The sequence below is a fragment of the Bos mutus genome, chromosome 5, assembly GCF_027580195.1.
Source record: "Bos mutus isolate GX-2022 chromosome 5, NWIPB_WYAK_1.1, whole genome shotgun sequence".
Taxonomy (NCBI): Eukaryota; Metazoa; Chordata; class Mammalia; order Artiodactyla; family Bovidae; genus Bos; species Bos mutus.
Genome location: NC_091621.1, coordinates 79,561,349 through 79,676,057, shown reverse-complemented (window position 1 = coordinate 79,676,057; position 114,709 = coordinate 79,561,349). Strand labels below are relative to the sequence as shown.

The 114,709-nt window shown below is 42.2% G+C and overlaps 3 protein-coding genes across 4 annotated transcripts; 2 read left to right on the top strand and 1 right to left on the bottom strand.

Annotated features, from left to right (window-relative positions):
- Positions 1–13,351: 13,351 nt before the first annotated feature.
- H2AJ (H2A.J histone) lies at positions 13,352–14,048 on the bottom strand. The gene has a single exon (XM_005903616.3). The coding sequence runs from the start codon at positions 13,916–13,918 to the stop codon at positions 13,529–13,531; it is 390 nt and encodes a 129-aa protein (XP_005903678.1). The 5' UTR covers positions 13,919–14,048; the 3' UTR covers positions 13,352–13,528.
- Positions 14,049–15,789: 1,741 nt separating this feature from the next.
- Positions 15,790–16,233, top strand: H4C16 (H4 histone 16). The gene has a single exon (XM_005903615.2). The coding sequence runs from the start codon at positions 15,920–15,922 to the stop codon at positions 16,229–16,231; it is 312 nt and encodes a 103-aa protein (XP_005903677.1). The 5' UTR covers positions 15,790–15,919; the 3' UTR covers positions 16,232–16,233.
- Positions 16,234–16,853: 620 nt separating this feature from the next.
- Positions 16,854–114,411, top strand: GUCY2C (guanylate cyclase 2C). 2 transcript variants are annotated; one of them, XM_070371131.1, is made up of 27 exons: positions 16,854–16,951; positions 51,863–51,975; positions 53,682–53,746; positions 56,840–57,052; positions 58,511–58,632; positions 61,479–61,575; positions 64,626–64,743; positions 66,756–66,891; positions 71,240–71,325; positions 72,659–72,770; positions 78,846–78,927; positions 79,956–80,061; positions 83,681–83,743; positions 84,351–84,422; positions 84,885–84,989; positions 87,626–87,712; positions 88,844–88,976; positions 91,887–92,024; positions 93,307–93,395; positions 98,769–98,860; positions 103,313–103,471; positions 105,164–105,356; positions 107,259–107,433; positions 109,718–109,816; positions 110,565–110,659; positions 112,182–112,258; positions 113,780–114,411. In XM_070371131.1, exons 3-27 carry the CDS (start codon positions 53,694–53,696, stop codon positions 113,952–113,954), a joined length of 2,877 nt encoding a protein of 958 aa, XP_070227232.1. In that variant the 5' UTR covers positions 16,854–16,951; positions 51,863–51,975; positions 53,682–53,693; the 3' UTR covers positions 113,955–114,411. The 2 variants fall into 2 exon arrangements, with proteins under 2 accessions (XP_070227232.1, XP_005903676.1); XM_005903614.3 differs by lacking the exon at positions 16,854–16,951 and adding an exon at positions 46,349–47,764.
- Positions 114,412–114,709: the final 298 nt, after the last annotated feature.

The window sequence follows — 114,709 nt, the reverse complement described above, 5'->3', positions numbered from 1 at the left end:
TATACATATATCCATTCTTTTTTAGATTCTTTTCTCATATAGGTCATTACCGAGTATTGAGTAGAGTTCCCTGTGCTATACAGCAGGTCCTTATTACTTATCTGTTATATGTATATAGTAGTGTGTATACATCAATTCCAGTCTCCAAATTTATCCCTCCCCCTCTTTACCCCTTGGCAATCATATTAGCTTACAGGTATTAGCTAATGATAGAATCTGTGTGTGTGTGTGTGATTTTTGTTCTCAAAAAATCTCAAGAGAACTGCAGTTGACTGGCCGACTCTGTTAGGGGGTTGTTAAACAGAACAAAGCTAAAAACTGAGAAATAAGCAAAAAATATAAATACTCAGAAACTCTGACAGAGACAGTGGTACGCACTAAAAAAATTCCTGTGCTCTTCTGCATTTTCCAGGTTTCTTTGCGGTGAGATTAAGCATGAACTAGTTCTTTGCTGAAGCAAAGTAGGGTGGGTGTGAGTTCCCTGTACTCCAACCCGGTGCTGGTGGAAGAGACAGGAAGGACTGCTGCAGGGCTGGCAACTGGCATATCTATGAAAACAGAAGAACAGGCTGCCATCTATAAATGTTATCGACTTCATTTAAGGGCTACTTATGCTGGAAACTTCAGGAACACGGGAATTCAATCTATCCTGTTTGCTCTTACTAGAACACTGTGTATCAAGGGTTTTGTTTAAACTTTCGGGTAACCTTTGTCTCCTGAAAGCTCGGGTGACATTGCCCATGGCAGAGGGTGCCGGCTCACGTTATACTTGAACAAATAAGGGTCTGCCACTCCAGATTCCCTGTCTACATAATTCCACCGTGTTCTATGTCCCCAGGAGGCTGAACTGTAGAGACTGCCTCAACGGGTTTTCTTAGCTTTTGGCATCCTTTTAGGCTGGGGGATAAACAGGGTATGGGAGGGAGGGAGGAATATGAGGTCATGGAATTGATAATCCCCTGGCCCCTCCCCGCATGGCTGCCATGGGTTAACTTTTCCTGAGTCTCCCTGTCACTCAGGCCCCTCACACTACCTACTCCTACCTACTCCTGCCAGGTCTGTCGGCCATTCCCTTCACTCCATCAGCCACGGGGTGAGAGCGGAGCCCAGCTGTCACCATTCCTTCCATGTGCTTTCCTTGCATGCTGCTTATATCACTGTATGCAGTCCTTTTATTACATTGTCCTCAAATCACCACATTTGGGCATGCCATCTGTTTCCTGGCAGGATCCTGGCTGACTTAGCATCTGAATAAATATAGGATGTATTGAATAATAATATACAAGAGAGAGAAGTCATTGAATACAGATAACAAATGTGCTAATGTTATAAAACTCTCAGAATAGTGTTTGCTGTGCTTAGTTGCTCAATCGTATCCAATGCGTTGTGACCCCATGGGCTGTAGCCTGCCGGACTCCTCTGTCCATGAGATTTTCCAGGCAAGAATACTGGAGTGAGTTGCATGCCTTCCTCCAGGGCATTTTCCTGGCCCAGAAATAAAACCTGGCTCTCTTGTCTCCTGCGTTGGCAGGTGGGCTCTTTACCACTAGTGCCACCTGGGAAGCTCGGAACTGCTTTACTTGTATTCATTTATTTAATCCTTACAACAGCCCCGTGAGGCAGCTACTGTCATTTTACAGATGTGCCCACTGAGGTAAAGAATGATTTGATAACTTGTTCGGGGTTACACAACTAAGGGAGCAGAAGCTCAGACCTCAGCAGTGGGCTGGGGAGGGCGGTGTGGAATGACGGGAATTGGTCTAGGGTGGAAGAGCTGGGGACGAAACCCCAGGGAGATAACCTGTGGTGATCTTAAGTAGGCAGGTGAAGTGCGATGCTCAGGAGGCAGGTGGGGGTTATACACCATAAATACAAAAGGGAAGGGAAAAATTGAAGGAGAAAAATCTAAGCTAACACAACAATAGCAATAACTTATTGAGCTCTTACCATACTAGACACTAAAAGCCTTATGATAAGGAAGACAGAGTTTTACTCCACTTTTATACATGAGAAAACCAAGACTTAGCAAGCTTATAAATAAATGCCTATATTTCTACTGGTGTGAATGCTTTTTTTTTTTTTTTTTTGCTGGCATGAGTTCAAATGAAAATAACTTACTGGTTTCTATTTGGGCTGGAAAATGGGAAGAAGGATATTGGAAGAGGGGAGAAAAGTGAGCGGTTATGGTATTTACTTTATATGTTTATTTAAACGTTGGGTTGGCCAAAGAAAGTTTGTTCAGGTTTTTCGTACCATCTGATGGAAAAATCCGAACGAATTTTTTGGCCAACCCAATACAGAAAAATTATGCACAATTTTATGTATATAAAGTATATATAAATGTAATTTAAATTGAAAACAATTTATTGTTAGAAGTACATGGATCACCATGTGAAAAACAGCAGGACCTTGTGTCCCCTATATGAACACACAAAAAGATAAATTCAAGAAAAAAGTTCCTTGACAAACAGGGGGATGGTGTCAGAGGATCTGAAGTACATAAAGCGGGACTTTTAAAGTTTAAAGTACTTAAACATGGGACTGAAACACACGCAGTCAGTAGTTCCCTCTTTTGAGTGGTGCTTGGACACTGCCAACATCTACCCTGGATGTCTCTGTCTACTTCCACTGGTCGGCAAGCCCTCTTCTCTGGGTCACAGTTTTTTTTCCTCTTCAGCTTTGAGAGAGGGGCAAGCAGCCCATCACAGCTCGAAACTGGCCTGGACCATCGGCTAGATCTTGGTGTTGCTAGGAGTTGGCCTGACATAGCTGCGCCATGGTATTCTGTGGAACAGAACCATTTTACACCACACCAACACCACACATGGCCATTCTGCCATGAAAAACTCAAATGACAACAAGAGTTCTCTGATTCACACTGTTGCTTTGTCGCTCAGTTGTGTCTGACTCTGCGACTCCATGGACTGTGGCCCGCCAGGCTCCTCTGTCCATGAGATTCTCCAGGCAAGAATACTGGAGTGGGCTGCCAGCTCCTCCTCCAGGGGATCCTCCTGACTCAGGGATAGAACCCAAGTTTCCTACGTCTCCTGCAGGCAGACTCTTCACTGCTAAGCCCATCAGGGAAGCCCTCTCTCTGTATCATGTTTGTGTTAGTTATTCAGTCGTGTCTGACTCTGCGACCCCACAAACTGTAGCCCTCCAGGCTCCTGTGTTCATGGGATTCTCCAGGCAAGAATACTGGAGTGGGTTGCCATTCCCTTCTCCAGGGGATCTTTCTCACCCAGGGATCAAACCCGGGTCACTTGCATTGCAGGTGGATTCTTTACCATCTGAGCCATCAGGGAAGTCCCTCTGTATCATAGCTGAATACATACACACACACACACACACACACACACAAACATGAGCATTGTCCAAATCACAAAAACATGAGCATTGTCCAAACCCCCAAAATGACCAGAGACTCCTGGCAGGCCCATATGCGTTAGCATCTTCACCTATTACACCTTTAGCCTCATTTCCTTCCTTGTACCTGATTAGCTGTTTTAAGACACCAAATCTAAGACTTATCTCCTCTGTTCCTGACCGTATGGAATCCTGGGCAAAGTCCCAGCCCTATAACCTATACACAAACTCCAGCCCTATAACTCTTTCCAATATTTTAACGAAACACCTCACACCTTCCCAGTATGTGTTCTCCCTGCTACAAAGAGCAATAAACCCAACTTGTTAAAATACAGGTTTGTTCTTGGTGGGCTTTGGCTGGAGGGTAGACAAAAATACAGACTCAGCTAAAGGGCTCATACTTGGACCAGGACCCTCAATTCAGCAATATTGTGAACATCTGGGACACCTTGTGATTCCCTCTGTAGGAGATGCCAGGGCTGATAAGTTCATGTGCAAGTGAGTTCCTATAGTTTGCTGAAACACTGCAGTGTTGAGTCTGTTTTATTTACCGGGGAATAAGAGCTCTTAGAATTTGACTGATTAGTGTTCTTTAGTAAAATTGTTTTTAGTCTTCTATTTCCTGTTTTCATTATTGTTAGCTTGCTTAATAATCAGTGTTGTGTGTAAGAGGCACAGTCCATAGGGTTAGAGGCTTAATAAGTCTGTTTTGGAGCTGAACCTCTGAGGGCTGGCTGAGTTCAGAAGTTCTCCTCAGATCATGACCTTCGGACCAATTTTGCTTCGGGTCAGCATTTCTAAATCGGATGAAGACTTCTTCATTCTTGTTTTTGTGTGTCTGAGAACTGTTCCATTTAGTTTTGTCTGCCTGGACCCACAACTGGTAATGACTGGCCATTGGTCAGGTTCTGGGGATCAGAAGTTACACATATTTACAAACCATTCTATTCCTTCTTGTCCGTTGTCACAATCCAAAACCGCACCTCCTCCAGGCCATACACCTGCTTCTTTTGTGTCTTCTCATTAGTAAGAATAATTTGTACACTGACCTCTCTAATAGACTCAATTTCATCAGGAATATTTTAGAGCAGCAGTGACCACTTGGACTTTTGACATGAAGATAGCTCATTTGAGATGCATTAATACTTTAAGACAGAAAGCAAATAAACCTTCATAAGCAGATTGCTTGTCTGGTTTGCCTAAAAGAAAGATAATTTTGTTTAATGTAGGGCTTATCCCTCCTTTGTTTCCATAATTTGGAGCTAAGTAGTGCTGACTTTTTAATTGCATGGCTTGATAAAATTATCAAAGACCCCAGTTACTACTATTGCTTCTTATCCTGCATACAGGTTTTTCAGAAGATAGGTAAGGTGGTCTGGTATTCCCATCTCTTTAAGAATTTTCCTGTATATATATATATATGTATATATATATATATATACACACATAAAATATATATACATGTATATACATACACACACACACACACACACACACACACATGTTAAAATGGGGCTTCCCTGGTGGTTCAGATGGTAAAGAATCTGCCTGCAATGCAGGAGACCAGGATTTGATCCCTGGGTTACGAAGATCCCCTAACTTCCTAACCTACTCCAGCATTCTTGCTGGAAAATCTCCATGGACAGAGGAGACTGGCAGGCTACAGTCCATGGGGTTGCAAAGAATTGGACACTACTGAGCGACCAACATGCACACATATATTAAAATGTGTTTTTCAACACCTATAAACTCTTTTTTCTCTCCTTGTAGAGAAAGCAAAATACAGCCTTACAGTGATAATTTCATATCTTCCTGAAGCCAGCTGGTTTCCTTTTTTAAGTTTTGTTTTTTTTCTCTTACTCTCCATTTCCCTCTCATGGCAAACTAAACATTTAAACATCAACGAATTAAGTTTGTCAGGGTCAAATTTCTCACGCTTTAATCATTCTAAAATACCTACACTGGCTTTATGAATTAATAAGTTGCTCTAACATAATACTGTAAATCAACTACATCAATAAAAAAATAAGTTGCCACTGTTACTATAACTTCTTTAAGATGAAAACAATTAAAACACTGATTAAAAATATGTAAAAAGCTATTTAAATAAATGGGATGATAACAAAAGATGTATTTTGTAATGCTTCTTTGCCAATATTCTTCTGGGCTTTTTTTTAAAAAATGGTTTTTTGTCACCACAGATATATACCTTTAATTTCTGTATGTGCAGTGTGAAAATGCAAAGGGGAAAAGTACATTGCCATTCCAGGGCCACTGGTAAAGTAAGCCAACTGGCCAGCATTCACTGGGTAATTCTTGTTTAGTCTCTAAGTCATGTCCGACTCTTTTGTGACCTCATGGACTGTAGCCCTTGGCCAAGGCTCCTCTGTTCATGGAATTTCCCAGACAAGAAGAGGGGAGCAGGTTGCCATTTCCTCCTCCAGGGGATCTCCCTGACCCAGGAATCAAACCCACATCTCTTGCATTGGCAGGTGGATTCTTTATTGCTGAGTCACCAGGGAAGCTCCTGGGTAGGAAAATGTAGTAACTTTTATAGAACATATCCCAGTTATATGTAAAAGTAAAGGCAACTTAGGTAGAGTCGGGGAGCACAGTGATAGATCCAAATTGTGAAAAATCTCTGTCCCTTGATGCTTTCTCCAGGCCACGTCCTCTCATCTCTGAATGGCTCCTCTTCCTTGACAATGGATTAGACCTCATCCATCCTCACTTGCCCTGTCTGCTGTTTCCTAGAGATTCACTGATACATCTCGCTACATATACTCTCTAGATCTATATTCCCTCTGGATGATTTTACCCACGCAGATCACTGTTAATTATGATTCCCATATTCTTATCTCCAGGCCAGAACTTTTCCTCTGGTTACGCTTACATCTGGCCACAGGTACTCTCTGTTGACTCCTGTACTTCCATGCATGCTGTCTTCCTAGCACACCCTGTCACGTCAGACACACTCTTGCACTGGACCCATCTCAGGGGCCACCCTCCCTACCAGGCTGAGGGACACAGGTGCCTCTTCCCTGTACCTGTAACACCCTGAGCATCTCCTTTTCTTAACATGTGGTCTGCTAGATCATCTTTCTGATTACATTGTCATCATTTTTCTTGACAGTGGATTATCAATCATGGGTATAACATGTAATCTACACTCAATAAACTGTTGAACAAATGGGTTCCGTTTTTAATCTGAGTGGGTAGACTTAACCTATTAACTCCAAACTAGGTTGTCTTTGGAGCAGGAGATACAAATTCAGGTTCACAAAGTTAATTTTGCTATTTATGACTCTTTTCTGTTCTAGACTGAGTTGTAGATGTTCTATAATTAGTAAACAGCCACTAAGCTAGTTGAAAAAGTTGGCTTAAAGCTCAATATTCAGAAAACTAAGATCATGGCATCTGGTCCCATCACTTCATGGGAAATAGATGGGGAAACAATAGAAACTGTGTCAGACTTTATTCTGGGGGGCTCCAAAATCACTGCAGATGGTGATTGCAGCCATGAAATTAAAAGATGCTTACTCCTTGGAAGGAAAGTTATGATCAACCTAGATAGCATATTCAAAAGCAGAGACATTACTTTGCCAACAAAGGTCCATCTAGTCAAGGCTATGGTTTTTCCAGTGGTCGTGTATGGATGTGAGAGTTGGACTGTAAAGAAAGCTGAGCGCCAAAGAATTGATGCTTTTGAACTGTGGTGTTGGAGAAGACTCTTGAGAGTCCCTTGGACTGCAAGGAGATCCAACCAGTTCATTCTAAAAGAGATCAGCCCTGGATGTTCTTTGGAAGGACTGATACTAAAGCTGAAACTCCAATACTTTGGCTACCTCATGCAAAGAGTTGACTCATTGGAAAACACTCTGATGCTGGGAGGGATTGGGGGCAGGAGGAGAAGCGGATGACAGAGGATGAGATGGCTGGATGGCATCACCGACTCGATGGACATGAGTTTGGGTGAACTCCGGGAGTTGGTGATGGATAAGGAGGCCTGGTGTGCTGCAATTCATGGGGTTGCAAAGAGTTGGACACGACTGAGCGACTGAACTGAACTAAGTTAGTTTTTATGGTGAGATGACTATGCCAAAGCCTTTGACTCTGTGGATCCCAATAAACTGTGGAAAATTCTTCAAGAGATGGGAATACCAGACCACCTGATCTGCCTCTTGAGAAATTTGTATGCAGGTCAGGAAGCAACAGTTAGAACTGGACATGGAACAACAGACTGGTTCCAAATAGGAAAAGGAGTTCGTCCAGGCTGTATATTGTCACCCTGCTTATTTAACTTCTATGCAGAGTACATCATGAGAAACGCTGGACTGGAAGAAACACAAGCGGGAATCGAGATTGCTGGGAGAAATATCAATAACCTCAGATATGCAGATGACACCACCCTTACGGCAGAAAGTGAAGAGGAACTAAAAAACCTCTTGATGAAAGTGAAAGTGGAGAGTGAAAAAGTGGGCTTAAAGCTCAATATTCAGAAAACAAAGATCATGGCATCTGGTCCCATCACTTCATGGGAAATAGATGGGGAAACAGTGGAAACAGTGGCAGACTTTATTTTGGGGGGCTCCAAAATCACTGCAGATGGTGACTGCAGCCATGAAACTAAAAGACGCTTACTCCTTGGAAGGAAAGTTATGACCAACCTAGATAGCATATTCAAAAGCAGATATTACTTTGCCAACAAAGGTCCGTCTAGTCAAGGCTATGGTTTTTCCTGTGGTCATGTATGGATGTGAGAGTTGGACTGTGAAGAAGGTTGAGCGCCGAAGAATTGATGCTTTTGAACTGTGGTGTTGGAGAAGACTCTTGAGAGTCCCTTGGACTGCAAGGAGATCCAACCAGTCCATTCTGAAGGAGATCAGCCCTGGGATTTCTTTGGAAGGAATGATGCTCAAGCTGAAACTCCAGTACTTTGGCCACCTCATGCGAAGAGTTGACTCATTGGAAAAGACTCTGATGTTGGGAGGGATTGGGGGCAGGAGGAGAAGGGGACGACAGAGGATGAGATGGCTGGATGGCATCACTGACTCGATGGACGTGAGTCTGAGTGAACTCCAGGAGTTGGTGATGGACAGGGAGACCTGGCGTGCTGCGATTCATAGGGTCACAAAGTCGGACACGGCTGAGCGACTGATCTGATCTGATCTGAAAAATCACAGAATTACTAGAATTCCAGATGTTTACTAACTTCAGTAGGTCCCATCACGACTGCCACTTGCTCTAAATCCAGTTTCACATAGTGTTAGTTACTATTCGTTGAGTGCATTTCTATATGGGAAACTCAGTGCCTTCGTTCACATTATCTCTAATCTTCCTCCAAACTTACTGATGTAACTCTACTATTATGCCCAGTTAACAGATGAAACTGACCTTTAAAGAAATTGAATAGCATTTCCAAAATCATTCAGCTACTGAGGAGATGAGTGGATTTGAACCCAAGTCTCATTCCAAGAGAGTAAGTTCTTAAATGTTGTGGTATATGACCTTTCAACCATTGGAAATAAATTTGTGAAGTTTGCATATAGTCATCACCAATTATGGGGCCAGACTAAACCTTTTGATTCCAGGCAGATAAAACTAAGCAGACCAGTTCTCAGAGACACAAAGACAAGACTGGCCCTGCAGGAAAAGCAAAGAAGGAACAAATCCTGGCCAAGTCACAACATGCCACACTGTATGGCTTATCTCCATGGGAAAGCACGTGTGTGTCTACACACACAGCTATGGATTAGAAATCTACTGAAGACCAGAATTCAGGTCTCACCAGTTTCTATCCTGAATCTTTTTCTATTGGGTCTCATGCTTGAAAAAAACATGGACCTTTTAAGTTAATAATCATATATTGGCAAGAACTGTTTGTGCATAGAAGATTCACAAGCCGAATTGATTTGGCAAGGGGTATCCTCCTCAGAGGATGAGATGGGTGGATGGCATCACTAATGAAATGGACATGAACCTGGGCAAGCTCCAGGAGATGGTGAGGGACAGGGAGGCCTGGCACACTTCAGTCCATGGGTCCTAAAGAGCCAGACATGACTGGGCAACTGAACAAAAACAACAAATGCATTTTTAACTGCTAATAAAGTATTCAGGTTTAAAAAGCTCTCAAAAACGGAAATGGTGAGGTTAAAATGGACTGACTGAATCTTGTAGCAGGGCAAGTATTTGAGGGGAGCCTATGAATCTCTGGGACAGTGGTGGTTGAGATAGGGTGAGATTGGGGTCATCAGTGTACTGACATCTGTGAATCTTGCCTGTTTTTATCTTCAGGTAACAGGGTTAGACTCCTGTGAAACTTTAGAGAGAAAAGGTTTTTTTTTTTTTTTTTTATAAATGTCATACCCTTATTTCCTTACCGTTTGGTTTTAATCTTTGAGATGCCTCAAATTATTTTGGAAATTAAGACGTAAATGTCAAAACCAGCAACTGATACACTTTTTTCTTCTCCACTGCTCACCATGCCACAAGGCAGTAATAACGAGAACTATTCCTAACAACTGGGCATTAAAAACAACAAAATATTCATTAGTTACCTCTACTTTAACCTATAAAAGTAAGCCCATATCCCCGTAGAAACTGGTAATTCTATTTACTGAGCATACAATAGCTGGCATCGAAAAAGCAAGAGAGTTCCAGAAAAACATCTATTTCTGTTTTATTGACTATTCCTAAGCCTTTGACTGTGTGGATCACAATAAACTGGAAAATTCTGAAAAAGATGGGAATACCAGATCACTTGAACTGCCTCTTGAGAAACTTGTATACAGTTCAGGAAGTAACAGTTAGAATTGGACATTGAACAACAGACTGGTTCCAAATAGGTAAAGGAGTTCGTCAAGGCTGTATACTGTCACCCTGCTTATTTAACTTATATGCAGAGTACATCATGAGAAACGCTGGGCTGGAAGAAGCACAAGCTGGAATCAAGATTGCTGGGAGAAATATCAATAACCTCAGATATGCAGATGACACCATCCTTATGGCAGAAAGTGAAGAAGCACTAAAGAGCCTCTTGATGAAAGTGAAAGAGGAGAGTGAAAACGTTGGCTTAAAGCTCAACATTCAGGAAACTAACATCATGGCATCTGGTCCTATCACTTCATGGAAAATAGAAACAGTGGAAACAGTGGCTGACTTTATTCTTCTGGGCTCCAAAATCACTACAGATGGTGATTGCAGCCATGAAATTAAAAGACGCTTACTTCTTGGAAGGAAACTTCTATGACCAACCTAGACAGCATATTAAAAAACAGAGACATTACTTTGCCAACAAAGGTCCGTCTAGTCAAGGCTATGGTTTTTCCAGTGGTTGTGTATGGATGTGAGAGTTGGATTATAAAGAAAGCTGAGCGTAGAATTGATGCTTTTGAACTCTGGTGTTGAAGACTCTTGAGAGTCCCTTGGACTGCAAGAAGATCCAACTAGTCCATCCTAAAGGAGATCAGTCCTGGGTGTTCATTGGACGGACTGATGTTGAAGCTGAAACTCCAATACTTTGGCCACCTGATGCGAAGAGCTGATTCATTGGAAAAGACCCTGATGCTGGGAAATATTAAGGGCAGGAGGAGAACGGGACAACAGAGGATGAGATGGTTGGATGGCATCATCGACTCAATGGACATGGGTTTGGGTAGACTCCGGGAGTGGGTGATGGACAGGGAGGCCTGGCATGCTGCGGTTCATGGAGGTCGCAAAGAGTCGGACACAACTGAGTGACTGAACTGAACAATAGCTGGCATGGAATAAAGGAACAATCTCGGTTATCAAAATAACTATTGTGACTATTTTACACAAGGAAGACTTCTGAATAGGCGGGAAGTGGAATTAACAGTCGGACGTCTTGGAAACTGCCCAAGGTACGTACCCTTGGGGTCTATTCTCTTTAGGACATAGGGGGCAATAATCTGCCTCCTAAAAGGGGTACTTGAGGCCTGACCTTTGTATATACTTCAAACTTGATCACATGGGAGAAGTAATCCTGACATCCATTCCACAAGCAATAGAGAGACACTAGTAGTAGCAGAAGCTGAAAGGGAATCCTTTCTTTGATGGTCACTTATTTGTTTATTTTCCGGTCTTCAGTTACCCAGAAAAAAAAAGTGAGTTTCAGGAGTGGAAATCTAGTTGGTCTCATAGGCCAGGGTATCCTCATCACCTGCTGCAGGGGTTAATAGCCACCTATTGCTCTGGCTAAGCCATGAGAAAATCACCATGGGAAAAGAATAAAAGCAAAGTATAGCAATGTAGCACAACCTAAATAAAAGTACATTGGGTTGATCAGTTGGGGTTGTCATGCCCTGCTAAGCTAAGGAAAAACATAGTGTGGACCTTGGAACACTGGGCCAGCGCAAGTTCAGAACGCTGCTTGTGCACACACTAAGATGTTTTCCCAAGGCATATACGGGTCTATGACCTCCAGCTAGGTGACAGCCTTTGTAGAAGAAAATAACAAAGATAGTTTAAAGTAATCAATAAAATGGGAGACATGACTGGGGACACAGGAGGCTGACTTCATCGTAGCACAACAGATACTTTCTGCTTGCCAAGACACTAAATAAAAGTGATGTGGCTCTGAGGAACAGGGCTGTTGACCCAAGAGGTCTTGAGTCCCCCAGTCCATCTTTAAAACTTTAATTCTGTCTCTAGTTTCTTTTTCCCAAACTGTGCGGTTGACCACTTTCGATCCCTACTTGCTGTTCTGGCCACAGCAGCCCATTACACAGTACTGTGCATAGCATACAAGAGGTTCTCAGTAAATACTGGGGAAAAAATAAAAGTCCATGCCGAGAAAACAGGCCAACTACTGCCATTGATGGTGGAAGGCATATCCTTTTCTTTTCCCTAGAATGACATCAACTCTGACTTAAGGAAAAGGTGAATGCAAATATGTGAAATCTAAATAAACGAGGATCTTTTTTGTAGGACAGGAGGAAGCTTGTAGAAAAGGGGGAAATGGAAGGGTCAATCTAGGACAGACCAAGGTTGTTACTGTGTAACTTTTAAATGTAAACTCCTGAGCAGAAATGTTTCTCTCCATACCATCTGTCCTTGCCTTTTCTCACATCTCACATATTTATGAAAGCCTTACTGTGCCATTAAGCAACACAAACACAATAGGTGTTGTTGGAATGCAGTCATTACCTCAGGCCCAGTGGTAGAACGTAAGGGACCTTAAGAGGGGGATTTGTTGTTATAACGCAAAATCAAATCAATTACCTTTCCAAAGGGCTATGATATTGTGGAGATAAGACCACTATGAAGCTAGAAACTTGAGAAAGTCATTTTAAAAGCTACTCAGGTATAGGTAACTCATGATTAAAGGCCCTGCACTATTACACAACATGAGTGTCAGCGCAACAAATTTCCAACTTCATGACTCAGGCTTCTGTGCTACACATATTACTGGATGGTTCCTTCATTTTAAAGAAATGTGAACATAAGCGTGCACACAAAAATATCTGACACCCCAAACAAGAAAACACAACAGCTGTCAGGCCAAGAAAAATCTGTTAAATTGACACTGTGTCGTCAAAGCTACCCTTTCAAGATGTAAAGTTATTCTCCCTTCTGAAAAGTGTGGCCGGACAGACAACCTCCTGCCCAAGACCACAACGTCATCACTATCTCTTTCCTAGAACTGGTTCCGGAACTGCCCTAACAGGGCAGGGGAGCACAGGCCCTAGAAGGCGGATGTAAAAACAACTCGCCCAGCCTCATCCGCACCTACTCTGCGTCGCCTCTGCTTCCGGGCGAGCAGGGAGAGCCCCCGACTCTGCCCACCTTCACGCCAGTGGGTCCCTTCTGGTCTCCCTTTATCCGCCCGTAGCGCCTCGAGGGTGATTGCGGAACAAACCTGCCCAGAAAGTGGCTCAAGCCGACCCACCAGTACCTCTTCCAAAGGTCTCCCGGTCGCCCCTGGGTCTCCCGGCAGGGCCCCGCGACTACACAGCTCTCTCGACCAGACGATTTTCACCGACTTTATTGGGCCCGCGACCCAGTTGGTCTCCTCGCCGCCCACCTCCCCACTAGATGGCTCCGGCCCTCCATAACATCAAGCATATTCAAAAACACTGCGGGCGGGGCGGCTCTGGAGACAGCCCTTGCTGGGGAAGCCGGATCCCCTATGGCAGCATCAGGGTCATTTGCTCTTCGTCTTCTGACTCTCCGTCTTCTTGGGCAGCAGCACGGCCTGGATGTTGGGCAGGACGCCGCCCTGAGCGATGGTCACTTTCCCCAGAAGCTTGTTTAGTTCTTCGTCGTTGCGGATGGCGAGCTGCAGGTGGCGAGGGATTATCCTGGTCTTCTTGTTGTCCCGCGCGGCGTTGCCAGCCAACTCCAGGATCTCCGCCGTCAGGTATTCCAACACCGCCGCCAGGTACACCGGCGCCCCGGCGCCCACTCGCTCCGCGTAGTTACCCTTGCGCAGCAGTCTGTGCACTCGGCCCACTGGGAACTGCAGGCCCGCGCGGGAGGACCTGGACTTGGCCTTTGCCCGCACTTTGCCGCCCTGCTTTCCGCGACCAGACATGTTTGTCTCTCGCTTACAACTCCAGCGAGAAGGAAAAACCCAGCGATCCGGTTCCTAGTATAAGAATGCAACGTACCACACCGGAACTGCCTCTACCAACACTTTGCTGACACTAGGCAGCGCCTTCCCATTGGGCTCCGCAACATCCTTGGCTCCAGTGACCAATGACAGGCAGGCTCTGCTCCCAATTAGCACGCTGGCAGAAGGACGGCCTTTTCCAACTCTCTCCAATCAAAAGAGCAAACTGCTAAGTCCTCATTTACATAACCGCTCATATGAATATCTAGGTGCGCTTGCTCCGCGGTTGGGGTTCTGTTGAATATGTTGAGTTCGGTTGAATTTGGCAGATTCTGAGATTTCAACGTCCTCTTTCGCTCTCAGGAAAAGAATGTCTTAAGAATTAAGGAACCGAGGTAAGAAACAGAAAAATCAGGAAAGAGTTACCCCTTCTCCTTAGTTAACTTACTCAACAAATACTAAGCACTCAAGCAAGAAATGCCTCTAGCAGTTCTGGTTGAGTATGCCTGAAATTTTTGACACATTACCTTTATTATTGACACTAAAAAAAAAAATCCTTGTAAGCAAAAGAGATCTCTAACTTGAAAATATTCTAACCTTGATTTTTTAGTAAATACTAAAAAACAAACAAAACACACACACACACACCTATTTTGCCATTACAAGAATCCTGATTCTTCCAAACTTTCTTTGGAATCAAGCATTAAAATCATGCGGTACAATGTGACTATTTAGCACTCCCCACCCCAGCTCGTCATCCAGTGTTCTGAGGGTTCTTTTAATTCTGCTTTAACAACAAAAATAACAGTATCTTTTTTGTGCTATAGAGATGGATGAGGATAGGTACATAATAAGCAAATATTTGCCATAAAGCTTTCTTACTGGAAAGGCTTATTCGTCAGGACTAGGTACAGGAAGCACAATTTACCAAAATATTCATTCCTCATGGTGTTCCTGCTGGCTTTTTTCGTAGTATGAACCTTTTGGGGAAACAGTCCTGTCTCCTAGAGTGGTGACACTACTCAAAGTTCCGTTTTTCTCAAGGAATTTCTTAAATGAGAACCGTCTGATTTAAAGCCATGATCATGCTGCTGCTGCCAAGTCGCTTCAGTCGTGTCCGACCCTGTGCGACCCCATAGACGACAGCCCACCAGGCTCCCCCATCCCTGGGATTCTCTAGGCAGGAATACTGGAATTTCACAAGAACTTAAGAGTTTTAATGAAATAAGAATGTTACATTATTTTAACGAATCACAGAAATTGTCGTTTGAGAAGCAAAACCCCGTGCTTGGGCTGGGGGTGGGGGACGGAGGAAGCAGTAAAATCTACAAATTGTGCAGAAGAAGCTGCAAGAGAAAAGTCGGGGGTGGGGGCGGGGAGGAAGGGGTAAGGTTAGACTCTTTTTGAAAATTTAATTTTTTCTTCGCGGGGCCACACAAGAGAAAAAGAACGACTGAAAGATTTCCTCTACCCCAACTGGTGACTTAAAAAGACCCACAGGTGTAAAGCAACTGCTTTGAAATTTAAAAGTAGTAAAGCATTCCCACTTCCTACTCAGTTTCAAATTAGTCTAAGAATAGTATTATAAAAGTGTGCATTTTGTTGGAAAACTATAAAATTAGAATTCCCGCGCTAGAGAGAGGCGGGGGCGGACAAGGTGGAGGAAAGAGACAAGGGAAACTCAGCGCTCACTGGATCTGGCCTACTGTTTTTTAAGTATGGAGAAACGGCAATATAATTTCTGTCTAGTCTTTCCTCAATTTCATGGCAAAAATAACAAGAAGTTTTCCCAAATAAGCAACCGAAAAATTTTGTAGGGAGGGGATTAAAAAAAAAAAAAAAAACCCTTTTGGGGACTTAGCTCCGCCCACTATCTTGAGGTTTTCAACCAGGTCCGCTATAAGGATATATTAGCTCAGGTTCTTAGCGTCCCCAAGTGTTAGGAGCTTGCTTAATACGATTGTCTTCTCTTTCTTGTTGAAGATGTCTGGCAGGGGCAAAGGAGGAAAAGGGCTAGGTAAGGGAGGTGCCAAGCGTCACCGGAAGGTCTTACGGGACAACATCCAGGGCATTACGAAGCCCGCAATTCGCCGTCTTGCCCGCCGTGGTGGTGTCAAGCGCATCTCAGGGCTCATCTACGAGGAGACCCGTGGAGTGCTCAAAGTGTTCTTGGAAAACGTGATCCGCGATGCAGTGACGTACACGGAGCACGCCAAGCGCAAGACGGTCACGGCCATGGATGTGGTGTACGCTCTGAAACGCCAGGGCCGCACCCTCTACGGCTTCGGTGGCTGAGCTCTGCCTGCGGCTTATCATCAGATTCCAAAAGGCCCTTTTTAGGGCCACCAAAACCTCAAAAAAAGGGTTGATTACGCTTAAGTTCCATGGTGAATGTGCTAATAGGTGCTTCAGAGGAAGCTTTACAATTGCAGTTGTTCGGACGGATGATTCGGGGTTAGGCTTGAGGCTGGGGGAGGTGTGAGCAGCAAAGCTCGAAGTGGGGAGCCCGGGGCCCGCGCTAGGGACGTAGCTTGGGAAATGCATCGCAGGGCAGTAAGTGATCTTCTCCTTTGTTTCAGACGCTGAAGTGCTGAGTTTGGACTCCGTTTGGGAAACAGGTATCGTCAACTTAGAAATAGGTGTTTTGGGAGCGAATGCCTCGGGATCTGAGCTTATGTAGAGTAACTTGTATGCAAATAAGGCAAGTGCGGCTCCCTGCCTCCGATTGGACGGGAGGTATCAGAGGGAGTGGTTCTCGCCGATGGGGCCGGCCCCACCTCTGAGACCTATTGTAGTGTCCAATAGGAAAGCGCGAGGTGCAGGCCTAGAGTTGCGCGCAGGGGTCTTGCCAAGCGTTAATATTTTATATATTGACGGAATGTTTGAGTGAGAATTAATCCAACTCCGACGCGGAATGTAGGGCGGCCGCGTGTGGGCGAGTGCAAGGCCAGGCCTAAACCGTCGGCACCTGCGCTACTCGTGGGTCGGCTGCACAAAGGTGGTCGCGCCGAGCAGGTGAGCATCCCAACCCCCGACTGCCCAGCGGCGGTGCTCAAGCCCCGGGGCGTGGGAATCCAGGAGTTAACCGGCAGCGCTGCCAGGGCGCAGGCAGTACTGTTGCCCGGGAGAGAGAGGGTCTTGTGACCCGGTCGCCCCTAGGAGATAAACCCTGGCTTTCTAAGTGACGGTCCTGTTCAGAACCGCCCGGCCCGGGGCTGCGGGAAGGAGTGGGGCGGCGGGTTGTAGTCTAAAGAGTTCGGTGAAAATGATGTAGCGAGAGAGCTGTATAGTCATGAAGTCCTACCCATTTGTCCTGCCCAGGAGACCGAGTAAGGAGGGCCGGTTTGCGGGCTTTTCCTGGTGTCAAAGGCGGGACTGAAGACAGGGGGCTCCACCTGCGTGCTGCCGGCAAGGGCGAGGCTGGAGCCGAAGTCCTTTAAGGGCCGTGCTCGACTTCTGGCTGTGTCCTTCCTCACCAGCTTGTCTGTGTGATGGAAATTGGGAAGGGGCTTAGAACACCAAAATGCAGTGTGATCCCATGAACCCTGACTAATCTCTCCTAGCTCTGGCTTGTCTGGACATCGTGAAATCACTTAGCTTCATGGACTGGTTGTCTGGATTGGCTGTGGGGTAGTTTCCCAGCCTTGACAGTGATGTATGTACATTTCATTTTAAGCCGTATATATCCGAGATGAACTCTAGCCAGGAAAACATTTCCCTTGTTCCCGCAGCAGAGACTGGCATCATACCGTTTAATGAATATCAGCCACTTTGGAACACATTGTATTCCATTTTTGCATTCGATTCTCCAGCAAATCTATGAATTATTTATTATTAATTACCATTTTATAGACGAGGTAACGGATACAGGGGGAAAGTACTGGAATCAGGATTTGAACCCAGCACTGTTCTTAACCCTTATGTGCCACTGCCGCTTCCAGGGAGCCCCCATCCCCCATTTGCTGACATTTCACTTCTTGGTACTTTCTTCTCCATACTCAAACGTATCTGTGGTGCTGGTTATGTATTAAATTTCTAGGCAGTGAGACAGTTCCAGAAGCTCAACTTTCTTTAGTTCAAGTGAAGAAAACCCTTAAGTTACCTAAAAAGAAGCATCAGGGTATGGCACACTTGAGTACGTTTATATTTGTTGAGGGAGTGAATGTGTGAATTTGAATAGATAGTTAATGTACCTATTAAACCCCCAATTTAGTGTGAATCAGATTATTGAGAATGAAGGTGGGACTGCAGTGGAGCATGAAAATAAGTATTCGTATGGTAATTTAAAATATCTATTCCTTAAGTATTTAAGTTACTTGGGATTATTTTTTGTTTATATTTTTGATGGTAGCATCAATATTTTTTGAACCTGTCTAGTAGAACTTTTGAACTGTGGTGTTGAAGAAGACTCTTGAGAGTCCTTTGGACTGCAAAGAGATCCAGCCAGTCCATTCTAAAGGGCTGGGTGTTCTTTGGAAGGAATGATGCTGAAGCTGAAACTCCAGTACTTTGGCCACCTCATGCGAAGAGTTGACTCATTGGAAAAGACCCTGATGCTGGGAGGGATTGGGGGCAGGAAGAGAAGGGGACGACAGAGGATGAGATGGCTGGATGGCATCACCGACTCGATGGACGTGAGTCTGAGTGAACTCCGGGAGTTAGTGATGGACAGGGAGGCCTGGCATGCTGCGATTCATGGGGTGGCAAAGAGTCGGACAAGACTGAATGACTGAACTGAACTGAGTAGAACTAAATTTTCCCTTGTAAGCACAGCATATTTTTGTTTATGTTTTATGTATTTTATAAAATAATACCAAATTATTTGAACATGAGAAGTCTTTGTTTCTGTTTGAGTCCCATGGTAGTATCCAGTCCTGAAGAAATGATTTTCCAAACCAAAAGGGGGTCACATAATTTGAGAACACAAGTTATCTGAAATTAGAACTGAGATTTTAGGGAGTTAACTTCAGAAAATGTAGAATGCATTACTATACATGTTTGTTAAATAAAGAATTTAAACTGCTTCCAAAATGCTTTTCTTGCAATATGGAATGAAGTCCTGTTGAAATTAGATCCTGTAGCAAACTAGATCTCTTCTAGTTTGAACATTTAATGCCTCTTTTATCCCAAGAACTGTTAACTTGAAGATTCAGAGATAAATAAGCCATCAGTTGAGTTCAGTTGCTCAGTTGTGTCTGACTCTTTGCAACGCCATGGACTACAGCATGCCAGGCCTCCCTGTCCATCACCAACTCCCGGAACTTACTGAAATTCATGTCAGGCGGTGATGCCATCCAACCATCTCATCCTCTGTTGTCCCCTTCTCCTCCGGCCTTCAGTCTTTCCCAGCATCAAGGTCTTTTCAAATGAGTCAGTTCTTCACATCAGGTGGCCAAAGTACTGGAGTTTCAGTTTCAACATCAGTCCTTCCATGAATATTCAGGACTGATTTCCTTTAGGATGGACTGGTTGGATCTCCTTGCAGTCCAAGGGACTCTCAAGAGTCTTCTCCAACACCACAGTTCAAAAGCATCAATTCTTCGGCACTCAGCTTTCTTTATAATCCAACTCACATCCATACATGACTGCTGGAAAAACCATAGCCTTGACTAGACAGACCTTTGTTGGCAAAGTAATGTCTCTGCTTTTTAATATGCTATCTAGGTTGGTCATAACTTTCCTTCAAGGAGTAAGCGTCTTTTAATTTCATGGCTGCAGTTACCATCTGCAGTGATTTTGGAGCCCCCAAAAATAAAGTCTGCCACTGTTTCCACTGTTTCTCTATCTATTTGCCATGAAGTGATGGGACCGGATACCATGATCTTAGTTTTTTGAATGTTGAGCTTTAAGCCAACTTTTTCACTCTCCTCTTTCATTTTCATCAAGAGGCTCTTTAGTTCTTCACTTTCTGCCATAAGGATGGTGTCATTTGCATATCTGAGGTTATTGATGTTTCTCCTGGCAATCTTGATTCCAGCTTGTGCTTCCTCCAGCCCAGCATTTCCCAGGATATACTCTTCATATAAGTTAAACAGGGTGATAATATACAGCCTTGTCATACTCCTTTCTCTATTTGGAACCAGTCTGTTGTTCCATGTCCAGTTCCAACGGTTGCTTCCTGACCTGCATACAGATTTCTCATGAGGTGTGTCAGGTGGTCTTGTATTCCCATCTCTTTCAGAATTTTCCACAGTTTGTTGTGATCCACGCAGTCAAAGGCTTTGGCATAGTCAATAAAGCAGAAATAGATGTTTTTCTGGAACTCTCTTGCTTTTTCCATGATCCAGCAGATGTTGGCAATTTGATCTCTGGTTCCTCTGCCTTTTCTAAAACTGGCATGAACATCTGGAAGTTCACGGTTCAGTATTGCTGAAGCCTGGCTTGGAGAATTTTGAGCATTACTTTACTAGCGTGTGGAAGGAGTGCAGTTATGCGGTAGTTTGAGCATTCTTTGGCATTGCCTTTCTCTGGGATTGGAATGAAAACTGACCTTTTCCGGTTCTGTGGTCACTGCTGAGTTTTCCAAATTTGCTGGCATATTGAGTGCAGCACTTTCACAGCATCATCTTTCAGGATTTGGAATAGCTCAACTGGAATTCTATCATCTCCACTAGCTTTGTACGTAGTGATGCTTTGTAAGGCCCACTTGACTTCACATTCCAGGATGTCTGGCTCTAGGTGAGTGATCATACCATCATGATTATCTGGGTCGGGAAGATCTTTTTGTATAGTTCTCTTGTGTATTCTTGCCACCTATTCTTAACATCTTCTGCTGCTTTTAGGTCCATACCTTTCTGTCCTTTATGCCCATCTTTGCATGAAATGTTCCCTTGGTATGTCAGTTTTCTTGAGATCTCTAGTCTTTCCCAGTCTATTATTTTCCTCTATTTCTTTGCACTGATCACTGAGGAGGGCTTTCTTATTGATCCTTGCTATTCTCTGAACTCTGCATTCAAATGGGTATATCTTTCCTTTTCTCCTTTGCCTTTAGCTTCTCTTCTTTTCTCAGCTATTTGTAAGGCCTCCGCAGGTAACCATTTTCCCTTTTTCCATTTGTTTTCCTTGGGGATGGTCTTGATCACTGCTTCCTATACAATGTCATGAACCTCCATCCATAGTTCTTCAGGCACTTTATCAGATATAATCCCTTCAATCTATTTGTCACTTCCACTGTATAATTGTAAGGTATTTGATTTAGGTCATACTTGAATGATCTAGTGGTTTTCCCTACTTTCATCAATTTAAGTCTGAATTTGGCAATAAGGAGTTCGTGATCCGAGCCACAGTCAGCTCCTGGTTTTGTTTTTTTGCTGACAGTATACAGCTTCTCCATCTTTGGCTGCAAGGAATATAATCAATCTGATTTGGTGTTGGCCATCTGGTGATGTCCATGTGTAGAGTCTTCTCTTGTGTTGTTGGAAGAGGGTGTTTGCTATGACCAGTTCGTTCTCTTAGCAAAACTCTATTAGTCTTTGATCTTTGTTTTGTACTCCAAGGCCAAATTTGCCTGTTACTCCAGGTGTTTCTTGACTTCCTACTTTTGGATTCCAGTCTCCTACAATGAAGAGGACATCTTTTTTGGTGTTAGTTCTAGAAGGTCTTGTAGGTCTTCATAGAGGTGTTCAATTTTAGCTTCTTCAGCATTACTGGTTGTGGCATAGACCTGGATTACTGTGATATCGAATGGTTTGCCTTGAAAATGAACAGAGATCATCCTGTCGTTTTTGAGATTGCATTCAAGTACTGCATTTCAGACTCTTTATTGCCTATGATGGCTACTTCACTTCTTCTAAGGGATTCCTGCCCACAGTAGTAGATATAATGGTCATCTGAGTTAAATTCACCCATTCCAGTCCATTTTAGTTCACCGATTCCTAAAATGTCAACGTTCACTCTTGCCGTTTCCTATTTGACCTCCCAATTTGCCTTGATTTGTGGACCTAACATTCCAGGTTCCTATGCAGTATTGCTCTTTGCAGCATCAGACTACTTCCATCACCCGTCACATTTACAACTGGGCGTTGTTTTTGCTTTGGCTCCATCTCTTCAGTCTTTCTGGAGTTATTTCTCCACTCTTCTCCAGTAACATTGGGCACGTACCAACCTGGGGAGTTCATCTTTCAGTGTCATACCTTTTTGCCTTTTCATACTGTTCATGAGGTTCTCAAGGTAAGAATACTTTCCTCCCACTGAGACCAAAAGTCTATTCTTTACATCTATGTCTCCTTTGCTGCCCTGTATGTAAGGTTGTCAGTACCATCTTTATAGATTCCATATATATGCATTAATATATGATATTTGTCTTTCTCTTTCTGACTTACTTCATTCTGTATAATAAGCTCTAGGACCATCCACCTCATTAGAACTGACTCAACTGTGTTCATTTTTGTAGCTGAGTAGGCTTCAACAACGGAGAAGGCAATGGCACCCCACTCCAGCACTCTTGCCTGGAAAATCCCACGGACAGAGGAGCCTGGTAGGCTGCAGTCCATGGGGTTGCGAAGAGTAGGATACGACTGAGCAACTTCACTTTCACTTTTCACTTTCATGCATTGGAGAAGGAAATGGCAACCCACTCCAGTGTTCTTGCCTGGAGAATCCCAGGGACGGGGGAGCCTGGTGGACTGCCATCTATGGGGTCGCACAGAGTCAGACATGACTGAAGCGACTTAGCAGCAGGCTTCAACAATACGTGAAACGTGAACTTCCAGATGTTCAAGCCAGTTTTAGAAAAGGCAGAGGAACCAGAGATCAAATTGCCAACATCCGCTGGATCATCAAAAAAGCAAGAGAGTTCCAGAAAAACATCTATTTCTCCTTTATTGACTATGCCAAAGCCTTTGACTGTGTACATCACAATAAGCTGTGGAAAATTCTGAAAGAGATGGGAATACCAGACCACCTGACCTGCCTCTTGAGAAACCTATATGCAGGTCAGGAAGCAACAGTTAGAACTGGACATTGAACAACAGACTGGTTCCAAATAGGAAAAGGAGTATGTCAAGGCTGTATATTGTCACCCTGCTTATTTAACTTATATGCAGAGTACATCATGAGAAATGCTGGGCTAGAAGAAGCACAAGTTGGAATCAAGATTGCCGGGAGAAGTATCAATAACCTCAGATATGCAGATGACACCATCCTTATGGCAGAAAGTGAAGAGGAACTAAAAAGCCTCTTGATGAAAGTGAAAGAGGAGAGTGAAAAAGTTGGCTTAAAGCTCAACATTCAGAAAACTAAGATCATGGCATCCGGTCCCCTCACTTCATGGGAAATAGATGGGGAAACAGTGACAGACTTTATTTTTGGGGGCTCCAAAATATGACTGCAGCCATGAAATTAAAAGACACTTACTCCTTGGAAGGAAAGTTATGACCAACCTAGATAGCATATGCAAAAGCAGAGACATTACTTTGCCAACAAAGGTCCATCTAGTAAAGGCTATGGTTTTTCCAGTAGTCATGTATGGATGTGAGAGTTGGACTGTGAAGAAAGCTGAGTGCCGAAGAATTGATACTTTTGAACTGTGGTGTTGGAGAAGACTCTTGAGAGTCCTTTGGACTGCAAGGAGATCCAGCCAGTCCATCCTAAAGGAGATCAGTCCTGGGATTTCTTTGGAAGGAATGATGCTAAAGCTGAAACTCCAGTATTTTGGCCACCTCATGCAAAGAGTTGACTCATTGGAAAAGACTTTGATGCTGGGAGAGATTGGAGGCAGGAGGAGAAGGGGACGACAGAGGATGAGATGGCTGGATAGCATCACCGACTCGATGGACTTGAGTTTGAGTGAACTCCAGGAGTTGGTGATGGACAGGGAGGCCTGGCGTGCTGCAATTCATGGAGTCTCAAAGAGTTGGACACGACTGAGCAACTGAACTGAACTGAATATTCCATTGTGTATATGTACCACAACTTCCTTATCCATTCATCTGCCAATGGCCATCTAGGTTTCTTCCATGTCCTAGCTATTGTAAATAGCTCTGAAGTGGACATTAAGGTACATGTGTCTTCCGTGGCTCAGATGGTAAAGTGTCTGTCTACGATGTGGGAGACCCGGGTTCGATCCCTGGGTTGGGAAGATCCCTTGGAGAAGGAAATGGCAACCCACTCCAGTACTATTGCCTGGAAAATCCCATGGACAGAGGAGCCTGGTAGGCTACAGTCCATGGGATTGCAAAGAGTCGGACACGACTGAGCGACTTCACGTTCACGTCTTCCCAAGATGATGGAGTAATAAGCAAGGAGACCACTTCATTTTAAAGTCAACACATTCATGTTAAAGTCAACACATTGACTTTGTGTTATCTTTTTTCTGATATTTTTCAGAAATCTGTTTATTGTTATCTTCTTCAAAAATAATTTATGTTTTTAAAAACTTTAAACAACTTTTACTTATATTATGTTTTGTAATTTCCTTAATATCATTTTTTACCACTTCTCCAAAACCTGTTATTCCCAGTGCATTTTAGATTTTTAATTTTTAAAATAAAGGTGTAAGTTATGACTTTGGATTTATTTCTGTTACAGCTTTGGATAAATATCAAACTTTTGAAATGTTATAGTATATTTTATTATTTGTCATAATAATAAAGTTTTACTTTTATATCATCTCATCCTAACCTAATTATTAAAGAGGTTAAAATTTTACCCATAGTTGTAATGTTTTCTTGTTTCAGTTATCAGTATTAATTTCTAGTTATTAATTTGGGCTAGAAATTTGTGAGCTCTGTAATTTCTTCTTTTTGGAAATTATTGAAATTTCATATATGACTAGTTTTGACAATGTCTTCTGGATCTTGGACAAGGAGGCATAACATGTGTTTTAAAATATGACAACTCAGTTTATATCTATTTATTCAATATTGCTAATTATTATATTTTCAAAATAGACTCTATGGCTATTTTTATCTACTCAATACATATTGCTCTTGATAGTATCTTGTTGTCACCTATGTTTCTGTTTCTTTCAATTTATCCTCATATTTTGAATAGTATTTATTTTACAGAATTCTTTTTTCTGATTTGGTATTTAAACTTCATGACTGCCATACCTTCTTTATAGGTTGTTACCTTTTATCCCTCTGAGTAACTCTTTTGGTTTAATTTTATTTTTTTGGCCTTTGGGTATCAATGAACTTGAATTCCATTTATTTATTATTATTTTGCCTCATCTGATGTGCTGTTTTGTCACCTGCAATTCTTAATACACCAGCAATCTAGTTCCTTTTTCTAGGTTCTTGAGCTTTAAAGTTAGGTCGTTGACTTGAGATATTTCTTGATCTTCTTTCAAGGTTTTCCTTGTTTCTGATCATCCACTTGTCTCTTTATTTTTGTTAAAAACTATACCAGCCTGTTCTGTGTGTTAGTTGCTCAGTCATGCCCGACTCTTTGCAACCCCATGAACTGTAGCCCACCAGCATCCCCTGTCCATGGGATTCTCCAGGCAAAAATACTGGAGTGGGCTACGGTGTTCTCCACTAGGGGATCTTCACCCAGGGATCGTCTCCTGCATTGCAGGCAGGTTCTTTACCAGTGAACCACTGAGGAAGCCCTTTCTCAAATTTGAGTGAAGGGAAAACTGTCTTACAGACTTCTTGTATTAGTTTAAGACATTTTGATTTTTATGTTACTTAAATGTCAAAGTATAGCAGATGCTTACTGTTCATGCTTACAGTTCATATTAAAGACACTGTGAAAGCAGACTTTATAAATTACTTAACAGAAACCTATAAATCAGTATGTTATTATAAAATCTAATATAATTGATAATGATGTTTTGCTTAAACTATGTCTTAAAAAGCAAAAGTATATTTTGCTTATTGTTAACTATTTGGCTTTCCTTGAAACATTTTTTTGAGTCATTATCATTGTTATCTTCCTTTTTTTAATTATGAACTTGTTTTTAACATAGATTCATTATTTTGGCAAGCCAGTAATTTACTAGTACACTTCAAAATGATCTAAAATACCTTCTTCATTTATTGTGCTTATATATTAGTCGCTCAGTCATGTCTGACTCTTTGTGACCCCATGAACTACAGTCCACCAGGTTCCTCCGTCCATGGAATTTTCCAGACAAGAATACTGGAGTGGGTTTCCATTCCCTTCTCCAGGGAATCTTCCCGATCCAAGGATAGAACCCATGTCTCCTGCATTGCAGGCAAATTTTTTACTATCTGAGCCACCAGAGAAACCTATATATATATGTCAGTTATGTATATATGACACTACTATGGCTAGGTAACTTGAATATTTTTTGTTTTATGCAAAGGTAGCATCCATCTAATACATCTGCTTGCCATGTAAATATGCTATCAGGGCTTTAGATATGATACTGTTCCTTCTGGCAATAAAACTTTTACACTGTTGAAGTGAAAGATATGCAGGAACCATAGAGGCAATTGATAGAAGCAATAATATTCAAACTTAAAAAACCAGGAGTCAGACTTAAAATTTCCTATGTGAAGTGGGGCTGACATATCTGTAAGGACATCACAAGATTTTTTTCTATTTGATTTGATATCATTCACTTATATTACTTAAAAAAATTTTTTTAAGATCCATTTTGAGAAACAGCAATTTATAATTTGAGTGAGATTAATATTGTAATTAGCCTGAAGCATTAACATCTCCCTTTTATTGTTGTCTGTAAACTGTTTACAAGGAATTGTAATTTCTTCTTGGTCATTTAATTATGTCTACCAGTGCATATTAATATTTCAGTATCTTTGTGGCCCAGCTAGTAAAGAATTCATCTGCAATACAGGAGACCTGGGTTCAATCCCTGGGTTGGAAAGATCCCCTGGAGAAGGGAGCGGCTATCCACTCCAGTATTCTGGCCTGGAGAATTCCATGGACTGTGTACTCCATGGGGTCACAAAGAGTTGGACACGACTGAGCAACTTTCACTTATTATCTCCAGTGGGAGAGACACAACCCAGTACAGAAACTTCAGTCTCTTTATGTCTTATCAAAAAGCCCTTGTCTCTGGTTAAGCCATATATATTCAGACCCACACTAATTCCTGGTGTATGGTGGGTTTGGGATTTTCAGTAAAATTTGTTGTAGTCACCAACCAAAGAGATTGTTGCCCAGAAAAACCAATGGAGGGCTATGGTTCTAGTTGGAGGTTAATTTCAAAATCATGCCACATTAAATCCCAAGTATAAATCATGCACAGATTACCCATTGCAGCAATATTTGTACCCAAGGATTGGGAAAAATTCATGTTCAATAAAATAAGACTGCCTAAATAAACAATAAAAAGCAGCTGCATGATGAAATATTGTGCAGTTATTTGAAAAATAAGAAGGAAAATCTCTGTACAGATGTGAGCATAGTTCTAGGAACTTTTGCCTTTAAATGATGTCAGTAGACAAGAAAGAAAGTTAAAGAATATATATTCCTCTATGCTTTTAAAAAGCTGGAATGATTTAAAATGAAATTAATAAAAACTGTTACCTACATAAGGTCGGAAGAACAGGATACAGGGGACAGTGATTAGAATGAAATTACGTACATCATTTTTACATTTGATTGTTTCTTACTGACTTGTAGGTGTCTTACGGTAATATGTGTATATTAACCCTTTGGTGTTGTTCATACTACAATTTTCTCTTGTATTTTCATTTTTTATAGTGCACTTGATGAATAGAAGTTCATAATTCTAATGTAGGAGAAAAAAAACCTAGCTTTTCCTTTGTGATTTTCACTTTTTCTTGTTGTCCTAAAACATCTCACCCTCCCTGAATATTCAGCAGATTATTCTAATCTTATACAGACTCTTCCAAAGAATAGAAAAAAAAACAATGCTCCCAACATATATTATGAGATTGGTACAACCTTGACCCCAAAGCCTGACATAGGCAGTACTTTCTCATGTTATAAATGTACATTATGGATAAATATCACTCAAGACATAGATGTAAAAGTCCAAATAAAATAATAGCAAACCAAATCTAGCAATGTATAAATAAGAAAATAAGTATATATCATGACCAAGTGGAGTTTATTTCAGGATGCAACTATTCCAGCAATAGTTCAGTATGATAAATATACTGATATCATTTCCTCATGAAAAAATAAAAGTAGAAAAAACATTTGATCATATCAATAGAGAAAACAATACAACTAAAACATTGTTTATGTTTAGAAACTTGGAACCTACAAATTGAAGGAAATGTCATTAACATGATAAAATAATCTGAAAAAATAGAAACTGAATTCCTACAGTGAATTTCTTGGTGAAATGTTAGATGTCATCATCTTTAAAATAGGAAATACAGCAAGATATATACTGTTAGGTGAAAGCAGTACGTTAGAAAAGGGGAAAATAAGGATATAAAAGCAATCTTACCAACCCACCTAGGCAAATTAAGATGCGTAGTCTCCTGGTTTCTATTTGGAGCGATATGATAAAAAGAGAAAAAAAATGTCACTTAGTAAATGATGTGCTTTTATATACAAAAAAACTGATTTACAAATTATTGCTGCTGCTGCTGCTGCTGCTGCTGCTGCTGCTAAGTCACTTCAGTCATGTCCGACCCTGTGCGACCCCATAGACGGCAGCCCACCGGCTCCCCCATCCCTGGGATCCTCCAGGCAAGAACACTGGAGTGGGTTGCCATTTCCTTCTCCAATGCATGAAAGTGAAAAGTGAAAGTGAAGTTGCTCAGTTGTGTCTGACTCCTAGTGACCCCATGGACTGCAGCCTACCAGGCTCCTCTGTCCATGGGATTTTCCAGGCAAGAGTACTGGAGTGGGGTGCCATTGCCTTCTCCGTACAAATTGTTAGTGTGCAATAAAAGCTTAGCAAGATTGCCAGATACAAGATCAATACAAGAAGTTTTAAATTTCTATACATAAACAGTAAGATTTTAAAAATACAACTTACAATTGACTTACAAGAACAACAAAAGTGTTAATACATAGTTACGAATAATTCTAATAAATAATATACAGTATACTTATATAGAAAATAGTAAAACTTCATTTAGATGCATCAATAAAGATGTGAGTAAAGGGACAGACCATGTTCCTGAATAAGAAAACTCAAAACACAAAGGTGTCAAATATCCCAGATTGATCCTGCTCATAAATGTTAACCTTTACATACACTATACTCTAAAAATACTATGGAAAAGAATTACTTTTTTTTAAGTAGAAGGATATTTTATGTGCCTTTCTAGCTTCTTTGTCTATGCCCTAAAGTATTTTACATTCCATCCAAGTGTAATAATGGGAAATGGAAAACAGAACAATGCGAGTTCTATACTGTTGTGGAGAGAACAATGAAGAAATGTCATGAGATAGTAGTCCTTGGAATATTAATACTGAAAACTATAATAAACTGCCTTATAAGGCTTTGTGCTTTTCAAATTGCTGCAGTATCTACTTTTTCTTTTAATTCCTCAAGGTCTTTTAAAATATTTATTGAATTTTGACTGCAGTCTTCTGGGAGCTGGAGGTACAGAAATAAGACAACTCAGTTCCTCGAATTACCACACTTAAATTCTAATAAGGGAGGCATATTAATTAACAAACAAGATAGTATCAAATGATGATAACTCTCATAAAGAAAGTAATGTGAAGTAACATAAAAGAGAGTGACTAGGGGAGAGAGGTGTTCTTTAAACTGGTTAACCACAACTGGTGTCTCTAGGAGGTGCCATTGAGTTGAAAACTGGTAATAAAGATACCAGTGGTAGAGCGTTCCCAGCCGGGGAACAGGTGATGCAACCGTCCTTAAGTGAGTGCAGTTTAGCAAGGCAGAGAAGGATAGGTGAGGAGACCTACAACGTGATAAGATAACTACCATGTAAAGTAGTAGTTCTCAAAGCATAGTCTGTAGACTCCTCAGGTGAAGGTCCTCAAGACACTTTAAAGGGTCAGCAGAGTTAAACTACTTTCAGAATACTAGCATGATATTTGCCTTTACAAATAGATGAGAAAAGAGAAGCAAAAGGTAAGGGAGAAAGGGAAAAATATACCTGACTAAATGCAAAGTTCCAGAGAAGAGCAAGGAGAGATAAGAAAGCCTTCTTACTTGAACAACGCAAAGAATAGAGGAATGGGAAAGACCACAGATGTCTTCAAGAAAATTGGAGACATTAAGGGAACATTTCATGCAAAGATGGACATGATAAAGGACAAAAATGGTAAGGACCTAACAGAAGCAGGGGCATCCCTTGTGGCTCAGATGGTAAAGAAAGTGGAAAACTGAAAGTCACTCAATCGTGTCCGACTCTTTGCAATCCCCTGGACTATACAGTCCATGGAATTCTCCAGGCCAGAATACTGGAGTGGGTAGCCTTTCCCTTCTCCAGGGGATCTTCCCAACCCAGGGATTGAACCTAGGTCAACCTCAATGCAGGCAGATTCTTTACCAGCTGAGCCACAAAGGAAGATCCAGATGGTAAAGAATCTGCCTGCAATGCAGGAGACATTGGTTTGATCACTGGGTCGCTAAGATCGCCTGGAAAAGGGAATGGCTACCCACTCCAATATTTTTGCCTGGAATATTCCATGGATAGAAGAGCATGGCAGGCTACAGTCCATGAGGTTGCAAAGAGTCAGACATGACTGAGCGACTAAGTGTGTATAACAGAAGCAGAAGAGATTAAGAAAGAGGTGGCAAGAAAACAAAGAAGAACTATACAAAAAAAAGGTCTTAATGACCCAGAAAACCATGATGATGTGGTTGGTCACTCACCTAAAGCTAGACATTTTGGAGTGTGAAGTCAAGTGGGCCTTAGGAAGCATCACTACAAAGCTAGTGGAGGTGATGGAGTTCCAGCTGAACTTTTTCAAATCCTAAAAGATGATGCTGTGAAAGTGCTGCACTCAATATGTCAGCAAATTTGGAAAATTCAGCAGTGGCCACAAGACTGGAAAAGGTCAGTTTTCATCCCATTCCCAAAGAAGGACAATGCCGAAGAATGTTGAGGAGTTTTGCATCTATATTCATCAGTGATATTGTCGTGTAGTTTTCTTTTTTTGTGTTTTCTTTGTCTGGTTTTGGTATCTGGGTGATGGTGGCATCATGGAATCAGTTTGGAAGTGTTCCTTCCTGGGAAGTTTTTTGAAAGAGTTTTAGAAGGATAGATATCCAGTTCAGTTCAGTCTCTCAGTCGTGTCCAACTCTTTGCAGCCCCATGGATTGCAGCATGCCAGGCCTCCCTGTCCATCGCCAGCTCCCAGAGTTTACCCAAACTCATGTCCATTGACTCAGTGATGTCATCCAGCCATCTCATCCTCTGTTGTCCCCTTCTCCTCCTGCCTTAAATCTTTCCCAGCATCAGGATCTTTTCAAATGAGTCAGCTCTTTGCATCAGGTGGCCAAAGTATTGGAGTTCCAGCTTCAACATCAGTCATTCCAATGAACACTCAGATGTGATCTCCTTTAGGATGGACTGGTTGGATCTCCTTGCAGTCCAAGGGACTCTCAAAAGTCTTCTCCAACACCACAGTTCAAAAGCATCAAGTCTTCGGTGCTCAGGTTTCTTTGTAGTCCAACTCTCACATCCATACATGACTACTGGAAAAACCATAGCCTTGACTAGACAGACCTTTGTTGGCAAAGTAATGTCTCTGCTTTTGAATTTGCTATCTAGGTTGGTTATAACTTTCTTTCCAAGGAGTAAGCATCTTTTAATTTCATGGCTGCAGTCACCATCTGCAGTGATTTTGGAGCCCAAAAAATAAAGTCTTCCACTGTTTCCCCATCTATTTGCCTTGAAGTGATGGGAGAGGATGCCATGATCTTAGTTTTCTGAATGTTGAGCTTTAAGCCAACTTTCTCATCTCCTCTTTGACTTTCATCAAGAGGCTCTTTAATTCTTCACTTTCTGCCATAAGGGTGGTGTCATCTGCATGTCTCAAGTTATTGTTAGTTCTCCCAGTAATCTTGATTCCAGCTTGTGCTTCATCCAGCCCAGCATTTCTCATGATGTACTCTCCATATAAGTTAACTAAGCAGAGTGACAATATACAGCCTTGACGAACTCCTTTCCCAATTTGGAACCAGTCTGTTGTTTCATGTCCAGTTCTAACTGTTGCTTCCTGACCTTCATACAGATTTCTCAAGAGGCAGGTCCAGTGGTCTGGTATTCCCTTCTCTTTCAGAATTTTCCACAGTTTATTGTGATCCACACAGTCAAAGGCTTTGGCATAGTCAGTAAGGCAGAAATAGATGTTTTTCTGGAATTCTCTTGCTTTTTCGATGATCCAGCAGATGTTGGCAATTTGATCTCTGGTTCCTCTGACTTTTCTAAAACCAGCTTGAACATCTGGAATTTCACGGTTCACATTTTGCTGAAGGATAGATATTAGCTCCTCTCTAAATGTTTGATAGAATTCTGTGAAGCCATCTGGTCCTGGGCTTTTGTTTTTTGGGAGTTTTTTGATTGCAGCTTTAATTTCAGTGCTTGTAATGGGGTTGTTCATAATTTCTATTTTTTCCTGATTCAGTCTTGGAAGATTAAACTTTTCTAAGAATCTGTTCATTTCTTCCAAGTAATCTATTTTATTGCCATATAGTTGTTCATAATAGTATCTTATAATCCTTTGTATTTCTGCATTGTCTGTTGTAACCTCTTCTTTTTCATTTCTAATTTTGTTGATTTGATTCTTTTCTCTTATTTTCCTTGGTGAGTCTGGCTAAAGGCTTGTTGATTTTGTTTATATTCTCAAAGAACCAGCTTTTAGTTTTATTAATCTTTACTATCATTTCTTTCATTTCTTTTTCACTTATCTCTGCTGTGATCTTTATGATTTCTTTCCTTCACTAATTTTGGGGGTTTTTTTGTTCTCTTTTTCCAGCTGTTTCGGGTGTAAAGTTAGGTTGTCTATTCAATGCTTTTCTTGTTTCTTGAGGCAGGATTGTATTGCTATAAACTTACCTCTTAAAACTGTTTTTGCTGCATTGCATAGGTTTTGAGTTGTCATGTTTTCATTGTCATTTGTTTCTAGAAATTTTTTGATTTCCCTTTTGATTTCTTCAATAACCTGTTGGTTATTTAGAAATGTATTGTTTAATCTCCATGTGTTTGTGTTTTTTGCAGTTTTTTTTCTTGTAATTGATATCTGGTCTTATAGCATTGTGGTCAGACAAGATGCTTGATATGATTTCAATTTTGTTAAATTTACTGAGGTTTGATTTGTGACCCAAGATGTGATCTATCCTGGAGAATGTTCCATGTGCACTTGAGAAGAAGGTATATTCTTCTGCATTTGGATGGAATGTCCTGAAGATATCAATGAGATCTGTCTCATCTGGTGTATCATTTAAGACTTGTGTTTTCTTATTAATTTTCTGTTTTGATGATCTTTCCATTGGTGTGAGTGGGTTGTTAAAGGCCCCTACTATTATTGTGTTACTGTCAATTTCTCCTTTTATGTCTGTTAGCATTTGTCTTATGAACTGAAGTGTTCCTATGTTGGGTACATAGATATTTACAATTGTTATGTCTTCCTCTTGGACTGATCCCTTGATCATTATGTAGTGTCCTTCCTTATCTCTTGTAATATTCTTTATTTTAAGGTCTATTTTGTCTGATATGAGGATTGCTACTCCAGCTTTCTTTTGCTTCCCATTTGCATGGAATATACTTTTCTATCCTCTCACTTTCATGCCATATGTGTCTTTAGGTCTGAAGTGGATTTCTTGTAGACAGCATATATATGGTACTTTTTGTTTTTTTATCCATTCAGTCAGTCTGTGTCTTTTGGGTGGAACATTTAATCCATGTACATTTAAAGTAATTATTGATACACATGTTCTTATTGCCATTTTCTTAATTGTTTGGGGTTGATTTTGTAGATCTTTTTTCTTCTCTTGTATTTCTTGACTATATAAGTCCCTTTACCATTTATTATAAAGCTGGTTTGGTGGTATTGAATTCACTTAACTTTTGCTTGTCTGAAATGCTTTTTATTTCTCCATCAATTTTGAATGAGATCCTTATGAGGTACAGTGATCCTGGTTATAGATTTTTCCCTTTCAGTACTTTAAATATATCCTTCCATTCCCCTCTGGCCTGCAGAGTTTCTGCTGAAAGATCAGCTGTTAAGCATATGGGGTTTCACTTGTATGTTACTTGTTGCTTTTGCCTTGCTGCTTTTAATATTCTCTCTTTGTGTTTAGTGTTTGTTAGTTTGAATATTATGTTTCTTGGCGTGTTTCTCCTTGGGTTTATCCTGTGTGGGACTCTTTGCACCTCTTGGACTTGATTGACTATTTCCTTTTCCATGTTGGGGAAATTTTCAGCTATAAGCTCTTCAAAAATTTTCTCATACCCTTTCTTTTTCTCTTCCTCTTCTGGGATCCCTATGATTCGAATGTTGGTGCATTTGATATTGTCCCAGAGGTCTCTGAGACTATTCTCAGTTCTTTTCATTCTTTTTACTTTTTTCTGCTCTTCAGAAGTTATTTCCACCATTGTATCTTCCAGCTCACCAATTGTTCCTCTGTTTCAGATATTCTGCTATTGATTCCTTCTAGAGTATTTTTAATTTCAGTAACTGTGTTGTTTTTATGTTTATTCTTTAATTCTTCTAAGTCTTTAATTTATTCTTGCATTTTTTTCCATTTTGTTTTCAATATTTTTAATCATCTTTACTATCATTATTCTGAATTTTTTTTTCATGTAGTTTGAGTATTTCCTGTTCATTTATTTTGACTTCTTTGTTTCTAGTTTGTTCCTTCATTTGTACAGTATTTCTCTGCCTTAAAAAAAATTTTTTTTTAACTTACTGTGTTTGAGGTCTCCTTTCCCCAGGCTTCAAGGTTGAAATCTACCTTCCTTTCTTCCTTTCTGCTTTCCTAAGTTTAGTCCAGTGATTTGTATAAGTTTCCTATAGAGTGAGATTTGTGCTGAGTTTTTTGTTTGTTTGTTTTTCCTCTGATGGGCAAGGCTGAGTGAGGTGGTAATCCTGTCTGCTGATGATTTGGTTTGTATTTTTGTTTTGTTTGTTTTTTAGATGAGGTGTCCTACACAGGGTGCTACTGGTGGTTGGGCGATGCCTGGTCTTGTATTCAAGTGGTTTCCTTTTTGTGAGTTCTCACTATTTGATACTCCCTAAGGTTAGTTCTCTGGTAGTCTAGGGTCTTGGAGTCAGTGCTTCCACTCCAAAGGCTCAGGGCTTGATCTCTGGAACAAGCAAACCTTGACACTGGTAAGAGGAATTTAGCTGGAACTGTGCATGAACTGTCAAGGCCAAACATGGGCTGGCAATATGTAGAGTCCCTTGGACCATTTGGAACCTCAGGACCTCAGTCCTCAGGACCAAGAGGAGAGTTGTGCCGACTTTTCTGCAGCATCTCCTGGCAATCTTGATTCCAGCTTGTGAGTCATCCAGTCCAGCATTTCTCATGATGTACTCTGCATGTGAACTAAGTAATAAGCAGGGTGAAAATATACAACCTTGTCCAACTCCTTTCCCAGTTTTGAACCAGTCTATTATTCCATGCTTTTTGCATGTTCTGATTTAGGGATTGTTTTCTCTTCATCTGAAGATGCCTTTTCTAGAAGTCCTCTACTTGAAAGAGGGAATTTGAAATTTATCTCAATTTTTGTCTACTTTGTCCTACTTTATTCAACTTAAAACCAAGCTGTGAAAATGTTTTGTTATTCCTAACCATCTGTCTTAACCATCCTTCTTTCAGGAGGAAACACATAGCCTGTTTTTTATTGTTGTTGTTTTTTAAGCCTCTAGTTCTTCTGTAATCATGCAGAAATTCTCCATTAGTAGCACTGTATACCCTGAGTAGCAAGCATAAACTGCAGGAGGAAATGGCAACCCACTCCAGTATTCTTGCCAGGAGAACCCTGTGGACAGAGGAGCCTGGCAGGCTACAGTCTGTGGGGGTCACAAAGGTTGGACACGACTGAGTGACTAAGCATACTTAGCAACCATACACAAGATATTCGATACCAGGAATTTCTTGATCCAACTTCCTCCATTTTTTCATGATAAAGTTGTAATATAGCAGGACCATATGGAGCCATCCAGGGATGGACCCCATCCCCAGGTCCTCTGCTCTAGCTCCTCTGTGAAGTACCTAGCTAACAGTATCTGATGCACATTTCCTGAGTTGTTTTACAGAAGCTAAAATCCCCACCAAATGGAAGAAATGAACTATTTGATGACCATGAGCTGTCAGACATAGTGGAGCCTGAGCCTTGATGGTATTAACCCCTGTGCACTGCACTGTCACCTCATCACCAACCAATCAGAGAACTGCAGGAGCGGGTCACATACCCTGGGACTCCCCTGCCTCCCTTGGTCTTTAAGAATGCCTCCCTGAAACCCATTGGGAATCTGGGTTTTTAGAGCCTTAGCTGTCCCAGACTTTTTGTCTGGTGCCTGTAATAAAAACTGCACTTTCCTTCATCACAATCCAGTCAGTGGCCATATGTGGGTGGGGGTGGACCCGAGTTTGGTTCAATAGCAAAATCCAAACCGGCATCATTATCGTTCCTGCTGATTTCAGGTTTGTGTTTCAGACTGCTCATGGAGCTTGCTCTTGAAATTTATGCCAGAAATTCTTACTCGTCCCTACAGTCACATCCTCATATGACTATATTTTCTTCCCTGACAAATTTACAGTTTTGTACTCTGTCTTGTTGGCTCTTGGCCTCCATTTCTCTGACACACACCTTAATTTAAATACTCTCCTTCTATTTCACAGGGATGTTATGAGTGCCAGCTGTAAATGGGTTTGGTTTCTTTCTCACAGTCTGTTTTTACATCCTTACTTGTTAGGGACAGTCTATCACTGTCTAGATCTCAAAAGTCTATAAAGGTGTTTGAGACCTAAAAGAAAGAAGTCTTGGCTCCAAATACAAAAAAAAAAAAAACAAAAAAAAACAAAAAACTGGTATATTATTCCAACTTGTTGTCATTTAGTTGATTTGTGTCTGACCTTTTGCGACCCCATGGACTACAGCACATACCAGGCTCCTCTGTCCTCCACTATCTCCCAGAGTTTGCTCAAATCCAGTAGCAAAACTGTAAGACTCCTTTCAATTTTTTACAGACCTTTTTTTAAACAGAATGTGTTAAATGTAGCCATGTCTGATACATTTGATATGATATGTCTTTAGGCAACCAGTTTCTTCAATCTTGAAGGATTACTAAGTTTTCTCCCCTTGACCTTCTTATCCCTTTCCATCTAATCCTATTTCGCCAGGCACTTGCTCCTTCTTCAAATAATTTTGCCAAGTTTTAAACATTCAACAGATTTGCTTTTCCTAATCTGATACATAACGTGAAAAGGAATATCTGCCATTCTACATTTCAGAATTTCTGTTCTTTCTCTCAAATATATCCTGCTAATGCAGTGTAAATATATTTCAAATAATAAAAAAGTTTATCTAAATAAACATAAGTTTCTGTTCCTGTGGTAGATTCCAAATATTTGTTTTTGGGATAATGTTCTAATCACATCTAGTTACACAGTTATTTCTTGAATACAACTTAAATTTCTTTCCACTACCGCTCTTTTCTAATAAAGTGAAGTTGTCATATTCTTAGCTTTTTCATTTCAATTAATTTCAGTTAAAATTAGAGAAGATATTCCTACTATGCACAAAAATAGCACAAAGGAAGAAGCCGTTGATCCTGCCGTTTAGAGAATGGCATCCAGGAATAACAATCACTAACTAAGTTACCCTCTGAGTTACCAGGGAGGCCCAAGAATACTGGAGTGGGTAGCCTATCCCTTCTCCAGGGAACCTTCCCAACCCAGGAATTGAACTGGGGTCTCCTGCATTGCAGGCCGATTCTTGATCAGCTAAGCCACCAGGGAAGCCAACTAGGTGCCAGGAACTTTATAACATCATTTTCTGCTTTAATTAAACCAAACTTCCCCATACAAGAATCTGCAAAGTTCATAATAACAGTAGTTACTAGAAACTTAACAGAATAGTTAGTAGAAACTTAATTTTCATTTGTTGGAGCTCTTGTGAGTATTTCTGGAACTTGCCAGGCATGTCCTGAATTTTGTCCAGTAAGTCTATTTGTCCTATGGACATGAGGGTCTGCAGCGGATTCTGCCCCCTGGTGGCTACAGTCTGCTCATTCACTGAAGTCCCCCAGTGGGTGCAGCAACAGCTCCCATAGCCCCAGGCATTCCTCGAGGATTCGCAAAGCTCCAGAACCAGGCTGCCAATTTTTGATCAAGTGAAGAACAACATTCCTCTGCTTTGTGTGAGGGAGCCTGTTAGAGAGCCCCTGAGCAGTTATATCTGTGACTGAGTATTCTACTGAGCTGTGTATCAGGTGGTTTTAGTTTTGTATTCCAGGTCTTTTTCTCTTCTGAACTAAGGTCTGCATGTACGGACTGGATTGAAGATGGTCTTGAATAATCTGGCAACTGTTGTTTGGCTGTTTCCCTGAGAACGAATCACCTATAGTGTGACTGTTGAACTCCAGGTGAGTGAATATTGTCTGGACAAATCCCATCCATCACCTGACACACCTATCCACGTCCAGACGCCACCAAGGGTCACAGCTCAGGCTTCTTGGCTAGAATAGAAATAAAATTTATCTTATAATAAAGAAAACTGAAGATAAGCAAATGTAAGTAGTCTGCCCAAGTTCATATGCTTAACAAAGGTCTGAGACATGATTCAAATCCAGCTTCAAGTTTTTTGGGTTTGGATTTTTTGTTTAAGAATATCAAACTGCCTCCTGAGACTCAAAGAAGCTCTTCTTTACCTCTAGATACACAATTCTGTTGTTTAAATGCTTGCCCGACATTTCCTACTACCTAGAGAAGCATCAGTAAACAAAACTGGCAATTACTCTATTTGTAAGAAGTTTACACTTCAAGGAACTGATCAGTTTTTTTTTTTTTTCCTTCTTTCCCAAGCTATTATTTTAACCCATATAATTATGAGGAAGTAATTCTTCAGCTGCCCTTGAAGGGAGGGAGTAGGGGGTGGGTAGGGGTGGGGAAGAGTAACCTCTGACTTCTCTACAGGAGAATACAGAGTTCCTTTTTCAGAATTGACTTGTCAACCCCATATCCACTCTTTGGCAGCCTAGGGTCTGTTTCCTTCCGTGTGTTGGAGGTAAGAGAAAATAAACAAATTTATTTCCAGAGCACGGGGATCTTTATGACAGTTGAAATGCATTACTGCTGTCTCCAACGCATATTTCCCTTAGTATGTAAACATAGCCACCTGGACCCAGGAGGTAATGCAAGAGTCGCTGGGAAACTGAACAGAATTCCAGCTGCCCCTGCATATATATAACAATTATCTACTCCAGCCTTTCCTGAGCATATAAGAAGACTGTACAAAATGGGCTGGGGAAGGAGGGAGAAGACTGTGTGTGCTAAGTTGCTCAGTCGTGTCTGACTGTTTGTGACCCTGTAGACTGTAGCCCTCCAGGCTCCTCTGTCCATGGGATTCTCCAGACAAGAATACTAGAGTAGGTTGCCATGCTCTCCTCCAGGAGATCTTCCCGACCCAGGGATGGAACTAGTGTCTCTTACGTCTACCTACATTGGCAGGTGGGCTCTTTACCACTAGCACCACCTGGGAAGCCCCGAGGAAAACACTGTTCAAGGATTAAATAGAGTTTCTTTTGGAACGGGAACCAGGAAAAAACAAATTTATCAGCCTGAAGCGCCCAGGCACTGGTGCTGAATTTAGCTATTCAGCCCTAGTGTACAGTAGTGATTTGAGTGTCAGTTGGGTTACCCGACCTAGAAATCTACATAAGATGACTTTGACTCTCATCTCATCCTTGTAGAAAGTCCAAAAACACTCCCCAGTATTTCATCAAGCCCTGAAGATTTAAACTACCGTGGTCATCTCTGACTTGAGACTGCTACTTCTGAGAATCACCTAGCCATCCTGTTCCTGTTCTTGCCCCATCCATCTAGACACAGATGTGAGCACTTGTCCATAATTCCCAGAGGTTAGGCAAGTGGTATCTGCCACAGACTTGACTGAAGGTTTGGGAAGAGTTACCCAGTGGGCTTGCCTGGTGGCTCAGATGGTAAAGAATCTGCCTACAATGTGGGATACCTGAGTTCGATCCCTGGGTTGGAAAGATCCCCTGGAGGAGGGCATGGCAAATCACTCCAGTATTCTTGCCTGGAAAATACCATGGACAGAGGAGCCTGGCAGGCTACAGGCCATGGGTCCCAAAGAGTCAGACATAACTGAGGAACTTTCACCCAGTTTTACCAGTTTTAAATTCCCTCTAGGGAATTTGGGGTTCATTTGTGTAACTCCAATGCTGAGACGGTTTAGGGGGCTCAATAATCTATCGTATGGATGGAGTTAGGCATCTTTTCCTCAAGGAAAAGACAAGCAACCTGCCACCTCTTATGTATTTTATATATCCTTGTTCTCAAGAGTCTTCAGTCCCCATCACGTTGGCCAGTTCTTTCTATTGAGTTGACCAAAAGTTTTGTTCAGATTTTTCTGTACAGTGTTACTTAAAACCCAAATGAACTTTTTGGCCAACGCAATGCATAACTCCCATTTCTTTCCTTTTATCTCTTCCATCTCTCCTCCTCATTCCCTTGTTCCTGGATTAGCCCTGGGAACTTCACATTTCCTCATTTTATTATATCAAGCAGTTTATGTTTCTCTGTGCCTAACTCAGAAGGTTTGCATAACCAAACACACTTAAGTGAAAATGTTAGTCTCTCTATCGTGTCCAACTCTTTGCAACCCTGTGAACTGTCAGGCTCCTCTGTCCATGGAATTCTCCAGGCAAGAATACTGGAGTGGATTGCCATTCACTTCTCCAAGGGATCTTCCGAAACCAGGGGTCAAACCCAGGTCTCCTGCATGGCAGGCAGATCCTTTACCATCTGAGCTACCTTAAGTCTTGAGTCCTCAACAAAACCATGTAGACTTTTAGTTACCTGAACCCATCTGGCATCATGTTATCCTGTGTGAATAGGACCAGTAAGTATTTCCTCCACAGGAAAGACAGTAAAGTAGAAATCATTTAAAATTATTTATACCTTAAAAGTTTTTTTTTTAAATCTCAAAACATATTCATGTTTATTTATTCTCCCACTGGTTGATATAGGCCAGGTAATTTTCTTTGAACATTAGTACTTAGATTGAACCTCTGTATCAGCTTTCTTGCTTTTTTTTTAAATTAAAGTATAGTAGCTTTGCATAAAAGTGATTCAGTTATGTGTGTGTGTATATATATGTGTGTGTATATATATATTTTTTTTCAGATTCTTTTCCATTATGTTATTGTAAGATATTGAATGTAGTTCCCTGTACTATACAGTGGGTCCTCGTTGTTTTATTTCATATATAATAGTATGTATCTGTTAATCTCAAATTCCCTATTTTTCCCTCCCCGCGATATCAGATTTCTTAAGCAAAATGCATCTTAATACTACTTTTGGTATTACATGTTTTAAGGTAATTGACAAGCTCTCCAAGGACAAAGTGTTTGTTAGGTTTCTTTGTTATTTTATAAATAACAGTGTTTTATAGCAGTCTTTCCACAGCTATCTTCTTAGTACTTTGTCTTTGTTTAAAATTTTCAACAGTTTTTAAATTATTTTATCAGGTTTGTTGTTGTTGTCGATAGGTCACATCCCACTGTTTTGCAACCCCATGGACTGTAACCTGCCAGGCTCCTCTGTCCATGGGATTTCCCAGGCAAGAATACTGGAGTGGGTTGCCATTTCCTCCTCCAGGAGATTTTCCTGACCCAGGGATCGAACCCATGTCTCCTGCATTAGCAGGTGGAGTCTTTATCACTTTGGCAAATTTGGGCACAAACACAACGGACCCTTGGTAAACAAATGACTTGATTGGAGGAAGCAGAAGTACACATGTCCAGTGGCTGCAGGCATTTGGGGTGTATTTCAGCTAATCTGGTGAGTCTGTTAAATCATAGGTTCAGAAATGCTCTCATGTACAACTTGATGACCACAGCTACCACTGCTGTATGATGTACAGGAAGGCTGTTAAGAGAGTAAATTCTAAGGGTTCTCGTCACGAGGAGAATGTTTTCATTATTTTACTCTTTTCATTGTATATGACAAGATGGGTATTAGTTAAACCTATTATAATCATTTCACAACATACATAAAGCAAACCATCATGCTGTATGCCTTAAACTTATATAGTGATGTATGTGAAGTATTTCTCAATAACACTGGAAAAAAGAGAAGTACTTTACTGTAGCCGGTTTTCCTCAACAAGTTCAAATCAGAATGTTTACTTTTGTGCTTATTTTTAAAAAAGCTTTCATGTTTTAGTTCCATCAGTTACATTAGCTCGTAAAATCCCTTTTGAACAACTCACCTTTGCATCTCCACTAAAATAAGGGACAGAGGAAGCCTAGGACTGCTACTGAATGTAGAGATGCTAAGGGTTCCAAGAGTGAGCAGGGGCTCTCAATGGGAAACATACAAAAGAGCCCCAAAGTGTTGTCAGAAATCAAAGAGTGGCACATGCCAGTGACCTGCTCAGCTGCTCCTTCCCACGTGAAATAGTTTCCCCCTTTTTTTTCTCATATCTTTAGGGCTTTTGTGTTCTACTGTAAAGTGCATCTCATAAATCTGCCAACTCGGTGTTCAGTATTTGCTTTTGACCCTTGAAACTTTCCCAGCAGAACCTCCCTCCCTTTAATCATGATCTACATGCTAGTAGTTTTGCAATGTAGAGAAGACGTACGATTTTTACCTTAAAGGATCCAGGAAGGAATGTTATCTTGTTCCTTCCCTTTTGAAAATGTTTTCCTGGTTTCATGCTCTAATCAGAGGATTCCCAGAACTGCATCTGCCTTTTGTCTTCACATCTGAATTAAAAGCACCTGACAGTTACTACTTCCTCCATCCCTCGAAATGGCTTTTTTTTCATATTTGCAATTTGCGGATGAAATAGAAAAAACCAGTCTACTTTTTCTCCTACCCCAGGAAATGGGAATAGCAACATATTAACAGTTAGACAACCAGGTTTGAGTCCATGCTTGGCCACCCAATGTGCAACACATAAAATTGTTATCTGTAGCAAAGGTTAATCAGCCTTGTGATGGCCCTCTCTGCAGCCTCCTGTTCCATTCTTCCTGAGGTCCACTTAAAGTCTCCAGGGGTGCCTACTCCTGACCACTGTCAGTCACTCATTAGCACCTGCTCCACCCACCTTATAAAACAACCCCAGTGCCTTCCTTCTGAATCAAAGCTGACTCCTCTGAAGTCTGAGCATCTGCCGTCCTCCCTCCAGAAGACACTAGGATTGAACCCACCTTATTCCACATCAGTCATCCCCTCAAACGTGGACACCTGATAATGCATCTTAACTTTTATGTATTTGGTTATTTTTGGCTGCACTGGGTCTTGGTTGCTGCATGCAGGCTTCCTCTAGTTGCAGCAAGCGGGGGCTTCTCACTGCGGTGGCCTCTCTTGTTACAGAGCATGGACTCTAAGCACTCGGCTTCAGTACTTGTGGCACGTGGGCTCAGATGCGGGATCTTCCAGGACCAGGAATAGAACCAGTGTCCCTTGCATTGCAAGGCGGACTCTTAACCACTGGACCACCAGGGAAGCCCTGGTGTCCTACCTTCCCTAGCATTTTGTCATCCCCATATTGCTACACCATCATCAATAAGTGCCCCAATACCCTTTATCGCTTCATAAACTCTTCTGTACATGTCCAGGCTAGATTGAGAGAAGGAGGGTAATGTGTTAGGAATGGGGTGCAGAGCGGTACAAAGACTCTAGTAATGTTTTATAGGCTATAATGTATATAAGTGAGTGTTCATTTTATTGTTCTTTTAATTGGTGTACGTTTATTGCAGATATGCCTTTACATATATGATATACTTCATAATTTAAAATTAAAAATAAAACCTACCTCTGTTCCCCTGAGGCCCGTATCATCAGCCACAACACACACTCTCCCTTTTTGTCAACCACTGTCAGTTACTGAAGTCCTGGTTGTTCTCCCTCGAGGATTCCTCTCCAGTAAGGGCCTGCCATCAATCTGGCTGATTTTCATACCCAGGAGGTGACTGTCTAACAGACTGGACTCTGAGTTCCTTGAGCTCCTCTGTTTAGAGACATTTTCCCTCCCCTGCTCTCAGCCACCTTGAACTGCTCCAATCAGTAATGCAGAAAACCCACCCTTTAATGTAGAAAGTCTGCCCTTTAATGGCAGACTGTACCCTTCCAGATGTTTGTTTCAGTTGTCCCCTTTTCACCTGTTCTTCTGCCTCACTCCTCACTACTGTACCCTTCAAGCCCCTTCTCTCTCTCTGTGTTTTTTTTTTTTTTTTGGCTTTGCCTCATGGCATGCCAGAGAAGGCAATGGCACCCCACTCCAGTACTCTTGCCTGGAAAATCCCATGGATGGAGGAGCCTGGTGCGCTGCAGTCCATGGGGTCTCTAAGAGTTGGACACGACTGAGCGACTTCCCTTTCACTTTTCACTTTCATGCATTGGAGAAGGAAATGGCAACCCACTCCAGTGTTCTTGCCTGGAGAATCCCAGGGACAGGGGAGCCTGGTGGACTTCTGTCTATGGGGTCACGCAGAGTCGGACGACTGAAGCGACTTAGCGGCAGCAGCAGCAGTTCTTTCATTGCACGTACCTGGAAAAACTCCAGACCCAAGTAAGCCCCGCCATTCACTTTGCTATGCCTGTTCTAGAGCAGCTCAGCATGGCTGGAGAAAATCATAAATCTAGGCTGAGTAGGACCACCATAGATTTGGTCACTCAGCTCCTCGTCTCCCTACTCACCGCCGCCAAACAACCTTAGGACACACCTCTTATCAGTCCCTTCTGTCACTCATCATGGTAACTTTTCAAGTCCCTCCCTTCTCAAGCCTGGGACTAGCCCAGCTCGCCTTTCATTCTCAGCCGATGACTCACCTCCTTCAGAATTATTAAACAATCATACATAAACAATCTCATCTTCCAGACACAAGTCTAGAAATATACTTGAATATATGACTCTGAGCAGAGCCTTGCAGCGCCTTCCTCATTGCAGACCCTTCTGTGTTCCCCTTTCCTACCTTTAGAAAAAAAAACCTTAGTTTCCCTGGCCTGTTTAGAAAACAGACTCAAGCAACTAATCATTGAAGAAGGGGCAAAAGCGGGAGCTAAGAAGAGTCAGTCAAGAGAGGAAGGTGATAACAACTTGAGCAATAAGTAAAACTGAAGCATGGGATCATAAAGTCCTAGTTCTTCTCTAGAAAAACATGTAACAGTGTCTGACACACGTCCTTAAGTTATTTTTTAGAGAAACCAGACCACCCCCCGACTTAGGTGGAAACTGCTGACCCAAAACATATAGATCCTAGCCTGGTTGGAGCTGGAAAATGCATGATTGAGATTCCTGAAATGCCACCATGTCACCTCACCTTCTACCCGTCAGAAAAGTGTCCATGAGCTAATCACACACCCTGCAACCCTCACCCCAACACTGTCTTTAAAATCCTTTCCCTGAAGACCATCGGGCAGTTTTGGTCTTTGAGCATTAGCTGCTTGTTGTTCTTGCATGGCACCTGTAATAAAACACTGTATTTTCCTTCACCACAACCCACTGTCTGAGACTGGCTTTGCTACCTGTCTTCCCTCCTTGGTATCCATATGTTTGTTTTCTACGTCTGGGTGTCTGTTTCTGCTTTGCAAATAAGTTCATCTGTATTGTTTTTCTCAAGCTTCCCAGGTGGAGGTATTGGTAAAGAACCCGCCTGCCAATGCAGGAAATGCAAAAGATTAGAGTTTGTGCTCTGGGTCAGGAAGATCCCCTGGAGGAGGAAATGGCAACCCACTCCAGTGTTCTTGCCTGGAGAATCCCATGGACAGAGGAGCCTGGCGGGCTACAGTCCATAGGGTTACAAAGAGTTGGACATGGCTGAAACAACTGAGTACATACCATTTTTCTAGATTCCACATGTATGCATTAATATATGATATTTGTTTTTCTCTTTCTGACTTAACGTCACTCTGTATGATGGACTCTGGGTTCATCCATGTTTCTACAAATGGTACAATTTCATTTCTTTTTATGGCTGAGTAGCATTCCATTGTGTATATGTACCACCTCTTTTTTATCCATTCCCTTGTTGATTAAAGTTCCAAAGTCTTAATGGTTTACAGAAAACTCCCTGGCTTACCCTTGCCTACTCCTCTGGCATTCTTTATTGCACGGGACAGCTTTCTTCACTCCAGTCATACTGTATCTCTTTCAGTTCCTCAAACATCCATGCCACATCTTGCTTCTGGGTCTTTGCACAAGTTCTGCCCCTGCCCACATTCTCTCCATCTCTTCCTGAACAGCTAACTCCTGTTCACCCTTCAAGGCTCAACTCAAAGGACACCTCCTCAGGGAAGCATCCTTGACTCTCCAGAATAGGTTAGGTTAATCTGTCATGCAGCCATGAAATTAAAAGATGCTCCTTGGAAGGAAAGCTATGACAAACCTAGACAGTGTATTAAAAAGCAGAGAGATCACTTTGCCAACAAAGGTCCGTGTAGTCAAAGCTATGGTTTTTCCAGTAGTCTTGTACTACTTGTGAGAGTTGAACCATAAAGAAGGCTGAGCACCAAGGAATTGATGCTTTCAAACTGTAGTGCTGGAGAAGATTCTTGAGAGTCCTTTGGACAGCAAGGAGATCAATCAGGCAATCCTAAAGGAAATCAACCACGAATATTGATTGGAAGGACTGATGCTGAAGCTCCAGTACTTTGGCCACCTGATTCGAAGAGCTGACTCATTGGAAAAGACTCTGATGCTGGGAAAGATTGAGGTCAGAAGGAGAAGGGTGTGACAGAAGATGAGATGGTTGGATGGCATCACCAACTCAATGGACATGAGTTTGAGCATACTCCAGGATATAATGAAGGACAGGGAAGCCTGGCATGGGGATGGAAAAAGTCAGACAGGACTTAGGGACTGAACAACATCAACAACACCTGGTCATGTGCTCCCATGGCACTCTGCACTGTTTTTGATTATCGAGTTTAGTTATTCATAATGATTTATTTAATGTTTGTCTTCCCCACCAGAATGCAGGTTCCATGAAGACATTAATGTGTCCATATCATTCATGGCTGTACACCCAGTGCCCTGCCAAAATGCCTCACAGAGAGTCAGGTCTCAATAATAGTTGCTGACTTAGGTGATTGAAACACAGATCGTCCTAGTTTGGTTTCAGTGCGCAGCTGTAACCTAAAAGCTAATAACCCATCATATTTGTGCTTGCCTTAAACACTTTGACCTTTATTTTCCATTTCCAAAGAGTTTTTGGTGTGTACAATACCGCCCTCTTCCTCTTTTCCCCTTTTCTCAGTGATGTGTCACCGATTGATGTTTTTTTAATTGGGTGAGGCACAGGTAATCTCCCCGTTTATAACTCTGACCTTTCTGTGAGCAAACACACAGAGTGAACTTTGGTTTATCTCCCACTATAATGTAGCTGCTAATTACCGGCAGGCAGGCTGTCTCCTACGGTCCACGTGACCGGTGGGGTGACCAGAGAGAATCGTGGGGAAGAATAGTCTGAGGGACCCAGCGACAGGCTGTCGGGCTGGAGCTCCTGCCTCCTTGAGAGTCCCGAGTGAAGCCAGCGAGCCCAAGGAGCATGGTGCTGAGGTGAGGGAGGTCATGAAGACGCCACTGTTGGCCTTGGCTTTGTGGTCACTGATCCTCCGGCCAGGGCTGCCGTTCTGGACCTCCCACGTGAGTCGAAACTGCCAGGATGGCAGCTACGAGATCAGCGTCCTGATGATGAACAACTCGGCCTTCCCAGAGTCCCTGGACAGCTTGGAAGAGGTGGTGAAGGAGGGAGTGAAAATCGTGAGCCAGCGTCTGCTTGAAGCTGGTAAGAATACGGTAACAGAATTCTCCTCCCTGTTACCTCCTCTGCAGCCAGAGGGCTGCTAAGTGAAGACCTCACGTTCTTTGCTTGATCACCCAACCTCCTCTAAGGGCCCTTCTCTCTTTCAAGGCAGTAGATCTTCAGAAAGAAGGATTTGAGCCCTACCTCAGTGAGTTCACTCATGATACACTCTGCTCTAATAATGGGTCCGACCCAGGTGTTTGCAGCAGTGAAATGCCTCCAAATAAAACTGGATTTACTACTGAGTGTCAGGGCCTTGTGTTTCCTTCTGCATCATCTCAGAGACAGAATTTGGTCTGGACTTGAGATTTCACAGGGTTGTCTATCAAGAAGATGAATCAAGTAAAATTCCTACAGATGCTCAGTCTTTGATGAAGATTTTTAATCCATCTATTCTCTCTCTGCATCTCTGGTGGTGATTCTTATAAGATGCAGTCGATGTAATAAATTTGCAAAGTCAGTGTATGCATGCTAAATCCCTTCAGTTTGTCTGACTGGTGTGACCCCATGGACTATAGCCTTCCGGGCTCCTCTGTCCATGGGGATTCTCCAGGCAAGAATACTTAAGTGGGTTTCCATGCCCTTCTCCAGGGGATCTTCCCCACCCAGGGACTGAAGCTGGGTCTCCTGCATTGTAGGGATATTCTTTATTATCTGAGCCACCAGGGAAGCCCCAAATTCAGTGTAACAGTCCTTTATTTTACTGCTGTTTTAGGGGGATGGGAAAATTATTTTATATGTTTTATTGAAGTATAGTTGATTTACAGTGTTGTATTAATTTCTGGTGTACAGCAGAATGATTCAGTTGTTCATATATATATATTCTTTCTCGTATTCTTTTCCATTGTGGTTTGTCAGAGGATACTGAATATAGTTCCTTGTGCTATACAGCAGGACCATGTTATTAACCCATCCTATCTATACTAGTTGTGTGTATCTCTTAATTCTTAAAATAAATTATAGCATTAGGTAAAACATGTATGATAAAGAGAAAGTCATCACCCCTGATAATTTCCAGTCACCTGGATATTTCCAGATTCTTTTCACGTGCTTCCAAGTTTTTGTTGTTAAGAACATCGTTGGAGTCACTACAGCACAGAAACACTTTTCTGACCTTCATTTCACATTATTCTACAAGTGGCTTTCCTGGAGTTGCTTAATCTTCGTATATCATATGAATGGATGTCCTGTATCTCTTAGATGCCTTTCCAGATCATCTGGTAATTCCCTACGGTGGGATATTCCATTGTTTTTTGGTTTCTTATGATTATTTTAAAGCTACTGCAATAACTTCCCAGGTGGCTCAGTGGTAAACAACCCGCCTGCCAATGCAGGAGAGGTAAGAGACGTGGGTTCCATCCCTGGTTTGGGAAGATCCCCTGGAGGAGGGCATGGCAACCCACTCCAGTTGGAGAATCCCACAGACCGAGGAGCCTGGTGGGCTGCAGTCCATAAGGTCACACACAGTTGGACACAACTGAAGCGACTTAGCACTCACAACAATAAACATTTTCACATACGTTGTTTCACCGTCCTCCCGTGCTTTGAGACAAGATTGCCATAAGTGTAATTACTGAGTCAGTGACTGTTTCATAGAACTTAATGGTTATTTATGGATGAGGATACATCCTCTAAGGAGAGAATGTCTCAATTTTCTTTATTTAAAATTCTGTGTCAATAGCAGCAGTAGTTGTCATATATCATGCATGTGTGATAACTGTCTTCTGTACAATATACTTTGCTTCAACCCTGTCTGAGTCCAGATTCATATATAAATGGATGGATCTTATCTAGAGCCATAATGTAACTAGGAGGTCATTTAATAAAACCCCCTTCTATGGGCAGTGTGGTGTAGTAGAAAGAACATTTGATTTGAAATCCGAGGACGCAAATTGGTGTCCGTTTTCCAGAGCTTTCTCTCTTTGTGACCTATTTCTCTTGATCTACCTGAGCTCGGTGTTCTTGTTTTTTAAGTACCTGTCAGGTGCTTGGTGGGCCTTCCCAAGTGGCTCTAGTGGTAAAGAACCTGTATGCCAAAGCAGGAGATGTAAGAGATGCAGGTTCGATCCCTGGGTCAGGAGGATCCCCTGGAGGAAGGCACGGCAACGCACTCCAGTATTATTGCCTGGAGAATTCCATGGACAGAGGAGCCTGGCGGGCTACAGTCCATGGGGTCTCAAAGAGTCAGACACGACTGAAGCAACTTAGCACACACACATAGGTGCTAGGTAAGATATATCATCTTTTTACTCACCACAGCTCTGTGCAATCAGCATTGCTGACACTGTTTCACAGCAGAGGCTTAATAATTTTGCTGAAGTCATACAAGTTGTCTGTTTGAAGTAGGAGTCAAATCTGTATCTGTCTGATTCCACAGAGTGTAGCATGTCACCACTGTAAGAGCTTTACCCACCATGAACTAACTTGCTCATTAAAATAAAGTGGTGGAACATTGTGGTTAGAAGTAGAGGTTTGGAGTCAGACAGAGGCCGGTTCACGTTCCAGCCTTTTATCCAACCTGTGACCTTGAGCAAGTTATACTTAAATTTTCTGAGCTTCAATTCCTTCACCTATAAAATCATAGTAAATAGTTTCCTCCGGTGAGTATGGTGTGAATTAAATGAAGAGATTCACATAAAGCACTTAATTCACTGACTGATCCGTACTGTGCACTCACTGAATGGCTGTTGTGTTTATTGTGGCCACTCTTACTGTTGTTCTTGTCAAGGACGTTGATGTTGTTACTGCTGCGCTCTTGCTGCTGTTAGCAGAACAAGTTACCCTGCACATAAAGTAAACAGCAGAGTGTGTTGTTCAGATGTTGATCTCTGAACTCATATTACCCGAATTTGCACTTCTGCTCCATCATTTACTAGTTGAATGACACTGAGTAAGTTGTTGATTCTAAGTTCAGTCATCTCATTTGTAAAATAGAGTCAATAATGGTGAGAGGCCTTTGCATGGACTCAGTAAGAGGAGGATCTGAAGGAGGGGGAAGTGAAAGAGTAAGCTGAGGCCCAGATTTCTGCATCTGATGATGCATTTTGTCAGATGGATGGTCATGCATAGTAAACCCAAGAAATGCAGCTTGTGAAGGGAAGATGGATTCATGGTCTAAGCTTATTAAGCACTGATGCTCGGGAAAAATTTAAGACAATATACTTAAGGACTAACTTGAACAATAGAAAGATTTCAAATGTTGGTGATGTCCAAGTGGAAGAGAGCAATATTTTCCCCAAGTACTTAGGAAAGCTTTGTGGGTTTGGAAGAATATACAGGACTTGGTCAAAAACTTGAAAATAAGATTCCTTCAGTCTTAGGAAATCAACTTCCCAAGGTTGTATGTGCCATGGCCTCAACCTGGTCCATACCCCCAACCTGGTCCATACCCTCCATGTGTCCCCCACCTGGTCCATACCCCCGCCCTGGTCCATACCACTCACCTGGTCCATACCCTCCACATGCTCTCATCTGCTGAGGGGGTCCCTTTCCTAGACTCCAGAGCCCATATCCAGATTCACTTTGGTCCCATCCCATCCTCAAAGCTCTCTATAGGAGAGAAAGCATCTGAGATCACCCTGTATTCTATAACATCCCCCTCACCCTCCCAGCACTGAGATCTCATGGTATGGTGTGCAGATGGCAAGCAGGATAGGGTTGAAACGACACCTGAGGAACTGCTTATAAGTTAAGCTTTAATTTGAAGTCCCCATCCCATTGTCTAAAAAGTGTTTATTGGAGGCCTCCCTGATGGTCCCATGGTTAAAGACTCCACACTTCCACTGCAGGGGATGTAAGTTCGGTCCTTGGTCAGGGTACTAAGATCCCACATGCTACACAGCATGGCCCCAAAATAAAAATAAAAACAATATGCTAAAGTCATTAAAGTAATAATAAGAAAGAAGTGACAGGGAGTGACATAAGAACTCAGAACTCAAATATTTCTAGGCTTAAAACTGGATATACAATTCCACCTCCCCCCCACTACCAGATCAGTTGGCAAAAGATAAATCTCACAGCCAGTATAAACTTACTGAGAAATAACACTAGTCTTCTCTTTTCCCTCATTCTGGATAACAGGCCTCAATGTGACCGTGAATGCTACCTTCATCTATTCAGAAGGTGTGATTTATAAGTCCAGTGACTGCCGGAGCAGTACCTGTGAAGGCCTCGACCTCCTCAGGACTATTTCAGTGAGTGCCTGCCTCTGCGGGGTCAACTTTCACCCTCCTGCCTTGGGGGGATGGTGGCTGGGCTCCCTGACCTGTCTGCCAGCACCCCAGCTGTCTGCCAGCATCCCACCTGTCTGCCAGCTTCTCCGCTGTCCAACAGCATCTCCCCTGTTGACCGGCATCTCCCCTGTCCGCCAGCATCCCACCTGTCCATCAGCTTCTTCGCTGTCCAACAGCATCTCCCCTGTCCACCGGCATCTCCCCTGTCCGCCAGCATCCCATCTGTCCACCAGCATCTCCCTCGTTGCCTCCAGCTACCCAGCTGAGTGATTTGGAGATGGGGTGCTCTGACTCTCTCCCCATCTATTTTCCAAGTGAGAGGGCCCTCTAGGAACCCAGGAAGGTAGGGAGCACCTTAGCTATGTTGTCTGTACACAGTCAGTGGTATGGAGGGGGATTATTTTGTTTTCAAAAGTCTAAAAAAAATTTCAGTGTTGGTATTAACTGATATGCCTTTGTGTCCCCTCAAGAAATACCTGAGGTGCCCTATTACAAAAATATGTTCCAACATGTGTGCTCAGTCATGGCCAACTCTCTGGGGCCCCATGGGCTGTAGCCTGCCAGGCCCCTCTGTCCATGGAATTCTCCAGGCAAGAATACTGGACTGGGTTGCCATGCCCTCCTCTAGGGGATCTTCCCAACCCAGGGATTGAACATGTGGCTCCTGCCTTGCAGGCGAATTCTTTACTGCTGAGCGACTGGGGAGGCCCCCAAAACCCTACACCAGAAACCTATTGCAAGTCATCACTGTATATATGGTCACAGATGGATTGTTTAATAGCAGAATCTGAAACCTAACTTTAAAGTAGTAATCGTAATGTCAAAATCTAGAAATAGGAAGAGAGAGATCCTTGCCTACTTGCTCCTCCCAACCCCAGCCCTAACCCCAACCAGAGCTTTACGGAGCTGAAGAGTGTTCCAAGCTCTCTGGAGGCAAGTAGGCTGTGAGATGCCCCTCTACGACAGAAACCTAAGAAAAAGCCCTTCATAAAGTAGAGTGTGGGCACAGAGCATGGTTCTGAAGCTCTAATCAATAACATGGAATCAACCTGATTGGCCACACTCATTACAGTCGCCGTTTTAAATCGTGGAGGATGTGGAGTGAGCAAGAGGAGTTGAATACACTCCACTTTGCAGTTCTACGAAGGTGTGTCTCCTCTTTCTACCTCTCCAGAGGAAGATGTAACCTGGTTCTCCAACACCGTTGATGGAATATTCCTAGTCGGGTGCCCCTTGAGAAAGGGTGGAATATATCTGTAGACTTCAAAGCAGTTACACTGCAGTTTGTTCTCTGCAGCCCTGCTTGTTGCTTCCCCTAAAACCGGAACTTGCCCTCTCTCTCCACAGCCCCTCCAAATCTAGTCTGTTCACCACGTGGCCTACAGACACTGCTGATGTTACAGTCTGCCGGTGCCTCTTCAGCCACTGGACATCCTCCCCTTGATAAGAGAGTCCAGGTTCATGTTCGGGCAGCACACCTTCAGCAGGATTCTCTTGCCTCCTTCCACAGCCTCTCCCAGCTCAGACATCCCGGAGATGTTAGAATGAGAGAGAAAGGCCCACTTTCCTGCCTTCTCGGTGCCTCCCCCTTGCCCGCTTCTTTCCTGTGCACTGATTCATGTTTTATTTTTAGGGATTAGTTGTTTGTTTGTTTTTTTCTCCTACAGAGTAAAAAACAGATGGGCTGTGTCCTCATGGGGCCCTCGTGTACCTATTCCACCTTCCAAATGTAGTAAGTAGCTTGGTTTGTTGTTGTTTTCACGCCCCTGTGACTTGAAGTCAGGACGAAATCATCAATATTTAAGTGATTTATCAAACAGCAGTCTAGTTCAGATAATACAGTCAGCAGTTTGGGGCCCTTGTATTCTGCAGCCTCTCTAATAACTGTCATGCCCTCATCCAGGTAACTGCCTTTGTTCAATGTGGGGCGAATGACAGTAGCTGTTCCAGTTCAGTTACTAACATCTGAGTATGAGAACCAAAACCATAGAGATGAGGTTGTAGCTTCCCTGGTGGCTCAGTCTGTAAAGAATCTGCCTGCAGTGCAGGAGACCTGGTTTTGATCCCTGGGTCGGGAAGATCTCCTGGAGAGGGGCATGGCAACCCGCTCCAGTGTTCTTGCCTGGAGAAGCCCATGAGCAGAGGAGCCTAGAGTCCATGGGGTCGCAAAGAGGCATGACTGAACTGACTTAGCATGAGAGATGAAGTTAGACTCCTGGCAAGATACAGGGAAGATAATGAACTTGGATAATTTGAAAATTGAATAAATGAAATATTCCCAGACACAAACACAAAGGAAAGCACCCTAGGGCCTTGGCAGGGCGCTGTTCCATCCTTAGGTCTGTAAGAACAGGAACAGTGGTAGGATTCTTATTTCATAGTGCTATTTGAGGATTACATGAATAACATACTAAAGTACTTTACACAGTGCCCAACTTAGAAGAAAAAATCTTCCAGTATGTTTTAGAGGGAAAGTACTTCTCTGGCTTCTGGAAAATCGCCCCCATCCCTCTTGTTTGTCTCATGCAGTGTAATTCTCACCACCACAAAATACTTCGTTCTGCCAAATCACCCTTCCCCAATAAAAATCCCTCCCACATGCCTTTCTTTCTGTTCCATCTCCCCCTGAATCAAGATCACTCTTTGTCTACACAGAGAAAACCTTTAATAGACCACCAAAGATGGAAGGGGATGTTGTTTTCCTTTCTCAAATACATATTAAACATCTTCATACAAACTTGGCAGCCCAGAGATACTGAGGTGAATGAGCCAGGTGTGATCCTCACCTTCATGGTGCTTGCAGTCTAGTGGATGAGACAGAGATTAAACAGATTCTCTCTCAAATGATTACCTGGTGTCAGGTATCAAAGAAAGTTCTCCCGATGGATAAAGAGATTTAATCTAGGACCTGATGGATCAGTAAGAATCAACCAGGCAAAGAAGTAGGGGCACAGCATTTCTGGCATTTGTAAAGACCCTGATAGAAAATAAAGCTTGATATGTTTAAGGCATGACTGCAGCCATGAAATTAAAAGACGCTTGCTCCTTGGAAGAAAAGCTATGACCAAGCTAGACACTATATTAGAAAGCAGAGACATTACTTTGCCAATAAAGGTCCACCTAGTCAGTTCAGTTCAGTTCAGTTCAGTTGCTCAGTCGTGTCCGACTCTTTTCGACCCCATGAATCGCAGCACGCCAGGCCTCCCTGTCCATCACCAACTCCCGGAGTTCACTCAGACTCACGTCCATCGAGTCAGTGATGCCATCCAGCATCTCATCCTCTGTCGTCCCCTTCGCCTCCTAAGGCTATGGTTTTTCCAGTAGTCATGTATGAATGTGAGAGTTGGACTATAAAGAAAGTTGAGCACTGAAGAATTGATGCTTTTGAACTGTGGTGTTGAAGAAGACTCTTGAGAGTCCCTTGGACTCCAAGGAAATTCAACCAGTCCATCCTAAAGGAGATCAGTCCTGAATGTTCACTGGAAGGACTGATGTTGAACCTGAAACTCCAAATCTTTGGCCACCTGCTGCAAAGAGCTGACTCATTTGAAAAGACCCTGATGCTGGGAAAGATTGAGGGCAGGAGGAGAAGGGGATGACAGGGGATGAGATGGTTGAAGGGCGTCACCAACTCAATGGAGATGAGTCTGGGTAAACTCCAGGAGTTGGTGATGGACAGGGAGGCCTGGTGTGCTGCAGTCCATGGGGTTCCAAGGAATTGGACACGACGGAGTGACTGAACTGAACTGACTTGATGTTTAGGGAACCACGAGTAGATCCATGTGCCGAACAGGAGAAGGAAAACCATAAAGTCCTCCAGTGAAGCCTGTCTCGAAGGTGGTCCGAAGCACCTGCATGCTCAGTTGCTAAGTTGTGTCCAACTCTTTGGGGCCCTGAGGACTGTGGCCCACCAGGCTCCTTTGTGCATGGGATTTTTCCAGGCAGGAATACTGAAGTGGGTATAAGAGCTGAAAATAAAGCAGTGCATGGAAGGGAATTTCAGGGACATCTTTTTGGCTTCACAACATTTATAGTAGCTGTGGTGGCCCATTTTCTGTTTTTCTTAGTCCTATGCCCCAAAGTCCATATGTCCTAGCCTAGATGTTAGGGCAACCTGATGAAACTTATCTTAGAATAAATCAAAGTAACCAAGCCACATGTGTGAGTGCCTGTGCATGCTGTCACTTCAGTCATGTCTGACTCTGCATTTCTATGAACTGTAGCCCACCAGCCTCCTCTGTCCATAGGATTCTCCAGGCAAGAATTTTGAAGTGGGTTACCACACCCTCCAGGAGATCTTCTGACCCAGGGATCGAACCTAGTCTCCCTCATTGCAGATAGATTCTTTACCATCTGAGCCACCAGGGAAGCCCAGAGAAGGCAGTGCGTGTGTGCAGGCTAAGTCGCCTCAGTCGTATCTGACTCTTTGCAAGCCTATGGAGTGTAGCCCACCAGTCTCCTCTATCCATGGGATTCTCCAGGCAAGAATTCTGGAGCGAGTTGCCATGCCCTCCTCCAGGGACCAGGGATGGAACCTACGTCTCTCATGTCTCCTGCATTGGGAGGTGACCACTAGCACCACCTGGAAACCAAGCCACATATATAAGACAACTTCCAGAGTATGCTTAGAATGTAGCATATGTTCAGTAAATATTCTTTAAATTCACTTGTGTGAGAGGGACCTATGTAAGTCGAATACCTGCTTGAATGACCCTATTTCATTTTTGTCATTTCCACCCACATGCTGAAACAGCTTAAAGAAGGATCTTATTTGTGCTACTTAAGTTAATCCTGATATTGGTTTATTTCTCACCTCTTGGCACAGCCTTGACACAGATTTAAACTATCCCATGATTTCAGCTGGGAGTTTTGGATTGTCATGTGACTACAAAGAAACCTTAACCAGGATGATGTCTCCAGCTCGGAAGCTGATGTACTTTTTGGTTGACTTTTGGAAAGTCAAATTTCAATTCAAACCTTTTTCCTGGAACACTGCGTATGTTTTCAAGAATAGTACAGAGACTGAGGACTGTTTCTGGTAAGCAAGACCATTAATATCCTTCTGACCTTTAGCCATAAACCATGGAGAGAAACCATAAACTCTCAGCAGACCCCTAGTTATTATCAGATGCTCGTTCCATGAAGTAACAGTGTTGGGAATGGAAACCAACCCACTTTCTTACATGCAACTTGTACATAGTTTATGTTTAACTGATTTCATTCCTAAGCTATAAATATATTTAGATAAGGCTGTTTGTTACTCCTGTTTGAACTAGATCTATTAAACACAGTTCTCTGAAGTAGGTACCCCTTAACTTCAGGTCAAATTGAAATTTCACTTAGAAATAAATCAACAGCAACAGCTAATGTTTCATTATAATAAAAATGAATTGTATAGAGTGTGTTATATGTCTTGAGAACTCTGAATAGATGTTTTTTGAACATATTTTTGAAAAGTTGCCTTTTCTTATAGAGTCTGTTAGTTAACAATGATCTGTTTTCCTTGCCTCAGTGTGATTGACATAAAGTGTGTCTATGTAATGGTAAATACATTGACTAAATATTTTCATAATTCTTTCCAAATGGCATAAGTGAAGTAGCAATAAATACAGCTTTGATGAAGTAAAGGCAAAGGGGCCGAAAGAAACATGATGTCATTAATATAATCGACATACATTGCATGTGTGACACTCTTTGCAGTTTTGAAAGTACTTTCATGTTAGTTTTATCAATTCCCCACAGTAAACTCTCTGTAGAAAAGAGGACAAGTACCATGATCTCTGTTTAAGGAGCATGGAAATCAGACATGATAGAGAATATGCATTCTGCCTGTCCTACACAACAGGTTAGAAATAATTTCTCTCACAGCTTTTCAGAGGAATCAGACTGTTGGAGAGAACAGAGTATCAGGCACCATTGCTAAAATGAAACTACAGAGCTCACACATCTCCAGCAAAGGTGGCAGAAAGAATGACTTGAAGGAACCTGAAGTCTCTCTCCACCAAAGCATGCGGAGGACTAAAATAGGGTACCCCTGAGAACACACATCTAGGGAACTGTAAGAATCAATACTAAGGCATCATCTTAGAAACTTCAGGCTGAACAGAAGTCAGTTTCACACAGGAGGAAAAATTACTCCTATCAGCTCTGAATTTTTGTACTATAGATTCAAAAGTTTCAATTTCTGTGTGATAATGGGATGAGAACAGAGTAGCCTTCCTTCAGCAAATAGCAAGAAGCCTTTAGAAGGGATCTGGGAAATACCTCCTGTTTGTATGAATACATGAAGATCCCCTGAAACTGTCCCTATACTCCTCCTGAAACATTCATCCTAACCCTTGGGATCGTGATGTGTATTGTCCATTGTGTTAACAGAGGCAATGGATTTTAGATGAACAAGTCCCCTGGAGACATCTGTAAGCAGTGAGCAAACGACATGGAAAGCCATGAAGAAACTAAGCTGATTGCTTAGAGTTTCTCTTTGTTTCTGTTCTAGGTACCTCAATGCTCTGGAGGCTGGAGTTTCCTATTTTTCTCAGAAACTAGGCTTCAAGGAGATGTTGAGAGGAGATACCGAGTTTCAGGACATCTTAATGGATCAGAACAGGAAAAGCAATGGTAAGAGGACATGAAGCAAGATCGTTTTTTTGCCGGCTACTTCCTCACAACCATCGCCTCCCTATGAGTGATTTGGACAAATGTACCCCCAGAGCTGTCATCATACTGTATATTTTGTGTGTTTGGGAAGGTCTGTAGCTGCTTGCAACTCCATTATATGGTTCCTTTTGCAGATTCAAACCTTATCCTTGGAGAAATTAGCAAAAGTAGTATATTAACATGGGACTGCCTTTGTGGTCCAGTAGTTGGGGGTCTGCCTGCTAAAACAGGAGACACAGGTTCGATCCCTGGTCCAGGAAGATTCCACATGCCATGGGGCAGCTAAGCCCAAGCACCACAGCTACTGAAGCCCACGCTTCTTAGAGCCTGGGCTATGCAACAAAAGAAGCTGCCAGAATGAGAAGCCCTTGCACCACAACCAGAGAAAGCCCATGTGGAAGACCCAGTGCAGCCATAAATAAATAAATAAATTTTTAAAATATATCAGCTTCTTGAAGGTAATGATAAGGCTAAAAGCCAGCTTTTATGAACCAAAGTGATATCACAATCCACACTATCAGTGAACTGCTTTTTAAAAATACATTTATTTATTTGGCTGTGCCTGGTCTTAGTTGGAGAAGGCAATGGCAACCCACTCCAGTACTCTTGCCTGGAAACGCCCACGGATGGAGGAGCCTGGTGGGCTGCAGTCCATGGGGTCGCTAAGAGTCGAACACGACTGAGCGACTTCACTTTCACTTCTCACTTTCATGCATTGGAGAAGGAAATGGCAACCCACTCCAGTATTCTTGCCTGGAGAATCCCAGGGTCAAGGGAGCCTGATGGGCTGCCGTCTATGGGGTCACACAGAGTCGGACATGATTCAAGCGACTTAGCAGCAGCAGCAGCAGATCTTAGTTGTGGCATTTGAGATCTAGTTCCCTGACCAGGGATCAAACCCAGGGCCCCTGCGTTGGGAGCGTGGAGTCTTAGCCCCTGGACCACCAGGGAAGTCCCAATAAACTGCTTCGTGTATACCTGTGGCAGATTCATGTTGATATATGGCAAAACCAATACAATATTGTAAAGTTAAAAAATAAAATTAAAAAAAAAAAAGTTCGCCACAATCTAATATACTGTTGAATCTGTGATGAATCCTCAAATATTCTGAATCCTGTTTCCCCAGTAACCGAGAGGACGTATTTATTGATATCTAGCCTTAGGCAAAATTATAAGATAGGCCAAGACTGTTTCACTTGGATTTGTTCTCTCTTTATTTCACTTGCTCTGTGATCTCTCATTTATAGACCAAGTATGAAAAGTGAATGGTATAAAATCATTCTCACCAAGTAATTCAGTGATTTATTTCACCCTCCACAGAAATCTTTTTACAAATAAGAATATATCAGAATACTTATGTGTTAAGGATTCTTTTTACAAATAAGGATATATCAGGAATCAACTGTCAAATTTTCTACCAGGAAAGGTTCTTGCTTGGCAGGATTTCCTGGTATCCCTCAAAATATCATTTGCTGTCATTATCAAGCATTTGCCATATTAAGAACCTACCATTTGCAAAACATTGAACAAGACATGGGAAAAAAGAAATATAAAATGATTCATGTCCCTAAAATGTTTTCAATTCAACTGGACAACACAGTGTAGGAAAAGATCTAATGAAGTGTCTCCCAACTCACTCATCTTAGCATCAAGCCATGCATTTCGGAAATCTGGTTACAATGCGTTGGAGAGCTTAGAGAGTCAGATTGGAACTCTGTCACTGAGTTCTGAGTTAAGAAGCTGCAAGCAAAACCCAAGGAAAGGTGCTTAGGAAGATTTTATTAATGCTCACACTAACTTAGATATTTTCCAACAACTTTATATGTGGGTGAAAGTGAAGGTGAAGTGCAGAGTCGTGTCCGACTCTGCGACGCCATGGACTGTAGCCCACCAAGCTCCTCCGTCCATGGGATTCTCCAGGCAAGAATACTGGAGTGGGTTGCCATTTCCTTCTCCAGGGGATCTTCCCGACCCAGGAATCGAACCCAGGTCTCCCGCATTGCAGGCAGACGCTTTAACCTTTGAGCCACCAGGGAAGCTCTACATGTGGGTAGTGCATTTCATTTATTAATGAAAATAGTTTTTGTAACTACTCCAGCCTTATGTAGTGGAGTAAGCACTAAACAGACGCAAATATTTGATTATCAGAGCTGTTTCTGTCGTCTACCAGTTTTTTTTTTATCTCGTTGGCGTCTTGGCTATAGTTTCCTTAAATCAGTAAAATTAAGGAAATGGACTAGATGATTCTTTTTTAAAGATATATGTATTAATATTTGTTTATTTTTTGGCTGTCTTGGGTCTTTACTGCTGTACATGGGCTTTCTCTAGTTGGGGCAAGCAGGAGCTACTCCCTAGTTGCAGGGCACAGGCTTCTCATTGCGGTGATTCCTTTCGTTGCAGAGCGCGGGCTGTAGACACTTAGTCTTCAGTAGTTGTGGCTTGCAGCCTCTGGGGCGTTGGCTCAGGGGTTGTAGCCCTCTGGCTTAGTTGCCTTGCAGCATGTGGGATCTTCCCAGAGCAGGGATCAAACCTGTGTCCCCTGAGTTGGCAGACAGATTCTTCACCACTGGACCACCAAGGAAGCCTGGACTAGATGATCCTTTTTAAGATCCCATGCAGCTCTACTCTGACTCCATTAAAAAAAAAATGTGGCGGGATGGGGGGAATAAATTTTAGGAATTGGTGTTAATCTTAAAACATGAATGTAGCATAGACTTACTGGGTTCAGATTCAATCACATGGTTCCCTTCTTGCTTGGGAACAGATTATTGTATATTTTTCTCTCTGTCTTGCTCTGTCTCCTGCAGTGATTGTTATGTGTGGTAGACCGGAAACCATCCAAAACCTCAGGGGTAACCGGGCAGTGGCTGAAGACATCGTCATTATTCTAGTGGATTTATTCAAGTAGGTATAATATTTGGAAGAACTCTCCTTTCAGAAAGAAAATAAGGATTTCCAAAAGATATTCTCTTTTCTCGTGTTTTTCATAGCCTTAAATGGGATTCAGTATAAAGATAATATTTTAACCAATGTTTAATTTCTTCTTTATCATTCTTATTTAATTCATTATAGCCTTAGCAGAGATGTATACCTTTGATATCACTATCATGTCTAAGGACCATATGAAAGGTTTCTACCATGTGGCACAGGAAACTCTGCTCAATATTATGTGACAACCTACATGGGAAAGGAATTTGAAGAAGAATAGATACACGTATGGGCTTCCCAGGTGGCGCAGTGGTAAAGAATCCACCCGCCAAGGCAGGAGACACAAGAGACTGTTTCGATTCCTGGGTCGGGAAGATACCCTGGAGGAGGAAATGGCAGCCCACTCCAGTATTCTTGTCTGAAAAAATTCCATGGCCAGAGGAGCCTGGTGGGCTGCAGTCTTGGGATCACAAAAGAGTCTAACACGACTGAGCACAGATACATGTGTATGTATAACTGAATCACTGCTGTACACCTGAGGCTAACGCAACGTTGTTAATCAACTGTACTCCAATATAAAATTTTAAAAACTAAAAAATAAGTAAATAAATACAAAAGTTTTATTTAAAAACAAAACAAAACAAAACATTAAACCCACATGCCCATTCAACAAAGATCCTGGTCTCCAGCCTGATCATAAGGTCTTTTTCCCAGGCAGCAATAGATCAGCTAATATCCCAGTCATATGTCTGGGAACATGGGCTGTATCTGTGCCTTTGATTGCTAGTGGCCTTTGGTCCTAGATTATTTTCCTTCAGCCACCTTTGGTAAGAGGGAAGTTCCCATTAAGTGAATTTGACTGACGCGATTATTCTTTGCCCTCTGCAGTGTAGTCACTGGGTGGTAATTTTCCCCTGCACTTCACTGGCACTAAGGGGAGAAAATTCTGGAGAACAGAAAGCATCTTTTATCACATCCCTGCTTTTTTACCACTCATCTTCTAATGTAGTTACAGTTTTATGGAGAACCCATTAAAAAAAAAAAGTGCCAAGGTAATATCTGAGTCAGATTAAGCTTTAAAAAGGCGTTGCTAGTATATCTTGTGTCTCTTGCTCCATCGGCTGAATCATATGACTTCACTTACCTGTCTGGATCATTGATCATTTGCTGTCTGTATTCAGAGCAGAAGCTATTACCGCAGTGTATCATATCTGATTAGTCATTTCAGACACCTTGAATGTACTTGTCTCAGTGTTGAGAAAGATGAAGCATGGGAACTGCAGGCATATCTAGTTTCTGAAGATAATATAGTCAGCTGAGCCTTTTAGCTGCAGAAGACAAGAAAGAGGGCAGAATTATCAACACTTTATTCCTGCAACCACATTGATAGCCTCTTTCAATGACTGCTTTGCCTCCTGGAAGGAGGCCTCAGTGGAACCAGTTTGGTGTAACTTTATTTTTAGAAACTCCTTATCTACTGCCAAAGTGTTGGCCTCCTTTTATCACTATTCCCTAAGGACACCTGGCTGTGTTTCGGGAAGATCATATGAGATTCATTTGAAACTAGACATAACTTGTGATTTCAAATTATAATTCTGACACTTTCATTTCGTTTGCCTCTTGGGTATTACTTAGCATTTTGAGATTAAGTCTTCTCATTTATCAAGTGAGAATAAAAATATCTATAAGGGTCCTTTAGGATGAGGTGTGGTAATATAAACAAACTCTTCAACACAGTCCTCAGCACATAGATATATTCACCTACATTTGAATATTAAATGATGGTCATCCTGGCTAACAGCAGTTCAAGTATGTTATATTATTTGCAGATTAAAACATTAAAATGATTAGCAGGTACTTCCCTGGTGGTCCAGTGGTTAAGAATCCACCTTGCAATACAGGGGAGACGAGTTCGATCTCTGATCTGGGAACTAAGATCCCACATGCCTCAGACCAGCTAAACCAGTGCTTCACAGCAAGAGATCCATGTGACGCAATGAGGATCCCTCATGCTTCAACTAAGACCCAACACAGCTGAATAAATAAATTTCTTAAAAATAAATAGATACAGCATCGAGGGTCCTCAATGTGCCAGATGTGTCTAGGAATTGAGGATGTGTACTGTTGCATTGCTTCAGTTGTGTCCAGCTCTTTATGACCCCATAGACTGTAGCCTGCCAGGCTCCTCTGTTCATGAAATTCTCCAGGCAAGAATACTGGAGTGGGTTGCCAGATCTCCAGGGGATCTTTCTAACCCAAACAGCAAACGTGAAAGTGAAAGTCGCTCAGTTGTGTCCAACTCTTTGCAACCCCATGGACTATACAGTCCATGGAATTCTCCAGGCCAGAATACTGGAGTGGGTAGCCTTTCCCTTCTCCAGCGGATCTTCACAACCCAGGGATCAAACCCAGGTCTCCCACATTGCAAGAGCGCGTTATGTCTCCTGCATTGGCAGGTGGCTTCTTTACTACTAGTGCCAACTGGGAAGCCCAGGAATTGAGAATACAAGGACCAGTTAGCTAATGTTAAGAAGCATACAGTGTCAGAGAAAATGCAGGTATCAGCCAAGAGTCATTAAACCTTGAAAACAAGCTTACATATCCAGGGCTCCCCCAAAATCTTCTTTCTTTTTAAAGAATTAGCTGCAGTGAATTGCTAAAGAAACAAATGAACCTCTGTTTGTTAGTATATTCTAGATCCATCATGTTTATTTTAATTTCAGAATAACCTATCAAAATATTTATTTTAAAAATATTAAAATTCATATAAACTTTATAAAAAAACAAGTATCTGTATTATGATCTTCCATTTCCATTTATGTTTGTTAACCACAGCACCTAAGTTCTGCTATTCAAGGCAGCAGGTGTATAAGAAAATAAACTTATCTGGGGAAAGTAGAAAGTTTTGCAGGGGAAAAAAAAATGTTTTAAACTATCTCAAAGCTGATGTACGAATCGGTAGGAGTTCCATTTCCATTTTTTGCAGCAATCTGATTTTCATGAGAAACTTGTGCTTTTTATTCCAGTGACCACTACTTCATGGACAATGTCACAGCCCCTGACTACATGAAAAATGTTCTTGTTTTGACCCTGCCTCCGGAAAACTCCGTCTCAAATAGTTCCTCCTCCAAAAATCTATCACTGGTAAATTTCATAGACATATATACTCTTATTCTTCTGGCAGGGGTAAGATACCATTCTTCCATTTAGGACCCAGATTCTAAAATGAGCAAATTGTTCCTCCACTGGTTCCAGTTTACTCAGCAAATGTTAACTGAGCCAATTATGTGTAATAGCAGGATTCTTGCTATTAAAACTCCAGGACTTCCCTGGTGGTCCAGTGGTTAAGACTCTGGCCACCCGTGCAGGAGACACGGGTTCAGTCCCTGCCCCAGGATGACTCCACATGCCATGGGGGAAGCTAGGCAGGTGCACCACAGCTACTGAGCCAGCAATTCTAGAGCCCGTGCTCAGAAGCCACCGCAGTGGAAAGCCCACACACAGCCACTAGAGAGTCACTCCCGCGTGTCAGAACTAGAGAAAGCCCACACACAGCAATGAAGACCCACCCAGCACAGCCCAAAATAAATCAATAAATTTGCAAAAAATCAAACTCTTTCTATATGTCACTGTGCTAGGCTGTAGTCCAGCACCACACTGCAGGCTGCTATAACATCCAAACAGAAGCGACGTTGCGGGATGATCAGAAGCAGCCCTGCTAACTTAGGGGAGGTACATATTAGACAATGTAGAATGGATGAAGTTCCCCACGTCCCTGGCCCTGGTATCAGAGCTCTACCTCTAAAGATACATATTCCCGGGTTAAGACGCAGTCCTTTATTGTCATTAGGTTGATTATCATCCGAATTTGTACAGGAGAGGCCTGGTTTATTTCTTTTATTCCAGCATCCCATCTGGTTTAGCATTTGTCCCAGAAAAAGAGCCTCCAATTGGACATTAAATGATTAATGTCTTGATTAAATGCAAAACCCCAGACTCTAATACCACATTGGATTTTGATGGTCACTGCAGTTTAACGCAGCTGAAGTCACTGGATGTTTTCTGGCCTCACACACGGTTGAGAGCAGGTTTGGAGAAGGGAGGGAGTAAGGGGCGGTCAGTCCCGAAGCCCTCAAACAACTTTAGGATGACGAGGCCCAAAGAGCAGCAAGGAAAGTTGGGGACCTTTGAGAAAATCACCATTTTGCCTAGACTGGCAATTCTAAGCCCTCTGTTTTGCAACCCTGCCAAAATTTGGGGCTGTACCCCTTCAGGGGCTGGGTCTTAACTGATGCTTTTCATTTCATGAAAAGATGATTTCAGCAAAAGACACTGAAGCCAATGAGAGATGTTTTCCTTTTTCCCTTTTCATGTTTTCTAACAAATATACTTCTGGGTGTCATGTTCAGATTTCACTTGCACAGCTGCTAGGCTTAGGCAAAAGTCTGATTCTTTACAGGTGGGTGGGCCAAACTGTCTGAGCTCATTTGGCCTCAGGGGCACTGAGCTTTCAATCCAGCCCAATTCTGTAAAGACCACCACACAACTGCCACAGAGGCAGAGGAGTCCCGACCCCTTCTTATGTTCACCAGGGCAGACATTTGTGTCTGCCCTTAACACCCAACCAGGACTCTCTCCAAAGCAAATACAGTGGTATCAGCCGATCAAAACTCTTCCTATCGCATCACGCTACTCAAAGGCAGTGGGGTTGTTTTTGTTGCTGTTCTCTTTTATTCTTAAATGAAAACGTTATTTCTATATAAAACCTTATGAGAATTGAAAATTCTCATAATTGTGTATGAGAAATGCTGTATGTTGTTCTTCCTGGTTGAAATAAAATATTTTACCATCATGGGAAGGAGGAAGCACGGCCACTTTTAGTTCCTTCCCTAAAGGCAGTGTTCACAGTTTATTGATCCCAAGAGAAGACAGAATTGTGATAAGGGGATGAGAAAGAGCCCTGGTCCAAGGAAAGTTTTTCCAAAATTTGCTTTAATCCCATCCTTGCAATTCCATTAATATTCTTTTACCTTTCCAGTTATCCTGCTTGACCCCAACAATGTTGGGATGACTCCACATGAGTGGAGTTCAAGACCAGAATCTTGTTTTTTTTTTTTTTTTGGAACTCATTTTAAGATTTTTCCTTTCTAATTTAGGCAAAAAATGATTTTGCTGCTGCCTACCTGGATGGAGTCTTGCTTTTTGGACATATGCTGAAGATATTTCTTGAAAATGGAGAAGATGTTACCACCTCTAAATTTGCTCATGCTTTCAGGAACATCACTTTTGAAGGTACCAGTTGCCTAAGAGCAAACTACACTTTACTTACAGTTTCTCCAAATATGCGCCCTGTAGACAGTAAAGAGAGGGTATGGCAATAGATGGGTCAGCCGTTAAATACCTTTAACTTAACTGGAGCCAACAAATGTGCAAAAGTTCAGTTGTTGGGTAGAATGTTCTATATTTGTCATTATGTCTAGTTGGTTTCTTGTTATGTTCAAGTCCTCTATATTTTTTAACATATTTTCTATCTTGTTATCCTATTCATTGGAGAAAGTGGAGTGTTAAAATCTCCAACTATTATTGTATAAAGCAGTGCATGTGTGGTCAGTTGTGTCCAACTCTTTGCTATCCCATGGACTGTAGCCCACCAGGCTCCTCTGTCCATGGAATTTTCTAGGCAAGAATACTGGAGTGGGTTGCCATTGCCTACTCTGAGGGCTCTTCCTGACCCAGGGATCAAACCTGGGTCTCCTGCATCTCTTGCATTGACAGGCAGATCCGTGACCACTGGCACCACTATTGTAGAACAGTTTTGTGCCAATTTTTGCTTCATATATTTTGTTGGTCTGTTATTAGGTACATAAATGTTTGTACTTGTTTATGTATTTTTGCTCTATTGAGTGTTTTATTAATATATACAGTGAAAATCTTTGTTTCTTATAAACTTTTTTGATTAAAAGTCTGATCAGTTTTATCTGATGTCAGTATATCCACCTCTGCTCTCTTGGTTAATACTTGCATGGCATATCCTTCTCCATCCTCTTGCTTTCAAACTATTTGTGTCTTGGGATCAAAAGTGAATCTCTTTATAGACATCAAATAGTTGGATCACTTTTTCATAATTTTCCAATTTCTATCTTTGGTTGGAGAATTTAATCGATTTACATTTGAAATAATTACTGACCAGTTCAGTCACTCAGTTGTGTCCGACTCTTTGCGACCCCATGGACTGCAGCACACCAGGCCTCCCTGTCCAACTACCAGGATTTACTCAAGCTCATGTCCATTGAGTCAGTGATGCCATCCAACCGTCTCATCCTCTGTTGTCTCCTTCTCCTCCCACCTTCAGTCTTTCCCAGCATCAGGGTCTTTTCAAATGAGTCAGCTCTTTGTATCAGGTGGCCAAAGTATTGGAGTTTCAGCTTCAACATCAGTCCTTCCAATGAATATTCAGGACTGATTTCCTTTAGGATGGACTGGTTGGATCTCCTTGATGATAAAGAGATTTATTCTGTTATTTTGCTATTTATTTTTTATATACTGCATAGCTTTTTCATCCCCATTTTATCCATTACTGTCTTCTTTTGTATTTATTTCTTTACACTGAAATGTTTAAATTTTTTTCATGTGTGTTCTTTAGCTGTTTTCTTTGTGGTTACCATGGGGATTAGATCCTAAAATTATAACCCTCTAATTTGAATTTATACTGGCTTAACCTCAATAAATACAAAAACTCTGCTCTTTTAATAGCTCCATTCCCATCCCTCTCAGACACTGGTGTTGCAGAACTACATCCTTATACTTTGTGTCCAAATAGTAAACTAATTATTTTTTAAGTATTAGTCTCCTAGATTGTCAAAAACAAAAGGTAGAGTTACAAATCAAAGTTACAATAATACAAGTTTTAGACTAATTTTTTTAAACATATTCATTTCTTAAGTAATATAGAAAAGAAAAAGTGGAATAACACATTGTTTTTATAATAATACTAGTTTTTGTAATCACTTGCTGATTCACCTTTACTGAAATGTTTATTTCTTCCTATGGCTTCAAGCTACCATCTAGTGTTCTTTCATTTTAACCTCCTAGACTCCCTTGAGAATTTCTTGCAGGGAACATTGGTTGGTAAAAAATCTCTCAGCTTTTATTTATTTCAGAATATCTTACTCTCCTTTCACTTCTGAAGGACAGCTTTGTTGAATAACAGATTCTTAGTTGATATTTTTTTCTTTTAGCATTTTGAATATATCAGCCCACTGCCTTCTAACCTTCAGAATATACAGTGAGAAATCTGCTTTATAATCTTACTAAATATCTCTTGCTGCTGCTGCTGCTGCTAAGTCGCTTCAGTTGTGTCCGACTCTGTGCAACCCCATAGACGGCAGCCCACCAGCTCCCCCGTCCCTGGGATTCTCCAGGCAAGAACACTGGAGTGGGTTGCCATTTCCTTCTCCAAAGCATGAAAGTGAAAAGTGAAAGTAAAGTTGCTCAGTCGTGTCCAACTCTTCGCAACCCGGTGGACTGCAGCCTACCATACTCCTCCACCCATGGGATTTTCCAGGCAAGAGTACTAGAGTGGGATGCCATTGCCTTATATGTTATCAATTACTTCTCTCCCTGCTGCTTTCAAAATTCTGTGTCTTTGGCTGTGGACGATTTGATTATGATGTGTCTTGGCATGGATTTCTTTAAATTCATTCTACTTGGCATTTGTTGAGCTTCTTGGATGTTTATATTCATATCTTTCATCAGATTTGGGACATTTTCAGCCATTATTTCTCTACCATTTTCTCTCTCTTTCTCTTCTCCCTCTGGGGCTTCCACAATGCATGTGTTGGTCTGCTTAGTGGTATTCCACAGGTCCTTTAAGGTCTGTTCACTTTTCTGCAATCTTTTTTATTTCTTTTCTTCAGATTTGGTGATTTCCATTGTCCTTTCTTCTAGTTCCAGCTTCCCTGGGGCTCAGACAGCAAAGAAGCTGTGCACAATAAGGGAGACCCGGATTCAGTCACTGGGTTGGGAAGATCCCTAAAGAAAGGACTGGCTACCCATTCCAGTATTTTAACCTGGAGAATTCCATGGACAGAGGAGCCTGTTGGGCTATAGTCCATGGGGTCATAAAGAGTCGGACACAATTGAGTGACTGACACTTTAACTTTCTTTTTTATCTTCAAGTTCACTAATTATTCTTCTGCCTTCTCAAATATGCCTTTGAATTTTTCATTTTAGCCTCTATACTTTTCAGTTCCAGAATTTATTTTTTTATGATTTCTATCTTTTTGCTAATATTTCCATTTTGTTCATACATCACTGCCCTGACTTTACCCATGTCTTCCTTTAGGTATTTGAGCATTAAGGTAGTTGTTTTAAAACCTTTTTTCTAGTAGACCCACCATCACTTTCTCAGGGATAGCTTCCATTGGTTTATTTATTTTTTTCTATTGAGTAAATCATATTTTCCTGTTTCTTCATATGACTTATAATTTTGGTTGAAAACTGGACATTCAAATCTAATAATGTGGTAATCCTGAAAATCATCTGGGGAATGGTGAATTTTCTCCTTCTCAGGGTTTCCTGTTACTTGGTTTTGCTTTTTGTTTTTATTGTTGTAGGCCATCTCTGCTGAGGATCAGCCTGACATGGAAACCTGAGGTCTTCTCAGGTTTTCTGAGTCTCTGACTTCCCCTCGGCATGTGTAGTCACTTTCTAGTTTCCCCGTGTATGAAGTTGATTGAATGTTGCAGTCTTCAAGGCCTGGCTCTCCAGGGGGAAAAGAGAGAAACAAAGAGGGCACCAACCCTTTACATTCCTAGAAAGTCACGTCGGTAGTAGGGGACAGTCATATCAGCAATGGACGGGGGTGAGAAGATGCAAAGACAGCGGCCCCCACCTTTTTACTTGCACCTCTGTGATCATTAGTAGTAATTAGCCACCTGCTAGCTGTACCTATAACCTGGAGCAATTAAATAATATCCCTGACCTCAGATTTCTCATCAGTAAAATGGAGATAATAACAATTTGTGTGTCGTGGTGTTTTAGGAGGATTAAAATGATCAGTGCATATAAGGCACTTAGCACAGAGCCTGGTACAGTAAACAATACTAGCTCTTATTTTGAACCATGTGAAATTGTTGATACTTGGTAATTTTTTTTTAACCTAACCGACCATTTCTTAGACTTATGCTATGTGGCTAAAATTTCATAGATGAGAAAACTGAGGCTCCAAGAACTTAATTTTCTCAGCGTGTTCAGCTAAGTGATAGTGAAGGGATTTTGACCTTTTGGCAATCTACTTTAGGTTGTGCAATGACTTAAATTCGGTGCCACTAGTTAATACTCTCAGCAAAAACTTGTCTCGAATCATCAGGAGAAATCTCCTGACTAATTACATTTAGTGTCATCATCCTAAAAACAGTGAAAGAGAGTTCTCCTTCTCTCTAAATAGCGTCTCTCATAGAAATATCCTTCAGTGATCTCAGAGCCAAGAACCAGTGCCTTCTAATTACATCATTAAGGTCAACAATTTTTCAGTAAAATAGAACACTCAGAATCTGCTTTATGCCCCGTGTCAGGATGTAACTGGTCTTTCAGTCAGGACGTCAGTGATGGTCTCTAACTGTTTCTGATTTTGCCTTAGGGCATGTGGGTCCTGTGACTCTGGATGCCTGTGGGGATATTGACAATACCATGTACCTTCTGTACACCTCTGTGGACACCAGCAAAGTATGTTCTTATCAAGAACTTGGGATTAGGTGACTGGGTGAGGAGGGTTATCCTGAAAGGCAAGTCATAGAGAAGGACTAGGAGAAGTTATATTTAGAATCTACAAGTTAATTTCAGATTTACAATTATGCCCCTCTATGGGCCATATTCCTTAAACATTTTCTCCTGTAGAACTTCTTATTCAGAATATCCACTCTATTTACTATACAAAATTTACCCACCCAGAAAACACTGATATGAAGACCAGACTATTGATGGGGTACCAATGAGAAAATTACAGGTTTTCTTTTTGGTGGTTGCTTTTTTTTTTTCTAAGAATTGTCTATTCATTTCCAAAACTAAAAATTTCAATGAAACATTCCCTGTTCTCTCCCTCTGCAATCTCATGAGAATCGTTAATTGTTTGATCCTTCAGGCACATAAAAATAGCCGTGTAATGTTATGCTTTATATTCACACACTATATATACATCTGGTATAGTATTGTGTGTGACTATAATACATATTATTATATTACTATGTAATATAGTTTATATTCTGCTGTCAAGTTAAGAGTGTAGTTTTGAGAATGTAAAACTTTGGTCCAGCATGTTTTGAGGGAGCAGTGGTGAATTTTAGAAGGATGATCATTTTGGAGATGTCTCTTACAAAACTGACTCAATATATGCAGCAGTAATTTAAGGATATATTAATATTTCTATTGTCACCTTGCCTCAAAAAGAAACTTTTTATAAGAAAGCACATTACAGCATAGAGATAGAAGAGATTCAAAAATCATGTAATTGATAGAACTTAAGGAATGTAGAATTCTCTAGCAGCCCCTTGACATGTATAAATATAATGAATTTTAACTATGGTGTATTTTCTCAAGCCATCATTTTTAATAGCAGTTTAATATTGTGGAAAACACTGGTGCCTCCCTTGTCATGTGACTTAGAGCTAGCCATTTAATTTTTCTTGCCTCTGTTTTCACATTTGTAAAATGAAAGACTTGAATTCTCTAAAGACCCAGAGCATGTCTATTGGGCAAGCATAATGTATGGTCATTAAAAACAGAAAACTATTCGGCCTAATAGTGTTCATGATGAGAACCAAGTAGATCCTAACTAGTTCCCAGCTGTGTATCATTTGTCTTGTTTCACTGAGAAATAGATATGGCAGATTCACTGTGCTGTACAGTGGAAACTAACACGCCATTGTGAAGCAACTATGCTCCAATAAAAATTAATTTAAAAAAATTCAAATGTCACTGGGAAGGATGGTGAATCTCATCAGAAGTCATTCTAAAGTGTCTTTATCTGTTCACCCTTCTTCTCTTTCATGCCCCGACACAGTACAAGGTTCTTTTGACCTATGACACCCGTGTGAACCAGACTAGCCCTGTGGATAAGAGCCCCACCTTCATCTGGAAGAACCACAAACTTCCTAATGATATTCCAGGCCAGGGTAAGAGATCCTTCGTGAATTTCCTTTCCCTGAAGTTGTTTTTTGGAGGAGAGTAAATTCTATGGTTTATGCAATTAGCTTGTGGTTTTATTTAGTTTAGTTTTGTTTTGTTTTACTTATTGTCTGAATAAGATGTGCCAGATTTGTAAATATGGACTTTACTTCTCTGCCCAGTGAATGATATTACAGTTCTGATAAAACACTGAAAATATTCCATTCTATTTTAGCTACACCTATCCTTAATATGTGTTCTATCCACCCTTTGACATAAATTTTCCTATAAAACACTAGGTTTGGCAATTGGCAGAATGAACACAGAGACAATAGTCTTATTCCATTTACATTTTACTACAGGAAACTCAAGGAATGTATTCAGTGTGTTTCAAGCAAGGAATACTTGATGTCATCAGGCTGAGGGGTGGTCAGTGAGCTTGACCTCTAAATTCTCCCCTTTTGCCTTAGAGCACACATGCTTGGGTCATAACGATGGTTACCTACCTACCTGAGGTGAGGTCCCATCATGTCATGAAAGCCCTGACAGGGCCAGACCTTCATGCGTGCAACTTGAAGTACAACTGTGTATAACCCTGACTATCACTAGACAGGCCAGCCAAGTGTCTCCTGAGCGACAGTCTCAGGACGCTCTGCCCTCGGCTGGCTTGGCCAAGGCTTTCCGCAATGAATAGTAAGTAATTCGACATTACTAATCAATTTTTAGGGAAAAAAGTTTAAATTTGAACAAATATTTATGTTCAAAGATGCAAAAAAAAAAAAAAGATGTAAACACTACTAATAAAATTACTTTTTTCGTTTTATTTTTATTGTAGAAAAATTCAATCACATGATTTTAAAATCTGAGAGTAGAAATATTCATAACAGAAAGTGAGTGTACCTAGTCCCGCCTCTGTGCATCCCTGGTCTTGTCCGTTCTGCTTAGTTTTTTGCATATTTCTAAATTATATGCATGTGTTTCTTGATTTATGAGATTTAGATGTTACCTATTTCTTGTATTGATAAATTAAAATTTAGTTCATTTTCATTAGGCATACTTTTCTCTAAGCTTTTCTCAATATAGTTCTGTCTTTTTGTCAATACATTTAGTGTTTATAATTTTACATTTGTAATTTTAATTAATATGCATAAGCCTGGAGTTCTATCAAACATGTATAAAGCTTCTTGCTTCCCAAAGTTGTAAGATGAAGATGTTCATGTCTCTATCCTTCCTTCTACCTCCTTCTCACCTCCCAAATTCTCCTGTATTTTTCTTTTATTTGTCAGGGCTGATAATATTTATTTGCTAGCCACAGGAAGCCTTCTGTCATTTACCTGTAAGTTGATTCTTTAAATTGAAAATCATTAAATATTTTCATTATTATTATTTTTCTAAGGCCCAACAGTGTGTCAGAATAACATTTCTCTGTGTAGCTCCAATGTCTCTCCTTTGTGACACACGTGCACACAAATGGATTTTTTAAATGCCAAATTCTCGAAATATTTTACAGTTTTATTTTTAGACTACACCTTCCTTGAACATTTATCCTTAGAGTTTGACTATCTTTCATATTTTTGCTATAAGAAAAATACCTGTCTTCTTCACCATATTGCTATTATCGTCTAGCTTCTTATACACTGTCTATTGCTTGGAGTCCATCCTATTTCTTCTTCTTGAACCCTCTGCCTTCTGAATAGAATAGGAAGTTAGAGGATTCAAGAGGCAGCCTGTGAGGCATGTGTGAACAATGACCTTCTTGTACAGTGTTATTATTGTTGTCCTTCTCATTCTAGTCCTCTGCCCATGCACAACTCTGCTTCAATGCTTCATTGGGTTGAATCCACATTTTCCTGAATTTACTTACTCTTCTGTGAATCTCTCAAACTCCTTCATCTATACAGCTTCACCTACATACTGAAAAATCAAATTCCTTACACTTCCCATTAACTTCCCTCAATGACGGGGTTGAGCTTGGAAAGGACCAGCAGGCAACTCTGTCATTTACTGTGCATTCCACACTGACCTACTTTTCCTCTGATTTGTTCTCTGAATTGAAAACCAGTTGTCAGTTTCTTCCTTTATGAATCCTCCTTAGGTATATCAGTTTCAAAGACATCAGATAGTCTTCCCATCCAAATTCTGTGCTGGAAACTATTTTATCTTCTAACATTCGATGATTCCCATAAGAAAGTGTCAGTTGCTCAGTCATTTCCAACTCTTTGCGACCCCATGGACTATAGCCCACCAGGCTCCTCTGTCCATGGCATTCTCCAGGCAAGAATACTAGAGTGGGTTGCCATTCCCATCTCCAGTAGTTCTTCCCAACCCAGGGATCGAACCCTGGTCTCCTGCATTGCAGGCAGATTCTTTACCATCTGAGCCACCAGTGAAGCCCTCCCATAAGAAAAAAATGTATAAACTATAAGGGTAACTGAAATAATGCCGCTTTGGAGGCACATTCCAAACAATTTTCTTCACAGAACAAAGATGCAGCATCTCTATTACCAATGAAGAAATTAAAAAAGAAGGATATCTTTTCTAAATTTAATTTTTAAAATTTATTTTCATTTTTCCATCAGTTCAGTTCAGTCACTCAGTCGTGTCCGACTCTTTGTGACCCCATGGACTGCAGCATGCCAGGATTCCCTGTTCACGACCAACTCCCAGAGCTTACTCAAACTCATGTCCATCAAGTCGGTGATGCCATCCAACCATCTCACCCTCTGTTGTCAGTCTTTCCCAGCATCAGGTCTTTTCAAGTGAGTTAGTTCTTCGCATCAGGTGGCCAAATTATTGGAGTTTCAGCTTTAGCATCAGTCCTTCCAATGAATATTCAGGACTGATTTCCTTTAGGATGGACTGGTTGGATCTCCTTGCAGTCCAAGGGACTCTCAAGAGTTGTCTCCAACACCACAGTTCAAAAGCATCGATTCTTTAGTGCCCGGCTTTCTTTATAGTCCAACTCTTACATCCATGCATGACTATTGGAAAAACCATAGCTTTGACTAGACAGACCTTTGTTGCAAAGTAATGTCTCTGCTTTTTAATATGCTGTTAGGTTGGTCATAGCTTTTCTTCCAAGGAGCAAGCATCTTTTAATTTCATGGGTGCAATCACCATCTGCAGTGATTTTGGAGCCCCCAAAAAATCAAGTCAGCCACTGTTTCCATTGTTTCCCTATCTGTTTGCCAGGAAGTGATGGGACCGGATGCCATGATCTTAGTTTTCTGAATGTTGAGTTTTAAGCCAGCTTTTTCACTCTCCTCTTTCACTTTTATCAAGAGGCTCTTTAGTTCTTCTTCACTTTCTGGCATGAGAGTGGTGTCATCTGCATATCTGAGGTTATTGATACTTCTCCATTCAATCTTGATTCCAGCTTGTATTTAATTCAGCCTGGCATTTCACATATGTACTCTTCATATAAGTTAAATAAGCAGGGTGACAATATACAGCCTTGACATACTCCTTTACCAATTTGGAACCAGTCTGTTGTTCCATGTCCAGTTCTAACTGTTGCTTCTTGACCTGCATAAAGATTTCTCAGGAGGCAGGTCAGGTGGTCCGGTATGCCCATCTCTTTCAGAATTTTCCACAGTTCGTTGTGATCCACACAGTCAAAGGCTTTGGCATAGTCAATAAAGCAGAAGTAGATGTTTTTCTGGAGTTCTCTTGCTTTTTTGATGATCCAGCAGATGTTGGCAATTTGATCTCCGATTCCTCTGCCTTTTCTAAAACCAGCTTGAACACTTGGAAGTTCACAGTTAACGTACTATCGAAGCCTGGCTTGGAGAATTTTTAGCATCACTTTGCTAGCATATTAGATGAGTGCAATTGTGTGGTAGTTTGAGCATTCTTTGGCATTACTTTTCTTTGGGATTGGAATGAACACTGACTTTTTCCAGTCCTGTGACCACTGCTGAGTTTTCCAAATTTGCTGGCATATTGAGTGCAACACTTTCACAGCATCATCTTTTAGGATTTGAAATAGCTCAACTGGAATTCCATCACCTCCATAGCTTTGTTCATGGTGATGCTTCCTAAGGCCCACTTGACTTTGCATTCCAGGATGTCTGGCTCTAGGTGAGTGATCACACCATCGTGGTTATCTGGGTCATGAAGATCTTTTTTGTATAGTTCTTCTGTGTAGTCTTGCCAGCTCTTAAAATCTTCTGCTTCTGTTAGGTCTATACCATTTCTGTCCTTAATTGTGCCCATCTTTGCATGAAATGTTCCCTTGGTATCTCTAATTTTCTTGAAGCGATCTCTAGTCTTTCCCATTCTATTATTTCCCTCTATTTCTTTACACTGATCACTGAAGAAGGCTTTCTTATCTCTCCTTGCTATTCTTTGGAACTCTGCATTCGAATGAGTATATCTTTCCTTTTCTCCTTTGCCTTCAGCTTTTCTTCTTTTCTTAGCTATTTGTAAGGCCTCCTGAGGCAACCATTTTGCCTTTTTGCATTTATTTTTCTTGGGGATGGTCTTGATCCCTGCCTCCTGTACAATGTCACAAATCTCCGTCCATAGTTCTTCAGGCAGTCTGTCCTTCAGACCTAATCCCTTGAATCTATTTGTCACTTCCATTGTATAATTGTAAGGGATTTGATTTAGGTCATACCAGAATGGGGGCTTCCCTGGTAGCTCAGTTGCAGAGTCTGACTGCAATGCAGGGGACCTGGGTTCGATCCTTGGGTCGGGAAGATCCCCTGGAGAAGGAGATGGCAACCCACTTCAGTATTCTTGCCTGGAGAATCCCATGGACAGAGGAGCCTGGCAGGCTACCTTCTATGGGGTCGCAAGAGTCAGACACGACTGAGTGACTAACTGTGCAGCTTGCATAGCTGAATGGTCTAGTGTTTTTCCCTACTTTCTTCAATTTAAGTCTGAATTTGACAATAAAGAGTTCATGATCTGAGCCACAGTCCACTCCCAGTCTTGTTTTTGCTGACTGTATAGAGCTTCTTCATCTTTGGCTGCAAAGAATATAATCAGTCTGATTTTGGTATTGACCATCTGGTGATGTCCATGTGTAGAGTCTTCTCTTGTATTGTTGGAAGAGGGTGTTTGCTATGACCAGTGCATTCTCTTGGCAAAACTCTGTTAGCCTTTGACTTGCTTCGTTTTGTACTCCAAGGCCAAATTTGCCGGTTACTCCAGGTATGTCTTGACTTCCTACTTTTGAAGTACTTCCTACTTTTCCTACTTTTTAAAAATTTTTCATTTTTAATTGGCAGATAATTGCTTTACAGTGTTGTATTGGTTCCTGCCACACAACAAAGTGAATCAGCCATAAGTAGATATATGTCCTACCCATCTTGAACCTCCTTCCCACCCCCTATCCCAACCCACCCCTAAATTTAATTTTTATTTTATACTGGCATATAGTTGATTTACAATATTGTGTTAGTTTCAGGTGTGCAGTAAAATGATTCAGTTGTACATATACATATATCCATTCTTCTTCAGATTCTTCACCCATGTAGGTTATTACAGAACATTGAGTTCCCTGTGTTATACAGTAGGTCCTTGTGGATTATCTGTTTTATATATAGTATTGTGTATATGTTCATTCTCATTTATCCTTCCCTCCCACCTTTCCCCTTTGGTAACTGTAAGTTTGCTTTCTGGGTCTGTGAGTCTGTTTCTATTTTGTAAATAAGTTCATTTGTATCATTTAAAAAATTTTTTTCTCAAGATCATTTTGATGTGGACCATTTTTAAAGTCTTTATTGAATTTTTTAATATATTACTTAAGTTTTATGTTTTGGGTTTTGGCCACGAGGCATATGGGATCTTAGCTCTCTAACCAGGGATCAAACCCACATCCCCTACATTGGAAGGTGAAGTCTTCCACTTCACCAGTGGGTCACTAGGGAAGTCCGTGTATCATTTTGGCTTTTTTAGATTACAAATACAAGTGTTATCATATGACATTTGTCTTTCTCTAAGAAACAGGTATCTTAAAAGATCTCTCCCTTTCCACTTGCTGAAATTGTCTTATACAACTAGAATCTTGTGAAATGCATTTGTTCTCTTTTCAGGGGTCCTTCCTAGCGTAGTTTTCACCGTCTTTTCTGCCACAGGCCCTCAAATGCTGATGATTGCCGTCTTCACGCTCGCGGGGACAGTGGTCCTGCTGCTTCTCATCGCTCTCCTGGTGCTCAGGTACCTGCCGGCTAACCTGCGGTGCTCATCTCTCAGGCGGAGGGGTGGGTGAGAGCAGGCCATCTGATGCCTGTTGATAGTATACATTCACAGGAAGGTCTCTGGACAGAGCTAAGATTATAAAGGCATTCTGCATCGAAAAGTCTATCTAAGGCAGACGACTACTGAGTGGATGAATTAGAGCTTGCCATCAGAGACATGCATGTGTTTGTGCTAAGTTGCTTGAGTCATGTCCAACTCCTTGCGTCCCTATGGACTGTAGCCCACCAGGCTTCTCTGTCCATGGGTTTCTCCAAGCAGGAATACTGGAGTGGGTTGCCATGCCCTCCTCCAGGGAGTCTTCCTGAGACACGTGAACTCAAATCTCAGTTCTGAGATTAACCAGTTGTGTGATCTTAATTGTGTTATTAGCAACTTAAACATGTTACTTGGCTTCAGTATCCTCATCTGAACTATTGTGGGGAATTGAAATAAAGTCTGTATAATGACCATAGAATTAGCATTCTGTAGGTGGAAATAGCTATGCCTGCTCTTTTATTAATACATTATGGGAAATTTCAAAGTCGCTCTATTACGTACTTTCAGGCTGAAGAGGCTTTGTTGTTGTTTAGTTAAGTATTTAGTTAAGTACTGTTGTCGTTGTTTAGTTAAATATTTAAGTGTTGTTGTTGTTGTTAAGCATTTAGTTAAGTATTACATACTTTCAGGCTGAAGAAGCTGTGTTGTTAAGTCCTGACTGAATCTTTTTGCAACCCCGTGGACTGTAGTCCACCAGGCTCCTCTGGCTGTGGGATTTTCCAGGCAAGAATACTGGAGTGGGTTGCATGTTCTCCTCCAGGGGATCTTCCCAACCCAGGAATCAAACTGAGTCTCCCATGTTTCCTGCATTGCAGGCAGATTCTTTACCTGCTGGGCCATCAGGGAAGCCCCCCCATCAGAGCTGTAGATGTCAACTAATGGTCAGAAATGGAATGGCATAATAAAAGAGCATCATAAAAGCCTGTGGGTTGGTTGTGTTCCTTTCACAGAAAATATAAGAGAGAACACGCGCTTCGTCAGAAGAAGTGGTCCCACATTCCTCCTGAAGACATTTTTCCCCTGGAGTCCAACGAGACCAACCACGTTAGCCTAAAGGTAAGGCGCCCCTGACCTGGGCAAGAATGCACGGGCTGGCGCAACTCCCCAGGGATCTGAGGAGACTTTGGTCCATGGTACAGAACGTGCCAGGCAAGGTCATTTGTTTCAGAATCCAAGACCTAGATGTTAGAATCCTCAGCTTCCTGCCTTTCCCTTGATTCTTCATGGTGCTACTTGATCCAGTGAACACTTTGGTGGAGGCTGTGGTATGGTGTGTTACTCGTTTTTTGCATGTGACCCAGAATAGGAGTGCAGACAGGGAGGATTTGTCATGGAAGGGATGTAGGAATGGGTAGGGCATCTGAGTTCCCCTAAACCTTGGGGAACTACTCTCTCACACTCAGGACATGTGACTCACTTTCTCCCTGCTGAAGAAAGAATCCTTTGCCCACACTTGCGCTCAGCCAGGAAGGCTCAGCAGCCACCAGCAACACTGCCTCCCATGGGCGGCGGTTAATTCAGGACCTGAGTGGACTTATCTCCTCCTCACCAGGACCTCAGGAGATGAACTTTATCACCCTAACTTTGCTGATGAGGAAAATGAAGGACAAAGAGTCGAGCAGCGCGGCCCGGTCACACACACTAGGAAATCAGGTTACTGCAGATGTAACCCGCCAGCTCTTCTGAGCATTTCTCATGTGCCTGATGTCTGGACCTGTTTCATTGTTTCTGAGCTCTTTGAGGCAACGGGGCTAGAATTTCAAGAATGGGGCACAGTCTGAACCCACCCTCTGTAAGTGTGACACTAACACTTAACCATCAGAGGTTTTTCTGGGTTTTTTTTGATTTTAATTTATTTTTGACCGCCCTGGGTCTTCGTTGCTGCTTGTGGGCTTTTTCTAGTTGCAGCGAGCGAGGGCTACCCTCTAGTTGCGGTGCTCGGGCTTCTCATTGCGGTGGCTTCTCTTGTCACAGAGCACAGGCTCTCAGGCACAGGCTCAGTAGTTGGGGCACCCAGGCTTAGTTGCTCCATGGCATGTGAGATCCTCCCAGACCAGGCATCAAACCCGTGTTCCCTGCATTGGCAGGGCAGATTCTCAACTACTGGACCACCAGGGAAATCCCAGTGGTTTTATACCAAAGCAAACTAGGGGGTGGAGTCCCAGAACCTCCCCATGAAGGAATGAGCGGGTCCCTTGGAATAGGGCCAAGCCGACAGGACAGCATGACTTGAGACACCTCCCTCCTTAGAATCAGCAAAAATAAAATTGCCACATGAGTCAGGTTTGTGTTTGGAGCCTTTCCACCACCTCTCTGGGCACCCCACCCCAAATCCTGCACACGGATTTGGGTGAGGACTAGGCCTCCCTTTCCTCCAGAAATGGTCCATGCACCAAAGTAACACTCCTATTACATCCTGAGCCACAAAAATAAAAATGCTATTGACAAGGACCAGGAACTTCCCCAGCAGTCCAGTGGTTAGGACTCCACACTTCCACTGCAGTGGGCACAGGTTTGGGTCCCAGTCAGGAAACTAAGATTCCCCCATGCTTTGCAGTGTGACCAAAAAAATAATTAATTTTTTAAAATTTTAAGATTAAGAAAAGATCTATTTCAGGCACGTGTCAGGAAGAAATCAATGAATACTCTCTTTGAAAATCCAATAATCTTACAGTCATTTACATTTCACATTGCATCTTTCCATTTGATTCTCATCAAAACCTATGACTGTAATTGTAAACGATTGTAAGATCATTGGATTTTCAAAGAGAGAATTCATCGACCTGAATGACTTAATGGCAGTACCCTAGGAAGGGAGGAGGAGACCTCTAGAAGGAGTGAACGGTCCCCGTCTCTGGTGTGACTCCAGTTTGGGCTCCCACCCACTTCTGCCCAGGTCCCACCACGGCTCCACCCCTCACAAGCCTCCCCCACCGCCTTAGAACCCTGTACTACACTTTGTTCTTTTGAGTTAAGCCTAAAACATTGTGTTGCTATGTGTTTTATTAAAATGTAAATATACTCCTAAGAGTATAACTCATCTACCCCTTGTTGGATATGACAGAATTTTTATGAGTTAATTCATCATTAGCCACTCACCTGGCTAAGGAGGAGGTCTTTGGGACAAGTTGCCATGAGGAGGAAGGTTAGAAGTGATTCAGAGCATGGGGAGTCATTGTTATGCCGAGTTACAGACCAGCTGGGGAGCAGGCGACCAGGGATTAGCTGTAAGAAGAGGTTTACCAGTGCTGAGAATGAGACAGGACTGGAAGAAGACCCACAGGGATCGACCAGAGTCAGGAGAGGGGAAAATGCCACGTGACTGGACAGGCAATGGTTCGAGCTCTGGGTCAGGAAGCAAGAGTCAGGGGCGAGATCATGAAGAACGTATCCCAAGCTAGAATGGAGAGGGTCAGCAAACCAAGCAGCCAGAGGGAGAGATGTCGGCAAAGTTCGAGGGGAAGGCAGCAGACAGAAAATAATGATAAAGATGCAGAGGATTCATTTGAGGATAAAACACCTTTGCTTGTAAGAAAGTGTCACCACCTTGGTCTCATTTGATCCCGAAGTATCCCTGTAAGTTAGGATTGCCCAAATAAGGGACTGAGGTTCAAATGGTTTAAATGACACAATCAAGGCTTGAGAGGGTAAAAAGAACACTGGATGAGAAGTCACACTCAGGTTCCATACATTCTCGGGTGACACATGGTGCCATGTAACCCTTTGTACCTCACAAATAAAATGAGAAACAGGAGAAGGGGAGACAAGTGATGTTTATTAATCTGCGCTGTGCCAGGAGTCATGCATGGAATTGGATATTACTTATTTCACTCACATTTTCAAAATATCCCTATGAGGTAACTTTTAACAAACAAAATACATCACAGGTTTTTATAAGAATTGAATGGAAAGATGCAATGGTTCATAATCTTTTTTGCCTTTCGAGTAGCAGACCAAGAGCCTCAAGGGTGTGTGAGTGTGAGTTTTGTGTTTCAGTCAATATTTAACTTCTTTTCAAATTAATTACTGGGATTTCCCTTATGGTCCTGGGGCTAAGACTCTGAGCTCCCAATACAGGGGTCCTAGGTTCAATACCTGGCCAGAGAACTAGATCCCACAGGCCACGCCTAGAACTAGATCCCCCATGCTGCAACTAAGACCAGCACCGCCAAATAAATGACTGGCTTCTGTTGACAAACCAGCTGATCTTGCAACTCCAGGCTGAACCCCGAGCTGATGTGGCTGCCTCCTTAAGCCCCAGCAAGGTGTCCTCACTTGCACTGCTACTTGGGCCTTGAGGCATGAGTTCACAACTCAGATGCCAAACATGATTCCCTGAGAGCATCTGTCCGTAGCTATAGGCAGTGGTTCCCAATAGTCTGGGAGGCTGGGCAGGAAGGAAGCAAAGGAAGTTCTGGCTGAAATAGGCTACGAGAAGAAGGGGGAGAAAACCGAGTTAAGTGTGCGGCTGGTGGATACTTGGAAGGAAGGTACCGTTGGAGGGGGGAGGGGAGCATGAGAGGGGACATAGGACAATTATAACAGTTTTTCTGAGCCTGCCTGGCATGCTGTGAACCAACTGCAGTAGACACAGGCAGTCTCTCTCAGCCTTTGACCGGCAGGTGGGGAGCCAAGACATGGAACCTCTGGAATAATTAGCTTGTTCTTGTGCCAGATTGATGATGACAAGAGGCGAGACACAATCCAGAGACTGCGACAGTGCAAATACGACAAAAAGGTGACTAGTCTCCTCTGCTTTTCTAAACAGCCAATCAGGGATACGTACGTGCTGGGCCTTCTGACTCGTTGTGGCCCCAGCTCTGATGTCAGCGGTGTGATGGCCGGGGTCCCAGGGCTGACCCAAGGGGTGCTGTTAGAGCCTTTCACAGGGCTGGGCAGGGCTCTGCTTCACCACTTACAATATTCTCAAGTCCTGGGTATACTGAAGAAAAAATAAAATTTTTAAGAGGGGGAGAGTGTAGGAAGGAAAAGGAAAAAGAATAGATTCAGAGCAGTCCAGGCAACCCTGTTTTGTATTTTGAATCACTGCGGTAGGGATGTGACAATCCCATAGCAGGGTTTTGTGTCTCCCCTCCTTCCTCCTTCCCTCCCTTCTTTCCTACCTTCCTCCCTCCTTTTTTCACTTAATCATTTTAAAGAAACATTCTCATATGAGCCTGCCACATCCCAGGCACTAGGCACCAGGGATATAAGCAGCAGTTAAAGAATGTTACTGCTTTCAAGAGCTTACAGTAGAGTGGGAAGATAGTCATGTGAGCAGATGATTATAACATGCATACAGCGGTCATCCTACACTATCTCCTTAATTCAATTGATCTTTGCAGCGAGTGATTCTAAAGGATCTCAAGCACAATGATGGCAACTTCACTGAGAAACAGAAGATAGAATTGAACAAGGTATGCTTACTTAAGACCTTTAAGTGAGAAATAACTTTACTCCGTTTTCCCCAAGCATTGAGGTCCCTGGTGGAGCAAGGTGTTATTAGGGAGTCCTGACAGAGAAGCCTGCAGACCAGGAATGGGTGACCATACTTCTTGTTGAAAATTCTCCCCCCCAAATTTTGTCAAAGATGTTTGATGGTACAGAACATGTTTGCATATCCTAGAAAGTGGTCCTGATGTGATGGGAGAGTACTCAAAGGTTTGTATCCAGGTCCTCTTGCTGACAAAAGAAAGGCCATGAGGTCAGATTAATGCCAAGTGCAGAAGGAGACACACCAATGCTTCACTGTATCAAGAGCAGTAGTATATCTTCCCAGAGATCTGAGACACGGCATGTTTTATTAGTATATTATTAGTTTTTAATCAGGTGCTCTTTTCTGGCTGAGCTGCTTTGTAAATGAGTGTGGTATGTCTTAGTTGCTTCAGATTGACTATTACAACCTAACCAAGTTCTACGGCACAGTGAAGCTTGATTCCACGATCTTTGGGGTGACTGAGTACTGCGAGAGAGGATCCCTCCGGGTAAGAAACCAGAATCATTTCCAATTTCCTAGCCAGCCAACCATGTGCAAAAAAAAAAAAAATGTGTAGTAGAAATTTTAAATGCTCACTCAGTGAAATAATAACAGCAGAGAGTTATCAGGAAAAATGTATGGGCCCATATACTTATCAAACTAGATCACTCAGATTTTGTCCATTTATTCCTATTATATCATTATAAGTGAAATGAAAGTCACTCAGTTGTGTCCAACTCTTTGGGACCCAGTGGACTGTAGCCTGCCAGGCTCCTCTGTCCATGGAATTCTCTAGGCCAGAATACTGGAGTGGGTAGCTGTTCCCTTCTCCAGGGAATCTTCCCAACCTAGGGGTCGAACCCAGGACTCTCACATTACAGGCGGATTCTTTACCAGCTGAGCTACCAGGGAAGCTCAAGAATACTAGAGTGGGTAGCCTGTCCCTTCTCCAGGGCATCTTCTTGACCCAGGAATTGAACTGGGGTCTCCTGCATTGCAGGCGGATTCTTTACCAGCTGAGCTAACTAGCTAAAAAATATTCAGGAGTGTAGACTTGAAAAAACAAAGAACAAATGTGGAAATGTGGAAAAGTGATTGCCTCTCCATTCATTTTATTTTACTTGCATATTTGCTTTTGTATTAAGAGAAAACTGGATGGTTATTAGAAAAAAAATGTAGATTTAAAAATGTATGTATGGCATAAACTCAAATGTATCCTCAAGGGAAAAAAATCATAGCCTTAAATGCTGTTCTCTCTTTTAAAAACTAATCTAAATATGACTATGGCCTAAAGGAAAGGAAACCACAATTCAATTATTATAAAACTGATAAAATTTTAAAGTGCATTCTTGAGTTACTTTTTAAAAACTACAAAATGTACAAGCCTCTTATACTTTTAATTAAATCTTTAAAGCAAGCATAAAAATAAAATGAAAATAAAAAATAAAGCTATGAAAAAGATGCTTTCAATTATGAAAGAATATATCATGACTATTAAATTATAAAGTCTAAAAAAGGGAAAAATTTCAGAAACAATATAATTATGAAAACTTGACTCAAGTAAAAACTTAAGGACGTCAATAACGGTAGAAAACATTAACATTTCCGTTACAAAGAAAACCAGATTCAGTTTAATTTTTCTAAACTTCATGAATAATTCTCATTGTCTATATAAACACTGTTCTAACGTTAAAGAAAAACATGAACATCTTCTAAATTCATTTAACATTCAACAAGGCTAGCATAAAGTTGATACTAAAGTGTGATTAAAGACTAATGTCATTTATCAATATAAATGGAAAAATTATAAACGCAATACAGGTAACTCTAAGCCAAGTCATATATGAAAAGCATAATACAGTTAGATGTGGTTAGTTCTATGAATGGAAAAAATATTACTCTAATGCATCATATCAAAAGGTCTTTGAAGAAAGGCTATATAAGATCATTTTAATTGGTGCTGAAAATGTTCATTTAAATTGCTGCTGATACAATAAAACAAACACACATTCCTAATAATAATAATTTCAAGTCTCTCAAAATTAGAAATACTTTCTATATGAGGGCTAGACCATATCTGAATCATTTGGTTTCAACGTGACAAAATATTTAGATACACCAGTAAGTGAAGATTATCACAGAGGACATTTTCATAAGGAGAAGAGATAAACAAATAAACAAAAGCCATATATCAGGTGCTAAGGGAAGAGTCTGTCTGCTTATAACTCCCCTCCCTTAAACTGACTGGTTACCCACTGCTTCAGCAACCTCATCTGAAACAACAATGACTTTGGGCCCTTTTTTGGAAATTACTGGTATAGTACCTAAGTTAAAATTGGGCTTTTTCCCCAGACAAGAAACTGTTGTTAGGTTTTCAGTTAGGGTCCTGCTTAGAGTTTTACTGTGAACAATTAGCTTAGTTTAAATACCCTGCATTTTGATACAACCATCACCATGTTAATACTATGAGTTCAAAACTCTAGGTCATATAGTTAATGCAGAAATTCAAGAGCTCTGTCTTAATGACAGAGGACTTAATAAACGGACGGAACACTTAGAGCTATTAAACCAATTGATGCAATTGGCCTTCTAAGTAAAAATGAAATCCTGCCTGAGGGATTTTCTGATAGCAATTCCTTGTTGGAAAACACTAGTGTAATTTTGATGATACAGAGCCTGCAACCCAGGCACTTGTGAATCAGGCTCACCAGCCCACTCTCCTGGCAGGTACCTGCTCATTCCTTTACCGCTCTCTGGTGAAGAACCAGGATTTGGGATCTGTGGGCATCTCGTGCTCATCTCCTTGTGATAAAGAACCACCCAGTGTTTCTTAGAGAGAAAAGAAACATATGTTCAAGAAAACCAGGAGAATGGAGTTCCAGCTTGTTCCTGAGCCCAAGAATTCATGATTAGAAGATCATTATTGGAACTTCCCTGGTGGCCCACTAGTTAATACTTCACGCTTCTACCACAGCGGGCATGAGTTCAGTCCCTGATTGGGCAACTAAGATCCCACATGCCTTGGGGTGTGATCAAAATGTTAAAAAATAAAAAACAAAAGAAGATCATTATTTGCCTGTAAGAATCTCTCCACAGTGGTATCCTTTAGACGACTCATCTTCCTTTTCTTTTTCTCCTGCTCAGGAAGTTTTAAATGACACAATTTCTTACCCTGATGGTACATTCATGGACTGGGAGTTTAAGATCTCTGTCTTGTATGACATTGCTAAGGTAAGAGACCCACAGACACGAAAGATATTTATGAAAGTTAAATCTGGAAAACAGACCTAGCCAGCTATCGCGTCGGTTTCTTCATCTGTAAAATGATAATGAAAGAGTGCCTGTGTCATGGGGTTTTTGTGAAGATTTTACGAAACAACACATGGGCTTTGTATAAGGCCTGACAAGCAAGTATTCAATATATATATACTGACTTATTATTTTTATTATTAAATTCTTTCTACACTGAGTTGCAGGCACACATTTTCATAGATTTGCTGGAAGTAAAAAAAAAAAATCACATAAAGTTTCAGGGAAGATAACTGAATCTTCACCTTAATGTAAGAGAAAATATAAGGGCAGGCATTCGTCTTGCATGAGGTAATAAAAGATTTGGACATGTATATTTCCTAGACATGCTATGAAAAGGAAGTGGATACCAGTAACTAGGGCCCCATTCAACAATGAAGAAAAACCAGTCCCAGGAGTGAGGTATCTGATACAGTCTTAAATCATCTGAAAGACACATAGCATCGGAATCAGTTGGGGAAGAAAACGTAGTACTATATGTTATTTGCCTCAGTTCACTCCCAGGACCAAGGCTGAACACTAGTGTCTGCAGTACCACCACCTCTGGCCGCCAGGGGGAGACACAACAGCCAAAAAAGAACTTCCTCTTTCAAAACTGAATGAAAAATTGTTTCAAAATAGATTGAAAGCAATTAGATTTTAAGAAATAATCTAACCTAACCTCTCCCTTCAGGAAGGCAAAGCCTTATTATTCATATTATTTTCATATTCATATTGAGGTAGCAGAGAACCAGAGACATACCCAAGGTCACAGACTGAATAAGTGGTAAGCAAAAACACTTAAAAAAAAAACAAAAAACGATCAATCTTTGCTTCATATTGTCTGCAGCTACTTAATCAGAGTCTTTAGACCTTCAAAACTGTATGCAGTACTTAGGCAAATATTAGGGCTTTAACAGTATTTTATAAAGTTAATGGAGTTAAATTTAAAACTCGACGGTGATTCTGTCCACATGTCGAAATGATTTCACCAAGCCATCTCTTTCCTGAAAAGGACAGAGCAGCTGAGCAATGTCATATCTCTTTGTTTTCCTGTCATCTGAAAAACTACAGGGAATGTCATATCTGCACTCCAGTAAGACAGAAGTCCACGGCCGTCTGAAATCGACCAACTGCGTGGTGGACAGTAGAATGGTGGTGAAGATCACCGATTTTGGCTGCAATTCCATTTTGCCTCCAAGAAAAGGTCTGTCATGAATGAAATTTTCACTAGTTTCCCACTTAAACACTTTTCTTTTTTAATTTTTGCAAAAGTCCATGTAAAGTGTTCAGGAAATGGTGATACTGACCAGAAAAAACACTTCCGTAAGAGGCAGTAGCTGGCTCATTTCCCAGCATTACCTCGTTCTCGTGTTCAGCATGTGCTTGTCAAGTTGAACAGATCTCCTCTGTGGGTTTCCTTCATCTGTGTGTCCCTTGATTTAACGGAGAAATCATGAAGGAGTTATTGGCTTGTGGAGGCAGGACTGTGTGGAAAAATACAGAAAGTTAGAGCCATAGGAGACATCAGAAATCCCCTTATTGTTCAATTTTGTCCTCTTTTATAGAAGACAGAACTAAAGTTCAGAGAGGCTAAGAGAATTGCCCAAAAAAATAGAGTATAAGACTGAAGACCCCTTTCCAAATTCTAGACATCATTCATTTATCTGTGGTAATGATAAGAAATGATGATGCTTAGAAAAAAGTCTTATCGGTAAAATATATTCTTATTTATCCCTTTCAGGAGTGGTGATGGGGGTCAAAAAAAACTATTTGTAAAGTATCAAGGGCTTTTCATGTTGAACGTTTGCCGTCCTTTATTAGAGCTCAGGGTTAAACAGCCTTAGAGGGCTAGGACTCATATATGCCTCAAAATACCACTAAATTCCTCAAAAACTAAATTCTACCTCTAATCCTATTTTTGCACTCCTTTTAGTTTTCCATAATAGACGAAAACTTACAATCCTGCACCCACTTCTTTAGCTATGTCAGGGATGCTAAGACATTGGACTAAATCCGGTTAGTGCTTACTGAGAACCTGCCGTGTGCCCAGGTTCATCGTGGAGAGAGCAAAGCCCCTTCGTGAAATGACTCACCAGGACACAAAATCAGATGACTTGCAGATCCCAGCCTACCCTCCTGAACATCCAGTTATATGAGCCTATCTGTGGGGTCGGTTACCTGAAATCTTAGCATAAGTAAATTTACTTCCCTCTCCTACAAGCCCAACCATTAGGATCCATTTTTAATGAATCACAAGCCACATCAATTCACAAGACATAAATCTGAAAAGGCAGTGAACACTTGGATGGAAAGCCAAATGAGGAAAGTGTGCTTTATCATAAGCATCTCACTATACCTAAACACACGAATCTGTTGATTTATTTAATTGAAACTGCTTAAGGTAGAAATCTTAAGAAGTCTACAGGGAGCTAGGTGATCCTGGAAAACTCCCAAGGGATGTTGGAGAATAATTAATTGTATGCCCCCATTATTAAAAATAAGATATGTAATGGGGGTTCCCAAACCCAAGTGGCTGTAGGAGCCAGACACAGGAGTGCTTCACTCTTGAAATAAACTTGATGCGAAGCACTAGTAATAGCTTGCATGCTAGCAAAATGTGAGTAAACCGATGCTTTTTTTAAAAAAGAATACCACAGAAACCAAAGAAAGCGCATCTGTGTAATAGCTGACCTCGTGGCTGCTACTGTATCACATCTGGAAACTATCAGTGACTGTCTCTCTGTTTAAGTGTGCTGTCTTTATTTTCTTTTAGTAAAAATACTGTTGTGGGTTGCCATTCACTTCTCCAGGGGATCTTTCCTACCCAGGGATTGAGCCCGTGTCTCCTGCACTGCAGGCAGATTTGTTACCATCTGAGCTACCTGGAAAGCCCATTATTTCCTTTTAGTAACTATACATATATGGTGATCCCCTGGTGGCTCAGTCAGTAAAGAATTCACCTGCAATGCAGGAGGGGTTCAATCCCCTGAAGAAGGGAATGGCTACCCACTCCAGTATTCTTGGCTGGAGAATCCCATGGACAGAGGAGCCTGGTGGGCTACAGTCCACTACATTGCAAAAGGGTCAGACGTGACTTAGGGACTAAGCCACCACCACCAAACATATATATAGTAAATACATTTATATTTACTAAAAGAAACATGTTTTATATTACATAAAATTTGTAAGTATATATTTATTAAATATTTATATATATGTAGTGTTTTATATGGAGAAGGCAATGGCACCCCACTCCAGTACTCTTGCCTGGAAAACCCCATGGATGGAGGAGCCTGGTGGGCTGCAATCCATGGGGTCACTAAGAGTTGGACACGACTGAGTGACTTCACTTTCACGCATTGGAGAAGGAAATGGCAACCCACTCCAGTGTTCTTGCCTGGAGAATCCCAGGGACGGGGGAGCCTGGTGGGCTGCCGTCTATGGGGTCGCACAGAGTCGGACACGACTGAAGCGACTTAGCAGCAGCAGCAGCAGCAGCAGTGTTTTATATGGGCTTCCCAGGTGGCTTAGTGATAAAGAATCTGCCTGCAATGCAAGAGACCTGGGTTTGATTTCTGGGTCAGGAAGATCCCCTGGACAAGGAAATGGCAACCCATGCCGGTATTCTTGCCTGGGAGAGCCCATGGACAGAGGAGCCTGGTGGGTAGCAGTCCATGGCGTCACAAAGAGTCAGATATGACTGAGTGACTGAGCATGCACACAATGTTTTATATTACATTAAATATATAATTTTAAAATATTTATAAAGGCTTTCATAGTTTTATGCTGCATAAATAGTTCCATAAACTATTGAATCCTCGGCCTCTTACATTCTACTGAATTCACCCCGCAAATATTTACTGGGCACTCCCTGTACCCTAGGCGCTGTTCTAGGTAGACCTTGAGGGTTTTCAGGACTATGACCCAGGCAGTTTTAGGGAAGGCATTCCATGTTTCCTCACCCAGATTCTGGCATTACCTAGTTAGCTTGGAAGGCAAGTGTGTATTCTGCCCCCATCACCAGCATTAGTGTGGTGGAGGGACTTAAAAGCGCGTCGGGGATCTCTGGGCTACTCAACCCCTTAAAGTCAAAGTCTCAATGCTGAACACACAGACTTGTGGACGGCCCCAGAGCATCTCCGCGTAGCCAGCGTTTCGCAGAAAGGAGACGTGTACAGCTACGGCATCATCGCCCAGGAGATCATCCAGCGAAGAGAAACCTTCTACACGCTCAGCTGTCGGGACCAGAAAGGTGAGGACCTTCTCTGGGAGCCAGCAGGAATTCTGTGACCACGTCTCAGTCCCCTTGTCAGCGAGAGCAGTGTCACTCCCGCGCTCCACACTGCACAGGATGGTTGGAGGGATTCAATAACGGTATGAATGTCAGAGGGCTCTGAAAAACACAGGACAACACCCTACTGCCAGCCGCCACCACTCAGCAATACTGAATTAAAGAGCTGGGCCTTAAAATTTCCTGCTTTCCCTCTGATTCCGTTAAGAGATATGCGTCTTTAACACCTGAACTAGATCACTAACAGGACCGCATACATCCTTGAGGTCTTACTAAGAGAGTATCTATAGTAGTTTTGTCACATGTCCTCTTGTGTGTATGTTGGGGGGTTTGTTGCTGTTGTTCAGTCGCTGTCGTGTCTAACTCTGTGACCCTCATGGACTGCAGCATGCCGAGCTCTCCCCATCCTCCACTGTCTCCCAGAGTTTGCTCAAGTTCATGTCCATTGAGTCCGTGATGCTATCCATCTCATGTGTATATGTATGTGTGTGTGTGTGTTGGGGGGTAGCATAGTTTATCAAATTCTAGAAAGTTGATTTGGAGATTATACTGACTCCCCATGGAATATTAAACTTGACTGTTCTTTTTTTAATTATTAAATTTTGATTTGGAGATTATACTGACTCCCCATGGAATATTAAACTTGACTATTCTTTTTTTAAACTTTGTATTTTGTATTGGAGTATAGCCGATTAACAATGTTGTGATAGTTTTAGGTGGACAGCGAAGTGACTAAGCCATCCACATACATGTATCCATTCTCTCCCAGACTCCCCTCCCATCCAGGCTGCCACATAACGTTGAGCAGAGTTCTCTGTGCTATACAGTAGGTCCTTGTTAGGGGGAAATGTTTCATTCCATTTATCCAATTCTCGATTCACTGAGTACTTACTGTGCACCAGCTCTTACCAGTATGGAGGATGAAGATAGCTGAAGGGTGTAGGTAGGACAGGCTAGCATCTCGGTCAGAGGAAACCTCCCTAAGACAGTGGTCTTTGAGTTAAGTTTTAAAAGGTCTGTAGCTTTAATTGAAGTACTCCCTGGGTGTAAGAGGGCCTAAGCCCCCTTCCCCTGGTGGCTCATCCATTCATTCACATCTGTTTGTTGAGTGCTAGCCTAGGCTCTGCCACACTCCCACCGGCTCCCCATCCAGGTCTGGGAACCCATTCAGTCTGAAGGCTGCTGCCTAAATTTCTTCACACTGCATTCTTTCTTATAATTCGAATGGTTCTCGTCCCATCAGAGAAGATTTTCAGAGTGGAGAATTGCAATGGAGTGAAACCCTTCCGCCCCGATCTGTTCCTGGAAACAGCAGAGGAAAAAGAGCTGGAAGTGAGTATGTCTCCCACATGAGTTTCTTTGGGGTTGCAGCAGCAAAGGAGCACAGACTCGGTGGATGAACACCAAGGAAATGTATCCACTTATAGTTCTGCAGGCCAAAAGTCTGAAATGAGTTGTCAGATGCCGAGGACCAGCCCCGGCTGATCCAGGGTATTCGAAGGAGAGACAGCGTAGGCGAAGATCAGGAAACAATTGCTTAAATAAATGTTAATTAAGGATATAAAGAGTAATAGAATGAGGATAGCTCAGTAGGAAAATTCAGTGGAGAAAAGAGGCTGAGTGGCTTGGTTTACGCGGGAGACCAATAAAACTTCAAGACAAGAAGTTTGCACCACTTAGGTAGGCCACAGGCGTCCTTCCGTTCTCCCGAAGGAGAGGAGACACTGAGGCCTCCCCGGTCGGATCTTAGAAGCCCAGGCATAATTAGTAAGCATGGTGGGTTCCGCGCTCCAGATGGAGACTCAGCCAGAGTGGGAGAGAGAGCGACAAACTGATCCCAATTCTTTATTTTCCATGGTCTACTTTTATACACTGAGATGTTATGCAAAAGTCACGTGGGGTCAGCAGTCCTGACTTTTATCAAAGTCAGGTGCTTCATACAAATATATACAGAGGTCTTAGGGGTGTTACATCATCTTCTGGCCAGGGGGGCCTGCTGACAATTTATGACCCTCTCCCTGTGACAACGGTCAGTCAACCAGGACACTTATTTCTCCAGGGGTGATTATTCTTAAAACAGACACCACCCAAATAAAGTTACATTCCTATAGGGTGAGGGTGTAGTGAGTTTTAGTTAAGGAAAGAATTTACTTAGCCTAAGGTCTGTGATTAATATCAAAGGTTAATACTTATTTCTTCTATATATTCATTAATGTGTGTAAGGGCAGGGGATGTGGAGACTTAGCAACAAACATTGGCTCAACAAATGAAAAACCCTTCACCAATACAATTTCTAATCAGCCCATTGTACTTATACTAATAGTTTTCTAACTTTTCTAAGGAACCTGTTTTTAGAAGGTTTAAAGCATCTCGTGCCTCTCACGGTTGGGAGGCTGTGAGCAATCACATGTGGCCGGACAAGCCTGTCAGGCAGGCTAGAGAACCTTCAGAGGAGTTTGTAGGTTAAAACACTCTTATCACGCCCAGGAATTATTATTAACTGGAGCTCTAGGTTAACTCCTTCTCCGAAAGAGGTCGTGGGGGACAGCCCCCCATAAAGTCAGAGGTGTAGGTAAGAGCACAAAGTAGTAAAGTAGGCAGGCTCTGGTTATGGGGGTAGACGCTCGAGGATTTCCAGGGGGACTCCTGAGGCTCGATCCCACCTTTGCGTATGTCGAGCCTCCTTCCTCATGACCTTTGTCATGGGCGGAGTTCCTCACACTGGCTACCGGCAGTGATAGAATTCCAGTTGAGCTATTCCAGATCCTGAAAGATGATGCTGTGGAAAGTGCTGCACTCAATATGCAATATGCACTCAATATGCAATATGCTGGCTCCCGGCAGTCAGAGGCCATGCCTCCTCCAGAGGCTCTACAGGAGAATCCATTCCTCACTTCTCCCAGGAGCTTCTGGTGGCTCTTGACATGCCTTGGCTTGTGGCCACAACACTCTAATCTCTGCCTCCAGGCCACATTCTCCATTTCTGTCTAATCTCCTTCTACTTCTCTCCTATATGAGGATACATGTGACTGTTGCTCTCATTTAGTTGCTAAGTCGTGTCCAGTTCTTTGTGACCCCATGGACTGCAGGACTCCAGGCTTCCCTGTCCTTCACTACTGTCTCCCAAAGTTTGCTGAAACTCATTCATGGCCATTGAGTCAGTGATGCGATCTAACCATCTCATCCTCTGCCACGCTCTTCTCCTTTTGTCCTCAATCTGTCCCAGAATCAGAGTCTTTTCCGATGAGCCGGCTCTTCACATCAGGTGGCCAAAGTACTGAAGTTTCAGTCCAGGGACTTCCCTGGTGGTTCAGTGTTTAAGACTACATACTTCCAATGCAGGAGGCATGGTTCAGTCCCTTCTCGGGAACTAAGATACCACATACCATGTAGCCAAAAAGGTTTAAAAAAATAAAATAAAATTGAATTTTTATTTTTTTAATTTAAATTTATTTTAATTGGAGGCTAATTACTTTCAATATTGTATTGGTTTTGCCATACATCAACATGAATCCACCACGGGTGTACACGTGTTCCCCATCCTGAACCCCCCTCCCACCTCCCTCCCCGTACCATCCCTCTGGGTCATCCCAGTGCGCCAGCCCCAAGCATCCTGTATCCTGCGTTGAACCTGGACTGGTGATTCATTTCTTATATGATATTATACATGTTTCAATGCCATTCTCCCAAATCATCCTCTCCCAGCGTCCAAAAGACTGTTCTATACATCTGTGTCTCTTTTGCTGTCACACATACAGGGTTATCGTTACCATCTTTCTAAATTACATATATATGTGTTAGTATACTGTATTGGTGTTTTTCTTACTGGCTTACTTCACTTTGTATAATAGGCTCCAGTTTCATCCACCTCATTAGAACTGATTCAAATGTATTCTTTTTAATGGTTGAATAATACTCCATTGTGTATATGTACCACAGCTTTCTTATCCATTCATCTGCTGATGGGCATCTAGGTTGCTTCCATGTCCTGGCTATTATAAACAGTGCTGTGATGAACATTGGGGTACACGTGTCTCTTTCAATTCTGGTTTCCTCAGTGTGTATGCCCAGCAGTGGGATTGCTGGGTCATAAGGCAGTTCTATTTCCAGTTTTCTAAGGAATCTTGGGTTTTTAAAAAAAACTTTATTTAAAAGGATAATCCAGAATTATCTTCCCATTGCAAGATCCTTAATCACACCTGCAAAGACAGGTTTTTGCAGGTGTGATTAAAGACTTACTTTTTCCAAGTAAGGTAGCATTCACTGGTTCCAGGGGTTGGGACACATCCTTGGGAGCCATTATCAGCCTGTCATCCTCCCAACTCACAAAAGAGCTCCTCCAGCACACATCACGTTCTCAGTATTTAGGAGCTAGAAGAGCAGATGTCTGTGTGATACAGTTATTAGGCTTATAAAACTACCTCCTGATTATAAAATAAATATGTCAATATCTAGAAACAATAAAGAAATGTACATTCACTCTTTCTATCCTTCCTCCAAAGAAAATGGAGACGTTCTGTATTTGCTTGTTTTATAATCCCTCACAAAGGCCTTTAAGGCTTGTGGGGGAAAAAATTTCTAATTTTTTCTTTAGAATTTTATCTGAGCTTTTATAATCCAGCATATGGTAAGTAAATGTTAAATATTTATGGTTGTTAAAGAAATTTTTAAAAACTTTTGTTCCTTGCAGGATAAAGATAAAAACATTTTGTTTCAGTTTGCAAGTGACCTGCTAGATGAGGTTTATGGTCAGAGTCTACTGAGCATGAACGGGCCTTTTTTATTTCTTTCTGTTTTTTCAACATGAAAGGCAGGTTGTACCCCAAGGTGTTCTGAGCTACACCCACTCCTATCTTGCCTTGTCCTCATCGCTTCCCTTCCTGCTGCTTTTCTGGATCCTGGAATTCCTCTCCGCACATCAGCATCTCTCCTCTCAAACCCTCTTTTCTAGTCTGAGTATATCCTCATGTTTAAAACAGCTTTCACCAAAGCTGCCTCCTTGTCCATTGACTCGTGCGACTGGATGGTTCTGGAATTGGAAATGAGGAATTCGATTCCGTCTTCTAGTAGCTGGTTCCAATAGAATACAGGTCTGAAACTCCAAGACTTGGCCTAAAGAGCATGTGCTGTTGACCGAGGAGCCTGGTGGGCTACGGTCCATGGGATTGCAGAGTCGGACACGACTGAAGCAACTAGGCACGCATGCTCGCTGTATCAGCTCCCTTGTCGGCGCTTTTGTCCCTTCCTCTAAGGCAGTCAGCCAGCGGATCTTTTTCCCAGGCAGGGGTACCACCTAGTGGTGAATACGGACAACTACAGTTCTATACCGTGGTCCTCTCCTTCCCCGGGGACTCTTCGGTAAAGCAAAAGAATGCAGACAGGGACTGCATCTAGTACCATTTGTGATCCTGTTTGTGTTCAGAGTGAAGAACAAACTTAAAGCAAATGGTCTTCAGCATGCTTTTTGATTCCACAAAAGCTGCAAACAAGCGGTATCAAATGAGATGACGGTTCCATGGGCTTCCTGTCCTTTCCCTCTTCCTCTGTATCCATCCCCCCCCACACACACCCTCCCATCCCTCCCACACACACCCTCCCATCCCTCCCACACACACCCTCCCATCCCTCCCACACACACCCTCCCATCCCTCCCATCCTCCCACCTCCCATCCCCACTTCCCCACCCCCGCCGCCCCCCTTCCTCGTTTCTCTTCACTGCAGCTGGGAAACTTACAAACGTACATACATTAATGTCCTCTGCCCATGTCATACCTGGGACATACTTGTGCTAAGAAAATTATTAATTTTTTAAATCTGAAATTCAAGTTTAGCTGGGTGTCCTGTTAAACTTTGCTCTTTTTTTTTTTTTGCTATATCTGAGAACCCTAAAAGGTCCCTTCACAAACCAATTAATTCAGAAGCTCCTGAAGTCCTAAGAAATTTTGTGAATGCTCCCCAGACAATCCCACGGTCAGGCACAGTTGAAAACTAATGTCATAGAGCTTCACTCTCATGTTAGAGTCGCCTCCTACTCACCAAGCCCAGCTATTTATCCCCGTCCCCAGCACAAACCCCGCAAATGTCTGTAAGGCGTTTTGTCTCTCCCATCCCACCTCCTCCAAATCAATATTGCCATTTTTCCTTAGCCTACTATGGAAAGAAAGGGTGTGGCCAAGTAGTGTAGGCAATGATGACCGCAGGGAACTGGGCCATTTCATACTCGTGAGAGTTGAGATGTTTTAAAAATATTCCCTGCTTCAGTTGCTTACATCACGGAACAGAATAGTATAGGATACCACCCTCTAAGCTAATCCACCTCTTATTTACTTATTTGAAGTACAGCTGATCTGCAATCTTGTGCCAATCTCTGCTGTACAACAAAGTGACTCATTTATACATTCTTTTTCATATTCTTTTCTATTATAGTTTATCCCAAGGGGATTGGCTATAGTTCCCTCTGCTATCTATATAAGACCTTGTTTTTATCTGTTTTAAAGGTAATAGTTTGCATCTACCAACCCCACACTCCCAGTCCTTCCCTCTCCCTGCTCCTTTGGCAACCACAGCTGTGTCCTCTAAGCCCGTGAGTCTTCCTCTTTCATAGATAGGTTCATTGTGTCATATTTTAGACTTCACATATGAGTGACACCATATGGCATTTGTCTTTTGCTGAGTTACTTCAGTTTGCTCTCTTCTTTCTTCCAGGTCTATCTACTTGTCAAAAGCTGCTGGGAGGAAGATCCAGAAAAGAGGCCAGATTTCAAGAAAATTGAGAATACGCTGGCCAAGATATTTGGGTATGGTGGACATTTTTACTTTTCCCCACTAACTTCAGTTTTTTCTAATAATAGTTGACATCAGTGGTAGCTAAGTATGAGAATGCCTTTTCTAATGAAAAATCACAGACTATAATACCTGACTCCAAAAAATTAAAATGATATGGAGATGAACAGACCATTTTTTCGAGAAATAATCAATTTGAAAAGCTAAGTACTGTGTTCAAGGGCAAAATGAGCCTGATTAGAAAATAGATTCTGACTGATCATATCTGTTAAAAAAATATAGTTCCTGTACTCTTCTGCAGGTAATTAGGATTTAGAAGTCTAGGAGAATCCTGAGGATCTTAAAACCCCTGGATAATTCTTAACATCAGCAAGTTCCTTAGAGTTTTAAAAATCGTAAGATCATGAACTTTGGCTAAATCAGAGTATAATTCAGGATCAAGAGAAAAGTAACATACAGTTACCCAGTAAGATTGAATTTTAGATTTCCCATGTTTGGAGGTAGATACAATGTAGAGTGAGAAAAATAGCTCTCGGAGATCCAGTTTCTAGGCTAGGATCTAATAATAGCTAGTTATGGTTACCAATTTTGTTGCTCGTAAAATTGGAATGAATTTTCTGTAGATGATTCCTGCAGTTCCTTCTAGCTCTTTCTGTAGTTTCGTTAAGTCGAGGACTCAGACACTTAGTGAGGCTAAATAAAGCCCAGGACTAAGATGGGGTGGAGTAGTGGTCCCAAACCCCCCACACCAGGCCACACAGCAGGAGGTGAGGCAGGGTTGGGGGGCAGCTAGCAAAGCTTCATCAGCCGTTCCTCCTTGCTCACGTTACCACCCAAGTTCTGCCTCCTTTCAAATCCACAGCAGCATTCAATTCTCATAGAAGCGTGAACCCTAACCCTAAAGTCAGGGCAGAGTATCCTGAGATTGCCACAAAATAGAAATATGCTGCTAAGTTGCTTCAGTCGTGTCCGAGTCTGGGTGACCCCATAGACGGCAGCCCACCAGGCTCCCCCGTCCCTGGGATTCTCCAGGCAAGAACACTGGAGTGGGTTGCCATTTCCTTCTCCAATGCATGAAAATGAAAAGTGAAAGTGAAGTTGCTCAGTCGTGCCCGACTCTTCGAGACCCCATGGATTGCAGCCCACCAGGCTCCTCTGTCCATGGGATTTTCCCATGGACGGAGGTGCCATTGCCTTCTCTGAAATAGAAATATAGTGCACAGTAAATGTACCGTTGTTGAATCATCTCGAAACCATACCCTCCCCCACCCCCACCCCCGCCCAGTCCATGGAAAAGTTATCTTCCATGAAACCAGTCCCTGGTGCCAAAAATGTTGGGGACCTCTGGGGTAGAGTGAAGATAATGAAAGTGTGGCCACTGATTGCTTGATCTAAACCAGCCAATGTGGGAAAAGAGCAGGAAATAATAAATGATTTCAATCTTGCCCTTTTCATTCCTTCCCAGATCTATTACTAAGAGCAGATGAAACTGTATATGTGACAGATGAAATGTGAGCTCATGAAGATAAAACTAGGCCCCTGGTATTTAGCCTTTAATGTGGTGGTTCTCTACTTGGCTGCACATTGAAATCACCTGGGGATTTTTGCAAACTAGTGATGCTGAAGTCCTACCCGAGAGAGTCTGATGTAATTGATCTGGGTGCAGGGTGTCATCAGGAGTTTAAATAAGCTCCTCAGGTGATTAAAATACACAGCCAAGGTTGAGGAAACTGTTTTAATTGAATCAATTCATCATGAAATCAGATTATCCATCTTCATCCTTTCCACCTGCTCCCTCATTCTTTCTACCCAGCTAGATTTCTTTATGGTTTCTGGTGAGAATTTCCTGGGGACCTTGTTAAAAATTTCTCTTCTTCCCAAAGCTAGCAGTTTCCAGTTGTAACAGGTCTGTGATAGAACTCAGAAATGTATGATTTTTTTCTCTTTCTTTTTTATTTTTTTAAATTATGAAAGTATGATAACACATTTACAGGAGACTTGGAAAATACAGAACAAAGTTACATATAGTTCCACTATATAGTACGATTATTTTTTAAGCAGATAAATTAAGATTTTTAGTTGGAGTTTCAATGTCAAACTCTCAAAAGTTAATAGAATGAACATACAGAAAAGTAGAAGGATATAGTAGACCTGAAAAGCACCATGAACCAATTCAATACAATTAAGATTTATACAATTTTCATACAACAGTAGGATACAAATTCTTTTCAGGTTCCCATAGACTATAAACTAGGAGTCTCTGGAACATATCCAGGGACATAAAACAAGGTGCAAACATTTCATGGTCTGCTGCTGCTGCTGATAAGTCGCTTCAGTCGTGTCTGACTCTGTGCGACCCCATAGACGGCAGCCCACCAGGCTCCTCTGTTCCTGGGATTCTCCAGGCAAGAACACTGGAGTGAGTTGCCATTTCCTTCTCCAATGCATGAAAGTGGAAAGTGAAAAGTGAAAGTGAAGTCGCTCAGTTGTGTCCGACTCTTTGAGACCCTGTGAACTGCAGCCCACCAGGCTCCTCCGTCCATGGGACTCTCTAGGCAAGAGTACTGGAGTGGGGTGCCATTGCCTTCTCCTTTCACGATCTAATATTGAAATCATACAAAGTATGTTTCCTTATCATTGTGAAATTATGTTAGAAATCAATATCAAAAGATACTTGAAGATACCCACATATTTTCAAGTCCAAATGTGGCATTTACCAAGAGAGACATAGCCATCGAAAGCCTCAATAAAGTCAGAAAAATGAAAAAACACAGTGATTGCAGAGAAGAAATCATTTAAATGAGAAATGAAAATCAAAGATATTTTAAAAACCCCATGTATTTGGAAATTAAATGTCCACTTTTAAATGATGGGTGTATCTAAGAAGGTATAACAAGGAAAATTAGAGAATACTTAGAATAAAAACAAGAGAGAATTTACCAGAATTTGTTGCATGCTGCTGAAGCTGCTCAGTGCAGCTAAATACAATGTGAAATCTTGAATAAGGTATAAAAACAAATAATGGATACTAGCATAAAATTTTGTGAAATTTGAACAAAATCTATACATTAACTAATAATACTGTGGTGGTGGTGGTGGTGCTTTAGTCGCTCAGCTGTGCCCAATTCCTGCAGCCCCATGGACTGTAGCCCTCCAGGCTCCTCTGTCCATGGGATTCTCCAGGCAAGAATACCAGAGTGGGTTGCCATTTCCTTCTCCAGGGGATCTTCCTGACCCAGGAATCAAACTTGGGTGTCCTGCATTGCAGGTTGATTCTTTACTGACTGAGCTTCGAGGGAAGTCCACATGTTAATTTCCTGTTTGGGGTTTGTTTTTTTTTTTAACGACATAGTAGGAAATGTATTAAACTTTTAACAAACATCCCACCCCATACCAAGGGGATTACAACATAGTCTGTCTTTTTGAGCACAGAAATGGCAAGTTTAATTGTTGTTATGATGATGAAACAGTAGAATTTATTCATCCCTTGGGTTGTGTCATGAACATTGTCTCCAGTTCTCACAACAGTTGTAATTTCCGACTGGGGTCTGCACCCAGGCGGGTCACAGGGTCACGAAGAGCTGGCATCTCATCTAAGTCATCTCAATCTAACAAAATAGACTTATTAGGGCTTTTGCTTTAGGACCCTGACTCTCTATTCTGAGGGATAATAAAAGGCTCAGATTTACTTTACTTGGTTCTTTCCTTTTTTAATTTATTTTTTAATTGAAGGAAAATTGCTCTATAATATTGTGATGATTTCTGCCATACGAGGTTCTTTTCTTATATTTCCTTTTATTGCAAGTTGTTCCTTATTAAAACTTTAAAAGATATGAATAAGCAAACAAGAAAGTAAAAACATCACCTATTTTTCAACAGGTAATGACCAGTTTTCAAAAATTAAAAATGAGATGGTAATGTTTGCTGTTACATAAACTGGCTTTTTTCACTTAAATAATGTAAAGGAAGTATCTTTCTGTGTACTTTGCGATTTTAATTTGTATTTGATAGTCCATCATCTCATAATAATTTGATTACTTTTTGTTACACATTTAGGGTAATTTTTAAATGATTGTTTGTGAGGAATAACTGCTACTTTCTTTATAGTTCACTTACAGCACATTCGTGATAGTTTCCTTTGAATAATTCTAAGTAGAATTGAGAGGCTGGTCCACATAAGCATTCTTAAGATTTATGATGCATTTTGCTGTATTTCCGCCAGGAAGACTATAATGTATTTTTTCCTCCATCTTACATTGATTGCCATTGTGCTAACATTTGTTTTTCTTTTTTTTAATGTCTTTTCTATTTCTTTGATCCTTCCTGAGATTAAATTTTTTTGCCATATTTGTTGGCCATTTTTATTCTTTATTTAATTACCTGTTCATAATGTCTGCCTATTGCTTTAATAAATATTTATGTTTTCTTAATAATATGGAGAGCTCTTTATCTGTTTCTACATACAGCCTTTTCCATGACCAAAAAAATGAAAGTTACATGGATACCTTGATCCGACGTCTACAGCTGTATTCCCGGAACCTGGAACATCTGGTGGAGGAAAGGACACAGCTGTACAAAGCAGAGAGGGACAGGGCTGACCAACTTAATTTCATGTTGCTCCCAAGGTAAGGAAGTCCTTCTACGGATGTGACTATACAGGACTCCAGGTTGTGCCTCAGCCCTTAAGGCGGAAAGCCAAAGCATATTTGTCTAGCATTGGTTTTCTCTGTACTTTTCTTACTTTATTTATTTTTATGTATTTATTTGGCTGTGCTGGATCTTAGTTGCGGCACAGGGGATCTTTATTTGCAGCATGTGAAATTTTAGTTAGGGCATGTGACATCTAGTTCCCAGAGCAGGGATCGAACCTGGGTCCCCTGCATTGGGAGTGCAGAGTCTTAGTTACTGGACTGCCAGGGAAGTCCCTTCTCTACATTTGTATAGGATTGTTCCCTTTTGCATTTTCTTCATCAGATCATTGTGTTTAAAGATGCACGTTCTTCCTAAGCTTTGTCCTGGTTTGCACTGTCTAAATTGCTAAAAGAAAGAGATTGTTTTCCAGTGCCATGGGAGGAGCATGGATGGCAGAGTTAGAGTCACCTATGTTCCAGCACCTGTTGGCCACTGTTACTGAGTCTGAGACCTTAGGCCAGTCACTGTCTCTCCTTCATATAAAAATGAAAATTAAAGCATTAATTTCTTTGCCATCTTCTTTCAGCCTCATAGTAGAGGCCCTATTACAAGAAATTATATAGATGAGCTTATTTGCAAAGCAGAAAGAGAGACAAAGATATAGAAAACAAATGTATGGACAGCGAGTGGGAAAGGGGTGGGTGGAAGAAATAGGGAGATTGGAATTGGCAGATTCACACTGTTGATACAATGATGTATAAAATAGATGCTGGGGCTTCCCTGGTGATTCAGACGGTAAAGAATCTGCCTGCAATGCAGGAGACCCAGGTTTGGTCCCTGCACTGGGAAGATCCCCTAGGGAAGGGAATTGCTACTGACTCCAGTATTCCTCCTTGTGAAATCCCATGGACAGAGGAGCTTGTTGGGCTGCAGTCCACTGTGTCACAGAAGAGTCGGACACAACTTAACGACTAACATGTACACACACACATAAAATAGGTAACTACTGAGAATCGACTGAATAGCACAGGGAACTCTATTTACTGCTCTGTGGTGACCTAAACTGGAAGGAAGTCCAAAGTGGAGGGGATATACATATATGTACAGCTGATTCACTTTGCTATACAGTAGAAGCTAACACATTATATTTATTAATAAAGCAACTATGCTCCCGTAAAAATTAATTAAAAATAAAATAAGAGCCATCTTTAGTGGAGGAAGGCTTCCCTGGTGGCTCAGATGGTAAAGAATCCACCTGCAATGTGGGAGACCGGATTCAATCCCTGGGTGGGGAAGATCCCCTAGAGGAGGAAATGGCAACCCACTCCAGTATTCTTGCCTGGAAAACTCCATGGACAGAGGAGCCTGGCAGGCTGCAGTCCATGGGGTCGCGTAGAGTCAGACACGACTGAACAACTGAACACTCACCTTTATTAGCGTTATAATCAGGTATTAAATTAATACTGAACCTCCTATTCATCTGAGGCCACATACATGTGCTCTGTGTGTGTGCTATGTTCCTAGACTTGGTATTTGCAAGCTGTCTTTGGTTCCTCACCACACGACTCACTGGAAATCCTCAGTTCTAGAATTCCTGGTGAACAGTTAGTACTGTCTCAAAGATTTCCGTAGAGGAAGAAGGAATTTACTGAAATTGAAGGCCCTGTTTTTTCCTTCTCATCTAGGCTGGTGGTCAAGTCTCTGAAGGAGAAAGGCTTCGTGGAGCCTGAGCTCTATGAGGAAGTCACTGTCTACTTCAGTGACATTGTCGGGTTCACTACCATCTGTAAGTACAGTACCCCCATGGAAGTGGTGGACATGCTCAATGACATCTACAAGAACTTTGACCACATTCTGGACCACCACGACGTGTACAAGGTAACCGCTCCACCTAACCGGCTGAATGATGGTTTGGCCCCAGGTCAGCAGAGCCAGAATTGGCTGTTTCTGTTACTACAGTTCTCCTTCGCTGCCCCTACCACCTCTGCCTCAGGATGCTTCCAGGATTGTCATGGATCCCCAAATCCCCAGGTGCTCAAGTCCCTGGTGTAAAATAATACAGTATTTGCATACAACCTACATACCCATGTACTCTTAAATCATTTCTAGATTACTTATAATACCTAATACAATGTAAAGGCTAAGTAAAATAGTTGTTGGAGTTGTGGCAAATTCAAGTTTTACTTTTTGGAACTTTCGACAGTTTTGTTTAAATATTTTTGAATCATGGTTCATTGAATCCACAGTGTGGAACCTATAGATTCAGAGAGCTGACTTTACTCAGGTCTTTTCCTTTGTCATTTAAGAGTTAGTAAATTAGTGGTTGAGTCTGAGCGACAAGTGAAGTGGGAGAGTAAGAGTGGTCAGAAGTTGAAATTCTCACCCTGTGTAGATCAGAAAGTCTTACTAACAAGAGTTCCGGTCGAATAGAAAGTGATTATGCATTTTAGAGATATTGAGAAAGAAGAAATTAACTAACCAACACATTTGAACCATGCATATGATTATGAAAATGAAATTAAAAGGGAGAATATCAAAGAATAATGTTAATATAAGTCTACTTCCTATTACAAGAAAAGTGTTCAGAAGCATCCGGTACAAGAATGTGTATTATGTCTTTAGTGAAGTGAAAACAAAAATCGCTCAGTCATATCCCACTCTTTGCAACCCTGTGGACTGTAGCCCTGGAGAAGGCAATGGCAGCCCACTCCAGTACTCTTGCCTGGAAGATCCCATGGACGGAGGAGCTTGGTGGGCTGCCCTCTATGGGGTTGCACAGAGTTGGACACGACTGAGCGACTTCACTTTCACTTTTCACTTTCCTGCATTGGAGAAGGAAATGGCAACCCACTCCAGTGTTCTTGCCTGGAGAATCCCAGGGACGGAGGAGCCTGGTGGGCTGCTGTCTATGGGATCGCACAGAGTCGGACATGACTGAAGTGACTTAGCAGCAGCAGCAGCAGGACTGTAATCCACCAGCCTCCTCTGTCCATGGGACTCTCCAGGCTAGAATACTGGAGTGGCTTTCCATGCCCTTCTCCAGGAGATCTTCCCAACCCAGGGGTCAAACCCAGGTCTTCTGCCTTGCAGGCAGATTTTTTACCACCTGAGCCACCAGGGAAGCCCCTTTATGTCCTAGAGGAACCTACAATTATTTTTTTATCAAATGGTTTTTGAAAAGTAAAATGCTAAACATGACTTTTCTGGTAATTAGAGATGGTTTCCTAAAATTCCATAAAGCCATTCAGATTGTTTCAACACTATAGAATTGTCACCATATCTTCATGACTTACATTATTATAAAGTACTTCACTCAGTTAAAATCCTTTATAGTTGTTTTATCAACTTTTTAACTAGGCTATGGCTTTCTAGGTGGCGAAGTGGTAAAGAATCTGCCTGCCCATGCAGGAGACGCAGGTGATGCGGGTTTGATCCCTGGGTCAGAGATCCTCTAGAGAAGGAAATGACAATCTGCTCCCATATTCTTGCTTGGAAATTTCATGGAAAATTTCAACCACACAGCCTGGCAGGCTACAGTCCATAGGGTCACAGAGAATTGGACATGGCTGAGCATGCACACACCACATCCTAACTAAGCTATAAAAACCCTGAAGAAATTAGCATAGTACTGGTCTTGAACTAGTCCCAGCATAAGTGTGCAGGGCTATGCGCATATGAGTTCTCGAACATTTCTGAATTTGATGTGCAATGAACTGCTTCTGTTTACTTTCTGGTGCCTTTAGAAGGGACAGATTCACTGATGAGAAACCACTTCCACAGGTGGAAACCATTGGTGATGCCTACATGGTGGCCAGTGGTTTGCCTAAGAGAAACGGCAACCGGCATGCAATAGACATTGCCAAGATGGCCTTGGACCTCCTCAGCTTCGTGGGGACCTTTGAGCTGGAGCATCTTCCTGGCCTCCCAATATGGATTCGGATTGGAATTCACTCTGGTACGCAGCTGAGCACTGTAGCAGTCGGGAACCGTGTGTCCCTCTGCACACCAACTAAATTAGAAAGGTTGAAGGATCCTCAGACGAGATCAGTTTTCACATGAGGCTTACTCTTGAATCCGCCTGCCAAATACGAGGTCCAGTTACACATCCTGACATAATTAGACCTATAATAAGTGTCTGGAGAGTTCTAGGAAACAACAGTCACGACAGCACTCATGGAATGATAAACACCAACCAAAAACTGAAATAACAAGCTCCAGACCTCCTATTTAAGTCACCCTATTCCCTGGTGGCTCAGATGGTAAAGAATCCGCCTGCAATGCAGGAGACTTGCCTTCCATCCCTGAGTTGGGAAGATCCCCTGGAGGAGGGCATGGCAACCCACTCCAGTATGCTTGCCTGGAGAATCCCCATGGACAGAGGAGCCTGGCAGGCTACATTCTATGTGGTAGCAAAGCTGCTGCTGCTGCTAAGTCACTTCAGCCGTGTCCGACTCTGTGCGACTTCATAGACGGCAGCTCATCAGGCTCCGCCGTCCCTGGGATTCTCCAGGCAAGAACACTGGAGCAGGTTGCCATTTCCTTCTCCAAAGTTGGACGCAAATGCGCTGGACACAGCGCAGCATGTTTACTATTTATCTCTTCCCCATTCCCTCCCTCTCCCCATCTCTGACTTCTGTAAATTTTTTTTCAGTAAAATATTACAGTATTTTAAATGGATTTTATTATCTTTCTGATGTGATTGAGAAGTTTTAGAGACTTTTTTAAAAAAATTGGAGTGTAGCTGATTTACAATATTGTGTTAGTTTCTGGTGTACAGCAGAGTGATTTGGTTATACATATATATAAAATAGCTTGCATCTGCTAATCTCAAACTCCCAATCCCTCCCTCCCTTACCCCCTGGTAACCACAAGTCTTTTCTCTATGTCTGTGAATATGTTTTGTAGATAAGTTTATCTGTGTCATATTTTAGCTTCCTCAGAGATCTAATCAAGTAGCTGCTGCTGCTTCTGTTTGTTTCTGTTTTGTATTTTTGCATTGAGTCTAACAGGGAAGATTCATTACTCAGTATTTTTTTTTCAAGTGTACATAAGCAATGTACAACTTAATGTTCTATTTTTTCAGTGTCTGTAAACACAGTGTTCAAAGGACAAATCTATAAAGAAACTCATATAGATCAAAACCTGATAAACAAACCAGAAAATCAGTAGTTGCCTCTACACAAAACCTGGTTTTGCAGTTTCTGAGTTAATCTTTAACTTCTACAAATTTTAACTCCTTGCATTCAGTCTTTCCACACAAATACTTGCTTGAGCAGCCCTTCTTCCCGATCTAATATGCCCCTGTGCATCATCTGGCCTTGGCTTTTGTTCTGCCTTTTGGGGTATCCTTGTGTTGTAGGCTCCCCTTTCCTGCTGCATTCACGTGGTACATGAAAAGTGCAGGGAATAAGATTCCAAGTCCTTGTCATCTGGGTCTTCCATCATCAGGCCACAAATCCCTAAAATGCTGCGCTGTGCCATGCTTAGTCACTCAGTCATGTGGGACTCTTTGCAACCTCATGGACTGCAGTTTGCCAGAGTCCTCTGTCCATGGGGATTCTCCAGGCAAGAGTACTAGAGGGGTTGCCATACCCTTCTCCAGGGGATCATCCCAACCCAGGGTCAAACCCAGGTCTCCCACATTGCAGGCAGATTCTTTGCTGTCTGAGCCACCAGCGAAGCCCAAGAATAGTGGAGAGGGTAGCCTATCCCTTCTTCAGGGATTCTTCTTGACCCAGAAATCGAACTGGGGGTCTCCTGCATTGCAGGCGGATTCTTTACCAGCTGAGCTACCAAGGAAACCCAAAAATAAAACAGACGGGCCATTGAGCCTTCAAGTGCACTGTGCCCACCAATGGTTCCGAGCTCTGGGCTGTGTGGCTGGCACAGCAAGGTGGTGGTGAGATGGTCTCCATTCTTCTTGAGAGCCTTCTGTGTAATGTATTAAGGAACATTTTTCACCTTTGCATGCTGATCTCAATATGTCTTCTTGTTTCTCGAACATGTGCTTTTCTATGCTAGAGCAAAACACTTCCTGAAAGTGTGATTTGGATAATGATGCTATCCCCTAACAAATACATTCAGTTAGAGCCAAGGTCACAGCTCACATTTTACCCTTTAAACCACTTCTCCCATCTAATGAGGCATTGAGCGTTGTGATCTTGAGAAGAGGCTCACCCACCTTAACACCACTCTATGACTTCCGTGGCCTCCACCTTCTTGCTTTCTGTCCCTCACAGGTCCCTGCGCTGCTGGAGTCGTGGGGATCAAGATGCCTCGTTATTGCCTGTTTGGAGATACAGTCAACACAGCCTCTCGGATGGAATCCACTGGCCTCCGTAAGAAAGGAGAGGACTTTTCGTAGAGGACAAAGATTCTGTCTCCCAACCAAGGGGAACTGTAGGATAAAAATGCATAATACTGCCAGTGAGGTGAAGCATGACTCTTCACATTGACTGACTGTGAGCCTGGGTCAGTCCAGTCCTTGCTACATATTGCCATTTACTGATCATAATTTTTTTCTTCCTTTATGGCTCAGTTTGACTGTTCTTATTAGTCTGGGTTCGTTTGCAGTGCATTCAGGCATGCTCTACCTGGAATACTCTTAGATCCATGTAAAAGAGAAAGTGTTAGCTGCTTATTCCAACTCTTTGCAACCCCACGGACTATAGCCCACGAGGCTCCTTGGTCCATGGAATTCTCCAGGCAAGAATACTGGAGTGGGTTGCCATTTACATGGAGACCCCAAACCAAATTTCAGCTTTTTAGCTCAGCACCACAAAGTAAAATCCAAACCCAGGCCCCGGGGCTCCCCTCTCTGAGCTGGAATGAGAAGCTCCAGGGCTTAATCTAGAGAGCCTCCTTACTCAGGACCCTGAAAACCAGCACCAGACCCTCTCCCCGTGTCTGGTAATAGTTCTCATCTCACCGATGCTATTCTAAAGTTTTTTTTTTTTTTTTTAATGACAATATCTAAGCTGTCAAGAGCACCCATAATAAATATTCTGGCTCAAGGGGAAACAAACGGGGCCCTATGATAGCATTCAAAACGGACACGGTTTTCATTGATCTATTTTGCATTTCCAGCCTTGAGAATCCATGTCAGCGGCTCCACCATAGCCATCCTGAAGAGGACGGAGTGCCAGTTTCTCTATGAAGTAAGAGGAGAAACCTACTTAAAGGTAAGGAACCCATCGAGATTAATAGTGCCACCTAATAGCGCCACCGGGTGGCGCTAGTGGTAAAGAACCTGCCTGCCAATGCATGGGACATAAGAGAGGTGGGTTCGATTCCTGGGTTGGGAAGATCCCCTGGAGGAGGGCATGGCAACCCACTCCAGTATTCTTGCCTGGAAAATCCCATGGACAGAGGACTCTGGCGGGCTACAGTTCACAGGATTGCAAAGAGTTGGACATGACTTAGCAGTTAAGCACAGACGCCCCACCAGACCTGCTGAGTCCAACTGTCTCTGGGTATAGATCAGAGATCTGTATTTAAATCAAGTGACTGTGATGCATAGAGAAGAGTGGGAGTCCCTGTTCTAGACACGCCTTGCCATCCCACACATTTAGAGCAACCGCCTTTCGGAGCCACCAGGTGGCCCGAAGGCTGTCTGTTGAAGGTGACCAAACTCACAACAGATCTGAAGCCAGTGATCGGCTAAGACCATCTGCCCCCACCAGCCATAGCAGCACTGGCCCTTACACTGACGGCAACTTGAAAGAGCCTCCTATAGGTAGTTGTGTCCGAACAACACGCTGGCTATTTTAATTCTCTGTGAACACATTCTCTGCAGTGTTCCCTCCAAAACAGAAGTGGTGTGTGGATTATTACAGTGCAAGTGGTTAGGCATATGGGCTCAGTGGTGTCTGGCTCTGCAACCCCATGACTGTAACCCGCAGGGTTCCTCTGTCCGTGGGGTTTTCTAGTCAAGAATACTGGAGTGGGTTGCCATTTCCTACTTCCGGGGATTGAACCCTGGGATTGAACTCAAGCCTCTTGCATATCCTCCATTGGCAAGCAGGTTCTTTACCATTGGCGCCACTTGGGAAGTTCAAATATTTCAGTCCAAACACAGCCCCAAATCACTAATTTTTTTTGAATGAGTGGTTTTTAAAAATATAACTATCCAGTCTGCTTTTCAAACACAACCTACAGCCAAAAACTGAATTTCCTGTTGCTGCCATTTATTTTACAGCCTGCAGATGTACCCAGCAAATGTCAGTTAGTGAGTGTTTATTATGAGGCACGTATGTTTGTAATTTACACACTTCAGGTGGGGAAACTGTGGCAAAAGTTTCGTGGCAAAAACGGCCAGAATAAAATGTGACATTTCCAGCTGTGAAACCAGTTGGATTCATTGGAGTAGCAGGATCATAAATGAATTTTCTTCCTTCTTCATTTAGAGTTTTTGTGCTGTTGCTAAGGTGATATTTGGAAATGTCTTCTGGGGAATAAAAGAAAATTCTAGTTTGAAAAAAAAAAAGTCTGGTGGATGAGATACTTTTTTGAAGATGCTTAGAAATAGAGATTGGTCTGGAGATAACACAGATGATACCAGGAACAGGTGCTGTATTGAAATATAGGCTCTGATGACAAACTCAGAGGGGAAACGTCTCTTGGAAGCTGATACTTGTCAGAACGGTGGGTTAGAGCCGACTGCCTCGTTGGCCTCCATGGTCCACACCTTTCTTGTCTCTCTAGGGGAGAGGAACCGAGACCACCTACTGGCTGACCGGGGTGAAGGACCAGGATTACAACCTGCCGACCCCTCCAACCGCGTAAGCTGCTGGCTGGGCGGGGAGGAGCCGGGAAGTGGAGGTCTTGGCTTTGTATCTTATACTGTGTGCAGGCGGTTTAACTGTTGGCGAGGGCTTTGCCAGTGGCAATGAGGCATTGAATCCAAGGTGAGAGACAACACACATTGAAAGGCTTGGAAACCCTCTTCTCTGGCTGCTGGAGTGTTTCAGGCTCGCTCAGGAGACCAGAGGAAAGTTTAGGGCTCACCCCCTGCACATGTGGTCAAGAGTAGAGCACCCTAGGGACAAGAGACCAGTGCATTTCCACCCCTGCTCTCAGCTCTCTGCTGAGTCACCTGATGAAACAGGAACTCCCAGCACCAGGACTGTGGTTTGGGATCTCCGCACGGAGTGTGTTCTCCCTGAGATGAGTAAAACAGGCTGCAGGTCTAATTAACCGGTTTCAGTTTCCCTAAAGGTGACTCAAATGGTCTTCCAGTTGCATTTGGGCCACTGCAGTGAGTCATGTGGCCATTGGAATGGCTTTTGCTGTGGTAGAGAAACCCTGTCGTGCAGACACCTGGATGCGGGACCCAGACAGATGGCAACACCATAGAGATGCCAAAACAATGCAGACCATCCGTATGGCATGGGGGGACCTGGCCCCTTACTAAGAGCACCCCAGGTCCATTCTAATCTCTTAAAACCCTCCACTCATTCAGAGCCCTCCCCAGACAAGACTCACATTCCTAGGAAAGTGTGGGACCACGTTTCAGAGTTTTGTGGAGACTGGTGACTCAAATGGTAAAGAATCTGCCTGCAATGCAGGAGACCCAGGTTTGATCCCTGGGTCAGAAAGCGCCCCTGGAGAAGGGAATGGCAATCCACTCCAGTATTCTTGCCTGGAGAATTCCAGGGACAGAGGACCCTGGCAGGCTACAGTCCATGGGGTTGCAAAGAGTAGAACACAACTCTCCAAGTGTTAGTAGAGCGACTGACACTTCAGTGGCCTTCCCAGGTGGCACTGCCTGCCAATGCAGGAGACATAAGAGATGCGGGTTCGATCCCTGGTCAGGAAGATCCCCTGGAGTAGGAAATGGCTATCCACTCCAGTATTGTTGCCTGGAGAACCCCATGGACAGAGGAGTCTGGCAGGCTACTGTCCATGGGGTCGCAAAGAGTCGGACACGACTGAAGCTACGTAGCACACACACTAGGGCTTAGCACCCTCTTGGCTTCTGTTCCTCTCGCTCCAGTGGTATGTGTAAACCTAACCTCACCTCTGAATTCCACATTGTGGTGTCTCACTTGGAAATCGAAATATAATTTCCTGCTTGAAGTATATTCTGCTTTCCCTACAACTACACAGAGCAAGGGTGACAGTTCTTTAGGCTCATCGGTGGAAGCCAAGGGTCGTTCTGTGTTCTCTGGACTTCCTGCGTGCAGCACAGAGTAGGCATTCAACAAGATATCAGTGAACGAAACAGGCGGTTCTGGAGCTGAGGGCTAGTCTATTTGAATGGCTGAGAAGTTCCCTTTTCCCTCCATACTCTGTCTCTCCAGGGAGAATCAACAGCGCTTGCAAGCTGAGTTCGCTGACATGATCGCCAGCTCTTTACAGAAAAGACAGGCCTTGGGGATAAGGAACCGAAAACCAACCCGGGTGGCCAGCTACAAGAAGGGCACCCTGGAGTATTTGCAGCTGAACACCACAGACAATGAGAGCACCCATTTTTAAACCTCGGTAAGAGCTAAGGACTCAGGCAAGACTAAGTCCGGCCACACCTGGGGCAATGACCACAAGTGTCCTGAAGCTTCCGCTTCTCTGAGACCTCAGTAAAGCAGAAGAAGACTTAGATGCAGTCTCCAATAGCCTGGGCTTCCCTGTCTGGGACATAGGCTTGCTTCCGTGAATCACGTACACTCTCAGTGCAATAATTACCTTCTACTCTGCGGCCTGATCTCAATAGCTGCTCCAGGAAACTTCAACCTGGGAAAGAAGAGAAATGAATATGCACTATCTCAGAGCTGGAGAGATTTTGTTCTTATTTCACCTGTTTCAGCTTTGTTTACTGGCTCTTTTTCTTTCTGTATTCATGATAACATTTTTTTTAATTGTCCCAATGATATTTTCAGTATTTTATCTCCATTAAATTATATTTAACTCCTAATTTTGGCAGACAATATGCTGTATATGAGGCAGGAATAAAAATTAAACATTTCCTGGGTCTGTGGATGTGTTTCTCTCTCTTGCACCCATTTTCCTGGAATGCACCAGCCATTGCCTTGTGCTGGTTGAAAAACTGACTTAATACCCCTGCACTGAAGAAGGGCAAAGCTAGTATTATTGCTCAGAGGTCCAAACCTTGACATTCAGCATCACCTGTGTGCATGGGGGGATTTTGTGTCTAGTTCTCTACCATAGGGGCTCTTCAGGTGCTAAATTCACATCCTGTCTATCTGTAAAGACACCTTACTCCAGACTCTGCAAAT

Coding starts and splice junctions, on each gene's coding strand:
- H2AJ (XM_005903616.3), bottom strand. CDS start 13,918: ATGTCTGGTCGCGGAAAGCAGGGCGGCAAAGTGCGGGCAAAGGCCAAG.
- H4C16 (XM_005903615.2), top strand. CDS start 15,920: ATGTCTGGCAGGGGCAAAGGAGGAAAAGGGCTAGGTAAGGGAGGTGCC.
- GUCY2C (XM_005903614.3), top strand. CDS start 47,548: ATGAAGACGCCACTGTTGGCCTTGGCTTTGTGGTCACTGATCCTCCGG. Junction 61,576..64,625: donor ATTCTAGTGGATTTATTCAA/GTAGGTATAATA, acceptor TTTTTATTCCAG/TGACCACTACTTCATGGACA. Junction 84,990..87,625: donor GCGAGAGAGGATCCCTCCGG/GTAAGAAACCAG, acceptor TCTCCTGCTCAG/GAAGTTTTAAATGACACAAT.